General features: G+C 33.3%; 9 protein-coding genes, 1 non-coding gene and 1 pseudogene across 17 annotated transcripts; 4 read left to right on the forward strand and 7 right to left on the reverse strand.

Annotated features, from left to right (window-relative positions):
- Positions 1-9174: 9174 nt before the first annotated feature.
- Positions 9175-15009, reverse strand: LOC100794312 (probable glucan 1,3-beta-glucosidase A). Of its 2 annotated transcripts, none has more exons than XM_003542476.5 (8): positions 14552-15009; positions 14189-14308; positions 13855-14040; positions 13007-13165; positions 11769-11938; positions 10853-11008; positions 10156-10514; positions 9175-9632 (listed from the first exon to the last, which is right to left on the reverse strand). In XM_003542476.5, exons 1-8 carry the CDS (start codon positions 14744-14746, stop codon positions 9451-9453), a joined length of 1527 nt encoding a protein of 508 aa, XP_003542524.1. In that variant the 5' UTR covers positions 14747-15009; the 3' UTR covers positions 9175-9450. The 2 variants fall into 2 exon arrangements, with proteins under 2 accessions (XP_003542524.1, XP_006593568.1); XM_006593505.4 differs by lacking the exon at positions 14552-15009 and adding an exon at positions 14406-14453.
- Positions 15010-16769: 1760 nt separating this feature from the next.
- Positions 16770-16831, reverse strand: MIR4404 (microRNA MIR4404). Its single transcript, NR_048743.1, has one exon. It is a non-coding gene; the product is annotated as a microRNA MIR4404 (primary transcript).
- A 100-nt stretch (positions 16832-16931) lies between these two features.
- Positions 16932-19743, reverse strand: LOC121173272 (probable 3-hydroxyisobutyrate dehydrogenase, mitochondrial). The gene is made up of 3 exons (XM_041007927.1): positions 19606-19743; positions 18722-18864; positions 16932-17494 (listed from the first exon to the last, which is right to left on the reverse strand). The coding sequence occupies exons 1-3, from the start codon at positions 19741-19743 to the stop codon at positions 17398-17400; spliced, it is 378 nt and encodes a 125-aa protein (XP_040863861.1). The 3' UTR covers positions 16932-17397.
- Positions 19744-24226: 4483 nt separating this feature from the next.
- LOC100790619 (probable glucan 1,3-beta-glucosidase A) lies at positions 24227-28910 on the reverse strand. The gene is made up of 8 exons (XM_003542469.5): positions 28572-28910; positions 28205-28324; positions 27792-27977; positions 27179-27337; positions 26361-26530; positions 25847-26002; positions 25366-25718; positions 24227-24660 (listed from the first exon to the last, which is right to left on the reverse strand). Exons 1-8 carry the CDS (start codon positions 28764-28766, stop codon positions 24479-24481), a joined length of 1521 nt encoding a protein of 506 aa, XP_003542517.1. The 5' UTR covers positions 28767-28910; the 3' UTR covers positions 24227-24478.
- A 22145-nt stretch (positions 28911-51055) lies between these two features.
- LOC102668928 (uncharacterized mitochondrial protein AtMg00810-like) lies at positions 51056-51883 on the forward strand. The gene has a single exon (XM_006595152.1). The coding sequence runs from the start codon at positions 51056-51058 to the stop codon at positions 51881-51883; it is 828 nt and encodes a 275-aa protein (XP_006595215.1).
- Positions 51884-54634: 2751 nt separating this feature from the next.
- LOC100796594 (protein DOWNSTREAM OF FLC) lies at positions 54635-55843 on the forward strand. Its single transcript, XM_003543720.4, has 2 exons — positions 54635-54798; positions 55512-55843. The coding sequence occupies exons 1-2, from the start codon at positions 54642-54644 to the stop codon at positions 55841-55843; spliced, it is 489 nt and encodes a 162-aa protein (XP_003543768.1). The 5' UTR covers positions 54635-54641.
- A 12097-nt stretch (positions 55844-67940) lies between these two features.
- Positions 67941-72071, forward strand: LOC100784422 (2,3-bisphosphoglycerate-dependent phosphoglycerate mutase 1). 2 transcript variants are annotated; one of them, XM_006593503.4, is made up of 9 exons: positions 67941-68091; positions 69117-69369; positions 69542-69765; positions 70235-70353; positions 70456-70612; positions 70797-70898; positions 70989-71108; positions 71605-71665; positions 71753-72071. In XM_006593503.4, exons 2-8 carry the CDS (start codon positions 69120-69122, stop codon positions 71647-71649), a joined length of 1017 nt encoding a protein of 338 aa, XP_006593566.1. In that variant the 5' UTR covers positions 67941-68091; positions 69117-69119; the 3' UTR covers positions 71650-71665; positions 71753-72071. The 2 variants fall into 2 exon arrangements, with proteins under 2 accessions (XP_006593566.1, XP_003542505.1); XM_003542457.5 differs by lacking the exon at positions 67941-68091 and adding an exon at positions 68502-68722.
- Positions 72072-78753: 6682 nt separating this feature from the next.
- LOC100777106 (phosphatidylinositol transfer protein 3) lies at positions 78754-85045 on the reverse strand. 6 transcript variants are annotated; one of them, XM_014765360.3, is made up of 8 exons: positions 84738-85020; positions 84203-84237; positions 82701-82760; positions 81828-81924; positions 81514-81690; positions 80976-81074; positions 79582-79824; positions 78754-79388 (listed from the first exon to the last, which is right to left on the reverse strand). In XM_014765360.3, exons 4-8 carry the CDS (start codon positions 81900-81902, stop codon positions 78981-78983), a joined length of 1002 nt encoding a protein of 333 aa, XP_014620846.1. In that variant the 5' UTR covers positions 81903-81924; positions 82701-82760; positions 84203-84237; positions 84738-85020; the 3' UTR covers positions 78754-78980. The 6 variants fall into 6 exon arrangements, with proteins under 6 accessions (XP_014620846.1, XP_014620844.1, XP_014620845.1 ...); XM_014765358.3 differs by having other exon boundaries at positions 81828-81944; positions 84738-84967; XM_014765359.3 differs by lacking the exon at positions 84203-84237.
- Positions 85046-89318: 4273 nt separating this feature from the next.
- Positions 89319-96424, reverse strand: LOC100812757 (probable beta-D-xylosidase 7). Its single transcript, XM_003542424.5, has 6 exons — positions 95908-96424; positions 95487-95786; positions 93469-93638; positions 93103-93200; positions 91066-91830; positions 89319-89991 (listed from the first exon to the last, which is right to left on the reverse strand). Exons 1-6 carry the CDS (start codon positions 96310-96312, stop codon positions 89393-89395), a joined length of 2337 nt encoding a protein of 778 aa, XP_003542472.1. The 5' UTR covers positions 96313-96424; the 3' UTR covers positions 89319-89392.
- A 1730-nt stretch (positions 96425-98154) lies between these two features.
- LOC100795542 (transport and Golgi organization protein 2 homolog) lies at positions 98155-104223 on the reverse strand (annotated as a pseudogene).
- A 14890-nt stretch (positions 104224-119113) lies between these two features.
- LOC102668396 (uncharacterized) lies at positions 119114-119974 on the forward strand. Its single transcript, XM_006595151.1, has one exon. The coding sequence runs from the start codon at positions 119114-119116 to the stop codon at positions 119972-119974; it is 861 nt and encodes a 286-aa protein (XP_006595214.1).
- The last annotated feature ends 17260 nt before the right edge of the window (positions 119975-137234 follow it).

Consider the following 137234-nt stretch of genomic DNA (forward strand, 5'->3'; position numbering starts at 1 on the left):
CAAAGATCCTCACAATTAAAAGACCCTACCGTAAGACAAAATCACAAAAATGTTACAAGAATATCATAACGTCGAACTGTTTCCACAAACATTTCCCCTGAACATTTAGATATTCCTGACACACTAGTGTATTAACCTCTTTTCTCCTTATTCTCTCTTTACCTTTATCACTTGTGGGGCCACCAAAGGGTTCTAAGTTTTAGCATCACCTTGCATTAGTACAAATGACATAATATTAGTTAATGGAATAACCGTTGCCTAATAAGCATTCTCCACCACACACACATTAGCTACTTTTCTCTTTAAGCACCAGTTGCATACTGTAGCACCAGTGCTATTTGTTTTTAAGATATTAAAAAAAATAAAAAATAAGTGCTTAAAGGTGCTTGTTTTTAAGATATTTGTTTTTAATAATAAAATAATTTTTTGTGGACCCCATTAGAAGCACTTAAAGAGAGTTGCTCCATTGTGAGAATTAAATGCTCAAAAGTTCTTGTATTGGGAAGAGTAAAAGTGAGTGATTTGTACATGTGGGTCCTATTTTAAGCACCCCAAGTAAGTTGTTGGGTTGGAGATACTCTTACGTGCTGCTTTGAGAATTTTAAGTCTTCAATGGATACAAATAATGGATATGCATAAAAAAAATATATACAAACATTCAAATTAAATCACATGAAAAAGTGAATAACAATTGAAAAATTAAAAAATTTGATATTATTTTTTTTATAATTATTTATGAGATTTATTTTTCACCTAATTTTTATTATATTTAATCTTTTTTATTTATAGATTTATTGGATTTTATAATTTTTATGAAAATAAATCTAAAGGATTGGTTTGTCACCCTAACTATGGATGCCTAAACTCACACATACGTTGTGGGAGCATGCATGCGCATTGCAATATAAGCATCTTAGTAGTTGTTCGTGAAGCTCTCTAGATCACGCTACGAAAAAAAGGCTCATTAGAGCTCAACTGCACAAAGGCTAGGGCTTTCTACATACCTGCATGTGACATGTAGAAATATGGGAATATATATATATATATATATATATATATATATATATATATATATATATATATATATATATATATATATATATATATATATATTCTTTTGACCCTTATAAAATTAGTTTAATTAGATCTTACTTCCTTAAATTTATTTTTTTAGTTTTCAAAGATTTTAATTATTTTTTAAAAATGGTTGTTCTCGTCAGATAGCCAGAAATTTATTTAGTCTCATCAATGACAATTTTAAGATAACATGTGACATAATATGTTTAAATTTTTTTATATTGTCAATCAATTAAAAATTTATCTTTAATAATTAATATAACTTTTAACATAATTATTTCGAAAGTAAAAAAGTAAACCAATATTCTCCCTCTTAATCCATACATTCCATAACTTAATAAACATGGAACATGAATAGTACGTGATAGGTTTTCCCAATTGAGTATCATCACTAATGTATTATAGTGTACCACGCCTCAACACCGACCCAGATTACTTGATGAATAAACCCAACCTCAATGTTTAATATTGGTTCAAACTGTTAGAATCCATTAATTGTAGGGATTAGCTATGATTTGAATTTAAATTATAATTCATCCAAATTCCTAGATATTTTCTCTTTTTTTTATTTGTGATTCTGTTTTGATATTTTGTCATCAATAATCATCGAGAGATGGTAGAGAGGATCATGTATTTATTCATTGTCTCATATCAATGAAAACTACCATATACCATTTTCTTAATATGGTATCAGAGCCAACTCCAATTGCCTCTCTTCTTTAATTAGGAATTGGAGATTAGCATCTGAGTACGAAAATGAAGAATAGGTCAAATAAATCAGATTCTGCTAAAAATATGCAAGATTTGTCTTCAATCCTTACACCTGAGCATCTTGATGGTACAAGTTATCCTGAATGACACTCAAAAGGAAAAAAAGGTGGAGTCTCCTAAGGACAACTCCACCGTTGCTACTAGGTAAATTTCAATCAATTTTTGGTTTTTCTGTTGTTACTAAGGGTAGTGATTGGATAATTGATACAGGTGCAACAAACCATATGACTTATGATAGAAATATGTTTATACAACTTTTCTTTAATAGTTATGTTTCAGTCATTATAAACGCTAATGGTGTTTCTTCCCCAGTTATGGGTAGTAGTACAATATCCATTTCTCCATTGCTATTAATTTCTAATGAGCTTTTTGTTCCTTCTCTCAATTGCAATCTTCTCTCAGTTAGTCAATTAACCAAGTCTCATAACTGTGTTTTCTTGTTCTTTTCCACATATTGTACTCTACAGAATATATATACGAAGGAGAAGATTGACAGTGATAAAAGAAATGAAGGATTATACTATCTTGAAGGTAATTCTCAATATACCAAAGGAGAAGCACTAACTCACTCTATAAGTGATGAAACACAAGCTAAAAATAAAATAGATATTGGACAATGGCATAAGCGATTAGGGCACCCATCTTTTAGCTACCTTAAGATATTATTTCATTCATTGTTTAACTATTGTAATATCTCTGATTTTAAATGTGAAACTTGTGTAATGGCAAAAATTCATCGCGCTACTTTTCCTATAAATAACAATAGAGCTAATGCTCCTTTCTCTATTATTCACTCTGATGTTTGGGGACCTGCCCTTCTTCCCACACTTAATGGAATGCTATTTGGTTTGTGAAATTTGTGGATGATTGTACAAGAATGACTTGGTTATACCTTCTTAAACGCAAAAGTGATATGTGTAATGTTTTTCAAGTTTTTCACAAAATGATAAGCACACAATTTAATACTCCAATAAAGATATTCAGGTCTAATAATGGAAGGGAATACTACAAAAATGAGTTGACAAATTTTATGAAATCTATTGGTTTTCTTCATCAAACATCATGTCCTAATTCCCCTCCGCAAAATGGAGTAGCCAAAAGAAAAAATAGACATCTTTTGGAGGTTACTAGATCACTATTGATTGGCGGTAAGATTCTTTCTTACTTATGGGGTGAAGCTTTAAGCTCTATCATTTATCTTATTAATAGAGTTCCCCCGAGTGTATTAAATTTTAAGAGACCTCTTGATGCCCTTTCTCATCATTTCACCCTTAATTTTGTCAATCATTTATTTTTTGTTGTGTCATATAGTGCAATTGCATCCTCACTAGTGAACAAAATTAGAATCTAGAGCAATGAAATGTGATTTTGTGAGATACAATACCACTGAAAAGAGATATAGGGCCTATCATCCATCTACAAAAAGATTTTTTGTATCAATGGATGTTACATTTCATGAGCATGAAATGTTTTTTCCCTTGAAAATACTTCATTCTTCACCTTAAAGGGGGTGTAATTTGGAGGTGCAGAATCATGATAGACTTGATCAAGATATGAGGTTATTTGATGTTATGCCAACAACAACAGAGGATGGAATTAAAGACAATGGAGATGAGAACATGGAGGATCAAATTCATAATAATGTAAATGGGAATATGGTTAGAGATGATAGTATAATATCTCTTTCAACCTCAAATTCATTGTTGATCCAATTCAAAAATAATTTTGTATAGGTATCACCTGAAATTCTTACTCCTTTTCATTTTATTACTGATACACAAAACTATGTTTCCACTGATATACAATGCAATGCCTCTTCTACCTTAAATTCCGACCCTATAGTGAGCCTTACACTCTTCCACCTTGTACTAATAGAGGACAACCCCAATTAAGTATGAACCCATTCTTAATTGTAAGGTCAAATACCCCATAAACAACTATGTGTCATCTAAAAAGCTGTCCAAGTCATATGCCAATTTTGTATCTCAATTATCTACTGCTTTTACTTCTAGTAGTTTGCAGGAAGCTCTAGTAGATTCTAGGTGGATCCAGGCAATGAAAACAGAAATGGAAGCATTGGAGAAAAATGATACTTGGGAACATGTAACCTTTCCGGATGGAAAAAGTACAGTTGGTTGTAGATGGGTGTTTACTGTCAAACATAAAGCTGATGGAAGTATGGAGAGCTATAAAGCAAGGCTAGTTACAAAGGGTTACACTTAATCCTTTGGGGTTGATTACCAAGAAACCTTTGCACCAGTTGCAAAGCTCAATACAGTGAGGGTATTATTATCACTAACAACAAATCAAGATTGGCCACTTCTTCAATTCGATGTAAAAAATGCCATTTTAGATAGAGATTTAATGGAAGAAGTTTATATGGATCATCCTCCCGGTATACCAAAGTACTCAAATATTCCTTTGGTGTGTAAGCTTTAAAAGGCCTTATATGGATTGAAACAATCGCCAAGAGCTTGGTTTGGAAGATTTACAAAGTTTATGAAGTTTTTCGGTTACACACAAAGCAGTTCTGATCACACCTTCTTTCTCAAGCATAATTAAGGTAAAATCACTGCATTGATAATATATGTTGATGATATGATTGTGATCGAAAATGATCCTAATGAAAATTTAAGCTCACAGATACATTTAGCTTCTGAATTTGACATGAAACAGCTTGGAGGTCTCAAATATTTTTAGGGATCAAAGTTGCAAGGTCCAAGCATGGCATCTTCCTTTCTCAAAGAAAATATGTTTTAGACTTGTTAGCTGAAACATGAATGTTTAGGTGTAAACCAATTGATACTGCCATAGAACAAAACCACAAGAATTTTCATTGTGCTGATACAACCAGTGCAGATAGAGGAAAATATTAAAGACTAGTGGAAAAGCTAATTTACTTGTCTCATACTAGACTAGACATAGCATATGCAGTCAATGTCGTGAGCCAATTTATGCATGACCCAAAAAAACCGCATATGGATGTTGTAGAATGGATATTAAGGTACTTAAAATCTGCACCAGGAAAAGGTTTGTTATTCTCAAATCATGGTCACCTCAAAGTTGAGGGTTATACTGATGCTGATTGGGATGGATTAGCATATGACAAAAGGTTTACAGCTGACTACTTCACTTTTGTGGAAGGAAATCTAGTAACTTGGAGAAGTAAAAAGTAACAAGTTGTTGCTAGATCAAGTGCTGAAGTGAAGTTTAGAGGGATGTTAGTTGGAATATGTGATCTGTTATGGATTAGAAGTCTCTTGAACGATATTGGATATGAGCAAAAGAATGCAATGAAGTTTTACCATCTTAATAAATCAGCCATAGAGATTGCCAACAACCTCGTCCAACATGATCGTACAAAACATGCGGAAATCGACAAACATTTCATCAAAGAGAAGATTGAATGTAATATCTCATTTTTCGTAAATAAATTAAAAAGGTTTTTTTTAGTTAAAAATATATATTTTTAGAACACTGTTGAGACTTTTTATAATAAAATAAATAAGGAGAAATAATGTTATTAATTAAAATAATGGTTTGAATGAAAAAAAGGAAAGATATTTGATTTATTGATAGGAAATAAAATATAGTAAATAATAGATTATGAGTAGTCTACCTATAAATAGAGCATCTTAGGTCAGTTTTCATACTGACGATACTCTCTATGCCTCCTCTTTTTCTCAATTTCGTTTTTCCTTCTCTTCCTCCCAAAACCCTTTCTTTTCCCGCAAACCACCAAATCTGTCTCGGAAAAATGATGATCTCGGACTTATTCACCGTTGGATCGTCGTGAAATTTGAGCACTAAGTTTGGAAACTATTTCTGAACATTCTCACCATTGGAAATTATGAAAAGATTTTGAATATGAGAGAAATACCCTTTGCATCATAACTCTTTCTTTTCTCGCAGAAACCCAAAACTGTCTTAGTAAAACTACGATCCTGGATTGGTTAACTGTTGAATTGTCATGAAATTTTGATATGTGGTTTTTTTTAGTTAAAAATATATATTTTTAGAACACTGTTGAGACTTTTTATAATAAAATAAATAAGGAGAAATAATGTTATTAATTAAAATAATGGTTTGAATGAAAAAAAGGAAAGATATTTGATTTATTGATAGGAAATAAAATATAGTAAATAATAGATTGTGAGTAGCCTACCTATAAATAGAGCATCTTAGGTCAGTTTTCATACTGACGATACTCTCTATGCCTCCTCTTTCTCTCAATTTCGTTTTTCCTTCTCTTCCTCCCAAAACCATCTCTTTTCCCGCAAACCACCAAACCTGTCTCGGAAAAATGATGATCTCGGACTTATTCACCGTTGGATCGTCGTGAAATTTGAGCACTAGGTTTGGAAACTATTTCTGAACATTCTCACCATTGGAAATTATGAAAAGATGTCGAATATGAGAGAAATACCCTTTGCATCATAACTCTTTCTTTTCCCGCAAAAACCCAAAACTGTCTTAGTAAAACTACGATCCTGGATTGGTTAACTGTTGGATTGTCATGAAATTTTGATATGTGGTTTTAGATTCATTTCTGCACATCTTCACCATTGGGATTTGCAGACTAATATCTGTGGAGGGATAAATACTCATTGCACATAGATAGTGGAATGAAGGCTTCAATCACTTTTCGTTCTCTCTACGCTTGAAAATCCTATCATAGCAATCAGAGAAAAAGCTTGAGAAATCTCAGGAAACCCCTAGAGATGCCACTATCACTGTCACAATACACACGTGAGCCCGCTTAGAGGTAAGAGATGAGTTTATCACAATTGGGGTTAAAATGAACATGTGTAGGGATCCTTAGAAGATTAAATTGGGTTTATTTTGGGATGTTTATTGAATTTTTCCTTTATGATTATAAATACAATATTGATATCCTGATGTGAATTGGTTGATAAAATTGAGTTCTCTTGGTGTTTTCATTTTTCATACTTATGATTTTGATTAATTGATTTTGATATAATTGTGCAAAATTATTTGAGGGGTTTTACTTCCCATGTTGTGATAAACCTTTTGTATAAATTGTTATATTGAGATTATGAAATTGTGATTCAAATCATGAGTATGTGATAAATTGAACCTGTGATGAAAGGTAAAATACATGTGTATTAAGATGTGTGTATTAAGTTGTGAGCTATGAACTGTGCAATCACACAATTGTAAGACCCTTTAAGGGTGACGAGTATTGTGATGGGATCCATTGTGGGAACCCAATGAGTTTTCACAAGCGCGACGAGTTAAAATGATTTTGAAAATAATTGAGTAGTTGTGTGTATTGCATAGTTCATTAGTAAAATGTATATGATTCATGAGGTATGATAACATACTACTTTGGGATTATACCATTGTGATTGAGACCGAATATATGTGATAAATTGAGTATGTATTGACTCGGAATATTGATGTGCATTGGGATGTTGTGTACATTGAGTTGTGAGCTATGAATTGTACAATCACATGACTATAAGACTCTTTAAGGGTAACGAGTTAATGCTAAGACCCTTTAAGGGCGACGAGTTAATGCGCAACGAATATTAAGATGGGAACCACTGTGGGGACCCGACGAGTTTAATCACAAGCATGACGAGATAAAACTATTTTGAGAACAATTGAGGAGTCATGTGTTTTGTATAGTTCATAGATAGAGTCTGTGTGCTAAAATGTTTTCTGGGTTGAACCTGAATTAGGAGGGAGAGGCCTTGATGGACTCTTCGGAATGTAGGTCTTGGGGGTAAATATACCCGATTTGAGTGCTCCTTTAAGCCTGTGTCAATTCCACATGGTTAGAGCATTCTCGCTAAACTGCGTGACCCTGACTAGTCTCCCTATGATTTTACCTAGTGAGAGTGACCAGACTTACTAGTGTGTGGTTTGTCTTGTCATGTACTCCTAGACGCCCAACGAGATTTTTCACTGACATGGTACCACATTGCGTATAGGATTGAGTCTTAGTGTATTTATTGCATAACGCTTGTGTATTGATCGATATTGATTGATTTAGTAATATTGTATTTTGATCCTTGAGTACATGATTGATGTGAAAATGAATGAGATGTGTTGTGTTGTGTTGTGATGTGATGTTACGCAACAAAGTGATGGAATGACATGAACTATGTTTAAGTAAGTTATATTTCGTTTATATGATATGTATATCTACATGTTGTTTTGTTTCTCTCTATTAGCTAGGAATGTGATAACTCACTCCCCGTGTGCTATTTGTGTTTGAATCCTGTAATGATCTCGAACCTTGTGTTTGTGGTAGCAAATGGTTAGGTGAATGACTATGAAGAACCTCATGCTAGAGGACACGGGAACACAATGCTCTGATAGGATGTGACATTGGGGTATAAGTTTCTATATTAATTGCATGAAGTCTTGGATGGCCTTGTTTTGAGCCGAGATGATATATTATTTATTTGAACAAGTTTTATTATGATGTTAGAAAAGTGAATGTGAGCCTTTTATCCTTTTGAAAGAAATTTATTTAAATGTGTTTTAAAAACTTTAAATTAATTCTGATTTCTTATTCCTTTTATTAATAGTACATATATGTGGGGGGTAGAGGGCGTCACATTGAAGATGGTATTATTGCCTTTCCTTTTGTAAAATCATAACAACTTGTTGATATGCTGACCAAGACAGTAGCATCCAAGGCCCTTAGTACTTCTCTCGATAAGTCGGGAATGTGTAACATTCATGCACTAACTTAAGAGGGGATGTTAGAATCCATTAATTGTAGGGATTAGTTATGATTTGAATTTAAATTGTAACTGATCCAAATCTCTGTATATTTTCTCATTTTTTATTTGTGATTTTGTTTTAATATTTTGTCTGTGATTCTGTTTTGCTGTTTTGTCTTCAATAATCATTGAGAGATGATAGAGAAGATCATGTATTTATTCATTGTCTCATATTAATGAAAACTACCAAATGTCATTTTTTAATATAAACTTTAATTAATATATTTCTCAACAAGCAAATTTTAACTGGGCAGAAGAAAGTGTGATGTTAACACTCTAAAAAAGAATTTATAGTAGTTGTTCTTTAACATATCATTAAAGTTAATATACGTTGACAATGGTTTAAAACTAGTAATAACATAAAGAAATATCACCATTTTTAAACATTCGAATAGTTACTAATTATCATAGCCTTAATATAGATTTTTTAACCGTTGAATTTTTTAAATAATGTAATTTGTACTAATTTTACTAAGTGATCCTAATTAATTAATACAATACTATCCATAACATTTCCTTATAAAAATGAAGATGTTAGCACATTTTTTTGCTTAACAAAAGTTGTTGCAAATTAAATTTATTAGAACAATAATATATTATCTATTAAGTTAACATAGACGATACGTTCCATTATTTTTAATCTTCTTTTTTTCTTATGAAATTATTTTTAATCTTCTTCGCTAATTGAAAATTTTACAACTTTGTTATTTACTTTCTGCGGTAAAGAAAGTCAAAGCTCTAAAGTTTGGCATGCCTATAATCATAATTGTTAAGGAGAGATCACAGAGGATAGATTATGGCAGAGAATTGAATCATATAGCTCCTAAGAAGAAACTGGAAGTTTCTAAATTTTAACGTAACCATTCTCGATCATCCACTCCAAATTCCAATACTTGTTGGCATTTTTGAGAGCCCAATAAGCCCACCCAAATGTAGCTCGCCCAAAAACATCTAATTGGGCCTTAGCAAATCTTTGGAAGTCCTCTTTGGTAGCATTCTTAACCCGCCAATCAGCAACCCATTCACCTCGAATTGGAATAAAATATCAAGTTTAAAAATTAAATGATGTAAAATTGTAAAATAAATTAAAATGGTTATCATTTAATTCTTTAACAGTGGCAAAGGATAAGAAAATAATATATATGAGAAAATATTTATAATTTTATAAATGATACACATCATATTAATATTTTAAAGTAATATTTTCTATCTTCAATATTTCAAATCATTACACATTTTAAATGTAAGGAAAATTTTACAGTCAATCATCATTATTGAAGACAAATAATGCATTGTAGACATTCTATATAATGTGAACCATACCAACATGTTAATTAAATAATCGAATTATTATTAAAATAGTTTTATTTAAAAAGTATTCTCATAAAATGGTGGTTGAAATCTATTCATATATTTAAAGTGGAACAAATTATGAAAGAAATCTAGTTGATTGTATAAGATGCGGGAGTGTTATAAATTTCTTATTACTGTATTTAATTTTTAGGGATAAAAATATTAAAATGAAATGAAGGGTCATTTAAAGACTTACCAACAAAAGTAAGAGGACCATTTCCGTTTGAGGTTGTAATATTATTCAACTGTGATGATCGGTTGGTGTAGATGAAATCAATGTTTTGTTGGGCAGACATGTTTTCAAATACATCATCAAAGATGTTGTAGTAGTGAACATCAATCACAGATCGCATAAGGCCATTGGCAAGAGGAAAGAGTTCCTTGGGCTTTGAGGGTCCTATCCTATTTGACAACACCACAAAAGCTGTGGGGGAGTGTCTTCTCACAGCATCGTAGCCAGCCTTGTAATACTTGTTCAACATCTCTAGTGTCACACCAGGCGAGAGAGGCTCGTTCAAGAGCTCAACTGCATAAAAGCTTGGCCTCTTCGCATACCTACCATAGGTAAAAAATATTTAGAGATGTGGTGCTTATTTTTTTTATCCCTCAGAATTGAACAAAATATAAAAAAGTTTATAACTCTCATATAGCATGTTCAACCATCTTAACTATACTTCATTGATATTTATACAACAATTTATATAAAAATATTTTTTATTTCTTTTTATCGCATCATTTGCATTTCATACTTTTTTTCCTAGTTGTAAAATTTGTTGTGCATAAAATATTTTTCAAATATTTATGAGTTCAATCATATATATAGTAGCATGTTAAATTTAAAAGGTGTAGATGATGTACAAAACAGTTTAAGACCAATATACAGAGTTATGAACCTTGCAGTTAGGAATTCTATAACACGAACTGTTTGGAGAATGTTTTTGTTTGTTTTTCCCCATTCTTGAGAACCATCTCTTGAACCACCATGCTGAAAGCCATTTTGTGAACCGGGTGCTGCGTGAAGATCAATGATGATTTTCAATCCATATTTCCTGTAGATAAATCGTTCATTCGAATAGTTATATATATATATATATATATATATATATATATATATATATATATATATATATATATATATATATATATATATATATATATATATATATATATATATATAAAGATATCAAATAATTTTGAATTAATAAAAAATTTATAAATATGATCTAGGAAAAAAGAGGTTCCAATTCAATAGTGAACTTTGAGATACGAGTATTTTTTTATCATCAACAATGTCACCTAATAATTTTTGTTAGTGAGAATATTTGAACTCACGATTTTTTTTCCTCATTCATTTTATCTTCGTTACGAATTCAATCGTATAATTTTGAATTGAGATAAGAGTATTCAATTAAAAATAATTGAATAGCATGGTAACTTGAAAAAAATGAAAATTTATTAAATGATATAATTTTTTGTATAACTTACATTGAAATAATTTGATGTATCACACACACATATTTTAATTAAATACACAATTCAAACCATTAATTTTAATTTAATAGTTATTAGTAAATATTCCCATGATAAAGAGTTGGTTTTACATCTTAAAAGGCGTATTTTTATTTTGGGATAAACATAATTTAATAAAATTAATTAATTTTTAATAAGTGTAATTTTTTATGATAGAGACCGAAAGGGAGTGTATATTATCATGATTGTGTTTTGTATTTTTCTTAAAATAAATCTTTGGCACTTATCATAAAAGGAGCACATTTTGTTTATGTATAGGCATTTAGTTTATGTACTTACTGTGCCCACAAGAAGGCATTGTCTAGTGCATGCAAGGAACCTCCCACATATGGCCAGGGTGGATTTGGATCACTTGCTATCCACCAGCCTACTGGAATTCTGGCAGCGTTTAATCCATTACTGGCTATGAATTTAAAATCATTTTCCACAATAAAAGTACTCCAATGTTCCTAAAAACACAAACGCACCACATATCAATCATTCATGTTAATTACCACGTGCAAAAGATATATATTTTAGTTTTATCTGTGTACAGAGACAATAACAAAGTTAATTTGAATTAAGTTGTTGGGAAAACTATTCAAATCCTCTACTATTAGGCTGAACCTTAGTGAGTTTAGATATTTAATAAGGTTTGATGACATTATCATAATCTTGAAAAAAATTAAATAGATAAAAACAAAAATTGGCAATGCACTTCAAGAAAATCAAACCCATACTTGCTAATTAATTCTGCAAGTCTTAGTTTGGAGTTTGGACCATCCATGTGATCGGGGAAAATAATGATGAAATTGACATACAACAACAATTTTGATGGCAACCGTACTGCCTGTATTATTTTCAGGACCGCACATAATCTAATTTATTTATTAAGATTACTTTACTATATTTTGAAAATATTTCTTGTATTGACAAGTAAAGTTTCATGCAGATTTTATTAGATAATTCGAGCTTGTTCCCTACTCCAGGAGCCAGCATGAAACTTGATCATCTATTAGTAAAAAAAAAATATTTTAAAAAATGTCAAATAGTAAATATATCAATATATTATATACCGTTACTTATTTATTAAGGAAAAATAATTTAATTCTTTAAAAATGGACTTCAATTATATATACTCATAAATAGACTTGGTTTAGAAGCAAATCATTTAACAAGCCTTGAAATAGAAAAGATGTATGCAGGATATAGATATAGGCATTTGATATTATATATATATATATATATATATATATATATATATATATATATATATATATATATATATATATATATATAGAGAGAGAGAGAGAGAGAGAGAGAGATAAAAGTGTTAAAAAACTATCTTTTCTAAGAATCAAGAGTCTTCGTTTCTTTCTTCTTTTATTTTAATAAGCGAAATAATAAATTTTAGGAGTACAGGAGGTTCTCTAATTCTTATACACAATATACACACAAGTGTAAGCTAATTAATCAGATTTTGACCTGCACTTATACACACAAGTGGCCGATTCATGATTGTGAATTGGTGATGTTACCTTCATAACTTGGGGAGCTTTTGTGGGCCCATAACCGTTTGTGACTTGGAATTCCCCTTGCAACCTTGCAGCTATTGTCATCACAAAAATGGTTGGGTCATCATCTTCCCATTCTCTCACCTCTGAAACATCTGCAGTCACCAGCTCCTGGGTCTTAGCCTGCAACTCCATTTCACAATTTGCATCATTTACCCTTATACTACAATCCACATATGTGGCATAATAATAATAATAATAATAATAATAATAATAATAATAATAATAATAATCCTTAATTTACACCACAATTACAATGTTTTCTCAAAAGCTATAGTAACACTTTTTTTTCACCGGTGTGTTTAATTAAACTAACTTATAATTCAGTAGCTAAAAGCTTATAAATTAACTTAAGTTTATAAGTTATTATAAGCTAGGAGTCGAGAACTTAAAAATTTATAAATTAACTGACTGAAGGTTAATTGAACTAGTTTGTAAACTGGTCAAATTAATAATTTATACAAGCTACGTACTAGAGTGACTTATCAGCCACATTTTTGTATCATATTGATCTCTTTTATTAATTAAAATCCATATGATTCTCAATAATTAAATTGGGAATTAGACCTATCAAATAAGAAATCGAAACCACATGTTTAATTAAATTCACGAGAGAATATATTGAAAAGAGAGAGCAAGAGAGTATTTTGATATATCATCATTTCTCATGTATATGGTCTATGACATTTGTTGACTATTTTTGTTCACAATCTTCTCTTCAATATATATGTGTGTGTGGCAGTAGAAGTATTTTAATGTCTCCATTTTTTTGTTGAAAGAATATTAGAATAGTTAAAAACGCAGAGGCTCACCTGCAAGAAGTATCCATTAGAAGCTTTGATTCGAATTCGACTTGAATTGTCACTTTCCTTAACTATATGAAATGTCTCAGAATAAGTGCAAATATTGGAAACAGCAACAACGTTAATCCCATCTAACCCAACAAACTGTTTGTTAAACACCCTCAATCTGAAAGTATCCTCGTTTATCCTCCACAACTATACACAATATAATAACAGGTAATTAACATTATGATAAAAAAAATAACATGCAAGTTGCAATCACTTTCTAACGCAATTCAGTTGTAAATTGTAATTAATTAATGAATAGATGATAGAATTCATAAGATATAAAGCTATAGCTCACTCTAAATGTTTCCCAACCCGAAGCATCTGTGCAATTTGCAACTAGGATTGTTCCTCCTCCGGACTCAGCACAAAGATACTTCCCTGTCATCACAGACTTGAACTGAAGACCAGTTCCATCCTACAAAAATTCAGAGAAGAAATTTGGGATGTATTTATGAGAGATAAGTGTATATTATGAAGATAAAAGAAAATGAGATATAAAGATAATCATATACCATATGATATATTATATACGCTCTAGCTATTTTTTTATTATGTTTAACTTAATAGAACTGAAACAACGGGTATATGATATATATATATATATCCTGATAGTTGTAGTGCAATTAATTAATGATTAACTATTAACATATTTACTGACCAAGAAGTCTTTATTTGGAATGCCATCGAACAGAGACGGTTTCATCCAACCTTCAGTAACGAGCCAACCACCTAGATTAACTGCTTTCACTTGAAATTGAGCATTTAGTCTTCCATGGGACAAGGAAACCATACTAAACAAGATAACAAAGTTAAGAAGCCATATTTTGAGGTTGACACAACTCGTCATCGTCATTGGATGTCTGTGATCTTTATCTCTCTATCTTGAAACGATTTTGCTCATGAATATATATATATATATATATAGGGAATGAAGAAGTGTAGTGTAGTCAAAATCTAGAAGCTCTCACTAATATATTATTGAGGTTGACACAAATCGTCATCATTAGATGTGTGTGATCTTTATCTCTCTCAATACCTTGAAATGATTTTGCTCACGAATTATGTATATATATGAATGAAGACGTGTAGTGTAGTCAAAATCTAGAAGCTCTTATCAATGGTATAGTACGCGGTTTATGATATTAAATATATACCAATAATAGGAATTGGCGTCTTTATAGTTGAAATTTCACCACCGCATTCCTTCCACCACTTTCTTTTCCTATCCTTCATGTCATTGCCTCGTTAATTTCAATTTTCTGTTGACTTGTATTTTCTCCAGGAATGAACATACTAGCATTTTTTTATATTTTAAATTAACTATTATTATTTAAGGTTAATTAGATTAAGTGTTTTTTATAGTCCAATTTAGTAATAATTAACTTGTCTATAATGGGTTGAAGCAGCCATGGAAGAATCAAACATTATTGTCTTGTTGATGTCGTTTAGCGGTTGAGGGAAGTGATTGATCTCTGTGATTTGTTAAGCTGTGTAATTTGTTAATCCAATCCAACTGTATAATATATATAATAGTTTTTAAAGACCTAAAATTAGAACTATCAGATATAAGTTTCACATGTGACTAAGAATTTTCATGAATTTATAAGAAAAATTGAGTTATACATTAACCATAATTTTTTACGAAAAAATCCTATTAGTTGTGTTATAAAAACTTACTAATAAATCAAAATGAATTATGTTATTCATGAGATTTATTTAATACAAAATATTTTATCGTCAATTTTATATTACAGAATAAGGTAGTTATTGCGTGAATTAACGAGTTTCAACAGTGCTAGCAATAACTCCTTAAAAAAAACAGTGCTAGCAATAACATTGTTTTATTTATTTTATTTTAAAAATAAAGGATGAAGACTTCCATTATTTTGAACCTTCGTCAATAATGAAAGGATCTACAACTTTGATATTTCTTCCCTTCTTGAAGTGCAGGAACCTAAAGGATCTATAAGTAGACATAATTATAATCATCACCATTGATATGGAGAAATAGTAAAAGGGCATAATATATGGTAGGAATAGAAAGTGCATACTGCAAGAAGGAGTTTTTAAAATTTAATATAATCATTCTTGATCATCTATTCCAAACTCCAATGATTCTTGAAATTCTTGAGAGTCCAATAAGACCACCCAAATGTCGCTCGCTCAAAAACATCTAATTCGGCTTTTGCAAATCTTTGATAATCCTCTTTAGTAGCCCCGTCAACATACCACTCAGCAGCCCATTCACCTTGAATGAGAATAATGTGGACCCAATATAATTTGAAACTTTAATTAATTAAATAACATCCAATCCAAAATAAAATTAGAAGTTACAATAGTTCATTCCCGGTGGAATATAATAAATTAAGAAATACATCTTGCATGATTATTTTAAACTTATATGTATATTTGAAATGTAATGCTATTATATCTCGTTTTCATTTATTTATTTGATTCTCTTTAATTTTACCAATTCAAACGTAGGAAAAAAAAGTGTATGTGATTTCTTACCTACGAAAATAAGAGTGCCATTTTGCGTTGTAGATGAAATCAATGTTCTCAAAATACTTCATAAAAGAGAGATTGTAGTAGTGGACATCAATCACGCATTGCCAAAGGCCGAAGAGTTCCTTGGTGATTGAGATTTCTAGTTGACAGATCAAGCCTATTTGATAACACCGCATAAGCTGTGGGGTGTTGCTAGGTGCACCAACGTTATTGCTGGTGCATCCAGCATCCTTTAAAAATTTCACAAATGTCCCTATTTTTTTTCCTTGTGCGGATTAAGTTAATCCGTAAAAGACTCACAGATCAACTTAATCTGCAAAAGTCTCCTACGGATCAAGTTGATCCGTTGACGATTGGCGAATCAACTTGATCCGTGAAAGACTCGCGAATCAAGTGCGGATTAAGTTGATCCGCCAGTCTTCCACGAATTAATTTGATCCGTATGTTGATTTTACTTCTACGGATCAAGTTTGACTTATGGATCAAGTTAATCCATAAGTCTTCTACGAATCAACAACGGATCAACTTGATAGAGTGTTGGGTCAAATTGTGGATTGGCAAGAGTGGGAAGAATTTGAATGTTGAAGAGGATGAATTGCAAGAGATTTCAGAGGATGAGATGGAGCTCGAGAGATAGGAAGAATATGAATACAAATTTCAAGAAAATCCAAGAGATAAGGTGTTGGGTCATGCTCGGAAGGTGGAGGGATCAGTGAGGAAGAAGACGAATGCAAGAAAAGAGCAGAGAAAGAGCAAAGAGGAGAGAATGGCTATAAAACAAAAGGAGAGGGAGGAGGAGTTGAAACGCTTAAAGAATTTAAAGAAGCAGGAAATACAGAAGGTTAAAAAGATAATGAAGACTGCAGGGATCCATGATGATGATATTATCCCATTGTCCATGGCAAAAATTGAAGAGGAATTTGACCCAGAGGAGTATGATAGAATGATGAAGAAGGCATTTGACGAGAAATATTATAATGCAGAGGATGCTGACCCTTACTTATCATGAGGTTCGTCCATTCCAGAGTAATAATGACGGAAAGCACATGAAAAGTCTTTGGCTTCATGGCCAACGCTGCAGAGCTTAGTATATCTGCACAAAAAATTCATTAGTAAACAAACTGCTAATACTACATATACTAAGGAGTAAGATGTTGCTAGATTCAAGTCTTTTGCCTGGAGCACACATACAATTAATTCGACTTATTTTTAAAAACCAAAAATTCAAACTAAAGCAAACACACTTGTAGAAACAGATTTTTTAGAAAAATCATTACACTTTATTTAGCAGGTTATATATAATTTTGTATAAAATCCAACATCAGGTTTCACAAAACAAAAAGTTAAGAAAGGCATCCAAGAAATGTATAATAGATTGCTAGGAACAAAGTGAGAATAGTAAACGAAAAGAGAAACAACATGAGTCAATTAGTTATTTCTAAGTTGAAAATAATTTTAACAAGAATTTCTTCTTTTTTTGTAAGTTTCCCAAATAAATTTCAGTATATATCAAATTGGTCATTCTTATTACTGTTATCGTGTGTCCTTGCTCTTGTATCCCCACACCCTTAGCTGTGAGACTAATCTAGTTTGGGTTGAAATTGTCCCTCTTAGCAATGCATTTTTGCAAGCTTGAACTGTTGAAATCAATGATTATTAGTGGTCTAAATTTAGCGTAGTTGAATCCCATTGTTATGACTATTCATACTAAAGATTTCCAAGTGGCACAATCATCAGAAATTTAGAATTAAACATTTTCAAGTTGAGTTAAAGCTCAACTTGTAAGCATCGCTGTAATCAATGCAACTTCAACATATTATTTTGATAATCTAAATACCAAAACTTTAACCTTCTAAAAAATTCCTTAACAGTTGTGAACTAAGCTATAAATGGAACGTTTATTGCTGGAAAAGGAAGCATATTTTTGTTATCAGGAGAAAACTACAAGGGTCTCAAAAAGTATACAACAAGATAACAGATATGAGGATAGTAATTTTTGAGGAAAACACCAATACTGAGATAGGAATATTTCACTAGCAGTGAAGCTATGTCAACTGTCAAGGCAACTAGTTATGTGTCTCTCACACAGTGTACTTCAACATTATGGCCTTTCGAACTTCATGGTACTTTCATTTGTATTAGGGGAACCATACTCCTACATTCTACTTCATATCTATTCCTTTATAGCTACAATATGACAATACTAATTCTAAGGCCCCTAAGAATCATTGCCACTACATATTGTTAATGATGCTGACTAAACCAATATAATTCTACAGCTAGTTGTCACATTGACTCGACAGAGAAAAGAGCCACATACCTACTCCAACAGTTAGCACTGGAGCAGTTAAATAAATTTGTCAAGGTGCTGGCAGAAACACCTAGAGATTGGCCTAGAGCAAGAGCTTCTGATATTCCCAACATGCAAACAGCCAAAGCCAAATTATTGTAAATTTTTGCAGCCTAATAACAAAACCCAGGACAAAATATGTGACTTACAGTTAAACAGGCAATTGGGAGTACCCATAAACCTATTCAATGTCATCTTGCTTGTCAATAACTCTTCCCTCATGCTTCAAGAAGGACATTTGTGTGGAAGTTCTCTGAACTTTATTAACTCAGTGGAAGAATGTTGTGTTTCGATCCCCATCAATGAGCCAATCAAGTCTAGCCTTTTGCTTCCAAAACTCGTTCTAGAATTTAAAGCTTGTTGGAGCTCCTTGTGGAAGCAATGCCTTCCAAGATCACTTTGATGATGCTAAAGAATCAAGAGTTAAGAAAATTCTCAAGAATCAAGATTCAAGATTCAAGAATCAAGTTTCAAGATTTAAGATTCAAGAATCAAGAGAAGACTCAATCAAGATAAGTACTAAAAAAGTTTTCCAAAACATTGAGTAGCACAAGAAGTTTTCACAAAATCATTACCAAAGAGTTTTTACTCTCTTGTAATCGATTACCAGTGTTTTAAAACATTAGATTTCAAATTTCAACAGTTTTAAATCATTTTAAACTTATGTAATCGATTACACAATACTTGTAATCGATTACCAGAGCTTCTAAACATTTTGATTTTCAAAATTTAAACTGAGGAGTCACATTTGTTGATGTGTAATAGATTACACACCTTAATGGTAATTGATTACTAGTGACTGATTTTGAAAAATAAATTATTATTAAAATAAAATAAAAGCCACATATTTAAACTAAGGAGTCGCTGCCTGTGGGCAGATGCGGTAGGCCTTCGCCGTTAGGGACATCATTATCATCATCACTCTTGTCTCCTCCATGGGTTTTTCCTATTGCTCGGCCTAAAGCACAACCGAGACCTTTAATTCTAACCATTATCTACACAATATTATTAAAATTATTGTGTATTTTTGTTTAAATCATTTTTTTAAATGTTTAAATATTTTGAATTTTTTCTTCAATCATTTCTAAATAATCAACAATGTTAACATATTTTGAATTTTTTATTCAATCATTTTTAAATAACTAACAATGTTAAATCATTTTTAATTTTTCCTTCAATCACTCTTTGAAACTAACTAACAATGTTAAAATATTTTTTTAACTAACTAACAATTTTAAAATCTTTTACATTTTCGTTTAAATCATTTTTGAAAACAAACAAAGTTAAATTATTTTAGATGGTTGATTCAATTTTTTTTAAAAGTAATAAAATTAAATTATTTTCAATGTTTGTTTCAATATTTTATAAAACTAACAAAATTCAATTATTTTAAATGTTTGTTTCAAAATTTTTTAACACTAATATAATTAAATTATTTTTTATGTTTGTTTCAAAATTTTTTAACACTAATATAATTAAATTATTTTTTATGTTTGTTTCAATATTTTATAAAACTAACAAAATTAAATTATTTTAAATGTTTGTTTCAATATTTTATAAAACTAAGAAAATTAAATTATTTTAAATGGTTGTTTAAATTTTTTTAAAAACTAATAAAATTAAATTATTTTCAATGTTTGTTTCAATATTTTATAAAACTAAAAAAATTAAATTATTTTAAATGGTTGTTTCAAAAAAATTTAAAACTAATAAAATTAAATTATTTTCAATGTTTGTTTCAATATTTCATAAAACTAACAAAATTAAATTATTTTAATTATATTTTCAATGTCTTCACCTGCAACAACCCCATGAATTAAATTATAAAACTAACAAAATTAAATTATTTCAACAAATAAATTTAAATAAACTAACTCATAATAATGTCTTGAAATCCACAATTTACCTAATAAGAACTACTAACTATTTTTATGTCAACTCAAACAGTCGCTTATATGTGGTGGAAGCATTATTTTGATTTCAATTTACTTTCACCCCAAAAAAAAAAAAATTGAAAAGATTGAGAAAAAAAATTGAGAAAATTGAGAAAAAAAAATTGAGAAAAAAAAAACAATTTCTTCCCGTCATCACCTAATAAGAGAGTGGAATTGTAAGATTGACTAGATAGTTAAATGGAGAAAGAAGAATAAGAGATCTGAGTTTGAATCTCTTGCTTAATATTCTAACAAAATGAATGACTAACATTAACTGGTATAAAAAACGAATTAGAGAGCTAGCTATAAACATAAGCCTAGAAGAATACATATATATGATTGTAACTCAAACATTTATATATTTACTAACCAAGAAGTCTTTATTTGAAAGGCGATGGAAGAGAGAAGGTTATTGAGGAGGGTTTACTAACCAAGAAGTCTTTATTTGGAAGGCCATCCAAGAGAGAAGGTTATTGAGGAGGATAATGAGTCATCAGTATCTCTATGAAAAAAATTTAAATCACACTTTAACTCAAAAACTTAAGATTTAGGTTTATGAATTTTTTCTTCATTTATATATTTTTCTACTTCTACTCGATGTGAGATTTCAGTTCACACTTAGTCCGACATAGCGCTCCATTTCTATTGTACTAAATTTGATATATTATAACAATTTTTTTTATTATGTATTGGGAATGGTTGGTGCATCCCCAAATTATTATATTTATTAAATATAATATACATGCAATTAATTTTAATAATATTATCAAATATTATATTTATGAAATATATTAAGATAAATAATGTTACCATTATAGTATCTTAAAAAATATGTTAACAAGGAAAATATTTAATAGACACTAAATGTGTTATCCAACACCTAGAGAGTAAAAAAAAATAACAAATATAATAAAGTTTATGATGCGATGAGAAGAGAGATAGACATAAATGAAAAGTATTGATAATGTGTTTAAAATAAATGATAATTTGTACATCATTAAGAATCTTTTATATTAAAAGTGTTGATAAAGTGTTTAAAATAAATGATAATTTATGTATCATTGTATATACTTCTTAAAATACTCATATAATATAATTCATCAGGATACTTAAAAATATAAAAGTGCATGTAAGTAAGTAAATCCTTCTTCTGCTCAAGATTTGCTAACATACCACGACGTGATTTTTATAATGAAACCTTAGTGAGTTATAATTACAATTATCTTAAAATACATTTAAAGTATAACTTGTTAATGTAAAACTTATAAATAGATAAGTAGGTGTATGTAAGCAAATTTCTAGCAAGTATTATACTTATTAAATATAATATATTTATTTGATATAATAAATGTAATTCTAATATATGTTCAATAAACATATATATTAAAAGAATTTATAAATATTGAAAATTTATTTTTAAATAAAATATAATTATTACAAATTTAATACTTGTGTGATTGTATTCACTAAAAAAATGTATTACTGTTTATAAAATTTAATGTAATAATTTAAATGTATATTAGTGTATATATATATACACGAATGTATAATAATTTATATCATAAATTCAATTCTACATTACTATTTTAATAAGTTATTTTTAATCAGTTTGAATTTAGCTATATGTTTTAAAATTATATTTATAGGGTAAGTGAAAGATAACTTGGTAGACTAAAATTATGTTATTATATATTTTAATTTAAAATATTTTAATAAATATTCTTTAATGGTGTTAAGTTAAGTTGAGTCAACTATATATTCAAATATAACATGTGAGGAACAATGTAGTATATAATTTATTCTATATAAGAAGGAAGAACAATGGGTATGTTTGTTTAAATATAAAAAAAATTAAAATATTTTTTTTAAAAAAGTAATTTTTTAGAAGAGGATAATATTGTAGTGGGTTTGCATTGGATTAACAGATCGATTTGCAACACTAATTTGCGATACTGGTGGGATTTGATCTCTACTTATTAGATATTTAATGCTGGTGTTTTGGTTCGAATCATGGGTCAATTTGCTATGCATTAAAAAAGTGAGTTTGATGTAAAATAATGTTGTTTTTATAAGAAAAATAATTTATAATTTTTTTTAAATAAGACTAGTTTATTCTTTTATAGAAAAAAATAAAAAAATAATTTAGTTATTATCTCTATTTCTATTTATAAGAATCAATCCATAATATTAATTATTCAGTAAAAAAATCCATAATATTGATTGTATTGGTTATTTTTATACAAAATATCCATAGTTAATTATACAATAACAAACAACTAATAGAAGAGAGAGAAAAAGCATGGATGACAAGGATAGTTTTGAGGGAGAAAAAAATTGAGAACAGATTTATTTTTACCAACTAAATTAATCACTTGCTTAATTTAGATAATTGATGAGGCCAAATTCTAATTGTTTTAAAAAGTTAAAACAAACATATAAAAAACTAAAATTAGTTATCTTTTAACAAGAAGTTATTCTTTTATGGGGAAAAAAAACTGTAACAAACATACCCATGTTGTGTGTATGATGGTTTCCTCAATTATTACAAGTATTTAACACACATGTCAATCCTAAAAAAAATTGATAGGAACATGGTATTTCTCAGCAAGTGATATTAGAAACCCGAACCAATTTGTGATCCTAAAAAATACACCTTATTTAAATGTTGATAAAATTACTATCAGGGAGAGGTTTCTCATAGGGGGAGAAAATATTTTTTTTTTATCAATAAATGTTAGTCTGTTAGAATGTTAGTTTTTTTTTTTTGTCAGTTAGAGGTCCTTTAAAGTATGTTTCTAAATTGAATTGTGATGGATTCATGGAGAAATCAACAAGCAAGGCTCTTGCTTGGGGGATCCTTCGTGATCATTGTGGGCATGCAGGTTATTTTTGCTTTCTCTGCTCATATTGGAGCTTGTTCAGTAGTAGCTGTTGAACTTTGGGTTATCTTGATAGGGATTCAAATTGCATGGAATCGTGGCTCTAAGAAATTAATTGTTGAATCTGATTATTTGATCTCTATTTCGCTGTTGATGCATGAATGTCCTACATTTCATAATTGTTTTAGCTTGATCCACAACATTCACGAGTTTGTCTTGGATAGAGGTGAGGTTCAGTGGTCTCATACTCTTCGTGAAGGGAACCAAGTGGCAGATATATTCTGTTGCTAGCTTTGGTCTATCATTGATATTGTTTGATGTTGTTTATTCTTTTCTTTTAAATAATGTTGTCATGACTGATGTATCTGCTACCGCTTTTTCTCGAGGATTTTAGTGTTCTTGTTTAGGGTTCCTCCCCTTTTATTCAAAAAAAAAAATATATGTTTCTAAATTAAGTATGGATGTATTAATCCTTATATTTATTTAATTCAAAGTATATCATAATCTTCACTGACTATAATTCTCAAGTAGATACATCATCGCTCATTCACTTTCGACGTAAGATCAATTTATAAGTTTTATCCTTTCTCTTAATGTTCACTAACCTCATATATAAAAAGAATAATAAATAAAAAGAAAAGAAAAAAGAGACTACAAAACACTTTTTCAATTGTTTGCTTCACCCTTTCCCGCTCTCCAAAATCAAAAGAACAGAAGAGGATGATGCAAGACTTCCATTACACTTTATGTTTCTAATTTCTTCTAATAAAAGCTACAACCTCCCCCCTTCCTTTGTGGGGTGAAATGTAAGAAGGGTCTAAAACTTAACTCAAGTATAATCATAATTTTTATGGAGGGATAATTTGGGAGGGGGGTGATAGTGAGAGGAAGTGTTGGCCTCAATAAGAAATTTTCTACAGTTTGATATAACCATTCTTGACCATCCACTCCAAACTCCAGTGATTGTTGACGTTTTTGAAAGCCCAATAAGCCCACCCAAATGTTGCTCGCCCATAAACGTCTAATTGAGCCTTGGCGAACCTTTGATAATCTTCTTTTGTAGCTCCGTTGACTTGCCATTCAGCAACCCATTCGCCTTTAATTCAAAAGTAATTATTGAGATAGTTTGAATCTTAATTTAAAAAACATTTATATTTTTTGTGTCTAAACTTTTTCAGACTTTTGCTTCTTGTTTCTAATCTAAATTTTGAATGGTTAAAGTCCTTAAATTTTTTTGGTTATGACTTTTAGTTGATGTTGTAAAATAACAATACTAACTAATAACATAACAATACTATTTATCGTCCATAGCTTATCATGTCATCAAGAATTTTAATAGGATAAATACATATAATTTTTTGTTAAATTATGTTTTTAATCTCTCATTTACTAGTATGATGTCATAAATTGTTCTTCAAGACAAGAGATTAAAAATTTAATTTATCTAAAAAAATTACACATGAATTTTTTGTCAAATTTTTTTATGAGATGACAATTTACTGCTATTATGTAATTAGTTAACATTTTTACTTGATAACTAAAAGTGGTAATGGAGAAAAATTTAGAAACTTTGACGGGTTACTATTTAGATTAGGGATTAAAAATAAAAATCCAAAAAAAAAAATTAGGACTAAAAAGATAATAAATTTAAAATTCTAAATTATTATGTATGTTGACATTTTTAACATTATTAGTTAAGATTTCTTAATTACTTTTTCTCTAAAGTGAAGGAAGTCAAATTCGTATATTTTAAAGAAAATTACATAATCCCAAGTCACCATTAAATGAAGGGTAGACTTACCAACAAAAGTAAGAGGGCCATTGGAGGTTGTAACAAAACTCAACTGTGATGAGCGATTGTTGTAGATGAAATCAATGTTCTGTTGGACAGTCATGTCATTAAATACATCTTGAAAGAGGTTGTAGTAGTGAACATCAATCACAGATCGCATAAGGCCATTTGCAAGAGGGAAGAGTTCCCTAGGATTTGAGGGTCCTATCCTATTTGATAACACCACATAAGCTGTGGAAGAGTGCTTGCGCACTGCTTCATAACCAGCCTTATAGTACTTGTTCAAGGCCTCTAGTGTCACACCAGGTGAGAGAGGCTCATTTATTAGCTCAACAGCATAAAGGCTTTGGCATTTTGCGTACCTGAAATGCAAGCAATAGGGAATGACTTTATATCTTGAATGTATAATTGCAAATATAGTATATTACAATTAATTAGAACATAAAAATGACGTATAAAACTTTGTCCTGTATATATGTAAGATATAAACCTTGCAGTTAGGAAGTCTATAACATGAACTGTTTGTTGAATGGTTTCATCTGTTTTTCCCCATTCTTGTGAACCATCTCTTGAAGAGCTGTGCTCAAAACCATTTTGAGAACCGGGTGCAGCATGAAGATCAAGGATGATTTTCAATCCATATTTCCTGCAAGTTGATCATTAATTAAATCCAATATTGTTCTATCAATGTGCTATATTAGTCATCCTCAACTAACCCGTTTGCATTTTTGGAATTATCTAGCTAAATTCATATAAGCACTAGAAAATAAAGTTTTTTTAGGCTTTTTTTTGTCTTTCCACGAGTATTCCTAGTCCACTAGGTCAAAAACTTATCTCGGTTGCAGTAGTATCACTGTCACTAGTTCGAAGGATTTTCACACTCGGTAGGAATTAAACATGAAATTCTCCGCTAAATAAACTGTTCCCATAACGTGTGAGCACAGAGTGTTTAATCACTACGTCAACCAATCGATTTAGAAAGTTTATTTAGTTTATGGACTTACTGTGCCCACAAAAAGGCTTTGTCTAATGCATTCAAGGAACCTCCAACATATGGTGGGGGCGGAGTTGGATCACTTGCTATCCACCAGCCGATTGGAATTCTAACAGCATTCAGTCCATTACTTGCTATGAACTTGAAATCATCTTCAACTATAAAAGTTTTCCAATGTTCCTGTGGGAACACACACCGTCAACCATTAATCACGCACCAAATTGCTGGATAAACATCAAGAATTTGGACCATTATATGTGCATGAGTAGGATTGGCATATGCAAACAATAATTAATAATAGATGACAGTTGTAAGAATTTTCGCAACTATGTGACAGCCATCATTCTTGAAAGCTAAAGGTTTTTCAATTGGACCAACCTTTTCATGCGTGCATAAATGTAAGAAACAAAGCAACTGTAAATATCAATATTACGTCATACTTTGATATAAGAACCATACATGCAATAAATAATTAAAAAGAAAACTAATATATAGTGTTAAAAATAAGAGATATATAAAATTCAGAAGCAATCGTATATACCATAAAAAATAATAAGCTCTGAATATACATGTACATGGGGAGACATATTTGGTTTTGATTATATTCAAACTTCAAAGAATGTTTGTTTGTTTTTTTTCTTCAAAAACTTTAATTAGTTGAAGGACTTTCAATTTCTAAACATGTAAATAAAAATCAAACTAAAGCAAACAGTCATTAGGCCTTGTGATTATAGTTCATTCTTTTGACCTATATATATCTCATGCTACCGACATGATCTGCAAATTTTGGCAATGTTTTTCAATTCTTTGACTTTTTTATTGTGTTACCTTCATAACTTGGTGAGCTTTTGTGGGACCATAACCACTTGTTACTTGGTATTCTCCTTGCATCCTTTTACCAATTGTCATTACAAAAACAGATGGATCATCATCTCCCCATCCGTTGACCTCTGATCCATCAGCAGTGACCAAATCCTCTGTCTTGGCCTGCAACAACCGCATGAATAAAATAGTACTCTTACGTATACATCCATCCTTAACAGTTAAAACATCAAACTCTTTGTATGCATAAATCGCTACATACTTTAAGACTATCATGTGTCTTTAGTGCATTTATATGATCATAATTGATCTCTAAATGACTCGTAATCAAATTATTCAATTAAAAAACAAAGTTAATAAAACTCGATTATGTGTTACATGGAGATTATCTAGACCATAATCATCTCATACTATATAATAATTTCTCCTTCGTCCGTGCCCTAATTACAAGATCAATAATTTACCTGATAAGAAGAACCACTAACTATTTTTATGTCAACTCAAATAGTTCTGTATGTGGTGGAAGCATTATTTTGATTTCCTTGTTATTTTAACCATCTTTCACCAACAGAAAAGTAGAAGGAAGAGACAAAGAAGCAGAGGAGGGAGGAACTATCACCTGCAGGAAGTATCCATTGGAAGCTTTGATTCGAACACGGTTAGAATTATCACTTTCTTTTACGACATGAAATGTTAAAGAATCAGTGGAAATATTGGAAACAGCAACGACGTTAATCCCATCCAACCCCACAAACTGTTTGTTGAACACCCTGAATCTGAAAGTGTCCTCATTTAGCCTCCACAACTGTACACAATATAACAGGTAACATCATGAGAATATAATAGTCCATAGGATTATATCTTAGAATTTGAGTTTGAGCTTAACTTAATTCAAGAAAGTCCGTAAGATGAAAGTTATTTTTTACTTATATACTTTAATTTAATCATGTTATATTATTAGTCCACATGACATCTTCAACACTACAATCAATTAAAGAATGAATAATATAACACATAGGATAGCTCACGCACTGCAAATGTTTCCCAACCCGAAGCAGAGGTGCGATTTGCAACTATGATGGTTCCTCCACCAGACTCAGCACAAAGATATTTTCGTGTTGTCACGGACTTGAACTGAAGACCAGTTCCATCCTACAAAAATTGAGAGAAACAATTTCTTCCCATCATCGCAAAATAAGAGAGCTATAAATAAACATCTTATAACGTGTATCAGAGTTTAACTCAATTATATAAATCGGGTTTTAAGATGAGGATTGCCCCAGATATATACACTGCTTTGGTCATATCACGAATCAATGTAGGATTTTCAACAAAACAAAAGCATAAAAGAATACGTATATAGGATAATTGTAACACAAACATTTATATATTTACTAACCAAGAAGTCTTTATTTGGAATGCCATCGAAGAGAGAAGGTTTCATCCAACCTTCAGTAACCAACCAACCACCTAGATTAACTGCTCTCACTCGAAAATTTGCATTTGCTCTTCTTCCATGGGACAAAGAAAGAATACTAAACAAGGTAACAAAGTTAAGAAGCCATATTTTGAGGTTGACATAACTGGTCATCATTATTAGATGCTTGTGATCTTTGTCTCTCTACCTTGAGATGATTTTGCTTAGGAATTATATGCTCATATAGGGAAGGAAGAAGTGGAGTCAAAATCTAGAAACTCTGAACAATCGCAGTTTTTTGTTAATGAATGTAATACCTATATATAATAGGAATTGGCGTACTATATACGTCTTTATAGTTGAAATTCCACCACTGCATTACTGGCCACCACCGTCTTTTTGTCATTGACTCGTGATTTTCAATTGACTTGTATTTTCTCCACAGGGTTTAAACGTGTTTGCATTCTTTTTATTTTAAATTATCTATTATATATGGTTGGATTATCTATTTTTTATAGTTAAATTTAGTATTAACTTATCTAATAAGTGTTGAAGGCTTGAAGCAGCAGTTGAAGAAATCAAGCATTGTGGTTTCTTTAGCATTTGAGTGAGGTGAATATATCTGCGTGATTTAGTCAATCCAAACATTAATTGAATCTAGAAGCGTACTCTTATAAGTTACAGATTAGTTCTTCATATATATATATATGGGCACTCCAAGAAATTTTGTGGACCCTTTCCAGATCCACCATCTTGTATTTTATCTGTTTTTTTTCTTCTAAAGAGACCAATCATTTTATATAGTTGTTTTTTTTTTCATATATTGTCGTGTTTGCATCCTAAACACCAAATTTTGAAGAGTACTTTATTATGGGATAACATCAGCCTTTCACTTAAGAGAGCTCCTAGAGTCCTCTTGGGTTCTTTTCTTTCGCACCCACCATATAGTTATTATTATAAAGAATTATTATGAGTAATGGTCATTTTAAATTTTAATTATATATTTAATTAACAAATATTTATTATAATTATTATTTTCATAAAACATTTTAAAGTAATGAAACTAAAAATATAATATAATATATATAAGTAAAATAGAATTAAACACAAGTATTAAGATACTATTTAATTAATGCTATTAGTATTATATTTGTATAAATATATAAATAAATTTATATTTTTCTATAAATTATTATTTATTATATTTATTAAATATAATATATAAATAGTTTTATAATATTATAAAACATTACATTTAATAATATAGTATTTAATTATTATAACATGGTAACAAAAACAAATATGTATATTAAATGTATAATTCTTTTAATGAGTCTATAAATATTCAAAATATATTTTTAAGTGAAACGTAATTATTACAACAATTTATATGTATGTATTAGATTAATTTAACAACAATTTATCTCATAATATCTATTCTTTATTATTATTTTAATTAGTTTAAATTAATTATATTATTAATTAAAAAAATCTTTATCGAGTAATTGAAGGATAACTTGGTAAACTAAAATTATTTCAGTATATATTTTAATACTAAAAATTAAGTATAAGTATTTAACAAACATGTCAATTCTTAAAAAATTGATAAGGATATGGTATTTGTTAACAATATTTGAAACCGGAACCAATTAACTTGTGATCCTGATTTGGACACCTATATTTAGTTGTAGATACCCGAAGATGGGGGAATCCATCTAGGAGTGGTTATTAAGGGAGCTATATATGGACAGAACCTTGATCCAAAAAGCAAGATAAAAGGTCCTGCTAGTAGTTGATGTTCCTCATCACATAATGGATATATATTCCTCCTCAAAAATCCATGTTATTTCTCCACTTCCAAATCCACCAAACTGTTAATCTGAACAGGTAACCATATCCACTGGGCACTGGCCCCACTGTCCCCAATACCTTGATTAACTGTTTTTACTCCAAACTCGGGTTTTTGTGCTCCATGGGACAAGGAAAGCATACTAAACATCGTAACCAAGTTAGGAAGTCATACTTTAAGGTTATAACACAGCTCATCATGATTAGAGATGTCTGCGATCTTTGTTAATTTCTCTACCTTTAAATGATTATGCTCACTATGCTATATAATTATTCCTTGTTTCTCTTGTATTGATGCTAAGTGTTCATGTTTCAAAAGATTATACAATTTATCAATTTTCTTCTTGGTATCTAGAGCCTTTGTAAACACCTTGCCACACCATGACTTCCTTGTCTCTAAATATTAGCAATTTCATCACTCTCAGACTCACCCCTACAAACTACCCACTATGGCGTGAACAAGCCTTAGCATTAGCAGAAAGTCAAGACTTGGTTGGTCACCTTACGAATGATGATCCAGCTCCCCCTAAATACACCACACCAAATTCCAATGACACAACAAACACAGAAAATTTTGTTCCAAAATTAACTGACGAATTCATTGCTTGGCGCAAGACAGATCATCTTCTTCAAGGGTGGATAATCGGAACACTCTCTGAGGAAGCACTTGGACTCGTTGTTGGCTTAGACACTGCCCATGCCGTTTGGACTGCACTTAAAGATTCATATGCGGAATACTCGCAGGAACGTGAATTCACACTTCGTCAACAAATCACATACCTCTGCAAGGAAGATGATCAAAGTATTGGTGAGCACATCCGTACTTTCAAAGGTTTATGCGACAACCTTGCTTCAATTGGGAAACCTGTCCCAGACAAAGAGAAAGCTTTCTATCTCCTCACAAGCCTTGGGCACGAGTATGAAACATTCACAACAACCATGCTAAAACCTCCAAGGCCATCATACTCTGAGTTAATCTCACAACTCCAAAGCCATGATCAACGTCGCAATTGGTTCTCCAATCATTCCAATACCCACAACTCTTCCACTCCTTAGGTGGCTTTCTATGGCCAACAACAACGATCTCGTCAATTTTCCTCTCAACATCAAAGGAATTCTCAAACCTTCACGTCAACTGGGAGAGGATTTCAGGCTTAACAACCCATGAACCAAAATAAAAGCCAAACCTTTATGAGCTCATAACAAAGACGTCCTCCACCACCGGGACAACGTCGTATGACTCCTACAGAACGAGAACAATATCGGAATGAAAAATGTCAATACTATGATAAAATGAGCCATATAGCAAAGATATATTGGTGGGTGTCCAAGAAACCAACTCAATCTGATGATATACCTCAAGCACTTGCAGCCCTTACCTTAGACAACACAATTACTGAAACAGAATGGACTTCTAACACCGAGGCCTCTAATCACATGACAGGTAAAGCCAGTATATTGAGTAATATCCAACAATATTCAGCTACAGACTCTGTACTTATTGGTGATGGTTCTTCTCTCCCAATTCATGGTATTGGAGACACATTCATTAAGCAAAAAAATATTACTCTACCTCTTCATGATGTCTTACTTGTCCCTGATTTAACAAAAAATTTGCTTTCTATAAGCCAACTAAAAAAACAATTTTCTGTTAATTGTAAGTTTTCTAATGCTGATTTTTGTGTTAAGGAACGAGAAACAGGGAAACCAATTATCACCGGGAGGCACAAGGGTGACTTATATGTTCTCTCCCCTATGCCGGAATCATATTTTTCTAATCATTTCAAATCAGGATCAGCAGACATTTGGCATCAACGTCTATGGCATCCTCAAATAAAGGCTTTACAATTACTAAAGAACAAAGGATTATTGATGTAGTTGGAACCTTGAAATTTAAACATCTTTGTGATAGTTGTCAATTGGGAAAACTTACTAAATTTCCTTTCTCCTCTTCTAAACACTCTAGTTCTTTTATCTTTGAAAAAATACATTGTGATTTATAGGGACCTGCTCCTGTCTTATCTATTAGTAAATTCAAATATTTTGCATGCTTGGTTGATGATTTTTCTAAATACACATGTATCATTCCCTTACAACATAAATTTGACCTTGTTAATTCTTATCTATCTTTTGAACAATATGTTAAAAAACAATTTAACAAAGAAATCAAATTTTTTCATTCTAATGGAGGAGGTGAATTCATCAACTCCAAACTTTCAACTCATTTTCATTTAACAGGAGTTATACATCAAGTTTCTTGTCCATATACACCGGAACAAACAGGTATGGTTGAAAGGAGACATAGAGTAATACGCGAATTAGGTATGACTATGCTATTTCATAGTGGTGCACCTTTATGTCTATGGGTTGAAGCTTTCACTACAGTTGTCTTTCTTATTAATAGACTTTCGTCATTTTCTCTTAATTTTGAAACTCCTTACTTTGTCTTACATGGCACACACCTTAACTATTCATCGCTATGTATCTTTGGTTCTAAATGTTTTCCTTACACTTGGGATACACGACGTAACAAATTCGACCCTAAAACCCTTCCTTGTGTGTTTGTTGGATATAGTGATATACATAAAGGATATAAATGCTTTCATCCTTCTAGTAAGAAAATTTTTATCTCACAACATGTTGTTTTTTATGAGTCATTCTTTCCATATAAGACTAATCGTCATCATACGATTTCCTCTCATACACAACATGTAGTTAGCATATTTGATTGTTGGCTACCTCATACTAACTCCAATTCTTGTGCAAACCTAACAACAATAACAACAGCTTCTGCTTCCGCTCCACCATGCTCAAATCCTTTAATGCAACCTTACAATTTCCTATTGCATCTTTTGGTCAGCCAGAACAACCCTCATTGCCTGAACATGAGAACCTTCAGTCACAACACTCACCAATTGAGTCAAACCTTGAGCTTAGGCCTCTTACCTCAATACAACTACTTGAATCTGCCTCTTCTACCCAGACTCAACTTCCACATGTTGTACCTACCCATCCCATGGTTACTCGATCACAACACAGAATTATAAAGCCTAATCCTATGTATGCCTTAATCACTATGTCATCTCCAAACATTCCATGCAACCCATATAATATTCGCTATGCATTAGCTCATCCTGGATGGAAGGCTGCCATGTGTGAAGAACTTGAGGCTTTACATAAAAATAAAACTTGGGAACTCGCTCCTCGCACCCGTGACTTGCATGTTATTGGCTCTAAATGGGTTTTAAAATCAAAACTCAAACCTAATGGATTCCTAGATCGGCTCAAAGCTCGTCTTGTTGCAAAGGATATCATCGGGTTAATGGAGTAGATTATATTGAAACATTCTCTCTTGTAATCAAGCCAGGCACCATCCAATTAATCATCACCATAACCCTTGTTAAGAATTGGCCTATTCGACAACTTGACGTAAAAAATCCGTTTCTGCATGGTTTGCTTTCTGAGAACATATGCATGGAGTAACCTCCTGGCATGGCTGACCCTCAATTCCCCAACCATGTTTGCAAGCTTCAAAAGGCTTTTTATGGCCTTAAACTAGCACCTTGCGCCTGGTTTGATTGTTTTAGTTATTTTCTTCTTAAATATGGTTTCTTTTGTAGTAAGGCTGATCCATCCTTATTTATTTGGCACTCAAATATTAGATCACTAATTCTTCTTCTTTATGTAGATGATATACTCCTCACAGGATCCACTACCACTCTAGTTTCTAACTTCATTAAACTTCTACAATCCGAATTTTCCATGAAGGACTTAGGCCTTCTCCATCACTTCCTTGGTGTCGCAACCTACCCTTCGGCGGGAGGGCGACGCGAGACTCGCGGGATGCGTGTTCCACGAAAGGAATACGCGCGGAGTCGCCACCAACGTTTATTTGAGGAAAACATCGGAAAAACCGGAAAAGACGCGATCTACGAACTTTTAAGTGAAAGGTTCGGGAGTTGTATTTACGCACGGGGAAGGTATTAGCACCCCACACGTCCGTCCCAAGGGACGGCAGCTTTTAATCGAATGTGCAAACATGACTTTGATTTTTTATGTTCCCTTTTTATGTTCTTATATCCTTTATACCCTTTTTATATTTTTTTCCTTTTTGTGGTCGACAAGGGTGTTTCCCTTTGCTCCTACGTATTCCTCAATTGCGATGAGGAAATCAGACCTACGTAGTTCTTTCGGAACAAAGTGTTTGGTTAAGTTGTTTTTGTCTTTTTTGCAAAATATGTTTTTATTGAACAAAAGGTCATTTAAGGTGTTGAACCATTAAACGGTCTTTTGATTTTGAAAGGGGAGAAACGTTAAGGCGTTGGACCATTAACGATCTCTTGTTTTTGAAAGGAGAGAAACGTTAAGGCATTGGACCATTAACGATCTCTTGTTTTTGAAAGGAGAGGAACGTTAAGGCATTGGACCATTAACGATCTCTTGGGGTGGTCGACAAAAGCTGGGCTTTTGCTCCTACGTATCCTCAATGAGGAACTCAGACCTACGTAGTTCTTTCTTATCAAGTGATTCTTTTTTATTTTAAGAGGTGATCATTTTAAGGCGTTGGACCTTAAAAATGATCCATTTTACTTAGTGAGAAATTGAAATGACAAACTTCAAAAGCCTATTTTTGTGGACGAGCTTGACTAGGCGAGTTGATTTTAGCCTTAGTTTCACTTTAGTTATTAATCAATTCGATTAAGAATGAGAAATCCCAAAGAGAAAACGTCCGATTGATTTTCCGCTTTATTTTACTAAAAGATGTTTTTTGATTATTATATTATTTTTACCTCTTTTTTGATTTCCAACGTGGTTACGGCACGACCGAACGGTCGGAATTTATTTTAACCGAAGTTAACGGATAATACAATTCAAACGTTCGGTGGAAATTTATTTTATTTTTAAGTTAAGCGAGAAATGACTTAAGTAAAATGGCTTAAGCACGTCAACAGGGGGTATAAAAAGTAAACAAAACGAGAATAAAAATGCACGAAACACAATGTGGACCACTACGGGTACATAGAATGAATCGAAAAGCTTGGTTCGAGGTACTTACCCGTTGAAGATCGAAGAACGATGAAGAACGAATGAAGAACGTCGAAGAACGGTTGAAACCTTTGCGAAATTCTTCACGGAAAACGTTACGGAAACGTTTCGGAAGCGCCTCGACTTAGATTTTCTTCACGGAAACGATTTTTCCAAGCAAATTTGAAAGAGAGAGAAGTGCCAAAGGGGCTGAACCCCTTTCTTCTTCACTTCCTCCCCTATTTATAGCAAAATAGGGGAGGTGGTTGCCGCCCAGCTCGCCCAGGCGAGCCAGGTTGCTTCCTCCAGAAGCAACATCCTTCTGGAGGAATATTCTGGAGGGCCCAAGTGGGCCTGGGTGCTATTTGCACCCCCATTTTTACTAAGTACACCCCCCTGCTGTTTTTTTGGTGATTCTTTTTTTGTAAAGTTACGGAAACTTACAAATTTCGTAACGATACTTGTTTTCTTTCCGTAATGTTACGGAACCTTGCGGATTACATAATCATCCCCCTTTTGACTTACGGAATGTTACGGAACCTCACTTAATTATGCAACGATGCTTCCATTTGATTTCCGGTGTGTCACGGAAACTTACAGATTGTGCATCAATATTTTTTTGGTTTTTCGGCATGTCCTGGAATTTCACAAATTGCCTAATGATGGATGCCAAGCACCTCACAAGGACCAAAGAAAGGTCGCATGTCATCAAGCAAAGGTCCCCGGACGAAATTAGGGTATGACAGTTGCCCCTCTTTACTTGTCTTTTATTGGAGATAAAAGGAAAGTAAAGATAAGACACTAATTTCGTTCCTCTCGATTTGACGAGAGTCGCGGGTGACCATAAAACCTCCACATGCAAATGACTTGTTGTTCCCAGAATTTCACAAATTGCCTAATGATGGATGCCAAGCACCTCACAAGGACCAAAGAATGGTCGCATGTCATCAAGCAAAGGTCCCCGGACGAAAATCAGTGTATGACACTAATTTCGCTCCTCTCGGTTGACGAGAGTCGCGGGTGACCATGAAATTTCCGCATGTAAATGACTTGTTGTTCCCGGAAGAACAAAAGGTGCAAAAGACTATGTCAGCCTCTGCATGCTATCAAGCGTTCTGTCTTACAGATAGCAAAAGAATGTTTATACGGATAACCACTCGGGTATTTCCGCGTATCATCGGGCCCGCCGCCTCTGATGATACAAGGGTGCAGAATGACCAAATTTGGTCTCTGCTTGTCATCGGGCCCGCCGCCTCTGGATGACAAAAGGGTGCGGATAACCGTAAGGTATCTCCGCGTATCATCAGGCCCGCCGCCTCTGGATGATACAAGGGTGCAGAATGACCAAACTTGGTCTCTGCTTGTCATCGGGCCCGCCGCCTCTGGATGACAAAAGGGTGCGGATAACCGTAAGGTATCTCCGCGTATCATCGGGCCCGCCGCCTCTGGATGATACAAGGGTGCACGTCACATGACCTCAGGGTCAGTATGACAAAGATTATGGGGCGGCCGACAAAAGCAAGGCTCTTGCTCCTACGTATCCTCCAATGAGGAACTCAGACCTACGTAGTTCTGGATAACTTGTGAGACTTGAAAAGTCTCCATCGGAAAATGCTGACATCTCCGGAAAGGGCGCAGATGACCATATTGGTCTCTGCTCGTGAATCACACTTGGGGTCACTGAATGACGAGGTGCGGATAACCGTAAGGTGTCTCCGCGGGCTACCAGCTCTTGAGTCATGGCAACAAAAGGCGGTGTGGTCGACAAAAGCGAGGCTCTTGCTCCTACGTATCCTCCAATGAGGAACTCAGACCTACGTAGTTCTGGATAACTTGTGAGATTTGAAAAAGTCTCGGTGTTTTCTCCACTAAAACGCAAACATGCTTTAGCAAGGAGACAAATATTCCAACTGATTTAGAGCAGCATATGCTTTTTTGAGTGAAAAACAATGCGTCTACCGGGGAAGGAGAGTCTGTTGATGAAATCTCCCATAACCATAAATGAGATTTTGGATGTTAGCATTTCGTTTCTAAATGATCATTTAGAGGAAACACTGGGTTCGACAAAAATAGAAGAAATCCACTCAAAGTGTATCAATCTCGCACAGGTAAGTGTTTCATCCTAATTCCGAACCATAGATATGTCATGACTTGACTTTGCAAATTATTTCCTATCAAATCAAAAATTACATGCGTGATCATGGATCAATAGGGCTTCCCTTGGGAATGGGTTCTTTTGGTGGTTTCTTCTTTCGGCTTTTGTGTGTTTTTGGCTTTTGATTTTTCTGGCTTTTTTCTTTTTCTGTTTTTGTTTAGTGCGGGGCGAGAAAAAAAAGTCGCTAGCGCACGGGATTTTGGTTGGTAATCAAAGGGAGAAGACTATTTTAAGTCGTGGTTCCCTTTCCTTCTTTTTTCGTTCATTTGGTGACAATTCTGTATTGTTCAGATATTGTCCGGTCCAAAGACCTCTCAGCACATTTCTTCTGGTTTCTTTGACCAGGAGCTTTCTTCTTTTTTACTTTCTCCCATTCTTTGGTTGGGAATTTTCTTTCTTTTCTTTTTTCTTTCTCCCACTCTTTGATTGGGAATTTCCTTGCTTCCTTTTTTCCTTTGATTGGAAATTTTCCTTCTCTTTTTCTTTGATTGGAAATTTTCCTTCTCTTCTTTTTTGCTTCCGAGGGTAAGGATTGACATTCTCACCCTGGGTCAAGGTTTATGGTGAGTCAGGATTTTGGCTCAAGACTTGTAGAATGGCTAGGCATGATACATGTCAGGGTTTGGTTTGGTTCAAGGATAAAAAGGGATGCCCCACATTATTTCCATGACACAAATGCAAAAATGACGATTTGGAAATTTTATGCAAAACTGGTTATGCATGCACCTATGCGAACACTCAAATGTCAAATTTTTATGGTCATGTGATGCTAAGGCTCAGGATTCATTTCCTCTATTTTAAATCAACCCAATGTTTCCAAAATATGTTCTTTTATCAATTTGTGCATTCATCCGAGTCCATTTCGGGCGTCCGGGGAAATTTCATAGCATTCACCCTTCAGGTGTACACGTTTTTTCCAAAAACTAGTTATGATCAGTGAATTTTTTTTCAAAGAAAAGTTGGAAGTCATCTCTTTTCAAAAGCATGTTGGTTTTTCAGCTAGACAACTTATTTTCTTTTTTCTCCTTTTTTTTTTTATCATTATCATTTGTTTATTTCTTTTTCTTGTTTGTTTTCTTTTTTCCCTTTTTTTTTTCATGAGGTATTTTGCTACCTAAACATGTGTATATTTTTGCGAGGTATTTTTGCTATATACATTTTTTTCATGAGGTATTTTGCTACCTAAACATGTGTATATTTTTGCGAGGTATTTTTGCTATATACATGCATATCCAAGGTATCTTGCTACCTAAACATACATATATATGTTTTGTAAGGTATTTTTGCTGTATACATGCATATCCAAGGTATCTTGCTACCTAAACATACATATATATATTTTGTGAGGTATCTTTTTGCTACATACATGCATATCTAAGGTATCTTGCTACCTAAACATACATATATATATTTTGTGAAGTGTGTTTTTGTTTACATACATGCATATCTAAGGTATCTTTCTACCTAAACATACATATATATATTTTGTGAGGTATGACTACCTTCCGAGCTTGTGCTCGTTTTATTTAAATTCCTAGGATCATGAGCAACTAGGTGTGTCTTACTATGAAAAGTGATCAAATAACAAGCACAGATTCAAAAGGTACTAGGTTGCCTCCTAGTAGCGCTTCTTTAACGTCTTTAGCTGGACGCATGATGGCTTGTAGGTCACGGACCTAGTACTTTGCTTACCTTTGGCTTTGGATTTGGTCGCCTGCTGGTCGGCCATGTGTCGTAGGCAACGCTCTAACCTTTTTGCGGATGAGCTGAGGTTAACTCTAGAGGTGGTGGTGGTGTGTCTATTGCCCGCTACCGGCCATCCCAATGCTGTTGTGGTGTTTCGCCCTGCGCCTGCCTGGAGACGCAGTACTTCTTGATGAAAGCTCGATTAGTAGGGGGCCTGATGCCCTTGCTGGAGGTGACAGGTACTCCGTAGAACTGACAGAGACCCGTAATTAGAGCTTGACAACTCCAAGACCCTGTTGGACTTCTTCGGGTCCACTGGGTGTCTTGCAGGCGCGATCCCTGCAAACAATAGATGAAATCAGAAATCAGTTGAGCGATGTGCATACTTACCTATGATGATGTGACCTTGTCGGGGGGGTACGAGCACCCTGTAGGACTGATAGAGGCCCGTAACCAGAGCTGGAAACCCCAGGGCCCTGTTGGACTTTTCCGGGTCCACTGGGTGTCACTTGGGTGCGATCCCTGCAAACAATAGATGGTATCAGAAATCAGTTGAACTATATGCATACTTACCCATGTAGGGACGACACAGACCAACCGATACTTTTGCAGGGGGAGATTGGCATTGCGGTCGCTGGGCAGAATGTTGCTAAGTAGCAATGTCATCTATATCTGTGTAAGAGTGGTCATGTTGGTGCGCATGATCCGCACTCGTCTCTTTACAGCGGCACGGGTGAAATCTTGCCCCGGTATGCATAGTAGCTGTGTGATAGCCTCCCTTTCTGGTTGTGCTCGCACAGTTGGCCCTCCTCCAATATCAGGCGGTGGCCCAGGAACCGTTAAAAGGAAACTACTGGCCCCTTAACCGGAAGTGCAAGTCTCGGTTAAGCATTTAAGGGCAGAGGACCTTAAATTCTTTTAAGGTGTGGATGTGGAGCACACTGAAAATGAGGACACGTAGCCCTCTAAAGGTGAGGGCGTGCAGCCCTTTCAAGGCGAGGATATGTAGTCCTTTGGAGGTGAGGGCGTGCAGTCCTCTAAAGGTGAGGGCATGCCCCCCTTTGAAAATGGGGAACATGTAGTCCTCTGATGGCGAGGACGTGTAGTCCTCTAAAGGTGAGGACGTGTAGTCCTCTGAAGGTGAGGGCGTGTAGCCCTACAAAGGTGAAGGCACATGACCCTTTGACGGCGAGGACGTGTAGTCCTCTGAAGTTGAAGGTACATGACCCTTTGAAGGCGAGGACGTGTAGTCCTCTGAAGGTGAAGGTAACTAGTACCCAAGGTGAGGGCGTGTAGCCCTCTCAAGGCGAGGACTTATAGTCCTCTGGAGGTGAGGGCGTGCAGCCCTCTGGTGGTGAGGACGTGTAGTCCTCTCAAGGCGAGGACGTGTAGTCCTCTGACGGTGAGGGTAACTAGTACCCAAGGTGAGGGCGTGTAGCCCTCTCAAGGCGAGGACATGTAGTCCTCTGGAGGTAAGGGCGTGCAGCCCTCTGATGGTGAGGACGTGTAGTCCTCTCAAGGCGAGGACGTGTAGTCCTCTGACGGTGAGGGTAACTAGTACCCAAGGTGAGGGCGTGCAGCCCTCTCAAGGCGAGGACATGTAGTCCTCTGGAGGTGAGGGCGTGCAGCCCTCTGATGGTGAGGACGTGTAGTCCTCTCAAGGCGAGGACGTGTAGTCCTCTCAACGGTGAGGGTAACTAGTACCCAAGGTGAGGGCGTGTAGCCCTCTCAAGGCGAGGACAGGTAGTCCTCTGGAGGTGAGGGCGTGCAGCCCTCTGATGGCGAGGACGTGTAGTCCTCTCAACGGTGAGGGTAACTAGTACCCAAGGTGAGGGCGTGTAGCCCTCTCAAGGCGAGGACGTGTAGTCCTCTAAAGGTGAGGGCGTGCAGCCCTCTGATGGCGAGGACGTGTAGTCCTCTCACTGGTGAGGGTAACTAGTACCCAAGGTGAGGGCGTGTAGCCCTCTCAAGGCGAGGACAGGTAGTCCTCTAGAGGTGAGGGCGTGCAGCCCTCTGATGGCAAGGACATGAAGTCCTCTGATGGCGAGGACATGTAGTCCTCTGATGGCGAGGACATGTAGTCCTCTCAAGGCGAGGACGTGTAGTCCTCTAAAGGTGATAGGTACAAGTACCCAAGGGTCCACCCTTATGAGAAAGCAAGAGATCGACTCATCGAGAGGGCCGGTCATCCCAAATCCACAAGATTTGGACATTTAGATGTAAGGAATCTATGTAGTTAACATGATTTTGAGGGATGCAAATGCATGCAACCTTTGTTGTGAAATTTGGGTAAATGCGGACTTTATATGAAACAATGCAATGTAATGGAAAGTTGTACAATGTTCATGGCATTCTTTCCCTATTTTGTGATTTTGATTTTGATTTGATTTTTTTTGGAAAACATAGATTGACTGTCCTTTTGAAAGAGGTAATAATTCATGCGACCTCATCCTATCTTTTGCAAATCTCTCCGGGAACTCCCTCAAAGTGTATGTTCTTTTTTATTTAGTCACTTGACCATTTTGGAGTGACGGCAATGGAGCCATTTGATGTTTAATCAATCCATCGAAATCCTAGGGTTTGTCCCCCCTTTTTTGTTGAAAACATCGATAGGTGAGAACTTTTGATCGGCCCCTATGTTACCTTGAGGCTCATGCACGGTGCCCCTCATTGCCCCAGTGTAAGGCTTTGAGGTATCAATCGTTGCCTTTCGTCATGACCTTGTAGGAGGGAACCTATTGGGTGAGAACTTCTAATCTGCCCCTAGGTTCGCTTGAGGTTTTTGCATGGTGCCTTTCATTGCCCCAGTGTAGGGCTTAGAGGTACCAAGTGTTGTCTTGTTTTCACGACCTCGTAGTGAGGAAGAATGAAAGAAGCAGTTGATTCTTGCAAAAAGAATTTTCCAAGGACGAGAAATAGTTGAAGGATTTTTCAGTTGATGGATTAAGTCAAATGACTCCTATGTAGAAGCAAGATGTTTTGATGTCTTGATGATGCTAAAGGATCAAATGCTTCTAAGTTTTATTCAAGACAAGAATCCAAGAAAATCAAGATATATGATCAAGTTGATCTCTAGAATCTTAGGAAGAAGTTTCCAAATTGAAGAAGCAAAAGGTTTGACCAAGGAATTCTATCCTTTCAAATTGAGATTTGCTCTCTGGTAATCGATTACCATTAGTTGAAAATGTTTTAATTCAAATTTTTAAAACCTGTAATCGATTACATAAGTCTTGTAATTGATTACCAGAGGGGATTTTCAGAAAATAATTTCCAAGAGACATATCTATTCAAATGGTTTATGAACGGCCATTCAAATGTTTTAAAGAGAGTTTTCATTGCCCAAACAGTTTTATCCTCTCGAAAGATCAAGAGTTTTTCTGAACTGAAATGTCTTATCCTCTCAAAAAGATTCCTTGGTCAACCACTTGCATATTCAATAATGAATTTTTTATTGATCTTCATTTTACAATCTACCTCTTTTACGAGAGACCTCTTCTTCTCTTCTTCTTATTTCTGAAAAGGGATTAAGAGACCGTGGGTCTCTTGTTGTAGAGGATTCCTGAACACAAGGGAAGGGTTGTCCCTATATGCATTGTTAATTCGAAAAGAGAGAGTGAAAGTTTAATTGGGGAATAATATTCATATCTTAATTCAATCCCCTCTTCTTCTCAAGGTAACTGAGGTCATTTGTCCAACATCCTATTCTTGATAACTCACTTCTCTTTAAAAAGACAAAATGAGGTCACATGAACATCTATATTTTTACTTGAAAACACAGTCAATCAAATGCCTTTTTATTTTTTTATTTTGAAACTTATTTGTTTTGAACTTTGCTCGTTGTTTTACGGCACCCCCACCAACGTGCAAGATGAGTAATCTCTGATTGAACGGTCTTGGAAGTCAACACTCAGGAGCGCAGGTTGCTTGAGCAAACAGACCAATGGCTTACACTCACATTCCGGTGGAAGTTGAATAAGCAAAGATGTGTTCGTGAGAGGATGTCCATTTTATCTATATCTTTTAACATTGTAACTGTGGTTTATGGCATAAACTTGAAAATCCTGATGAGTCATAACAACAGCTTCCAGAATTGCCCCATGTATGGTGTTGCTTGTTAATGTTAGGATTCAACAAGCGATTCTCCTCAAATTTCAGCCAGCCCGTATCAATTAGACCTTGCACCTTACGCTTCAGAGCCCTACAATGCTCAATGGAACGCCCCGGGGCTTCTCCGTGACAAGCCCACGTTGCGTTCGAGTCGTATTCTCGGAGAAATGGAGGTTGATGAACCTTGGCTAGGGTTATGGCTACCATTTGAATTATCAAGTAGATATGGGATCAAGTTTAGCATATGACAACGGAATTTGGGGTGAACCCTACAGGCTTTTTGCTGCAAAATTCCTTTTTGTTGGTGTTTTTTTTTTGGTTTGTGCTAAAGGTGGTCTTCGTCATTGGAAGTGCGGTAGACAGACTTTGTGGTTGATTTAGGGATGGCCTTTGTGGATAACTGGGTGGTGGGTAAGGAGAAGGTTTGTTATTGGCTGAGTAAAGATATTGTTGGGTTGGTGGGAAACTTGGCCGTATAGGAATGGTAGTCACAGCATGGGTTTCTCCCTCTTTCTCACCCTCTTCATTTGCCCCAGTTTTCTCAGTCGTCCTAGTAGGATGATCAAATTTGCCTCTTTTCGGATCCACTTCGATCTTTTTGCTGGCGAAGACCAAATCTGTAAAACTTGAAGGTGTGTAACCCACCATTTTTTCATAGTAGAACACCGGTCACGTGTCTACTATCATTATGATAATCTCTTTCTCTGTTTTTGGGGGTGCTACTTGAGTTGCCAAGTCTCTCCATCTTTGGGCGTATTCTTTGAAAGATTCGTGCCCCCTTTTTGCACACTCTTTGTAGTTGCATCCTATCTGGAGCCATATCAGAATTGTACTGACACTGCTTAATGAAGGCAACCATTAGGTCCTTCCAAGAATGGACTCAAGAAGGTTCCTAAGTTAGTATACCAGGCAACAGTTGTCCTAGTAAGACTTTCTCAGGAAAAATGTATCAGCAGTTTCTCATCTTTTGCGTATGCCCCCATCTTCCGACAGTACATCTTTAGATGGTTCTTGGAGCGAGTAGTCCCCTTGTACTTGCCAAAGTCCGGCACCTTGAACTTGGGAATGACCATGTTTGGGTATTAGGAACAACTCTTCTAGGTTAGCAAAGGCATAATCTTCACCTCCTTCAATGGCCCTGAGCCTTTCCTTTAGATGATCCGCCTTTCCCTTTTCGGCCATAGCAGGAGGGGCTCTTCCCACCGCAAAATGCAATGGTTGCGGTTGTGGGCGAAACTGAGGGCCCTCCAAAGTGTTTTCAAAGGGTATACCACCAACTGCTTGCCCTTCAGTGGCATATCCGAGCCAAGGCTCGAAGTCAGCTAGATTGTGGTGGGGAATTTCATGTGTCTCCCCCATGGTTTGAGAGATATGTGCCTGATGAGGTTATTGGTTCTCAACGAGTATCGGAGTGGAGTTATTGAGATTTTCATTGAGAGTGTATGCCACATTGGGTGGTGTATAGTTGGGAGGCAAGCCATATGATGGGAAGGCGTACTCGTTTTGAATTTGCACATCATGGGGTCATCCGTACTTCCCAAATCTTTGCCTACCATATTTGAGGTTGGATGATTCATTTGCTTGAGGCCAGATGGGAGCATCGGGTTCACCTTAGCGACAGCGCTAATAGCGGCAACTATAACCGCATTGGCTTCCATTATCTTCTTCATGCTCATCATGGCCTTCATCATTGTGGCCATTTGCTCTTTTATGGCCTCCATTTTCGGCCTTCATCTTCTCTTGTATCTCCTCTACTTCACCCATTACTCTAGCTCTAGCACGAGTTCGGTAAGGGCATCGTAAAGCGTGTCCCTTTCTTTTTTATAACAATGATTAAGTTCATTTTATTTTATTTTTCAAGGAAAGAATGCAACAAGCAATGCAACCAATGAAAAGCATGGATGCATGCGAATGATGTACAGTTGAAGTATTGCGAATTTTTACGCAAGATATGGGGTTGAATCAATTTAGATTTTCAACATGGTCCATGACATCTTTGTCAAGGTGAAACTGGAAGTAACAAGGACATCAATAATCCTAAATATGTTTGGCAGTAGACGAAGCAGTGATGTGACTCGATTCATCTTGCCTCAATTTTGCAAGACGGTTACTTCCATATTTCAACTTGACTTGATGAACTTTTTTGTAAAAGCATGAGCTTGGTTCAACCCTATAATCCAAGGAATGGCAATTCTGATCGCCAATACTTCAACAACATCTCATAGGGATGAATGACTCGGGCATACTTTAAGCTATGCATGGAAAATGTAATTATGAAATTGAGATGCCCGAAGAAACACCATTTCCTAGTTAACCATGCATTAGGTACCATGTTCAATTATTTTGTTTTGTTGTTGTGTTTTTTTTTTAGAAATGGGTTTATGATCCCATCATGGTTGGCTCATGGTGCCTAACACATGCAACTAAGAATGTAGTGTGAAGTTTCACGCTTCCCCTTTTTTGTTTTTGTAGAGGAAAACACAAGGATGAGCAAACATGAAAACAAATGGTATGCAATTTTGCAGATCAAAAAGTTTGTTGAACGCATATGCATGATGATGCCATGACTCATGCAAAATGTGAGGCTGGAATATGATAACGGACAAATGCAGGAACGATATGTTCATTATGATGTTATGAAGAGATGCTTATGCGATGCATGATATGAATGCATTTTACGGACACGAGAGCCCGGAAAATTATCTCTTCTTACTTGCGCATTTGGGGGCGCAGTGCCCCATGTGTACAATTAAGAAGGTGATATGGACCTTCCGGCTTCCCGTGACAAAGGACGAGACCAACATACAATGCATGCTAGAGATAAAATGCGGGAGCGACTTGATTCGCACTGATTTTTGGAGTAAAAACGTGGGATAAACTCATCTTATTCAAAAAGTTATAACTAGTCAAGATCTGAGCGACAATACAAACTTCCTAGCGGTTTCCAATCATATGGTCCATTAAGTCTATCATATGCTGACAATAGCTGAGAAGTCCGTGGATCTCCTCGGAGGCGGAGTAGGTGTCCGCCACTGCTTTGGCCTTGGCTAGCAATCGGGGAAGTTCTTGACTCCTGTTCAAAGTAAGAGCAAATCAGTCCGTTCACATTGTTGCCTCTTGGTGCAATGAATCAATTACCCTTTCCCTTGCTTCCCTTTCTGCTGATATCTTGGCGTACTCATCCTCTAGCCTTTGCTCGTGAGTCGCCGCTAGATTTAGCTTCTCTTTGCACTCATCGATGATGGCCCACATATTCCCTTCAGTCTCACTTTAACTGTTAGGACAAATTTCTTTTCGACCTAAGGCAAGCCTTTAGCTCGTCCTTCCAGATCATGCCTTTGACCCGTGATGATTCCTTTCACCTCTTCGGAGCTTGAGCTCACTATTGCTGCCCTATAAAGCCCCTCAAAACTTGTTTTGGTCGTGTTCTTCCTTTCGGGCCTTCTTGGTTTCTCATTCCAAGGCTTCATCGGTGGCCATATTGACGTCCCTTAGTTCATCATACTCTCTTCAGACTTTGATGGCTATGGACTTGAACTTCTCTTTGACTACCCGGGCTCTTTCAAGCTTTGCCTTTAGGGCTTGTACCTCATCACTTTCTTCCGAAGCTTTAACCTCATTGTCTCTCACAGTCTTTAGATTTGGGAGCCAATCCAATCCTTGTGTCCGGACTCTCAGCCACTTATGATAGCCGCCGATGCTCCCATTACTGCTTCCCCTAAGCTCTTTGTCCTTTCTTCACGCCGCATCCCATGCCTTGCGAACTCCTTGGAGTACCCTCGCGTTGTGGTCACTAAAACCCCGTGCGATGAAAGGCGTGATTCTTTCGTCTAATGGCGCTCCTCTCATGGGGTAGCCAAGCTGTCTTATGGCGAGAACGGGATTATAATTAATACAACCCCTTGTTCCCATCAAGGGAACATTTGGACATCCTTCGCATGAAGATAGAATCTTGATTCTTCCTTCCTTCTAGCGAGGGAACCAATTAACAGACGCCCTCCCCATGCTAGCCAAGAGTTGGTCCCAATTCGCCTTTCCTTTTTCGACGCACGAGCGGTAACCTTGTAGCGGATAGACGGGCCTACCTTCTTGGAAAAAAAGGTGTGAAACCAGCCCCACATAGAGAGCTGGAGTACAGCAAACAATCCTTGCATTGCTTTCTTCACATCTTCGGTCGAAGGTGTCATATAGGTCGGCTAGCATAGCGACAACCGGACTTTCCTTGTGGTTATGATAGGCGAGAAAAACGTCGATCGCTGCCAGGTCCACCAACCCATCCACATTTGGAAAGAGGAATCCCTCGAAAATCAACAGTGTGAGAATATCTATGAATGGGGTCCACTCGCCTTTATCTGCCAAGATTCTTGCTTTTACCTCCAAATATTTTCTTGGTATTCCGACCACCCCATTTTCGACTTGCCTTTGGCGGTCTAATTCCTGCGCCGAGATTTGGACCTTTTTTAGAAATTCTGGCCAATGAGGGGTAGAACCCTGAGAAGAGGTATGGTTTCCTTCCCCCTAGAGGACATCCTAGGATCTCTTCAAATTCTTCCACCATTGGTGATAGCTGGAAGTCCCCAAAGATGAAGCACCTCAACGGCTGATCATAATACTGGGTGAGGGAGGCAATTGGTTCCATGGAGACTTCTACCCTAGCTAGGTCCCAAATGCTTACCATAGGCTTTGCGGAAGGCTTGCCGTTGAAGTTGACCCATTAATTGCCCCAACTTTCGTAAACTGGTGACCTCTAAGCTCTTGATTTTGACTTGATAAAACCTCTTTTTAAGCGAAGGCTTTTGACTTGATCCCATGTTTTACTAAAGTGAAATAAAATCTAGTGCGAATCAAAACTCCGACATCTATCATGGGTGGAATGGATGAATGCATGAAGGAATGCATATGACACAGATGCAATCTAGGAATGCGGGGGTCCGGGGAATTCGTCCCCTTCTTAGACACAACGTCTAGGGGTAGCAAAGTGCCCCAACGTACGTTTTTAAGAAGGCGACACGGACCCTCCGTTGGTTTGTTTACACAAGGGATCAAGACAGAACCCATATGCGATGCCTATGCAAAAGACACAATGCGGGAATGTACACAGTATGACAATATTCACTGAACATAAGCAAAAGGGTATATGATACTTATGCATGGCAGTGTGAAAAATGGCACGCAGCGTGTTTGCTCGTGCCCCTATTTAAGGGACCTATAAGGGAAAGAACTAACTAGGCATTTAGTGATAACCCCCAAGGTAGTCATATCTCTTTTGATGGTTTCTAGAGGTATTGTCCTCTTTGAAGAACATATTGTAGCAGTAGGGACTACTAGCAACAATAAGTTTTCAAAGAGAAAAGCTCTAGATGAGGGTTCACTGTAATCAAGCAAGTCGGAGACCTAGCATGATCACAGATTCACCTCCACTCCTTATGTTCTCACGAACCCGGGTATAGGGCCCTTTTTTCACTCACAGTGTGTGCAAATAGTGTTGGTGTTTGTGTGCATCAAATGAATAAATATTTACCTCATGCATACATTTTAAAACGCACTAAAAGCAATAAAGAGCTTATACACACAAGAACATAATGAAGGGAAACTAACAAAGGGATAAGTCATGGTAAAACATTGCACAAAATTAAATGGCCTAACTCTCTAAAAACAGTCCCCAGTGGAGTCGCCAATTGTCGCAACCTACCCTTCGGCGGGAGGGCGACGCGAGACTCGCGGGATGCGTGTTCCACGAAAGGAATACGCGCGGAGTCGCCACCAACGTTTATTTGAGGAAAACATCGGAAAAACCGGAAAAGACGCGATCTACGAACTTTTAAGTGAAAGGTTCGGGAGTTGTATTTACGCACGGGGAAGGTATTAGCACCCCACACGTCCGTCCCAAGGGACGGCAGCTTTTAATCGAATGTGCAAACATGACTTTGATTTTTTATGTTCCCTTTTTATGTTCTTATATCCTTTATACCCTTTTTATATTTTTTTCCTTTTTGTGGTCGACAAGGGTGTTTCCCTTTGCTCCTACGTATTCCTCAATTGCGATGAGGAAATCAGACCTACGTAGTTCTTTCGGAACAAAGTGTTTGGTTAAGTTGTTTTTGTCTTTTTTGCAAAATATGTTTTTATTGAACAAAAGGTCATTTAAGGTGTTGAACCATTAAACGGTCTTTTGATTTTGAAAGGGGAGAAACGTTAAGGCGTTGGACCATTAACGATCTCTTGTTTTTGAAAGGAGAGAAACGTTAAGGCATTGGACCATTAACGATCTCTTGTTTTTGAAAGGAGAGGAACGTTAAGGCATTGGACCATTAACGATCTCTTGGGGTGGTCGACAAAAGCTGGGCTTTTGCTCCTACGTATCCTCAATGAGGAACTCAGACCTACGTAGTTCTTTCTTATCAAGTGATTCTTTTTTATTTTAAGAGGTGATCATTTTAAGGCGTTGGACCTTAAAAATGATCCATTTTACTTAGTGAGAAATTGAAATGACAAACTTCAAAAGCCTATTTTTGTGGACGAGCTTGACTAGGCGAGTTGATTTTAGCCTTAGTTTCACTTTAGTTATTAATCAATTCGATTAAGAATGAGAAATCCCAAAGAGAAAACGTCCGATTGATTTTCCGCTTTATTTTACTAAAAGATGTTTTTTGATTATTATATTATTTTTACCTCTTTTTTGATTTCCAACGTGGTTACGGCACGACCGAACGGTCGGAATTTATTTTAACCGAAGTTAACGGATAATACAATTCAAACGTTCGGTGGAAATTTATTTTATTTTTAAGTTAAGCGAGAAATGACTTAAGTAAAATGGCTTAAGCACGTCAACAGGGGGTATAAAAAGTAAACAAAACGAGAATAAAAATGCACGAAACACAATGTGGACCACTACGGGTACATAGAATGAATCGAAAAGCTTGGTTCGAGGTACTTACCCGTTGAAGATCGAAGAACGATGAAGAACGAATGAAGAACGTCGAAGAACGGTTGAAACCTTTGCGAAATTCTTCACGGAAAACGTTACGGAAACGTTTTGGAAGCGCCTCGGCTTAGATTTTCTTCACGGAAACGATTTTTCCAAGCAAATTCGAAAGAGAGAGAAGTGCCAAAGGGGCTGAACCCCTTTCTTCTTCACTTCCTCCCCTATTTATAGCAAAATAGGGGAGGTGGTTGCCGCCCAGCTCGCCCAGGCGAGCCAGGTTGCTTCCTCCAGAAGCAACATCCTTCTGGAGGAATATTCTGGAGGGCCCAAGTGGGCCTGGGTGCTATTTGCACCCCCATTTTTACTAAGTACACCCCCTGCTGTTTTTTTGGTGATTCTTTTTTCGTAAAGTTACGGAAACTTACGAATTTCGTAACGATACTTGTTTTCTTTCCGTAATGTTACGGAACCTTGCGGATTACATAATCATCCCCCTTTTGACTTACGGAATGTTACGGAACCTCACTTAATTATGCAACGATGCTTCCATTTGATTTCCGGTGTGTCACGGAAACTTACGGATTGTGCATCAATATTTTTTTGGTTTTTCGGCATGTCCTGGAATTTCACAAATTGCCTAATGATGGATGCCAAGCACCTCACAAGGACCAAAGAAAGGTCGCATGTCATCAAGCAAAGGTCCCCGAACGAAATTAGGGTATGACACTTGGCATTGAAATACTCCAGACAACTGATGGCCTTCATCTATCCCAGTCACACTATGCCCTTACCATCCTTGAACGAGCTAACATGGTTGATTATAAACCAAAGATCACACCACTTGAAGCTAAGATGAAGATGACGTCCAATAACACTCCCCTTGATGATCCAAGTTACTTTTGTGGGCTTGTTGGATCTTTACAATATCTCACTCTTACTCGCCCTGATATTTCATATAGTGTTAATTTTGTGTCCCAATTTATGAATTCTCCTACCACTATGCATTTACAAATGGCCCATCGTATATTACGATATGTCAAGGGAACTATTGATGTAGGTCTCCACTTTACTTCAAATACCACACTTGATCTTTTTGCTTTTTCTGATGCAGATTGGGCATGTTCTCCCACCACTCGACGCTCCACCACCGGTTATTGTATCTATCTTGGAGGAAATCTCATCTCATGGTGTGCTAAGAAACAACCAACGGTTTCTCACTCCAGCACGGAAGCTGAATATAGGGCCATGGCAAACACTACCGTTGAACTCACATGGCTTACCTTTCTCTTGCATGACCTTCGCATTTCACTGCCATCCCTTCCACTATTATACTGTGATAATCTCAGTGCATTTCACATGACCATCAATCATGTATTTCATGCCCGCAACAAGTACATTGAATTGGATTATCACTATGTCCGTGAACGAGTTGCTTTTGTCCATCTTGTCACTCACCACATTCCTACCCATGATCAAGTTGTTGATTTGTTCACTAAGCCCGTGTCCAAAGCTACTCTCATGCATTTTCGAACTAAACTCTGCGTTTAACCTCGGCCTCGTTTGAGGGAGGATATTAACAATAATCAGCTGTTGGATGACAATCATGCAGAAAAAGGAAACAGAGAGCAGTTGAAAACAAATCCCTATGATTGTGCTACTAATAATGACAGTCATGCAAAAGAAAGAAACAAAGAGTCGTTGGAAACAGATCTCTTTGATTGTGCTACTGATAATGGAAAGTTGTTGGAAGACTAATCTGCTTTAAGTGACACAAATCAATCTCGCAAATAAATCAGATTGCAACTAACCATATTTAAGAAACTTATTCTATATTTAAAATTTTCTAATCTACAATCAATTCACATTTAATTACTTTATTGCAGAATCATTATACACTATGCTATATAATTATTCCCTGTCTCTCTTATATTGATGCTGAGTGTTCACATTTCAAAAGGTTATACAATTTATCAATTTTCTTCTAGGAGTTATGTATATATATTTCCATATCTTTGTCAAAATCTGGAAACTCTGACCAATTGCAGTTTGAGTCGATGACAACATTAAATACCAATATATAATAGCAATTGACACTTAATGAGTGTAGCTGGAGTTATAACTTATTTGATAATACATGTTAAATTTTAGGAAAGATTTGAATTCCATTCTCATTGAATATATTTTTAGAAAGAGAAAAACTTGTAAGTGTTATATTAATCTTAATCGATTCAAAAGAACAAAACTTATAATAATACACTGAACTTCTATCAAAGAATTTAATTAAAGTCCTAATTACGGTAATATAAAAAAAATATAATAGTAATTGGCGACTTCATTCATAGTTGAAATTCCACCACCGCATTACTTCCATGCACCCAATCTTTTACTTCATCATTCACTCATAATTGAATTAATTCTTTTCTTTTAAACTATCTATTTTTTTATGGTTAAATTTAGTAGTATTAACTTATCTATTGGGTTGAAGCCGCCATGGAATAGGCCGGTGCTGAGGCGTGTTGAGGGGTCACGGCTCATTTAAAGTTTTAAGAATCAATCAGTGTGAATCTCAGAAAATTCTTTACAGTATAGATAGATGATAGAATTTTTTTTTTTAGAGAAAGATAGATGATAGATAAAAACAAATATCTAGTTTTTAAATCAGCAAAATTACATTAATATATTTGATACCAGGGATACCAATAAAACGTTACAGAGAACCAAACATCTTATAGCGAAGACGGTTAATGCATGTTAATAGCACATGCCTATAAATAGCTATTAAACCCTGCAAACAAGAAGCTGACCCAATATCTTTTATATGTAAGATAGATATAATTAACCCACATTTGACCATTAATTAATAATTCCATGAAGTACATTATCAAAATATAGTGCTCACACCCGTGTAACACTGTAACGCATGGAATTAATAAGTATAATTTTTAATTTAATTTTTTCATCATATCTTATTTATATATCTGTCTTTCTAACTAATTATTTAATTATGTATAATATAAAGACTATTCTTAAAGTTGCCATTTATTTTCTAAATTTTATTTTTTAAAATTTAATTTATTACTTCATTTAATTTTCTATTATTAACTTTTCATTTATCTCATGCATATATATAGTTTACTTTTCATATTTCAGCATTTCAAAATTTTATTCTTTATTTTAAATTTACTAGCTTAGAAATATTTATAACACACGAGTATTAAAAGAGGATTTCAAATATTATATGCAAAATGTTAAATAAAAAAATTTGTAAAAAGTATAAAAAATAATTAAAAAAATTACATAATTAAGTATATTTTTTTATTTTTATCTATCTAAAGTTAATATATTTAATAGAAAATAATATTTTCTAATTTATTAAAAACTGACATGTTTTTAAATGTTATATATTTTATAATTTATAAAAAATGTAAGAGATTGGAAATATGAAAAGTAAAGAAATATATACATAAAATCATGGAAAAAAAATACTTAGTTTAAAAAAATTAAAATTTCACTATACAACTTAGCAAAAAAAAAAAAAAAACAGGATAACTTGATTCACTACTGCAAACAGGGACGGATCTAAGGGTGGGGAGAGATCCCTCACTAACCCTCCCCATCAAGAACTTATATATAATTATATAAAGTTGTGACCTTACTCAATGTATATTCTGATTACATCTTATAAAAGACAATCTAAAATAAGCTTTTTCATTTATCAACTCCACGTTGAGAAATATCCATAGTAAACATTAGATGATTGATAACGAACATATTTTGGATAGAGATAACAAGGCATGCATGTATAATAAGGACCAATCACAAAAGAGAATGTGCTCTTAACAGATTTTTATATTGTCCAAAACTTATAAATACCAATTTAAATATGATTTAATATTTTGCTAGCTAATTGTTTTCTGTTTATGCTAATTAAAATATTATATATATATATATATATATATATATATATATATATATATATATATATATATATATATATATATATGATTGCAACAGCTAGCATCGTTGTCTTCTCACCCACACCTTGCGGAAAAGTGCTTAAAAATTGGAAGAATAATAACGGTTTGGATTTGACCCTGCGTTCAAGTCACTGCCATGACTTAGCAAGTTCGAATTTCGTTAAAATAAGCATCTAAATCCTTCGTGCACTGCAACGAGTATAAAGTTGAGTGATGTTTGCACAGCCTATAGTAACTTCTTGAGCTCATAAAAATATACAGTTCTTGTTGGGGTAATTTCCTCTTCTCTTGTTGAACACAAACAAAGAATTCCACTGAGACTTAGAAGAATGGGAGTGAGAATAGCCTTTATGGTAGTTTTGTGTGTTTTTCCGGCGATGGTCTCAGCCATACGCCCTCACTTAACCCCTTTCTATGTGAAGGGTCGCGTGTTTTGTGACCCTTGCCGTGCCGGTTTTGAGACTCCTCTAACCACCTACATTGCTGGTAATTTAATTAACCCTTCTTAATTTATTACTACACTCTTCTAGTTACCTCTCAAAAAAATAGCAGTATTGTTATCTGTTTCTTGTTGTATTTGTTAGTTTGGTTCTTGCATGCAATATAAAAAAAAGGATTTAATTAGTAAACGTTAATAATTTACACTCTCAATCAATCACAAAATGCCACACCTTTAAAAAGTTTTAATCTTTTCATTTCATACTAAAATCATATTTTTAATCCCGGTAAATGAAGCAATGTTTACTTATGATCTCTAAAAATAAAATTATTTCTTTTTAGTCTCATATTTATGAAAATGTGTTATAGTACATGATCCTTATTTCTACAGATGAGAAGCTAAAAAAATGTTATGTTTAGAAACTAAAAAAATTATGAAAGCACATGTTTGCATTTTAACCTTATATTTTAAGACAATATTATCTACTAACAGTTAGAACATTGGATCTTGTTAAACAGTAACCATAAAACATTACTTTAAAAACTAAAAAAAATATTTATTATGAAAATAATAAAAAAACATAAAATAACTTATGAACAACACAATTATATACATTTTAATAAAAAAAAACATTTTTTTATTTAATTCATTAACTAATATCTCAAAAATTCTAATTAGCCTTTATTTAAAATATTTATATTATTATTTAATGTTTCTATGACAAGTTGTTTACTCCCATTAATGTTTCTCCGATTCCTAGGTGCCGAGGTTACTCTGCAATGCAAGGACAGAATCACGAACAACAATGTGTACAGCAAGCAGGTTAAGACTGATTCAACAGGATCATTTACGATCTTCGTGGACGCGAATCAAGCAAATCAAAATTGTGATGCGAGTCTAGTAACAAGTCCTCTACGTGATTGCAAAGAGCCCACTCCAGGCCGTGACCATACACGTGTTAATCTCAATCGCTTCAATGGCATTGCCACCAATGATAGATTTGTCAACAACTTGGGTTTCATGAAGGAAATTGTTGCATCTAGTTGTGCAAAGATTTTCAAGAGTTACCAAGAGTTAGGTAATGGGAATTAATTTCACTGAATTCTTTATGTTAACTTTTTATTGTGATTGTACGCTAGTGGACCTTATTGGAATTTGAATAATTGTAGGAAGTTCCTTATTGGATATAGAGTTTGTAGTTTCTAGTCAATCTTGTTGATATACATTTGGTTATTCTTTTATGGAGAGTACTAATTGGTACGAGGCTGGACACTATGAATCATGACATGGTCCATTTGCAACATGTTGTATATTATATGCTTTATAAATGCTAATTTTTGCAAAATCAATTTCATCAAAATCCGCACGTATTTTCCTTCAAAACATACTTTATATATACTTTTATTTTGTATATCTCAAAAAAAATCTTGTTAAAATACATAAATGGAACATGTTTCTATTGTGTCAATTGATTCATATGTTCATACTAAGTTTTTATAATATCAATGACTGATGTGTCTCACCCGTCACCGCTGAATTTTCAAAAATACAAATCTGAAATTTCACACTTCTAACTATTGCTTGGCATACCCAAGTTTTAAAGAATGAAGGGTTAAAAAAAACTGATGATATACTTTCTTGTTAAAAGTGGGCCCACATCAGGCCTAGCTATTAACGAAAACAATACAATGGAGGCCTATGATTTACACACTCTCCCTTTTCTCTTCTTGCTCTTCATTTTCTTGTGTTTTGGTTTTTCACAAAAATATCTTTGATAAAAACATATTTCTATTATGATATATTTTATTTTAAAACAATACAAACAAGTTTCTATTGTGTCTTTTTTTTGTATACATAACAAAAAATTAGTTTTTATCGAATAGGCGAGAAGCATGGAAAAAAACAAAATTAAAAGACATGATGAGGGTGGGGAGAAAAGGCACAAGGGAGGTGGGAGAAGAAGAAAAGAGGCAGGGGAAGGAACCTGTTCTCGTGAGGATGAAAATAATATATGGGGTGAGGGGGAAGAGAAAATGATTAAAAAAGAGGGAGAGAAAGTATAAGGAAAGGGATAAAATTAAAATAAAAAAAAAAAACTGGAAAAAAGAAGGGCAACATACACGGGCCTACAAAAGAACAACCTACTGCCGAAAGGCCCAATAGCAAACAATAGAGCCGAAATATTCTGTCCAATACATTAGGGTGTTGCTAGGTGCACCAGGCATATTGCTTGTGCACCCAGCATAAGAAAATTTTGAAAATACCCTTAAGTGTTTTATCCTTCCTTTTAAGTAAATTTTTTAATGGTAGCATACTCATTCATTTGTTTTCTCGGTTTCTTCTGGTTTTTTCATTGTCGTGAGAGGATCATTATGCCTTTTCAATCGAGCTGAAAGTTTTACGGAGGTACGCCGGTGGTGGTTGTGGTGGTGGTTGGTTTGATTGTTAATGGAGGTATGTCGGCGTTCTTCTTTTTTGCGTAAAATACGGATTAAAGAATCCATAACTTATAGATTGGTTAATCCGTATGAGTTATACAGATTTTTAATTTTTTAATTAAAAAATATCAAATTTTTGAATTTTTTAAATTATAAATATGTTAATTTGATTGTTAAAAAAACTAAATTAATGAGTATAAAAAATTTATTTGTTTATTTGAAATGTAATTCGTATTATTATTTTAAATATTTTTAAATAAGTGCAGATTGATAATTAATTTGTAATTATTTATTTTTATATTTTGAAAATGGTATTAATTATAAAATAATTTACACTTGTAATTTATGTATAATTTATTTGAGTTGTTGTGGTCTAAAATTGATTATTTTTTGTGGTCATAATTTCATGAATTAGAATTAAGTTGAATAATATAATTTATTTTACTACATATGATTCAATTATAATTTTTTATGTATTATATGGTTATCAATTGTAAGTAGAAAAAGTTGATGTTATTGGTTTTTAATATATAGAGTGATGTAGTTCCATGTGGAGCTTGTAGACCATGGATCTTCTTCATCAATGGAATCTTTTGTTTCTTGAATATCAATGGCAGCGAAATGGAGAAGGAAGAAAGATGATTGGAGACGCCACTTCAAGGAAAAGATGAGTCAAGAACAAGCTCACCACCATAGGAAGTCATGGATAAGAGCTTGAACATATGAGAAGATGAGTGAAGGGAGAAAGAGAGAAGGAGCACGAAATTTTATGTCTCAAATGAGGTCTGAATTTTGAAGTGTAATTCTCAAATGATCAAAGTTGAAAAAATACACACACAAAGTCTCTATTTACAGCCTAAGTGTCACACAAAATTGGAGAGAAATTTGAATTTCTATACAAATTTCACTTGAATTTGAATTTGAATTAATGAAGGCAAATTTGGAGCCAAAATTTCACTAATTATGATTAGTGAATTTTAGCTATGGTTCAGCCCACTAATCCAAGATCAAGTCCAAGATTCTCCACTGAGTGTGCTTAGGTGCCATGAAAGACATGCACAAAGTGTGACTATATAATGTGGCAATGTGGTGTAGCAAGCAAATGTTCACCTCCCCCTTAAGATGGTCCAAAACTTAATTGGATTGGGCTTCTCCCAATTCAATTAAATTTATCTCCCAACACACACATCAAATAGTGCACTTAATGCATGTGAAATTACGAAACTATCCCTAATACAAAAACTAGTCTAAGTGCCCTAAAATATAAGAGCTGAAAAATCCTACATTACTAAGGTACCCTCCCTACACTATGGAGCCCTAAATACAAGGCCCAAAAATAATGAAACTTTAATCTAATATGTACAAAGATAAGTGGGCTCATACTTAGCCCATGAGCCCAAAATCTACCTTAAGGCTCATGAGAACCCTAGGACTTTCTCTTGCATCTATGGCTCAATCTTCTTGGAGTCTTCTATCCAATGCCATTGGGGGTAGGATTACATCATAGGGTTATCAATTTTAATGTTTTATAATATTATATGCAGTAAAAATTACGTAGGATTTTGTGTGATAGTATATGTATGGTATGGTAAGGGGTTGTTTGTTTGTGATGTTGAAATTTTTAAATGTCTTTTTAAGATGGACAAAGATCAATGGATGTATGACAATATAATGTTTAAACAAGTTTATATGAATGAACAAAATGAAGACGAAACTGGTGTGAATGAAGAACATGTTGATTGTTCTGATGCATTCAATACTTCTCGAGTATTAATGTGATTTATCGTTATTAAAGTAATAAAATGAATGTCCCTTGAAGACTAAACTTGTGTGGATTGCATTGTAGGTGTTTGCTACCTGAGATGATGTTCTGCATTGGGCTCGATCTGTTGCTTATGAAATTGGATTTGTGATGGTGATTATTGTTGGATCGAGTGGCCTCAGAATAATTAAGAAGAGGGGGTTGAATTAATTATTCTTAAACCTTTACTAATTAAAAAATTTACTCTTCTAAGGCTTTTACTATGTTGTTAAGTGAATAAAGAGTAGAAGAGAAACTTAACCAAAAGTAAAAGCGGAAATTAAAGTGCACAACGGAAATTAAAAGAGTAGGAAAGAAGGAGACAAACACACAAGAGTTTTATACTGGTTCGGCAACAACCCGTGCCTACATCCAGTCCCCAAGCGACCTGCGGTCCTTGAGATTTCTTTTCAACCTTGTAAAAATCCTTTTACAAGCAAAGATCCACAAGGGATGTACCCTCCGTTGTTCTCTTTGAACAACCTAGTGGATGTACCCTCCATTAGAACTGATCCACAAGAGATGTACCCTCTCTTGTTCTCAGTCAAACCCAAGTAGATGTACCCTCTACTTGTACCACAAAGGATGTACCCTCCAATGTGTTAAGACAAAGATCTCAGGCGGTTAAACCTTTGAAACTTTGTGAATGGGGATACAGAAGAATTCTCAGGCGGTTAGTCCTTTGAAATCTTTTGTATATGGGAAAGGGAAGAATCAAAAGAATTCTCAGACTGTGTCATTTTGAATTCTTTGACAAGGGAGAAGGGAGACACAAAAGAATTCAAGCGGTTAGTCCTTTGTTCTTTTGGAAAAGGGAGAAGAGAGACACAAAAAGAATTCAGGCGGTTAGTCCTTGGCGAATTCTTTTTGGCAAAGGGAGAAGGGAATGAAAAAGATGAATAGCATAAGTTTTCAAGGTTTGGAAAAACCAAAAAACTTTGGAAAGCTTTTGGCAAAAAGAAGAAGAAGAAGAAGTTCAAAGAGATTCAAAGATTGTAAAAGATTGTATTGTAAAGGTTGTTCAAGATTATGAAATGCAAAACAAAGCCTTACTTTTATAGACTCTTCATGTATGGTCAAGAGAACCATTAGAAGAGTTATGACTTTTAGAAAAACTTAAAACCAATTTGAAAAAGTCAAAAACCATTTGAAGAGTTACATCTTTTGATTTGTTCAGAAACTATCACTGGTAATCGATTACCAAATTAGTGTAATCGATTACACAAAGCTTTTTGTGAAAGGATGTGACTCTTCACATTTGAATTTGAATTTCAACATTCAAAGGCACTGGTAATTGGAACGTTGTAAATTCATTTGAAAACTTTTTCAAATCCATTTTGCTACTGGTAATCGATTACCAGAGAGTAAAAACTCTTTGGTAAACATGTTTTGAGAAAACTCCATGTGCTACTCAGTTTTTGAAAAAACATTTTCATACTTATCTTGATTAAGTCTTCTCTTAATTCTTGAATCTTGAATCTTGATTTTGATTCTTGAATCTTGAAACTTGATTCTTGAATCTTGAATCTTGAATATTGAAACTTGAAACTTGATTCTTGAAACTTGAAACTTGATTCTTGAATCTTTGCTTGAAACTTTGCTTAACTATTGATTCTTTGGCATCATCAAAATAACCTTGGAAGACATTGCTTCCACAGTTGAAATTTTTAAATGTCTTTTTAAGATGGAAAAAGATCAATGGATGCATGACAATATAATGTTTAAACAAGTTGATATGAATGAACAAAATGAAGATGAAACTGGTGTGAATGAAGAACATGTTGATTGTTCTGATGCGTTCAATACTTCTCGAGTATTAATGTGATTTATCGTTATTAAAGTAATAAAATGAATGTCCCTTGAAGACTAAACTTATGTGGATTGCATTGTAGGTGTTTGCTACCCGAGATGATGTTCTCCATTGGGCTCGATCTGTTGCTTATGAAATTGGATTTGTGATGGTGATTATGAGGTCAGACACAAACATTAGAATGAAAGGAATGATTTTATTTGTCTTAATTGGTTGTGAAAGGAGTGGTCATATAGGTCTAGGAAGAAATATTTTATAAGAAGAGATACTGGCAGTAGGAAATGTGGGTGTTCCTTTAAGCTTCATGGGAAACCATTGGTTGGAGGCCAAGGACGGATGGTGAAGTTAATGTGTGGGAGTCACAATCATGAAATGGCAAAGTCATTAGTTGGATATTCATATATTGGTAGATTGACTAAGGATGAAAAGACAATTATTGCTGATATGACAAAATCAATGGCGAAAACAAGAAATATTCTGCTAACGCTAAAGGAGAACAATGTCAATAGTTATACAACAATCAATCAAATATACAATGCAAGAAGTGCATATCATTCTTCCATAAGAGGCAATGATACTGAAATGCAACAACTAATGAAAATTCTTGAATAGGATCAATATATTCATTGGCATAGATTAAAGGATGAAGATGTTGTACGTGATATCTTTTGGTGTCATCCTGATGCAGTGAAGTTATGCAATGCCTGTAATTTGATATTTTTGAAAGAAAGTACCTACAAAACAAACAGGTACAGGATCTCATTACTTGACTTTGTTGGTGTGACACCAACGGGGATGACATTCTCTACTAGTTTTGCCTATTTGGAAGGAGAATGTGTAAATAATGTGGCATGGACTCTAGAACAATTTCGAGGTCTTTTTCTAAGATGTGATGCCCTTCCTAGAGTTATTGTTACCAATGGAGACCTAGCATTGATAAATGCAGTGAAAACTATATTCCCTGAGTGTACCAACTTGTTGTGTATGTTTCACATCGACAAGAATGTTAAGACAAAACGTAAATCCCTAATTGGTAAAAAAAATACACAGGATTATTTCATGGATGCCTGGGGGAATTTGGTTTATTGTCCTTTCGAGCATCAGTTCAATGATGGTCTTAAGAAGTTTGAAATTGCTTGTTCACTATGACCAATGTTTGTTGACTATGTCAACCAAACATGAATAATTCCCCACAAAGAAAATTTTGTTAAAGCCTAGATCAATAAGGTGATGCACTTAAGAAACACAACAACAAACAGGAATCAAAAATGTCATTTTTTATTAGGGTTTAGTAATTAATGGATAAAAATACTCATATTTGTTTATTTTTTTGTGTATTTCATATGCAGGGTTGATTCTGCTTAATGGGCTTTAAAAAAGACTATTACAAAATAACCTTAGAGACCTATGTAATGTTTGGGAAGCCATGAACAACACGATCACCCTGCAACACACAAAAATTAAGGCATCCTTTGAGACAAGTACACATGTGGTTGGACATGTTTTTAAAGTTATCTTATATAAGAGGCTACTTGACATGGTATCAAGGTAAGCTTTAAATCAGATTGTTGCTAAGTTTGAGCGTGTACATTATGCTGGCAAAAACCTTTCTCGTTGTGGATGTGTCATGAGAACTATTCACGGTCTTCCATGTGCATGTGAGCTATCCAAATATGTTGTTGGTACCATACCATTTGAGACAATCCATATGTTTTGTCGGAGGCTAAGTTTTTCAGACCTAAGGTAATCTGAGTCTCAAGTAACCATAACCGAAGAGATGAAAACCATATCCAAGCGATTTAAAGAGCTTGATGTTTGTGGCAAAGTTACTCTAAAGAGTAAACTTCGGGAAATTTCCTACCCTAATCTAAACTCTATGTGTCCTCCTCTTAAAAAGGTCAACACCAAAGGTTCTCAAAAGAAATAGATGACCAAACATCAAATATCAACAAAATGTGATCTGTCTTACTGGGAATATGTTGATGCTTTACATTCTGTGGAAAATAGTAATTCTTCAGTCAAACGTAATGCATCATCATCTGACTAGACAATTCTAATTATGCTAATGTTAGGTCAATTTCATCCATACATTCACGATTCCATTGAAAATATTGTCGATGTCAAAGCAGACGATAACTGTGGATATCGTGCAATTGCTGCCTTATTAACTATAGGTGAAGATTCATGGTCATTGGTGAGCAACCATTTGCTTAAAGAACTTGCGAAATGGTCTGATGAGTATATCAACCTCCTTAGTGGCATAGACAGATTTGAGGAATTAAAGAGGTTCCTACATTATGTGTACACATTTGCTAAAAAAAATTTAAATGTCTTCATGCATCCTTCATGCGCCGCCTTCGTCGCAATTGCACATATACATTATGATCCATAGTCACACCTCTAGCGATCCTTAGGTAGTCTTGCATGACATCGTATGTTTTTGTGCTTTCAGTCGCTATCCTTAGGTTGAGCAACCGCTCCAACCTTTCAGATATTGCTTGACAAACATCCTATGACATTCACAACAAGAGATAAGGTTTAACCATATTGCATGTTTAGATAAAATGAAATTAAAAGTAAGATGAATATATATGCTACCACTGCATGTCTAGGTTGCTTCGCATGAGAAGATGCATTTACAGGTGCTTCCTCCATAGCTGCCGCCGCCACCAGGTACTGAGGCATATCTAATTCGACATATGTGTCATCTTGCACGATAGGTGGATATCTGACTGGATCCCCGAGTTGTACCGGCCTCATGAATGGATGCGAAATCATGTAGAACCACTTCATATAGTATGGTGTGCATTGTCTAGGCATAAGAAAAATCTGGCCCACCAGTGCAAGATAGTCGGAGAAGTGCATCCATCTGTCATCAATATCTTCTAAGCATAATCTTGAACCCAAAGAGTGTGGAGGAATCGTCTAAATATACCCAAACTGTCGCACAACCCTTTCTGGTCGGTGTATGACAACAACAATACCCCATCAGATATGTTTAGAAGAAAAAAAGAAATGAGCATGAACTCTCTAACTGCACGATGGTCACCGTAAGGCATCCAACCAACATCACTAGTCGTCAGTTGATCTAGACGCTTTCGATACATCGACACTGGTAATGCCTTCGTAGAGGTCCAGCGGTAGGCACATGGATTCCTTTCATGATAGTTTTCAACAGTAATAGCCTCAACAACAAATAAAAATGCTCATAAATTCAACACTACACGTATTTTCAAAAACAAAATATCAAATAAATACATAAAAAATAAAAAAAAAATCAAATTCAATTACAATTACATGTAATAGTGTGATATATCCAATAAGTTTTCTTTCGTTGCTCTTAGACGCATCATTCAAATTATCGTACATATGCACTAGGGCGACAACTCCTTATGCGCAGCTTCCACTCTGATCGAGGTCTCGAAAGGTGTCCAAGAACACCAGATGCACGTGTGTTGCACTCTTGTTAGCAAAAAGAATGCAACCTAGCAAATGTAGTAGATAAGCTCGAGCTACTACAGTCCAGTGTGCAACATCACATTTGCTACAATAAATGTCTCGTCGCCATGATAGTCGTACATATGCCCCATGACACTGTACTATCTTAGCTCTGGCTTCATCTGCACTGACTTCAAGTAATTTCACTAACATCAACACCGCTTCATTGACATAAAGAGTCTCGAAACTATGGAAGGCGCCTGTGATGGGAAAATGAAGCAAAGAGGCCACATCATCGAGGGTGATGGGGACCTCTCCTACTAGAAGATAGAAATTGCTAGTTTCCTTATACCACCTCTCTGCAAAAGTCGATATAAGTCCTTGATCACCAGTGTCCAATGAACATGCACTCAGAGGACTTAATCTTGTGGCAGCAACTAACCCTTTAATCTCAACAACAGACCTCCCAAATTTCTGAACCTTCCTTCCATGGAAGGTTAGCTTCAATTCAGGATGTTCCTAAAAAAATTTAAATAATTTTAACAATAATAACAAATACTTATTGAAATATAATTTATTTAAAACTATAAATACCTCTCTATTCCAAACAATGACTACAACATGATCAGGATAGGCAGTCAGAATTGATGTGTCATGCGGCCCGCCTGGAAAACCCTAGGCAACAATGTTGGAAGACCTCTTCAGCTTTGTCATCCATGTGATGAACATCCTCAGCAGCTGCGACATCAGCTTCCCGTTGCCTATGTGCGGATGTTGTGGGCCTTCGTCGTTGGAGAGCTTCATCTAAATCACGATTATCTTCTCCCTCCAGGGCTCCTCCTATAATTTTGCCTAAAGTATGACCCAAACCTCTAGTTCTAATCATAATCTGCAAATTTGAAATATAAATTTGTGTCAAAATTCAAACAATACTTCAATCAATTACTATACAATCATTCATAAATAAAAAAAATTATTGTATATATATATGTGTGTATATATATTAAAATTTTATTTTTAACTGATTTTATGTAATGAAATAACTTCTTTATTAAAAACAACTTAAAAAAACACTATAATTAATTAATTACATAAAAAACTAATATATAATAATTATAAATATATTTATCATTAAAATAAAACAATAAACTTTTCAAAACAAAAATAAAAATAATCTATTTTTTATTAAAATATATTAACTATTTAAAAAAACATTCTAAATAATATATTTTAATTAAAACAACAATAACTATTTAAAAACATAATTCAAAATAATATATTTTAATTAAAACAACAATAACTATTTGAAAACATAATTCAAAATAATCTATTTTTGATTAAAAAATTACTATTTCAAAAAAAATTCAAAATAATATATTTGTAATTAATAAAAAACTATTTCAAAAAAATCATAATAATATATTTATAATTAAAATAAACAATAGCTATTTTTAAAAAATAAAATTAATATATTTACAATTAAAAAAATAAATATTTAAAAATTTAATTCAAAATAATCTATTTTTATTTAAAAAAGAAACAATAACTATTTAAAAATATAAAATTAATATATTTACAATTAAAAAAACAATTAATATTTAAAAAAATAATTCTAAATAATTTATTTTTATTTAAAAAACAAACAATAACTATTTACAAACAAAAAACAAAATAATATACTTACAATTAAAAAAAATAATTACTATTTAAAATCATAATTAAAAAAAATCTATTTTTATTTAAAAATAAACAATAACTAGTTACAAAAAAACAAAAATAATATATTTATGTTTAATTAAAAAAATAACTATTTAAAAAAATCAAATTAACATATTTATAAATAAAAAACATTTACTATTAAAAAAATTAATTTAGTAATAGTTTTAAAAAAATATATAGATTTGGTAATTTGTATGAGTTATACGGATTAGTTAATTCGTATAACTCATGCAAATTAACAAATTTGTATATGTTATATGGATTCCAAAAAGACGGTGGTGGAGACGTCCTCAAAGGCGCCAATGGAAGCAGCGGACGACGACGGCGCGACACAAACCAAAGTAGACGAAGGAAGAAGACGATAGAGGGAGGCGAAGGAAGAAGATGAGCTGCAACAACGTATGGACGAACGAAGAAGAGGGAAAGTTTTTAAAATTTAAGTGAAAGACATTTTTGCTATTTTACTTAAATTATTGGGTACACAAATAATATTTTGGATGCACCTAGCCACACCCAATACATTATTAGAAGATATATTCCTTTCGGACCAAAAAGGAAAATATTTAAGCTTTTGCTATATCTACTCCCTTTTCCTAAGTACACTCCCCTTTAGTTTTTTACTTTTTTTCTTCTAATTTTTACTATCATAAATACTCTCTATACCTAAAATACCATTATATTATTATTTGAGAACATACTTTCCAAAATGATGTTTAAATTTTGACTTCCAATAAGTACTTTCTAAAATGTAAAAATTAAACATTATTCCAAAAAATACTTTTTGGAATATAAAATAATACATTTCAGAAAAGTACTTTTTGAAATACTATTTAATTTTTTTGAATTTCATAAATTATTTTTCAAAAGTTCAATATCTAGACAAATGTGTCCTGACAATACTTTCCTCAATTTAATAAAAAAAATCATCTCAATAAAGTGGTACACAAAGAAAGCATTCTAATGTATCTATACCCAACTCTTGAATCTCTAACCAAATTACACAACATGTACAAATCATGCATGAAGATCTAAAGCTTGTAAATACTTTTCTTAGTTTGTGGCAAGAGAATAAAGCTATTAGACAAGTGAAACCAAGAAAGTGAAGAAGAAAGGAAAGGTAAATTGCATTGACCACACCTTACCAAAAAAGCTATATTGCCCATTAAAAACCAAATTAAAGAACAAGGACAGCATTAGTAGCAGGCAGTTGATATTTACACTCTCCCTCAGTTGCTATTTACACTCCTTTTCCTTTATTATAATTTGTATTACCAAAAATAGTTTCTTTTATAAAAAAAAAGTGTAAACCTTATTCCTTACACTCCATCCATCCTCATTGTTCTCTTAACCTTTCCTACGTATTTTTTTTTCTCTTTTCCCTCTTTTCTATATCAAAGTATCAATTTTTTTTACCTTAAACTAGTTTTATTGTAAGTTTATATTAAATTCGATCATTTTTCTAAAATATTGATATCAATTTTTTCATACTGTGCGTGCTAAAGTAAGGTTTGGTTTTTTTATAATTTTTTTCATTCCAAAAAACATCTGCAAAAGTTAAAAAAAAAAAAACTTTTCGGAATTGTTTCAGAAAGTAATTTCGGGAAAATTTTCGAAAATGTTTTTGAACTGCATCCATTACAAGTTACAATAAAGTGCAACGCATGCCTTAAATTCAGGGTTTCGATGCTTATTTTGAGATGTGTTATTTAATATTAAAATTTAGGAAATATAAGATGAATAAAAGAAGAATGAAAGGAAGAACAAGTTGTAAGATCAAATCTTTCTCTTAATAAAAAAAAATATTAACAACTAATATTTATTGATAGAAAAACATTAAAATTTAAAAGAGAAAACTAATTTAATAAACACAACGTTGAGAGAGATCATAGATGAAAGAAGCTGGGGGCACAATTTCCATGGGTCGTTTAATTGCCATAGTTTCTGTTTGCCCCTAAAACATCACGAAGGGTTGTTCTGAATTATTAGCAGTTTCGATAAAGTAAGGTGCATCTAAATAAAATAAGAGCATGCAGCACCGGTATAAGTATAGTTTGTACGTAGTTCGGGTTAATTCAGCTAAAAGACTTGTACGTAGTTCGGGTTAATTCAGCTAAAATAAGACTTGAATTAAAAGGTACGTAGTGATGAAATCCTTGCAGATTAGCTAAAAGACTTGAATTATTTTTTTTCTTGTTGAAGAAAAGGCTTGGATTATTGTGCTTTAGAATTGTGGCAGCACCAGTAGTTTTTATCGAACTACATACACTGTTGTACGCTGTTTAAATGTGACTTTTTGGTACAAACCAAACCAAACCAGCTAGTTCTTCTGTTCCATTACTGACTCTTCTGCATTTCAAGTGAGTTGTAATAAAGTTGTAACAAATATTACTCATAGTAACTCCTTTTCCCTCAGAATAATCGACATCGTTTTCTTTCATCAGTTAGTTGGTTGAAGTGAATACGGGTAGCTTCTGTCATTAACTATGTCAACTACTTCTTCCTTAGAATCTTTTGCTATAAGTACTACAAAACTCTGCAATCTTCATTGTCTCCACCACCACCTCGTTTTCTTCGCCACCATCCTTATATAAAAGGAGGCCAATAAATATTCGTGCCTACTTTCTCTTTCTATATATATAAACTATAGTCCTCATCAAAAAATATATACACATAAACTATAGTATACTCTTCCCACTTTCACTTTCACATATAGACTATATATAAAATATATTAGTCTTGCTGTTTTCTTCGGCTAATTGCTGCAGGTACTCTTAATCAGTTTCATGTAGAAAATAGAAGGATTTCTATTTTCTGTTGTTTTTTTCTCCCCTTCGTATATATTTCTTACCTGGGGTCATCTTGATTTTTTGTAGTTAATCATCCTCATAGTAGATCTGCATTTTTTTAAATAAGAGATGTTTTAGTTTCCCAATGTTTTTTTTCTTGTTATTTTTGGCATTATTGATCAACAACTTTTTCTTCTAAGCTTGTATGAGCTTTCTTCGTTTCTTGTTTTATTGATTCAAACATTGAGGGTACGCTTTGATGATAATATGAACAAATAAATCTCCACATTCATGATGCATTCCTTGTCTCGAGTATGAGTTAGCCAGCATTAAGTGGCTTTGCCTAATGCAATTTTTTGTTTTCAATCTTCAGAGAATGGCTGCTGGAGTGTATAACCAACCAATTGTTGCTTTTCAATCCCATTCTCACATCAACAATTTTAATCATCAGCAAAAGTTTAATAATTTGGTAAGACTGGTGACAAAGGACTTTATCGGCAGTAATTTCCTCTCAAGAAGGGATTGTAGAGTAATTCAATCTTTAGCATCTCAAACATCTGTGGTTGACACAGTTTCATCCCCTTCAAAAAGCAAAACTAGTGATAGAGACACTCACAAGAAATCAAGTAAGGAAAACTCTTCTCTCAGTTGACATTCATTATTGCATGATATGTTTGTGTGTCAAACCTTGTTCATGTGGATTGCATCTTAAAGTTGGATTCACCATGTTTCAGTTGATTGTCACATGTAGAAACCATTGGATGTTATCTAACTGTTATTCAATTTATTCTTACTCAGATGAAGCTTCTTTAATCCTTATTCGACATGGTGAATCCTTGTGGAACGAAAAGAACTTGTTCACAGGCTGTGTTGATGTCCCTCTAAGCAAGAGGGGTATAGATGAGGCAATTGAAGCTGGCAAAAGAATTAGCAGTATTCCTGTGGATCTCATATTTACATCTGCTTTGATTCGAGCGCAGATGACAGCCATGCTTGCCATGACACAGCACCGCCGCAGGAAGGTAACATGAATGGATGATAACTATCTTCAGGTGTTAAAAAGATACATAACATGTCCACTAACTTTTACTTGAGAAAGTTAAGAACATACTTATAACTTATAAGCTTGGCCTGCACCTAACAAATAGTGCTTAACTATGAAGGGAAGAGTTCTTTTTTTATCGGCAAACGTTAGATGTTAGTTACTTAGTTTTTGTTAGTGGAAGGAATTTGAGCCCACGACCTCTTCCTTTAACCACCAAGGCAACCTTATAACTCCTATGAAGGAAGGGATGTTTAACTGTTATAGGTACCATAATCCAGAAAAGAATAGAAAAATAACAGGTTATGCAATATATATTGCAGATGATGTATGTTTATGTAGTATTGTATTAGTATTTAGCTTAAACTATTTGAAGAAATGTATTCATTTGCTACAATATAGTATTCAAATTCCTTTGTCTTCACTATTAGTGATCAAACTTCCTGCAGGTGCCTATCATAATGCACAATGAAAGTGAACAAGCAAGGGGATGGAGTCAAGTTTTTAGTGAGGATACAGAAAAGCAATCCATTCCAGTCATAGCAGCTTGGCAATTGAATGAAAGAATGTAGTGATCTCTTTCCTTCTTTCAATGTTTGCTAGTCCTGCTTTACAACCTTGTGTACAACATATAATCTATAGGCCATACTTGTTAATGTAATCATTTCAGGTATGGGGAACTACAGGGTCTCAATAAGCAAGAAACAGCAGACAGATATGGGAAAGAACAAGTACATGAGTGGCGTCGAAGTTATGACATACCTCCTCCAAATGGTGAAAGTTTGGAAATGTGTGCTGAAAGGGCAGTTTCCTATTTCAGAGACCAAGTAGGTGGTTGATTAGAACTTTGTAATCTGACAATCTCCCTTTTCTTCATTTTCTCCTTTTTGCTATTCTACATGGTCTATGATTACCGTAGTTAACAAGTCAGTATTAGGTGTGTTTAAATTTGATATTATGGCATACATATTCGATATGGAGCTGATTACATTGACATTATACTGCATGCAGATTGAACCTCAACTTTTATCTGGAAAGAATGTTATGATTTCAGCTCATGGGAATTCACTGAGATCCATTATTATGTATCTTGACAAACTAACTTCCCAAGAGGTGATTGATCAAGTATTCAGAATTACCACAATTTATATGTTCAAATGTCATAAATAGTCATGATTTTATGTTTATTTCACCTTTTGACAGGTGATTAGTTTAGAATTGTCAACTGGAATTCCAATGCTTTACATTTTTAAAGAAGGAAGATTCGTTAGGAGAGGGAGTCCGATAGGGCCCACTGAAGCAGGAGTTTATGCCTACACTAGGGTATGTACCTATGTCCGTTGTATATTTCATTCCATTTTGCTATGATGATTCCTTTAGCATTCTAGAAGTTTTTATTTAAGAATTGATATCTGTTGTTTTGAAAAGATGAAATGACACTTGCAATCACAAGAAACAGATTGAAAGAATAAACCTCACTTCAAAAAATGTTTTGAACATACTATGTTATTGACTAAATTTTTTTGAAAATCATAAAATTTTGTGGGTCTCGCTTCTTTTTCAATGAGTTCCACTCATGATGTTATAGCTTTCAATAAAATTTAAATAACAATAAACTCCAATGAGTTCCGTAAACTCTGAACTTTTCTAATGGGGAATTGAACATAAATTGGGTAAATAGTTGAAGACTTGATGTCCACATTTCTACTAATTGGATTTTTACTATGTAATGTTTGTAAAAATTATGTTCTATTCTTCATTTCTCAAATCTTGTTAACCAAGTCTCCAAGGCCCTAACAATGCTATTACATGGTCACAGCGTTTGGCTCTTTACAGGCAGAGGTTGGATGATATGTTCCAATAATTTTTTGAAGGGTTAGGTAAATTGATAACACTCATTTTCTTCTGTTTATGGTTCTCTCTTAGTCTACATTCTTCTTTTAATCATTTTATTATCTTCGTTTCAGGGAATACATCACACGTTAATCAGCAGTAAAGTATTACATAAGGGGTAAAAAAGATGTTATCAGTGTTACAGTTAGATTGCATGAAAATTTGAGAGGAGTTTAACACAGTTTCGAACTAGTGGATTAGGATCCATGCTTGACTCCAGTGTTGTTCTCATATGGTGAAGGAGTAATTGCTTCCATGTGCCTATATATATACAAATAAATCATTGAATCTTAGAAATGTTTTCGTGTCTATTACAATTAATTGTAAATGAGTTGTCATGTGAATTTAATTGGACATTCGGAATGTTTTTATATATAGAAACTTATTACTTAACCCAGAATGCTCATAACTTTTATTTGCTCATTTCAATTACAATGAGGATTGAAATGAATTTTTGTCTTCCAGTTTTAAGATGAAAATAACTAGATAAAATTTTGTGCATTGGGCTGTAACTAAATTTGTAATTTCAATGATTAATGAAGCTGAAAAAGTACATCAGATGATCGATAGGAATAAGAATAGTTTGTAATATGATATCATGGTAGAAATACAAGTTGAAGGAGGTGGAGACTGGAGAGGAGAGTATTGTATCACAATGAGCTAGCATAGTAAGCAAAGAGCATCTGAGCTAGGTAAATATTCGTATTGGGTTTCTGCCCATAGTACTTGTCTACAGAAAGAGAGGAGAAAAGGCATGTTCACTCCATAACGCAAATCCTGCAAACATTGAAACTCTGGTGGGAATTACAAAGATGATAGTTTACGGGCTTCATTTCAAATTTTATCATTAAACTTTTATTATTTTACCACTCAGTTTTATTTTCATGAATTTTTATCATCAACTTTTATAATTTCATGAATCTTATCACTTTTTTTCTTAAATTTTATCATCTATATTGGTAAAAAACTTAACTCACAGAATGAAGGGAGATGAATGCACACAATTTTTATTGAATAATAATCTGTTTAAATAGAGATTTTTTGTAACTAAAAGAAATTATAAAAGCAGTAACTGACTTCCTAAACAATAACTATTAACATAACCGTTATTGTAACTGAAAGGAATCATAAAAAGCAATAACTGAAAATAAAATAAACAATCCTATGCACTCATGATAGGCAATTGCTGATACACATGTTCAACACTCCTCCTTGTATCAGTGGTTGGAAAGTCCAAGTAACTCAAATCTGCTTCTTCGAAGAGCTTTGGTGAAGATATCTAACAGCTAGTCTTCAGTCTTGCAGTACTTCAAGCACATTGCACCATGTTCAACACTTCTTGTATCAGTGGTTGGAAAGTCCAAGTTTCTCTCTCAATAACTCAAATCTGCTTCTTGGAAGAGCTTTGGTAAAGATATCTGACAGCTGGTCTTCAGTCTTCAGTCTTGCAGTACTTCAAGCACACTGCACCATCCCTCTGTACATCTCTAAGAAAAAATAATTTGATGCTAAAATGCTTTGTTTTTCCATGAAAAACTAGATTTTTAAAGATGGCTATGACTGCCTGGTTGTCCACCATTACTTCAGTAGTTGTATCTTGCTCCAAGTGCAAATCAATTAGCATTTTCCTTAGCCATAAGACTTGATTAACAGCTGCTGTGACTGTTATAAATTCTGCTTCAGCGGTTGACTGTGCGACAATTTCTTGTTTTTTGGAACTCCAAGAGAACATCCTTGATCCAAAACTAAAACAGTTGCCTGAGGTGCTTTTCATGTCATCTAAAGACCCTGCCCAATCACTATCAGAATAGCCATGCAACTTGAAATCTTGTGATTGACTGAACTTCATTCTGTAATTTAAAGTCTCCTTGACATACCTCAATACTCTTTTTGCTGCTTTAAAATGAGATTCTTTAGCACAATTCATGAATCTTGAAAGTACACTTACAACATACAAGATATCTGGTCTTGTTGTTGTGAGATACATTAAGCAACCAATTAAGCTTCTGTAGAGTGCTTCTTCCACTTGTTCTGAACCATCATCCTTGCATAACTTCTCCTTTTGACACATAGGAGTGTTCATGCCTTTACAGTTCTCCATGTTGAATTTCTTCAGGATCTCCTTTGCATACTTTCTCTGACTAATGAAGATATCACCTTCAATCTGCTTAACCTCCATACCAAGGAAATAGGACATTTCTCCTAGGTCTGTCATCTCAAAGACTTGCATCATATCATCCTTGAACTGCTGAATAAGTTCAACATTGCTGCTAGTGACTAAGAGATCATCAACATACAAAGAGATCACCTTTGATGTATAAATTGGATTCACTAAGACTTTTAGCAAAGCCTACTTTTGATAAGTACTCATCAATCCTACTGTACCAGGCTCTTGGGGCCTGTTTCAAACCATACAAAGCCTTCTTTAATAGATAGACTTTGTCCTTATGTCCTTTCACAAGGAAACCTTCAGGTTGCTCAACATAGATTTCTTCCTCCAGAAATCCATTTAAGAAAACTGACTTAACATCAAGTTGGCAGATTTTCCATCCCTTCTGTGCTACAATAGCTAGTAACATCCTAATGGTATCCTACCTTGCAACTGGAGCAAAAGTATCAAAGAAATCTACTCCAAAAATTTGAGCATACCCCTTTACTACTAACCTTGCTTTATGTTTGTTGATTGAGCCATCTGCATTCAGCTTTGTTCTAAACACCCACTTCACACCTATGACTTTTCTGTGTTTAGGCTTTTCAACGAGTTCCCAAGTCTGATTTTTATCAATCATGACAAGCTCCTCTTGTATTGCAGCACTCCATTTTAGATCCTCCTTTGCATTCCAATATCCTGCAGGTTCTAGAACTGCTACATTGCATCTTTCATAAATATCTGAGAGCAATCTAGTGCCTCTCATGGGTGCATCATCAATTAACTCATCTTGATTTTGCAAAGGGTCAACTATTGGCATCTTTTCAGTATCATTCCAACTTTATTTCCCATTCTCCATGAAGTGCACGTCCCTACTTATCAGAATTTTCCTTGTATGAGGTTGGGAAACTCTATAAGCTTTAGATACTGAACTATATCCCACAAAGATACCAGGTTCAGCTTTTTTGTCTAGTCTGTCTCTCTTAATCCGTGGCACATAAGTAAAACACAAGCATCCAAATACTTTAAAATTTTTCAAGGAAGGTTTATAACCATACCAAATCTCAAAAGGAGTCTTCCCGTTTACTGGTTTGGTGGGAAGTCAATTTAGCAAGAATACTACAGTGTTTGCAACTTCTGTCCAATATTCCTTAGGTAACCCTTTCTCATGAAGCATACATCTGACCATTTCCATTATCGTCCGATTCTTTCTTTCACTAACCCCATTTTGTTGAGGGGTGTAAGGAGCTGTTAATTGATGCTCAATGTCTGCTTCCTCACAAAACATGGTGAATTATGCTGAAGTGTACTCCTTGCCATTATCAGACCTCAAAGCTTGAATCATGCAGCCATTCTGCTTTTCAATCCACTACTTAAATCTCCAAAATACACCTGCAACCTCTGACTTAGACTTGAGAAAATAAATCATGCACATTCTAATGAAATCATCTATAAAGATGATGTAATATTTACTCTCTTTAAGCGAAGCAGTCCTTTGAGGTCCGGCCAAATCTGTGTGAATCAACTGCAGCTTCTCTGTTGCTCTCCAGGTTGATTGTTTGAAGGGTAATCTTGCTTGCTTGCCATATTGACATGCTTTACAGCTTGGTAATTTAGAATCTAAGTGAGGTAAGCCATGAACCAACTCCTTGCATTGCATGTTCAGCACAGCTGCATGATGAAAATGGCCTAACCTTTTGTGCCAAGCCTCTGTGCTGTTTACAATGGCTGGATAGGCTGCTTGCTCCTCCTTCAGTGAGTCAAATGAGAAACTTTTACCTCTCATTTTGATACTGAAAATTTCCTTGTCATTGACATCTTTAATCAAACAGTACTTATTTTCAAAGATGACTTTAAACCCCTTCTCAACCAATTGTCCCACACTTAGCAAGTTTTGATCAATCTCAGGTACATACAAAACATCATAAATTAATTTTGTACCTGTGCAACTTTCAATGACTACAGTTCCCTTTCCTTCAACAGTGATAAGATCACCATTTTTTATTCTAACTTTTGATACTTGTGATTTGTCCAACTCTCTAAAAAGCTCTTGATAGTGGGTCATGTGGTTGGTACAACCACTATCCGCTAGCCAACATTCAGTTGAGCTATTGCTTGTAAAACAAGTTACTACGAACAATTGCTCTTCCTCTTGTTGATCTGCAACTTTAGCCTCATTCTTTTGTTGAAGATTGCTTTTGCAAATTCTCACATGATGCCCCAACTTGTTACACTTTTCACACTTAACATCGGGTCTTCTCCAACATTTGACAGGAGGATGACCCATTCTGCCACAGTGCTTGCAAGGAGGAAATCCTTTGTTGTTGTCTCCACTTTTGTTGCTAGTGTTAGCCGCTGCTTCTTGTGTGTTGAAATTCTTCTTCTTGTATTTCTTCCACTTGTTTTTCTCTCCTTGGTTAATTTGTAATTTAGCTTGCAATGCTCCTTCCACAGAATCATCAGCCCTCATTCTTCTTCTTTGCTCTTGGGCTTGCAAAGCATTTACAAGTTCTGTCAAGGTAAGTTTTGACAAATCCTTAGTATTCTCCAAGGATGTAATAGTAGCCTCAAATCTTTTAGGGACAGTCACCAGTATTTTTTCAACTATTCTTGAATCGGAAAATTCAGAACCAAGCAATCTTACTTTGTTGGCAATGCTAAGAAGCTTGTTAGCATACTCTTTAATTGTTTCAGACTCCTTCATTTTCTGCATCTCAAATTCTCTAACTAGATTCAGGGCTTGCATTCCCTTAATCCTTTCATCTCCTTCATATTCATTCTTGAGGAAACTCCATATTTCATATGCTGATTTGATGGTCATTATTGTAGTGAAAATTTCTTTTGAGACAACAACAAATAAAGAAGCTCTTGCCTTTGACTTTCTTGCTTTCCTCTCCTTTTGATTTTTTATCTGAGCCATTGTTGGATTGGTTGGTAAAGGAAGAACTTCGTAGTCTTCCTCAACCACTTTCCAGAGATCATTTGTCTCCAAATGTGCCTCTATTCTTGCTGCCCATATTTGATAATTATCACCATCAAACACAGGTGGTGCTAGTGCTGTGTACGGTGTTTCAGAATCTATCTATTTGATGAATTGAAGCAAGGTGTTTTGGCTTTTTGTGGTAGGTTTCACTCAGTTCACTCACAGGTCTCTCTTGAGAAGAAAGCTCTGATACCAATCTGTTGGAAAAAAATTTAACTCACAGAATGAATGGAGATGAATACACACACTTTTTATTGAATAATAATCTGTTTAAATAGAGATTTTTTGTAATTGAAAGAAATTATAAAAGCAATAACTGACTTCCTAAACAATAACTACTAACATAACAACTATTGTAACTGAAAGGAATCATAAAAAACAATAACTGAAAATAAAATAAATAGTCCTAAACACTCATGATAGAGGCAACTGCTAATGCACATGTTCAACAATCTAATTTTCAATATGTTACAAATTTTATCATTTAAACTTTCAACTTTTGTGCATTTTACTATCGCATTGATAATAAAATAATTTAAAAAATCATTTTTCAAGATTTTCGTAGAAAAGTGATTTCCTATATCGGTTGTAGTTATAACCGATATAAAAAGTCAATTTCTACATAATTACAACCAAGATCAAAATCATTCATCTTTTATTAACCATAGTAAAATTTGTAAAATAATGAAAATTGAATGATAAAATATGCAATTAAGCCTAGTTTATAATAACAAAAACATGTTTTATTTTGCTACTTTCTAATTAGAAACTTAAATATGCTTGTTTTGTATTCGCTAAATTAACAAAACAGAAACATATTTTCGTGGGGTAAAATGATATAAATAACAAAAACATGATTCCACAACAATGAAAAATAAGAACAATCGCAATGAAAAAGATGACTTACCATGAGGTGTGTGTGCAGCATGAGGTGACGAACACGAGGACGGCGACACATGAGTCACTAGGAGAATGGGAAGGGAGAGTGTGCGGAGATGTGAAGAAAATGGGGGTGGAGGGAGTGTGAGGAATTTTACATCTACAAAAACATGAGGATGTGAAGTTAGCATAAAAGGCGACATGATGAAGGAAAAGGGAATGAACTTAGGCTTTGCTTGTTTGTTACGTGCGAAAGAGAGAATTTAATGAAGGCAGGAAATATAGGAGGTAGGTTTGGTAGAGATCGTTCACTGGAGAAAAAAAAAATGAGTCAGGTGGGTTTCATTCTGCAACATGCAGTCATCATTACAGATTTCAAAAATATTTGTAGGTAAAAAAGTTTATTTTATCCTCCTAAATCTCTTATTTGATGTGAGACTAACTATTTCATAGGTTTATCATTTCATCGTATTAATAATTTTATCATATTATTTCTATTATATTTCTTATTTATTTTTACTCTTAATCTTTTTTCAAATTATCTCTCCTCTATTTCCATCAATCATATTTCTCCCTTCAAAACCAATTACAGCCGTATATGAGAGAAACATGGTATGTTCGGCAGGTCCTTCAGTTAGGGAATTCCTTCTTCATATTCCAACATTGTCTGTTTTTTTTTTTTTTTTTTGTTTCAAACTTGGCAGAAACAAGGAATGGTTTAAAGCACAAATAGTCAAATACTGCAACTTGGTTGAGACAACACATGAAAGATTTAACCTTTTTTTTTTAAGTGAGCAAATGTATATAATAATAAAATATATATATCTACTGTTCATTTGAATTAAAAAAAAACCTTGTAATCTTGACTAATTTTAAATCAATGGTTACATATACCTTTATTATTTTTTTTACTTTGCACATCTCATCTCTTTTAAAAGAAACAAATCCACATGAAACCTTACTACCCTACCCTACACAAGCATGATATTGGGTGAAGGGTAAGAAGAACCTGCTTGCTATAAATAACTAAAACCATTCTTCCATCCACGAGGGAGGAAAAAAAATTTCTACCACAACAGCAGCAAAACACTGCTGACTGCACAAGCAAGCATTTCATGCCGGTTAAAAGATAGAATTCACAAAGCAAAAACATCTGTGATCATGTTAAATCCAAACATCAAACTAACAAAAGGTTTCTTGATTCTAACTTCAAAATAAGAATTCTCATAGCATATTGTATCCTCAGTGCCTGTATGTTATTTCAAAGGCCCAAGGTATGTAATTTCTCATTCTAATGAATATCTGCACTGGCATTTTTTTCTCCTTCATTAACCAAGCTTTTCTGATCAGGGTTAATGATACCTGTATCCATCACGAGGTCAGGGGAAGAGTCTATTTTCTCACTGTCTGAAGCATCAGTATCTGATTCTAACCTAGTCGAATCTAAAGAAAGAGCAAGATTTGGGACTGATGGTGGAGAGTTTTCCCTTGTCCAGAGAGAGTAAGTCTTCTTATCATCCTCTTTCATTCTCTCAGCATATCTATTTATGTCAAATCCTGTATCATCATTCCCGCCAAATGCAGATTCAAGATGATCAAAATCAAACAAATCCTCCATAATCTTCTTGGTGTTCTGATCATCAGAGTAACCGAACTTGACTTTATTATAAGTCTTAGTCTCTAATAAGGGCTTTACCATCTGCAGCAATAAATATTTTGTGATCAGACAACGGTACGAGATTAATGATCAGAATTATTAGCAGCTAAAAATAGTTGCATCACATTATCAACTTGCGGCTTCATTTAATACATAAAAATCAATATAGATATACACGAGCATAAAGATATCGAAGTATGAAGTGCGAGATAGGGAAAAAAAATTATTTAATTACCGTGAAAAATGGTTCAAAGAACTTAGGTGCATTGTACAGTATTGCCAGACCAAGACGTTCAGGATAATGTTCTTGTAATACATGGGCTGTTTCACGTGTCACCTTTATTGATATGTGTGACATATTGAAACCCTGGAAATCAATCAACCAGACCATCTGTTCCTGTTCTGGTGGAAGATTTAGAATAGCATTCTCCATGCAGTATACCAAATATTTAATTTGGCCTTTTGTTGATTTCGAGTTCTGCACCCAAAAAAAGAAGAAAAACATTAAAAAAAAATGAATAACATTCCACTACAAAAACAAGATTTTAACCAGCTATGCAGGTATAATCTATTAAATATGACATGAATGTCAAAGCAGGAAGCATAAGAGTGCTTTCTGTTGGAAATTAGGTAGCTATAGTAATAAAGTTAGGTTCAGTTTATTTCTAATCTGGCATCAGATGATCAGAACCTATTTAGTCTTGAAGTTAGGCCAGCTACATATGTCCAATCCCAAGAACATTATGCTTCAGATGTTTAATCCTACTTTAGGTTCAGTCCATTTCTAATATGATATTAGAATCTATCCAGTCTTCAAGTTGGGTCACCTACAAATATCCAGTCTTGCGAACTTCATGCTCTAGATGTCTAGTTCTGTGTGTGAGAGAAGCGGGTGTTAAGATGTTCCACATTGACAAGGAATATGGCCAAAATATTCCTTATAAGACTTGACAATCATCCTCTCTTGAGCTAACTATTAGAAGTGAGTTAGGTTCTTTTAGACGTGACAAGTAATATGTTTAAACATATTCTTTGAATTTGGGTTTAGGGCATAACTCAATCCCACAAAACCAACTTGTAAGGTGAGGACTACCCAAACTTTATAGTATCTATTTAAGTTATATCCCTAGACAATGTGAGACTAAACACCACCCTTGAGGTGGCAACTAAGGCAGCCCTCAAAGAGGCCAAAACTAAGGCGGGCTAGCAGTAAATGTAATTAACGATGCTTTCCAACACTCCTCCACCCAAGGCTACCGGCCTGGAGAGTGAAAATATAGGTGGCCCAACAATGGATTTAGGATAGACTCTTGTACCATCTTAAAATTTGGGTTTAGGACCTAACTCGGCAACACAAAACCACCTTGTAATGTGATGTCCAAACTTTATAAGTCCTATTTAACTCATATTTCTAGTTGATGTGGGACTAAACACCACCCTTGAGGCCCCAACAAAGGTATCCCCGAAAGAAGCTGCAACTAAGGCAGGCTAGGGATGACCAAAATTAAGACAGTTTTCCAACATATATCCCTCATTCTCATTCTTCCATTTTCACTTATTCCATGCAAAACACAAGACATCTGACATAGATAAACATGCCCGAGGTTATATGTGATTTTCAGAAGATACCTGACGACTAGGTCTCATTACTAGGACTGTTCTCCCATGCTTGTCAATGTAATTTGTTCTATAGATTTTTCCTGTCTCTGCTTCATGAGCAATATCTTCCTGCATCAAAAAAATACACATCAAACAACTTTTATCAGAAGATAATTCCAGAAAGAGTGATGGTTTGACATAAATGTTCAGATCACAAACATTCCAGGTCAGTCAGTAATTAAATGGGTTAAAAGAACTCAGTTAATAAGTCTGAAGACAATATGATGATGTTCAGTTGCTAGTAGTTCAGGTATGATATTGATTGGATAGAGCCAAACAAGGCCAATGGATACAATTAAGAACTTTTTTAATGTTTATTCAGGCCCACCCTCATCTCCTCTTAAGAGAGGAGTGCAAAAGGGAATAGATGCAACACAAAATACTCAGGTTAACCTAGGTATATAGAAAGATTGGGTTAGAAATAGCAATAAAAAGGACACATCCCTTCCCTGCTATGTATTACGTCTCAAATGCCATACGAAAAAAATGAAGAAAGGCAGCAACTCACCCAGCGAATCTCTTCTGGTTTGTATTCCTCTCTCCATTTCAGGGTCAGCTTCAACATTTTCACTGCCTTCTTGACATTCCAATTCCGTGCTCTCAAATACCTTGAGATGCATGCATCAGAACAAAAAATGGACGCCTTACCAGACTGTGGCCCGATTAACTTTCTCACCTCATTGATCTGGAAGAAAGGAAATTATTATGAGCTACAATGCTCCTTTGCTCAAAACATTGCAGTTTAATATTTACAAATGCCAAGTCTCAAAACAAGGTGAGAGCATTATGGATGCACCAAGAAAGAAAAATTACAGGACGTACCAATGCTTGCTGTTCTTGTGATAGCAACATTTTCTCCTGGCCATTAGAGGCACTTTTCTTTGAATCCACACTCATGTTGGCCTGTTAGAGACTCTCTCTAAAAGTCAAAAATGAATACTGCAAAAGTCAATACCAACTTATCTAAGTAATCACCCATCTTCTAAATAAATACAGCATACCAGAGATCTAGAGACAGCTAAATTTTTATCCAATAGCTCATCATGCAGACAGGCTATAGTTCTTGTATAATTACAAAATGTAAAGACCACTAACTTTTAACATCAACAAAATGTATACCATATATTACCATTCATTGAAATTATGTCAGCTAAACTTTGATTGGGCCAATGTGAATTCGTGGGAAATATTTTTTACCTTGGTTTATTTGTTAAAATGCTGGCATTCATTAATAGCCACTCAGGATAGTTAGTTTATCTATTTTAAAAAAAAATTATACATACATACATACATACACTCAGAGATTGACTGTAAATTTAAATGAAACAATTTTCTATTCATCTAAAACCTAGAAAGCACAAATATAGGTACAACACACAAGACAAACACGTACAATATGGTACACAAATACGATAGGACAAAGATACAGAATGTGAAATTCTAAAAATTATAGGATATAGCATGGCTAGCATACAATGTATAAAATTAATATTAACATAAAACACAAATCTTAAATTTAAATCAATGGAAGCGAGCACGAGTTGTTGTAGACATCATAAAATATTATAGTTTATCTGATTATTGTAATATTCCCATCTCTATTGATATAAATGTTTAACAAATACAAAAAATATTCTAAACTGCAGACAAAGAACTAAAACCCAAAAAGTAGGGCAGAACTACATTTGATCATACCACAGTCCCAAAGCTGAGAAGTTGTTCTTTATACGTGTCCAAACCACTTTAACCAATTTTCTGTATATCATTAAATACATAGATGGGTGAGAATGGATTAGAGATATAGCCATGGTTCACATAGGTTTAGAATCAATTCAACATGTTTTGGACTGGAATCAATATTTTAAAACTTGTCATATCAGTGGCAGGTTCACATTTGTTTATTCTCAAATAGAAAAGTATATCCTATGCAACATAAAGGAAATCTGACCATCTGAATATCCCAAAACATAAAAAAGTGGGATGAAAACTTTAGCATTGAGGAAATTTAGATCAATTAAGCATGCGTGGGACTATTGACACTCTAATTGCAAATTCCTATTTGTACTCCCTTCTAATTATCTTAGAAATTAGAATTACTTTTTTTAAATTGCCCTGATTTATTTTTATAATCAAGCCAGGTCATAATTAATTAAATTTCTATTTTTTTAGTCACATAGTTGAGGAAAATTTAGGAAATTGTGTATTAAAGTAGTCGATGAGGATTTTAAATATTGAATAAGCAATCCAGGGTGCTAATAGCTAGCCGCATCCATCAGTCAAACTTAAACACCTTGTCATTACAATCCGTTAGTAATTAGTACATTTCCTTTCCTAAAATCATAGTCAATATTTTACTTCATATTTTTTTAAAGCAAAAAGGATGAGACCTGCAGGTTGGAGATTAAAGCAATATTTATACATATTTCATTAAAAGCCAGTTTCTCATAAAGGTGACACAAGTAATCTGCTCTAGGCTCAATATTTGTGATAGACAAGACTTTAGCTTTTGCCCAGTTCAGGTCTCTCACAATCAAGACCCGGAAGAGCACAACAAAGTGCAAACTAACACTTAATGGCTATCATCACAGCTTGTCAAAAAGTTTAATCGTATGATGCATCATGCATGTATACGGGTATCTGTATTGGAAATGTAAGATAACATACTAGTATTATATTTGGATATGGTATTTCTTAAATTTAGGATATGAATCCAAGATATATAAAGCATCGAGAGTCTTATCCCGGTAGGTGAGGTTGGCTACAGGGATCATGACACCATTGGACAAGATTAAAGACTGAATTCTTAGGAATATTATTTACAATGAGATCTCTCTTAACAATTTCTAGTATTCACGGGGAGTATTTATATAAATATTACATATATCCTTCTATAAAAAAAAATTAAATCATCACAAAACATCATCCATAAAAAATAGTTAGGCAATTCCATGATTAACAGGGTAAAGTGGAGAAGGTAGGTTTTTGTTTTCAGCATTAATCATTTCATACACAATAGAAGGCTAGCACATATAAAATTTTCATGATATCTCATTCTTGTTGGTACAAAATTCAAAAATAAAATTTACAGGATGCAAGCTAACAGCATCCCCAGGCCTATGAAGAGTATCATCTATAGTTACATATCCCAGGTACAGCAAATATCGTGAAGTGAAGTAAAATAAAATAAAAAAAAATACATTTCCAAGGCTCAATACAAGTGGCATCTCTCTCCCTGTCAAAAAAAAAAAAATCTGAAATCACAAATTTCCCCCAAATTGTTAAGCTGGTTGAACTAGTTTGACTTAGATCCAGCTATGCTTCAAACTCAAACATTATAGAGTCAATCGCGATTCAATAACAAATGCAATATATTGAATAAATCAAACCACGAGCATAAGGTCTTGCCAATTGAATCACAAGTCCAATTTTCAGAACACGTATTTGAAGCAGTAACAAATTTGCTATTTCATAAATAACGCTATAGTTGCGGAAAAGAAGACACGCACATAAAGTGATAGTGTTTTTTTTCTTTTTCTTGAGTTAAAGGCAAACTACTAACTATAACACAAATTATAGGCTCATAGCTAAGATTCAGATTTGAAAATCCATAGGAGATTTTCACGTAATCAGGAAATGGATTTTGAAGTAATGTAGATTCGAAAAAGAACGGAGTGAGCGGAAGAAAAGGAACGAAGTTCGGAGAAATCAATGAGGAGGGAGTAGGTGGCTGACCTGAGTGGTGGCACGGTGGCACCGATCGATTCAGCGTTTGGCGCGCGATTGTGACGGAGATGATAGAATCACCGAGGAAATTGGAAAATTGGAAAAAGTCAACGGTGCTTGTTGTGCGTTTGTGTCGCTATGCTGATGAAGAAAATGGAGAAGACGAAAAAACGGTAGTACTTTTGTTTTGGAGATAGCGATGCTGACTCTGAATGAACGATGATTCCGATATGTTGTTTATGTAAGCGCTCGCGCACTGTGTGATCTTCAACTGAATCCATGTGATGGCCCCACGTTGAAACAAAACAACCCACCCTGGTGTCACATTTGTTAATGGTGAAATAAATAAATAAAAACAAAATATAGAAAGAATTTAATATATTGAAAAATGAAATTGTTGAATGTACCACCAAATGCCTCCCTTGCTACTTTTTTTTTTTTCTCAACATGTGTGTTTTCTACTCGAGAAAACTTTATTCAGGTAAGATATGATCATTACGATAAAAAATTTCATTCGTTGTCGGTTTGAATTTTGGGATAAAAAAATATAATTAAGAAGATAAATCACAATACTAATATAAGAATAGACTCTTTCGGCCGAAATTAATGGTCAATGGATCCTTTATAGAAAAAAATTATTATAATCCAATCACAATTTATTATATTATAAATTTATTAAATTTTAAAATAATTATCTTAAAGTAATTTCAAAGATGATATATGATAAAATGATGACGTAAAATAATTTCACATTATTATTATATAAACATTAAACTCTTCTTATTTTCTCACCATAACATTAATATAAAGTAGAGTTTAATGTTTATATATTAAAAGTATAAATAATTTTACATTGTAATTTGATTACAATTTTATTTCTAAAAATACAACATCACATTAACTTATGAGGGATTCTCTTATTTTAATTTGTAGTTTTAGATATAGATATAAAGTTACATTACATAAAGAAAGTGTCAGTTTTTTTGTCTAAAATAATTTTAACTAACTCAAACAAAATTAATTCATCTAGAAGATATATGTGATCTTTAAAGAAAACATAAACTTATTGAATACTTATTTTTTAAAATAATTTAAATATTTAATTAATGTATTTTAAATGAATTAAAATATTTAATAATTTAATTAAAATTTAGAGCAAAGCGTCCTTCCTAATGTTAGCGTATATTACCCTTACCCTCCTTTCTCAAAATTACATTTCTTTTGTCTATCCTAAACAATCATTGTTACTAAAAGTGTTAACTTTTTATGAAATGTCTCTCAATTCAAGTTCATGTTGGGTTACCTATGAAAATATTGTTAACTCGCTTCTCGCCTCTTTTGTCAACTCCTTCGACTTCGCCGACCACAACAAATTCATCATCCCGCCTCCTCCAAGGTCGTTTATAGTCTCTTCCAATGTCATGACAATCTCGTTAGTTCTTATCAACGTTGATCGTATTAGTGGATTAGAGAGTCATAATGTAATAGATGATAAAAAAAAAAGCTTGTGTATGATAAAAATAAAAGGAGTGGGATTGAGTGTAATAAACACTACCCTTACGAGATATGAGTATACTCTAAAATTTACTATTTGTATAAAAAAAATATATATTGTCATTCAAATATATATTATCATATATATAATAAGTTTCTTAATTAGATTAAAATTATTCATAATATGATTTTTTATTAATCTGTAATTTAAAAATTAAACTTTGTATTTAGTGCAACTAATAATCAATAATAAATAAATACAAAACAAACAAAAGTTTATTAATATAAAGCAAGAGCCATGAGGTTGGTTGCGGAAGGAGACACCAGGTAGTAAATTAATGACCGACACCAACTCCGGCACTATTTTGGAAAGACATTTTTCTAATTGCACTTTTAATTCAAAAGTGCGCAAATAAGTTTTGTTTTATTAAAAAACTTTATATATTAGTATATGATGTTTATTAGTTCTTATCCAAAAAGCATTAATAAATTATTTTGAAAGGTGGAATATCTATAAAATATAATGTTGATTGAATTATGTAAAATATAATGTATTCAATTATTTTATTTTTTATTTATAAAAATTGAAGATAAAAATAAAAAGATTTATAATAACTTATGCATGATACTCAACCAACTGAATTACACCTTGCTCTGGTATGATTTTGTTTTAGTTACCTCTCATGAATTATAAACCAGCAAATTATTTATGTATTGTATAGATATTTTTTTGGCTTTGGTAAAATTTTAAAAAATATAAACTGAAAGAAAAAATATGTAGAAGAAAATTATCATCATTTTCAAATAATGATGAAATAGTGTCTTGTGAAGAAATAAATTATAACAAAAAAATGTTTTGTTTTGCTGAATTTATAATAAAAAATGTTATCGTTATCAATTATAACTATTTTATTTTTTATTTAAGAATAAATTAAAAAGAAAATATTTAAAATGATTAGATAAAATAAATCCAAAATACAAGAATTTTAAAATTAAGAAGAAAATTATAATAATAAGTCGTGTAAATCAATTATTAATTTGACATCTAAAATCTTAAATTTAAGAGCCTCAAATTTACAATTACAAATAAGAAAAGTTTTTTTAGTAATAACTAAAAGGTAAATTAAGATTGATTACATTTAACAAAAATTTATTTCAATGAAAAGATTGATTAAATCTTTTTTTTCTGCAGATTGATTAAATCTAAAAACTTATATCAAAATAATTCCCACATACACATTAATTAAAATAATAAACGCGAGCATGCACATATTAATTAAAAGAATACATGCGGGCGCACATATTAATTAAATAATATATGCTCATACACATGTATATTATTAAAATAACACAATTAATTAAATAATAATGTTATATTAAATAAAATATATTAAATTAAAGTGTTGAGCATATAATCATTAACTAAAATAAAAGCATGTTAAAGTATTGAGCATACAAAAGTTATTTCAAATCATCTCTAAATAAATAATATAAACTATCTTTTTAGAGAAAAATATTATAAACTAATGAAATAAATATATTCATTTAATCAGACATATTTATAGGATAGTTAAATAGGTTATAAGCACAAATATATTTTCTGTTTGAACTAAATACTTTATTTAGGAGAATTCTAACATGTACTATCTGAATCGCTTATTTGCTATTAGTATATAAAAATGTCAATCTAATGTCTCTTTTGATGTATATATCTGATATTAATTAATTATACTCTTTTCCTTTTTCATTTGTATCACTCATTATTTCTATTTTTACTTTTATGAAATGATGTTTTAGTTTCTATTATTTATTTCCTGAAAAAAGTATTCAATGATCTCACACTATTCGATTTTGCTTAATCCAACAAAAGAAAAGGCCACAAAAAAAATTATGCAGATTTTATTTCTTATTGAAAACAAAAGTCATTTTTCTAGAAGAACATAAATTTCTGTAGGCCTCACGAATGAGTTATTTATAGTCATGTATGCCGGCGTTATCAATGGGCAAGCTGAGCCTAAGGGTCTTACGATCTAGAAGCATTTTCGTAAATTATTTAATTTTATATTGTTATTTGTCAAAACATTAGCATACGCTAACATGCACCCGTCAAAAGAATAACGCAATGCCAACGTAGTTGGACGGGGATTGTCACGCCTTAATATTCCCCATTTTAAAAAAATAAAATAAAATACGTCCCATGTCTTTTTTTTTTTTTTTTTCATGTCTAGTCATTTTTTTGTTATATTTATTTATAATATATATATATAGAGAGAGAGTAATTAATTTTATTTAGGGAGTTTGATTCTATATATAAGTAATGATACTTTTTTTAGAGAAATAAATAATGATACTTAAGTGTTATTTATCTTGTATATTTTTCACAATATATTTATACTCCTTTTTGTAGTCCTTATAGTAAATATGATTATACTTTTATTCTTTTAGATAAAATATTTGTTTAAAATTTACTTTTTTTAGATGATTTTTCTTCAAAACATTATACTTTTGTTTTTTTAGATACAATGTTACATAGTGAACTTTAATTTTATACCTGGCCTCCAATCATTTATTCCTGGGTCTACCCCCTTTGAAATTCATTTAAAAATTAATCTCTCATATACAATCACCAATCTCTCAAGATATTGGCATTTTACACCAAGTCAAAAGTAGTAATCATATATCTCGTAATATTACTAGATGTCCCGTTTAGATCTCATGTACAACCCCAAATGTATATCACTTTTGTGAGAATTCCAATATTCAACTCATTATAAGTTCAAACTAAAAGATAGAGAAACGATAATAAATAAATAAATAAATAACGGAGCCTTCTTTTGAGTCCTTAAAATTAACAAGTTACTTACTTCACTTGATAAAGGATTGACAATGTTTACAATGCTAAATAACGAGAACAGAAATCTATGAATCCATTCAAGAAAACTTCTTAACACGTGGTCGCATATCATGCACTTTGAAGTCACCCCACCGGCATTCAGTTGTTGAAGAAAACTTCGTAATTTGTGAACCAATGTTTCACACTAAAAACGGTATGCGGATACGTAAACATGCTGAAAATCATAATGTCACAAAAAGAAGTGGCAAATTAGTTTCTTATTCCTTTAAGGCATTACAATTTGATTGAACACTCCAATTATCTTTGCATGAAACACTCAAACAGTGACTTCAATTGGGTACTCTTGGTCCCCAACAATAAACAAATAAGACCCTTCTTCAATCACCATCGAACCAGCCTCATTAGCCACGCTAAGATGCTCACAAGGGCTTAGCTCAAACCCCACTTGAACCGTTTCCCCTGCATTCACCTTCACACTTTGAAACCCCACCAACTGTTTCACCGGATTCCCATTATTAATGTTTCTCACCTTTCCCTGCCTCACAAACAGCAACACCGGATGCTTCCCTGCCAAGTTACCACGATTCGTGACTCCCAATGCGATCGACAACAACATGGTCTGGCATGTTTCTTCCGCCAACTCCGAAACCAGCTTGTAGCGTATGGTTTCGGAATTTTGAGTCATTAAATGTGTGGATGATTGGTTGATGTGGAGGGTGCTGTGTGAGAGTGAGAGGAGCTTGTAGGAATATTTTGTGTAGCTTAGGCCGTAGCCAAATTCATAGACCTTTGGACCAGTGTAGAATCTGTAGGTTCTCCCAGGGTAGCCTGATGCTGGATCTGCTCTCATTCTCATATCTGTCATTGGTACTTTGATGAAATCTTTTGGGTACCAAGTAATTGGTAGTTTTCCACCTGCATTGTAATGTGGAAATAAGGCACCCCTTTTGAGTAATTTGTTTTAGGAAATTAAAGATACTCCATGAAATCATTTGTGGTATTTGTCCAATCTGGGCTATCAAAGATGTAGGTAATAAATGTGTAAATTTAAGTGGAACAATGTATACACTATATTATTTAATGTATTTTTTATAACTTGCTCTGTTTATTAGTTGAAATTTGTGTGAAATTTATTAGATAGAGAATACGACACATATAATTTATTCAGAAAAATAAAAAAAGGAAACATCTCATTTGAATCTCGCATGAATTTCACTCATCAGTATGAAAATGTATTAAAAAGAGTAAAGAATATAATTTGACTTAACCAAAAAAAATCTAAAAAAATAATTTAATCAAAATATATTGATAGTGTGTTATTTTTACAATGTCATTCAATTATAAATTTCATATAAAAATTTCATATAAGATTATTAACTTTAACAATAATTACTTTAAAACTATGCATTTGACTTCTCTAAAGTGGGTAAGGACAAAGTAGTTATTGATAAGAAAATTAATTATCGATATTTCAACACAAATAATTTGTTATGCATGTACATTAAAACAGTTGATTTTATCATTAACAATTGTGATCTCTCATTTTATCCTCTAAACTTTGCTATATTTAATATGATTTTTAATTGATTAACAAAATATATATATATATATATATATATATATATATATATATATATATATATATATATATATATATATATATATATATATATATATATATATATATATATATATATATATATATATATATATATATATATATATATATATGTATGTATGTATATTTAGTTACTTACATATATGTATATTTAGTTACTTACACTATTAGTATATGCTTCTCGAAAAAAAAACTTACTAAACTCTAAAGAACATATTGTTAAGTTTTCTCATTTATTTAAGAACCATTCTTCTAAGTTTACCAAGTGTTTACTTTTCCCCCTCCTTATGTACCTTTTAGCAAGGTCTAACCTTATGTATAATAGTTAGGTGTGTTCATTTGTTCACAAACAAGTGTAGTAGAAACTTTACCTGGGTTATGATCACCAAATACAACCTGGGCCAGGGCCACTCCTCCAAGTTCCCCCGGGTACCCAGCCCACAAGATTCCTCCAACCTTATCATCAAACTTAGCCGAAGTAATATCAACCGGGCCTCCACACAAAAGCACCACAACAACAGGTCTCTTAGCAGCCCTAGCTACACTCTTAATAAGCTCTTCTTGCTTCCCTGGCAACCCTAAGTACTCTCTATCATGTGACTCCCTCTCTTGACTTTGATCCAAACCCATAACCAATACCACATAATCCACTTTTTTTGCAACCTCCACTGCCTCTTCTATTTGAGCATAAGCACATTGTGGGCCATCATCACACCCAGGATGGTAAACCGTTTTAGCATAGCCCTCAAAGCCTTGCAAAAGTGTCACCAAATTGCAAGGACGCCCATAATAGTTTCCTAGGAAGACTTTTGATGAGGCATTGGCATTGGGGCCTATTAATGCGATAGTGGGGTTTGTTTTTGGAAGTGGGAGGAGTGAGTTTGTGTTCTTTAGAAGCACTATGCCATCCCTTGCTGCTTCTAGGGCTAGTTGGAGGCTTTGTTTGGAGCACACTTCGTTGGGACCAATTGTGCCAAATGGAAGCTTGGTGGGGTTTCCATCGAATAGGCCTAGTCTTATTCTAATGGAGAAGAGGTTCTGAAGGGCACGGTCGATTTGAGATATGGGTAGTTTTTTTTGGAACACTGCTGATTTTGCATGCTTGGTTATGTAATCACCACACTCCACATCCATCCCTGCAAAATGAGTTGAAAGAGTAAATTTGGATCATACAATTATACATAGATGATCAAAAGTTAAAGTTACACTCACATGATTGCTTGAAAAATTATATGACTTGTGTATTTTAATCTTGAAAATTCATAATAAAATTAATTATCAATATTTATTCTTCTCGTTCTCACGTAAAAGAATACTTTAGGACCAATACAGGACATAAGGCATTACCATGTAGCTGGCCTTATATGTATCAGTACAAGATAAGATTTTGAAAATAGAAATAAAAGAGTATAAGATACAACTAAAAATACTTAAAATGTATATGTAATGTCAAACATAAATACATGTCTAACACAAATATAACATGACAACTACTACGTAAAGTGATGTTTTCTTTCGTAACATTTAAGTATATATTTATATTAATAAGTATAAGATTATAATTCTTTTAAGAAAATTTAAAATCTTTATCTTTAAAAAAAATGAGGAGGGTCCAAGACTTATCCTTCCCCCTCCCTACATCCTGATTAGGGAACCCAATAATACTGTGTCGGTGCACGTGATCAATTTTCCTATAATAAAAGTGGTTTAAAATTGTGTGAAAATGATTCTTAATAATTTATATAGCCTTTGTTATCTTTTTTCATAGATTGTGTTCGGGCCAGTTGACCCTGTGACAGATGTATACCAGGAAAGTGGGCAACTTCTTTCTGCACCTTCGGATTTGCTTCCTGCACCCCATTCCAAAATGTAATTTACATTCTGGATTAATCATGGATGTAAAAATTTATATTCTGAATTACATTATAGAAAGGCTAATACAAAATGGAAAATTGCGTTTCAGATTAGGCTTTCTGAAAAGTTAAAAAGGTACCGGAAACAATTGCCTACAAAGTGAGCAAATAAAAAACACAAAAGCCCAATATTTGGAGTCCTGTAGTGAATTTTTGGATTTGATATTTAAATTTAAAGTAGGTTTACAAGCAAATGGGACTTTGGTGGGTGAGGATGAGACTAGGCTATAACATGTGGCATGGGGGGGGGGGGACCTAATACAAGTGTGGGCCAATACACATGACTTTGCTAGAAATATTGGTATAGAAAGCAAACGGTCAAAGACATTTGAGAAAATCATCATCATTGGGAATATTAACATAATTATATAATTACCTCGTGTACATTGTGATTGCATCTAGATAGTACTCCAATAATTATCATATAAACAAAGGAAAGAAATGTGTGGATATATGAAGAAGAAGGATAGAGGAAGAAGAAGAGTGTCATTATACCTGCCCTAAAAACATCGGCTATAGCGTCCTCTGCTGTTTTTGCATAACCTTGCTTCTCGTGTATGATAGAGACTGCTCCACAATCTGATGTAATATACCTAAAATTATTTACAGCAAAAAAAATTAAGGTTTGTTTTGAAAAAAATAAAAGTAATGTGTCACTCTCATATTCGGGTTGAATCTTAGCTTCAAAGAGAGGGGATAAAAAAAATCAAAAAGAGCCAAATAAGCCAATCAATTTGAAAAAGAAGTTTCACCCAAAGAAAAGACCAAGTTATGTACTTTCATTTCACACATTCACCCGTGACATGTAATGTAGCATTGCTTCAAAAAGGGTCAAGCTAATATATATATATATATATATACCCATCGAATTTCCATTGTTGTCTTGCGGTTTTGGTTAGAAGATTGAAATCTGCACAGTTTGGAACCCCATTGACACGGTTGTAGGCACACATTATCCCACTGGCTCGACCTTGCTCTATGCAACTTTGAAATGGAGGTTGGTATGTGTCTGCCAAATCTTGCGATGTGACCTGAATCACAAAGGGGTCAGAGAATTAAGAAAAATATGTTAGAAGGTCAATCACGTGTGTTTCTTTGTTTTCACATATCTTCTAGGTATATTACGATTCTCTTCTCTTGGTCATAAAGAGCAGTGATACTTGTTTCAGAAAAATAAAAGCAGTGATACTAAATTAGCAAAGGGTGTTGATATTGATTAAGACACTCATAAATTACAAACATGTTATTAAGATTTTTTTTCCATATCTCTTTATTTTATATATATCACAGTATTATCAAAGTATAAATAAATACTCAAAGGTGTCTAAAAATCATCTTCCATAAGGAAAGTACATTCGAATTAATAGAAGCAAAAATACACCATCCACAGCAAATAATTCAGGAAAGATAGACAAAATAAAGCACTAAGCCACCAACCCATTGATTGTTTGAACTTTGAAGATAAATAGAAACAAACGAAAAATTGAAAAAAAAAAAATTTTGTTCCTGATATTATTTCTCTTTTTTTTCCCTTCTTTTTCTTGGTAAAATAAAATAATAATTATTGAAAATTTCAAATTTTCTTTCTAAATATCTAAAAAAGGCATTGGTGGTAACAGAAATACTCCAATATTTTTCCTTAGTTAAAATTTATTAAAAATCAGAAATATTTTTACTTCGTTAAATTCCACTCATTTTTATAAATATTAAAGAAATATCCACTAAAATCCTAAATACACTTATTTATATTACATTTTGAAGTTAAACAATTTAAGTTAAAGCAAATAAGTTCTCATTAAATTATTAAATTATTGTAAAAGTGGCTTATATAAGCATCTACAAGCAACGTTACCATGCTTAATCATTAAAAAAAGTCCAACTCAAAATGAAAGTTTTTATATAAGTAAATATAATAGGACCATTAAAGATTATTTAAAAACTCAATTTAAATTTTATTATTAGAATAAAAATAAGGATTCAGGAGTGTTCTTAATAATAATAATAAAGAACTCGTTAAAAAAAAAGAATCCAAATTCACTTTTTTCCATTGGAGATACTACTATATAAAACAAATTTTCAAACACAGCAATGTACATATATGTTCAATAAAAACTGCTTCAAAGTCAGAAAAAGAGCAATCACCTTCCTCCAATCTTGACTTGGGAACGATCTTAATGTGTCCCAACTCTACTTCGTTATATTAGTTCAGTTTTTAGCCTTAAGATAAGACCTCCTTTGTAGCAGCAAAAAGAAAAAGAGCAAACAAATAATACAATACAGAACACGACATTATGTTCCGAGTTCCAAGAAATCATGGATGCATGAAACAACGAAAACAAATTTTAAAAACTAAACACCACTTGCATGGAAGACAAAAATCTGTATATTTAGATTTGTCAGGGTAGTAACTAGCAAAGCAATTCTGATAATAATAAAAAATGCATCAGTGATACTCCAACTACAATAATTAATTACTCCACTAATTATATTCGTTTAATTATCAAATTCTTAAAAATAAATTAATTTAGTTTTAATTTATAAAATATTTAATTAATTCTCAAATTCTTAAAAATAAATTTAGTTGATTCTCAAATTTTAAGAATTCAAAAAGAAACAAATTGAATTTTTTTAAAATTAAATTGATTTATTTTTAAGATAAAATCGAATCTTTTAAAAACTTAAAAACTAAATTAATTTATTTTTAAAAAAATTGAAGATCTAAGTAAAATCTTTCAAATTTAAAAATTTAGAAATCAAATTAAATCATTTAAAATAATTTTACACTACATTCGTAATTAAGCCAATTATGTTCAATAAACCTAAAACAGTGTTTGAGAGTAAGCAACACCAAGTTTATCAAAATTAAAAAACAGACTTACACGAGCATCGAAGACAAAGCGATCGAGGCCCTTCCATTGGTCCAAATCATAGGCAGTGAAGTGCTTGCAACACGCCGAAGCTTGAAGCCTCTCAGCCAGTTTCCCTCCTTCAAAGGAATCCCCTTGAAGCCCTCTCACATACGCCACACCATACTTGGCATTCATCAAAGGGTCTTCTCCTGCAGTCTCTTGCCCTCTCCCCCACCGTGGATCCCTGAAAACGTTTATGTTCGGAGCCCAAAACGTCATCCCCGTCGCTTGCCCCGCATTGTACACCGCCCTCGCTTCCCTCCCAATAGTCTTCATCAAAGAAAACAACAATGCAGCAACATGATAGCATGTCAGTAATGTAATTCAGTGAAGTCCCACTTCGAAGAAATAAAGACAAGTTAAAGTGTATATAAACATTGAGATGTATCACCTTGCTAATTTGGTACCAGAGGTTTGGGTCGAAGGAAGCTGCGGTGAGAATGACTTGGGGGAAGCTGGTGGCGGATTTGATGGTACCATTGAACCTGATGCCGAAGCCGGCGTCGGCGACGCCGTGCAGGGCTTCGCTCCACCACTGGTAACTCGGGATGCCGAGTCGGGGAATCGCCGGTGCCGTGTTGACGAGTTGGGCGAGTTTCTCGTCGAGGGTGAGTCGCGACACGAGGTCTTGGGCTCTTTTGGTGATGGGGAGCTTGGTGTTGCAGAATGAGTAGTAGGGTGAGTTGGAGGACGAGTCGCAGGAATAAGGGGGCCGAGTTGACTCGGCGTGGTGGTGGTGGAGATTGAGGAGAAAGAAAGAGATGATAATGGTAGCGAAAGAGTGAGGAAGAGCCATGCTGGCTGGGAAGAAGGTGGAGAGATAGGTGAACAGAGAGTGAAAAGGTTATAATGAAGAGGTGAGACTCTCTGTGTACGTTGGACGGGAACAAAACGATAACGTGATGTTTCAGACAGACTTTGTCGGATATGGATTTTTATTTTGTAATAAATCTACTGTTCTGTTTATTAAGAAGGTTAGTTATTTTTTAACTGCAATTTTTTTTATTAGATATCTATACAAAAAAAATATTCATAATTGATTTATTGATTTCTCAGAATTTTATAATTAGGTCAAGTTGTCATAAATTATTTTTTATTTTAATCTGCAATAAACTAACTTTAGTTACTCAATTACAAAAATTGTGAAAAATGAAAGATTTAAGAACTAAATTAAACATTCCTAAAAAATTCAAGCAAGTACTAGTATTATATTAAATCTATTCAAACATGTACTGGGCTGTTTGGTTTAAAAAAGTAACGTGAGATGGAAATGAATTGAGATGATTTAAGGATGAATGTTGTGAGTTAAATATTTAAAAGTTAATTGGAATTATAACTTTGTAAATTAAACATTCCTTAAAAATTCAAGCAAGTACTAGTATTATATTAAATCTATTCAAACATGTACTGGGCTGTTTGGTTTAAAAAAGTAAACGTGAGATGGAAATGAATTGAGATGATTTAAGGATGAATGTTGTGAGTTAAATATTTAAAAGTTAATTGGAATTATAACTTTTGGAAGAAAAAAAATGTGGATCCCACCTATCCATGGGGTAAAACATTCACCCTAAAATAAGGTGAACATGAAAGAAAAAAAAAATCATACATGTTATTGCATATAAGAGAAAGAAGATAGGATCACGGAAGTGAGTCTCTCGCACATTCAACACGTACCTGATTATGCAAATGCATAATTAATTATCTTTTCTTGTCTAGATGTTTTTTTACCTACCAAATTAATTTAATTCAAAAATTTTATCATTTTTATATTTTCTTCCATCTCTATCAAATCATTTTACCCACTATATTTCAACTCTCTTTATTTTTTTTCATTCTTTACCCTTCATTTTTTTTTATCCCAATCTACCAAATACACCTAAAGATAAGAAGAGATCATCTCATTTTTTTTTATCCCAATCTACCTAATACACCTAAAGATAAGAGATCATCTTGAGAAATATAAATGATTATTTATGTATCGTAAGAGACCCACCAACTACTTGAACTAATTAACTTAGTAGTCCATTACTCTCACACGACCTTAATGGTCAAAATCTCAGTAGTTATCAGGTCGACAATGGCTATTCAGAACACAACATGTCTCAAGCACTTACTCAGTTAAGCATCAGAGTCCATTTGCAAGTAGCCCTCATCTCGCTTGGACTAGGAGATCACTTGAAGGCATCTGGGCAGATATTAAAAGTAGAAATAAGGAGCTCAAACATACCGTAACATGATAAGAATAGTTTTTGTTTCTAAAAATTAAAAAGAGCAATTGTGTCAAATTTTTTAACATCAGAGACACCATCCTGATGGAGAGTGTTAGCAACTAATTATAGTTTAAAAAATTAGACCAAAGAAAGAGCAATTATATCTAACTTTTCACTTTGTAGTCCGATATATGAGATATCTTGAATGATAGAATAATAATTTGCCATAAAAACGTTATTGTTAAATTTATTTTAATTGATTTCATTGATTTATCGACCAATTGGAGCAATGTACTATCTGTGCTCAATGATGGCCTATCTATATATGAACATAAATGGTGGTTTAACCAAGCGAATAGGAAAGCCATTAATCGGTTATTGCTTTTGTTTCCGAAATTGATCGCTGTCTGCATAATTCATTACTAGTATCATGTATGCCCTTTTGTCAACTTCTTCAATTTCTGAATATGGAAATCAATAACATGCTCCTTCCACATGCCCTCGTCAAGATATGCCTCAAAGAAACTTACTTCCTCACTTGATGTTACAATTAACGCAGCACTACTCCTAGTGCCATATGGACCCTGCATATAGATATATTGGTTAATAAATAAGTGAAAGACCCCATGATTCTGAATTAAATGCATTGGCGAACAATTTTAAATTTAATTTACCAGTGGAGTTTCTTCTTTAACAAAAATGGAACTCAAATTGAAATCCCAATCGAGAGAGCATATATGAGATAGATGGCTTTCATCAGCTTTAATTTTGTCCTTCATTAGCTTTTGAATAATTTCCTTGACTGGTCACCTTCCCCATATTTGGCAAGTTGTTCTATAAAACCCACTTCAAGACGCTGGGACTGTCAAGAGGTAAAGAAATTTTGGGATGAAATGATAAGAATCACATTGCGAGGTGGGATGAAATGATAATATTTCATTAAATCTTTTCAAGTAAAAATAAGTGAATAAACATTTTGGTTCTTGTCTTTCTATCTATTTTATAAATTAGTTTCTATCTTTTTGAAATGTTTATCTTTGTATAAATGTTGTAAAATAGTCTTTGTCATTAAATTTGAAAGTAACACCGTTAATAAGATGTATTATTGATAATTTTAGAAGTTTTTAACGATGGATTCGCTTGATCAAAGCTTCTAACAATGGTTCGTTTCTCTTCCATTTCTCTCGCGGTCTTTCTTCTTCCATGCCGTGACTTGCTTCAACGTCTATGCTGTGACTGTCACTGCTATAGCAACAAACCTCACACAAATGGCGTGTTGCTATAAGTACCATAACCTATTTCTCCATTCTCATTTCTTGTTGAGAAAGCTTCCGTCCCCGCACCACGTCAACGCCACGAGTTTCTCTCGCAATCTTTGAACCCCGTGGCTGCTTCGTTCTTCGTGCGCGCCACTTGATTGACTGGCTTGTCGAGGTAAACAATGTTTGTTGATGGATAACACATGTTAACTTCAAAAGTATTAACGTTATTATATTGCAAATGGGGACATCTAAGTAATATTTTATTGTTGGGAACATCATGGTTGGTTCGAATAGTTCAGTATCACACTTCATTGTGTATATATGGCTATATGCTAATGTCAATTTCTAATTGCAGGTGGCTGAAGAGTATAGACTAGTACCTGATACATTGTATTTGACAGTAAACTACATTGATCGATATCTATCAGGGAATGTGATGAACAGACAAAGGTTACAGTTACTTGGTGTTGCCTCCATGATGATTGCCTCATAAGGAAGCTTACAAATTGATGGGTTTTTTTTATCATTTTTCTTTCTAGCATTGATATGAAGGCATGAATGCAGTAATGATATTTGGTTTTATGTTCTTGTTGGCAGTAAATACGAGGAAATTTGTGCACCTCAGGTGGAGGAATTTTGTTACATAACTGATAACACATACTTCAAAGAAGAGGTTTGGGTTGAATTCTTTTGCGGCTTCAAGTTATATTTCTTTATGTATGTTGAGGTGTACACATATTAAGCAAAATCATTCTATGCAGGTTTTGCAGATGGAATCTGCTGTCCTGAATTTTCTCAAGTTCGAAATGACAGCCCCAACAGGCACGTTTCGTTTTCTTTACTCGTTTTAGTTCACGCTGAATTAGAATTGTGTTGTTCACTTCCTTTTCTAGGGCGTGGTGAGTGTTTTATGGACCACCAGCTACATCGTTATCTTATCCAATGGCTTTTTAAACTTGTTATGTTGGCTTCGTTTCCCCTGAACTATTATTAAGTGAACCCTGAATTCGTGAGGCCTTGTCATGATAGTCTCTTTGGAATTAGAAAAATATCAAATAAATCTTTGAAATTAAAACTGCTGCCTCACTTAAAAAAGAGTAGAACTGTAGAAGTAATAATGGTGTGATATACCTCACTTTCACAATCATAGTCATCATTTTTGTTCTCACTCACTCCAACAGACCAAAAAGACACATTTGCAGCAGAAGCACCCTCGTCCTTGAAGGAGCTACAAGCAGCAAAACCCGAGGCAAAAAAGGCAATGGAATCAAGGACCAAGATCTTTCCATCTTGGAGCCGCGACGCTGTTAAAGAAGGGTGTGCATTTACGTTTTGGTAAGCAACGTTAGAGGTGCAGGATACAGTAGGCATGGGGTGGGAAGATGAAGAAGAAGAAGGTGGAGAAAAACAGAGCAGAATCTGACGCAGGAATGAAGAGCTGAGAAGAATGAAGGTCTTTTTCAATTTAATTCAAAGACTTGTCACATGAGTTTGCTTACGTGGACAAAAACTTATCACATAGACATTTGGATTTAAACCGTATGAACTTAATTTTAATTGCATAACGAATGTAAAGATAAGAACTACTTTTTACATTTAAAAAAGATAGGGACTAATGTGCAAAATGGGTACAAAGACAGCAATCAAAATATTTATTCACTCATAAAAACCAATTAAAAGCTAAAGGATTTAATTATCTAAAAAAAATATAAAATCAAAATTACAAATAATCTAAATTAGAACGAACAAAAGTATAATTAAATTTAATTTCTTTTATCAATATGTCACTATACATGAAAACTTCTATTTCAATAATTAAAATTATTTTTTAAATAGTTGACTTTAATTGGCTTAGCGTAAAAAAATTATACTACCAATCACTCAAAAATAATCTTTAGTGAAATATGATTTTTAAGATAATCACTAAAAAAATCCAACAAATTTATTACATATGATATTTTTTTATTGGTTGACAATGTAAAATATTTTTAGAGTATCAATGCACATATTAATTAATTAGGTAAACATAAAATTTTATTTGTGGATTTTACTATTATCTTAAAAACTCAATGTAGTATGATGTCATTAATTATATACTAGACCTTTTTTATTAAAAGGGGATATTTTTAAGCGTAATTTTTCAATTGGGGTGACTTTTAAAAGATTACTCAAAAGGGAATAAATAAGTCGTAATAGGTGTTACTACTTTTGAGTTAGAAGTCGTAACACTTGTTACAACTTTTTTTTTAACTAAAGTCGTAAAATTTTATTTATGATTTCAGTTAAAAAAAAATTTGACTTTAAAGTCTTAAGTAATTTTTTTTTTGTTTTACGACTTTAAAGTCGTAAAAACATTGATTTTATGATTTTGAAGCCGTAAACCTTTTTTTAAAAAAATGTTTAAATTTAAACATTAAAAAAATATGACTTCAAGATCGTAAAACCAAAAAAAAAAGTTTTACGACTTTAAAGTTGTAAAATAAAAAAAATTACAACTTCAAAGTCATAAAATAAATTAACTGAAGTCATAAATAATTTTATGACTTTAGTTAACAAAAACAAAGGAAATCGTAACAAGTGTTACGACTTCTAACTCACAAGTTGTAACACCTATTACAATTTATTCCTTTTAGATAATTTTTTAAAAATCAACCCGATTAAAAAATTACGCTTAAAAATACCCTAGTAAAAAAAGCCTAGATACTAAACACGATAGAAAGGTATACAACCTTGTGCCAGGGTGAGTCCAGCTTGGCGTTAGAAAGAACATGGAGCCCGGGAGAGAGACCTCTTCAATGGTAATTGGATGTCCTTTGGGCCTGTTGGATATGTAAACCATGGATTTTGATGGAATATGGCCATGATCAAGTTGAACCCATTGTAATAATGAGCTTCCATTTTTAGGCTTGAGTGTTGCTAGGTGCACCCAGCATTATTGCTGGTGCACCCAGCAAAGCTCTTAAATGGCAAAATTGCCCCTACTTGTTTTTCTTCTTACGGATCAAGTTGATCCGTAAGTGTCTTACGGATCAACGTACGGATCACCTTGATCCGTAAGACAAAAAAACAATTTATTAATTAGTTTGTTATATATAGAAATCTATTTTTTTAGTTGAGATTCTTGTAATTGAAAACGATTATGCAATACATGAATTCAAACAGTACATTAACTTCAACATAGTCAAACGAAATTAAATTTCCATAAAATACTACAACTAACTAACTCATGCTAATTTTGCGACAAGGACAACTCGTCTTCCATTTGCGGTAAAGGTTTACTGAAAACAGCTAAAATTTCTATTGGCCCAATCTTTTTCCAGTAGTTAGACTCAATGAGCATCTTCATCACGTTCTCGTTGGTGTATTCTGGTTTTTAACGTTTGAAAATCACACCCATTAGGTACTCGAATGGGAACTGGAGTGGAAGCTTGGAAAGAAACACCACTGTCGTTGTGAACAATGGATCCATTTGGAAAAATAAAACCTAATGTGGAGTTCACAACTATCTGACTGCTTGTCTCTCCCAAGAATGCCAAAGTTTTTTGTAAAACTTGGGTTGATACTAAAACTTGTGTTTTCTTACAAGGTTAGGTTGTGCCATATATATAGATGAGTTTTAATATTAGTGCTGCATTTTTTAAAGATTGAAAATACGCATGCACATGCTTTCTGTATGTGTTGTCAACTACACGAATGACATGACATGCTTTAGCTTGCATCAGATCTGCATGTGTAGTCATGTTGTGCAGGGTCCTTTCACGCGCTTTATGTTAATGCAAACAACAATTTATCAAACACGGTTTTCCACAATGTGTAGTCAAGTCAGACAACGATATATCATACATGCTTTTTTAGAATTAAGTAATAATTTTGTTGTGGACGTAACAAATAAATTACATGTTCAAAACGATCAGGCATTTATAAATTACATGTTCAATCATCATTTAAGTCAGCATAGTCTCTCTTGAACATCATGAAGCTCTTGTAATGTTGCATTCTGCTAATATATGGATTTGACCATGACTTTGCCTGCGGATGACAATTGCTAGACCATAACAATGATACAGGCGGTAAGGGACAACGTTATTTTAAATAAACCTGTTGTGTATGCGAAAAAAATGTTAACTCAATCCTACAAAAGTCATTGCATAATCATAAAAAAAACACTTCATATCTACAATGTACCTCAACAAAATGATTGTCATACACATGACCGATACAAATTATACGATGCAATGAAGAATTTGTCAGCGGTTGACTTCTAAGGGGAAAGAATGTCATGCTTTGTTGTTTAGACAAGGATACAACGATTACGTTATACCTTGATGCAATAACATGTCTCATGTCCGTTATATCCATCCACTTATCCGTTGTCACCTGAATAAAACAAGTATACACGTCAAACTTAATTTCAAACTAAAGTCTTAAAAATCAAATTCATAAATTACATACCTTGGTTAACCCATCAACAAGTAGTGACATCCTTAATTCCTCAAATCTCTCCGTGCCACCAAAGAGCTTGACATAGTCTTCTGAGAAATTGGCAATTTCTTTAAGCAGATGGTTGCGGACCACCGACCAAGAGTCTTGACCCATACCTAATAAACCGGCAACCGACCGATATCCACAGTTACCATCACCTTTGACATCAACAATCTTATCAATGAAGTCGTGCATAAATGGCTGAAACTGGTCCAACATGGGCATCATCGTTCTTCGAATCGGTTGCTCAGAGGATGATGCAGTACGTCTCACAGACGAATTGTTATTTTGTTGTGATTCAAAGGCATCTACATACTCCCAGTAAGATGGATCGCGCTTTGTTTACCTTGGGTTCCTACTCGTAGTTTTCTTCGGTGCCCCCTTTGTGTTAACCTTTGCTGGAGGAGGACATATCGAATTCTGATCAGGGTGTGCAATTTCCCAAAGTTTACTTCTTAGAGTAAACTTGCCACAAACATCAAGTTCTTCGAATTTTTGGTATATTGTTTTCATTACGTCCTTGATGCCCACCTCGGGCTCAGATAACCCTTGGTCTGAAAAATTGAATCTCCTCCAGAACATATGAATTGAATCAAGTGGGATGCAACCACCAACATATTTGGATAGCTCAGAAGCACAAGGAAGACCAAGCGTGGTTCTCACCACGCAACCACAACTTGAGGGATTCTTGCCAGCATAGTGAACACGCTCAAATTCAGCAGCAATCTGATTTAAAGCATACCTTGAAACCATTCCAAGCAACCTCCTATATAAGGTTTTTTGGAACACATGTCCAACGACATGTGTACTTGTTTCAAATGATGCTTTAATCTGTGTGTGCTGCAACGTAATCATGTTGTTCACGACATCCCACACACTACATAAGTCTCCAATGCTATTTTGTAACAGTCTTTTTAAAGACGAGTGAGCAGATTCAACCCTACATTTCAAATACACAAATAAAAATAAACATATACAATAATACAATTCCATAAATTTTTCAACGTTAATAGAAATAGTTGAACAATTTCATACCTGTTTGTTGTTGTGTTTCCTAAGTGCATCACCTTATTAGTCCAGGCGGAAACAAATTTTTCCTTGTGTGGTATTATCCATGTTTCCTTGACATAGTCAACAAATATTGGCCAAGGTGCACAAGTTACTTCGAACTTCTTCAGGTATTCATCAAACTGTTGTTCTAAAGGACAATCAGTCAGAGATCCCCAACAATCCATGACATAATCCCAAACATTTTTTTGCACAATTAGTGATTTACATTTAGCCTTCACATTCTTGTTTATGTGAAATATGCACAACAAATTTGTGCATTCAGGGAATACATCTTTCACTGCATTCATCGATGCTTGGTCTCTGTCAGTGACAATAACTCCAGGGAGGGCATCACACTTTAAAAAAAGGCCTCGGAAGCGTTGTAAAGCCCATACCAAATTATTAACGTGTTCACCCTCCACATATGCAAAACCGACAGAGAATGTCATCCCAGTCGGTGTCATCCCAATAAAATCGAGCAATGGGAGTCTATACCGGTTTTTTTTGTAGGTGTTATCTATCAAAAACACCAAATTGCATGCGTTGACTAACTTCACTGAATCAGGGTGACACCAAAAGATATCACGAACCACGTCTTCATCCTTTATTCTGTACCAATAAATATATTGATCACGTTCAAGAAGCTTCATCAGATGTTGCATTTCAAGATTGCTTCCTCTTATGGAAGAACGGAATGCACTTCTTGCATTGTATATCTGTTTAATAGTCGTACAGCTATTGGCATTGTGTTCCTTCAGAGTTAGCAGAATGTTTCTTGGCTTCACCATGGACTTCGTCATATCAGCAATAAGTGTCTTTTCAGCTTTAGTCAATCGCCCCGCATATGGATGTCCAACTAATAACTTGGCCAATTCATGATTATGCACTCCACAAATCAACTTCACCATCCAGCCTTCTCCTCCAGCCACTGGCTTGCAACGAAGCTTGAAGGGACACCCACATTTCTTAGTCCCAGTGTCTCTTCTGATAAATTCTTTTTTCCTACACTTATACTCGTCACTCCTTTCACAGCCAATTAATACAAACGTACTTCTTCCTCTACTACTTGTGTTTGTGTCCGACCTTAAAATCACCGCCACAAATCCGTTTTCATGAACCACGGATCGAGCCCACCGCAAAACATCCTCTCGGCACTCAAACACCTATAAAAACCACATAATTTAAGTTTTCTACCAGTATTCATTTTATTAAATATGTGACAATCATTAACATTATAACCTGAGAAGTCTTGAATGCTTCCGAACAATCAACATGTGATTCTACATTTTTCTATAATTTTTATAATAAATACTTTTTTTAATTTCTTAATCAATGTCCTAATAAGTAGTAGTCCATACTTTATTATCAAGAGATAAAATCAGTACAGTGGGAGAAGTGAAATGGGAAAACTACTTACAACTATAGCTTGGTTCCATGATGTCTGAAAAATATGTGGTTGAATTGTATAGGTCTAACTAGAAATACGCTTTTTTCAGTTGGTCAAACTTACAGCGAGGGCCACTCTTGTGCAAACTTACTTGCCTCTCATGCTTCTTCTATTTCTGATCTTTGCTGGTGGGACACTTTCTCTTTTTTTGTTGCAGCAGAAATGAATAGGAACAAAATAGGATTACCTAACTATAGGCTCTTTTAGTTTCTATCAGCTTAAGTTTTGGTTCTGGTCCCCTCAAGCTGCTCTTGTTTTATTATTCTCCTTTTAATCGATAATATTTCTTTCTTGGTGTGTGTCTTAGGATCTTTAATGTTTGTGGTGCTAACCTAGTTAGAATCCCTTCGATTATTGTAAAGTCATACACCAAGGTTCTTTTAAAAAAAAAGTAGGAGTATTAATTTCTTTGGTTGGAGTACAAAAACATTAAACAATTAGTTTAAAGAAACATATAAGTTTATTAAATTGGTGACACATTTAATAGAAAGTAAATTTTAAATGTTCATTTATTTTTGGTTATTGAGAAAAATATAATAAATTTTGATGGTCTCATTTAAAAATATTTGATTTCATGCATTCATTTATTATATGATATAAAATATTATTTTTATATAATCAAATTAAATTGATTTTGGCTTAATAATATTTATAAAATAAGAAAGTATTCATATATATATATATATATATATATATATATATATATATATATATATATATAACTCCTGAATCCATCCATGGTTTTGACACTTTTTTCCTCCCAAAATAAAGATACTATGGAAAAAAATTATAGTTATTTTTTTATTATTTAATACGTAGTAAATATTATTAAATGATGAGATATTTACTAAAAAGTGAATTTTAATTGTTCAATTATTTTTAGTTATTGAAAAAAGAATAATGGGTTTGATTGTCTCATTAATCAATATTAGACTTCATACATTCATTTAATTATAAGATATAAAGATTATTTTTTATGCAATCAAATTAAATTGATTTTGATTTAATTACTATAAAATTAAAAAAAGAATATATATATATATATATATATATATATATATATATATATATATATATATATATATATATATATATATATATATATATATATATATATTCGTGCATGTATATGCTCCACGAAACCATACAAGATAATTTTAGTAAATGTAGAAAACATGCCGGTTGTATTCATCTCTGTTGTTCAAAAGAAGGAAAGGGTAGAGTGGGTGGGCTTGCCAAAGTAACAAAGCTATACACATTCTTCAATTCAAATTTCAAAGAGTTTGAAGTTTGAACAACTCTTTATAAGATCCAAAACAGAACGATCTTGAGAGCAGTTGCTTATTATTTTCTATGCACTAAGCAACTAGTGAAAAAGTGGCTTAATTTGTAGTTGCGCAATGAGAGGGAGAGAAACGTCGTCAACAAATTGAAAATTTGGACAATTGCTACTTTTAAAATAAAGAAAGTAATAGTTAATTATCCCATAGTTGCCATTTCACAAACAATTTAGGAATTATAAATCTATCATTTTCCAGCCACCAAAATCAACCAACGGCCGCTGAAACAATTAACTACTTCTAATGACAAGTGGGGGAGAAGCAATGACACACTCACGCGTTAAAAGTTACTTAATTTGTGAAACTTTTATTTAATAAAAACAATGATATCATCCTTTATATCTTTTTATGGGCCTAAATTGGCAATATACATCCGTTTATGTCATTAATTAAAGGCGAGTATCTAACTTCAACCAGTCACACTGAAATTCAATTATCCATTGTGAGCAACCGATAAGTTTGTTTAAATTTTATGTTAAATCTTGCATTGCATCGTGGTCCTTGTTTAGTTGTTTATTTGTTGCATTGTGTCCCACATCTAAGCTTGGAGATATGGCAGTCGGGATATTTAAAGGGTTAAACCTAAAAAGAAAAAAGGGCCCCAGCGTTGAAACCATCGAAAAGTTCAAGGGGAAGATATTTCTCAATCCTACATTTTCTGAATTATGCCACTTCAATATAGAATGTTTTACATTATATATTTTGTTTTACTAACTATTGTCCCAAAGACAATAAATTAAAATTAAAACATAAAGTTTTCATTGAAAGGTGTAACATTCAATGTTACTATATATAATGGCACCCCTTAGTACGTAACAATTAAAAATTCTTATTATTTTTTATACAAACTTTTTTTTGGTCTAATAATACATCTAAGCTCTAACTATTAAAACATATATAAAGTACCTCTAAAAAATAATGTAATATATATCAATAATAATAATTAGTTTTCAATTCCTTTAATTATTTAACCGTATAAATCTGTTATTTCCAATTCTGATTTGTTGAGAATTATTAGGAGATTGGTAGCTTGATTCACTACATATTAGGGCTGTTCACTTGTATATATATCACTGTAAACTAATATCAAATCATCAATAAAAGTTAAAACCCCCACCCTTTCCCTATTTCTTCAATTAAGGACGTCGTTCCCCACCCTTGCCTCCCATGGCCGACATCAACTCCTTCATTCCCAACCCCCATGAGCCATCCAAACCCCTTGTTTGCATCACTTTTACCAATGTCACCAAACTTCTTCCCAACAATTATCCTAATTGGAAAAAATAAGTTGAAGCTCTCCTTGATGGCTATGATCTCCTCAAATATCCAGATGGATCTTTTCCTGCGCCGTCAGAAACGATCCTCACCGCTCCAACATCTTCGACGCCAACTCCGTCGGAAACGACCCCACCACTGCATCACTTCCGGTAACAACTCAGAATCCTGCTTACCAAACCTGGCGTCGACAGGACCGCCTTATATATGGTGCTCTCCTCACCACTCTCTCTAATGAAGTGGCCTCCCTGGTGTCTCAAACCAAGACCTCGCATGATCTCTGGATCCTTCTCAAAAACACCTATGCCAAAGCATCTCGCAGCCATCTCAAGCAGTTAAAGGAACATCTCCGTACGGCTTCCAAAGACATGACTGATTATGTCTTACACGGTCTCGACGACGGCTATAGAGCAATCATTAATGTCGTGAATGCAAGGGACACCCCAATCAATTTTGATGACCTCCATGAACGGCTTCTGATTCAGGAACTTTCAATTGGTGCTGCCCAAAGACAAACTCCTGCCCCGCTGACAGCCTTGAATGCTCAGGCTCGACCCAATTCCAATGACAAATCTCGGCATGGACAAAACCCTGCACAATCAACTCAACGCACTGGCACTCGCAAACCTTTTCTCGGCCGCTGTCAGTGGTGCAACATCAAAGGTCATGTTCTCTCTCAGTGCAAAACCTTCCAACAGCAGCATCCTAGTGTCCGACCGCCACCTCGTAACTCTCCGGCTCACACTGGACAGGTTCAGGTCAATACTGCAACTGCCGGCCCATCGCAACATGATTTTCTGTTTGACAGTGGAGCGACACATCACGTAACCAATGATCTCGATAATCTGGCGCTTCATCATCCGTACACTGGTCCTGACTCACTGTTTATGGGTAATGGTTCAGGTTTAAACATCACTCATTCTGGAACACTTTTACTTAATGATTTATCCTTGTCTAATGCTTTGTGTGTCCCTTCCATGAAACAAAAAATAATCTCTGTCTCTAAACTTACCCAACAAACTAACTCTGCTATTGTTTTCCTGTCAAACTCTTTTTATGTGAAGAACTTGCAGACGGGTCACACAACTCATAAAGGCTCATGTGTGGATGGACTCTATCTCTGGCCCGCCACCTCACCCTCCGTCCACACAGTTCGAACAGAATCCTCTGCATCATGGCATCATAGGCTTGGGCACCCTTCATCTTCTATTTTCAAATTTGTTCAGAAACATTTTTCCTTAGGCTCAAATAAATTTCCGCAATTCGACTGTAACTCGTGTCAAATTAGCAAAAGTCATAAACTTCCATTTCATGAATCCACTCTTAAATCTTGTTATCCATTAGAAATAATTTTCTCTGATGTATGGACTTCTCCTGTTTTATCAATTGATGGTCTTCGCTATTATTGCATGTTTGTTGATCATTTTACTCGCTATATTTGGCTATATCCAATGAAACGAAAATCTGATGTGCAAACTATATTTCCCAAATTTAAATCGCTCGTTGAAAATTTCTATCATCACAAAATAAAAATTCTTTACACAGATAATGGTGGCGAATATATTGGTCTTCGCCCTTTTTTACTAAATCATGGTATAAGTCATCATACAACGCCACCTCATACACCTGAACATAATGGAATTTCAGAACGCCGGAATCGTCACATTACTGAAACCGGTCTCTCTCTTCTCCATCACTCGGGCTTGCCCCTCACCTATTGGCCTCACGCCATGACCACCGCCGCTTATCTCATAAATCGCCTCCCAACTCCAATTCTTGGGTACCAATCACCCTATTCTAAATTGCTCAACATTAGTCCGGATTATCATAAGTTAAAGTGTTTTGGATGTTTGTGTTTTCCCTGGATTAAACCATATGCTAACCATAAACTTGCACCAAAGTCTGCTATGTGTGTTTTTGTAGGTTACTCGGCTGATCAGCATGCATATCTATGTCTCGATCCCACAACAAGAAGGATCTACACCTCTCGGCATGTGAAGTTCGTTGAATCTGAATTCCCGTTCAACTCCCTAGTAACTCACGCTAGTCCAAGTCCGGAGCAACAAACAGGCCCACTTCAACTCTCCATCTTACAACCCATGAACCCACCAAAAGATTCATCTCCTGCCCCTTCCTCCCCATCCATCATCAACTCCCCATATATGGCCCAGTCCTCCACCGAACCCACAAACCCCACTCAATCTCCTCCTCCAACCTCACAATCATCCCCGCAACTCTCTGCTCCACCACCCCAAACCATTGTCAACCCAAATGGAGGTGGGATCATCACTCGGTCTAAAAACAACATTATCAAACCCATCCAAAAGCTTAATCTCCATGTCCAAGCCTCCTCTCCCATTGAACCCAACACCATCACCCAGGCCCTTCGCGACCCTGATTGGCGCTCAGCCATGCAAGCCGAATTTGATGCCTTACACCACAACAACACTTGGGATCTTGTCAGTCGGTCCTCTGATCAAAATTTGGTTGGCTGTAAATGGGTATTTCGAATCAAACGAAATCCAGACGGATCAATTGATCGTTACAAGGCTCGGTTAGTCGCCAAAGGGTTTCACCAACGCCCTGGTTGGGACTATACAGAAACTTTTAGCCCCGTTGTTAAACCGGTGACCATTCGCATTGTCCTAACTCTTGCAGTTCGTCAAGGGTGGCCCATACGTCAGCTTGATGTCCACAATGCATTTCTTCAAGGGACACTTAAGGAGGAAGTCTTCATGATACAACCACCTGGTTTTGTCAACAAAAACTTTCCTGATCATGTTTGTCGCCTCAAAAAGGTACTCTATGGGCTGAAGCAATCACCCCGCGCCTGGTATACGGAGCTTCGCGTATTCCTGCTCTCCCTTGGTTTTGTCAATTCCAGTGCAGATGCATCTCTTTTCATCTACCAAAAACTAGAGGTTACACTTTACTTATTAGTATATGTTGATGATATAATTATGACTGGAAATTTATCTGCAGAGCTGTCCAAACTCATTGCCACACTTGCTGCTCGGTTTTCGTTAAAAGATCTTGGATGTCTCAGTTATTTCTTGGGTGTCGAAGTAATTCCTTCCGCTGCAGGAATGTTTCTTTCACAAAGGAAATATATCATTGATCTGCTACATAAATCAGGCATGACAAATACAAAACCAACATCCACTCCTTTGTCAGCGAGTGTTCAATTACTTAAGGATTCTGGTGATCTCCTACCCTCTCCAAATGAGTACCGCACACTGGTTGGAAGCCTTCAATACTTGAGTCTTACACGTCCAGACATCGCCTTCAGCACTAACAAACTCGCACAGTTCATGCAAAATCCAAGAACGGCGCATTGGTCTGCACTCAAACGAGTGCTCCGATATTGTGCGGGCTCTTGTGACAAAGGAGTCTTCATCTCAACGACTGCTCCTTTGACCTTTCATGCCTACTCGGATGCTGATTGGGCTAGTGACAAGGATGATTATGTTTCAACCACTGGTTACTTGTTGTATCTCGGTAACACTCCCATCTCCTGGAGCTCCCGCAAACAACGTTCTGTTGCTCGATCATCAACTGAAGCAGAATACAAAGTCTTGGCTGACACGGCTAGTGAACTATTATGGGTTCTTTCCTTGTTCACAGAACTTGGTCACATGCCCACTGCCAATCTAGTCATATACTGTGACAATCTTGGTGCCACAAATCTCAGTGCTAATCCTGTCTTCCACTCTCGGATGAAACATATAGCCTTAGCCTACCACTTTGTCCGAGAACATGTTCAACATGGCAAGTTTCGAGTGTCTTTTGTGTCTACTGATGATCAACTTGCTGATATTCTAACAAAGCCTCTGCTTCGCCCTCGGTTCGAATCGCTCCTGTCCAAGTTGCATCTCTCATCCAGATTATACAACTTGCGGGAGGATATCAATAATAATAATTAGTTTTCAATTCCTTTAATTATTTAGCCGTGTAAATCTGTTATTTCCAATTCTGATTTGTTGAGAATTATTAGGAGATTGGTAGCTTGATTCACTACATATTAGGGCTGTTCATTTGTATATATATCACTGTAAACTAATATCAAATCATCAATAAAAGTTACAAACTTATTCCTTTATAATATATATACCATATGTCAATTAAATATTTCTCATAGTGCAACTTACACGTTTCCATTCTGATCAATATTATTTTTTGGTCAATAATTTCTTTATGTTCGTCACACCCGTGTCAACGCAAATCCAAAGCCAAAGACACGAGTTACCAGAGTTGCATGGAAACTTCCCTAGCAATATGAATATATAATGCATAAAAGTAAATCTAATGAGTAATGAGGTAGCAGTGTAGTACTTCGTACATAGCGTCTCAAGTAATTTTTTTTATAACTAAGTACAAAATTTAATTGCTACGAGAAATAAACAAATTTAATTATAATTATTAGATTTTTTTTCTTCCATGTCCTAGATCACGGGTATTTTCTAATTCATTGGATTAGAGATTAATCTCGTTAGCAGTGTGTGGTTGTTGTTATCTTACAATTTTTTACATACGATAAAAATTAAACACAAATCTTTCCACTAAATAAATATTTATATCATTGTGTCAATCCTTGGAGTTATTATAATTATTAGATTCAGATTCATAGTTCAGATTATATATTTAATTATAAATTTTAAATTTTTTCTTCGTGACATACAATTTATATTATAAATCAAATCTTTAATTATAATTTATAGGCATAATTATTAAATCAAATCTTCTCACTAAAATGATTTACTATCTTCTTGTTATTGTATAAAATATCATAAGTTCAATTCTTACGCAGATATTTTTTAATTTTTACTTCATTTAATATTGTCGTATAACATATTACATAAGCATCACGTTAGCATTAATACGTTGAAATAGAAGATGATACACATTTTATGAAGAATAACATTTATTTTCTCAAAAGCTTAATAATAAAAGAAATGAAGAGAAAAAATAACGGAAAATTCCAAACCCCTATTAAATAAAATAGTGTTTTAAAAATAATATCATTAAATAAGATAGAATTAATTAGATTTAAATATATCTTTAAGACTTTAAGTCTATCATACATGATTTCTTTTTGTTTTTATTTGAGTAAAGAGTATGACTAAGTTATAGTATAAAAATATAAGTGTAATTTTTATAAAATGAACAAAGATAATATGCATCAAATATGGAAAGTCTAATTTTCACCAACATACATCAGAATCATCAATCCTTATGCTAATTGTTTGCAATTTAGCCATACGGAGAGGGTTTGATCCCAAAAAAAAAAAAAAAAAAAACATTCACTTGCAGAGGTGGGAGTTGGTGGCAAAGCTGTGGAGGAAAGGTATAGTGGCGGAATCGCAGAGGAGAATGGGTGAGTGGCAGCGGAAAAAGGATGAGCAGAAAATTGTCTCCGGAAAGAAATGAGAATAATTTGAAATTGGAATTAAACTAGAAAGGTATTTAAGGAAAAATGTTGAAGAAGAAAAGAAAAGGGGATGTATATTTATTGAATATGGAAAGTGTAATTATCATTTGCCATATATGTATTGCTGAATGCTGATGCAGATGTTTAGCCCAGCCCAATACAATCTTACAATGTCATTAGCAAGAAACCTTTGTCTACAAAACATAATCACTAATTCAATAATAATAAAAAAGAAACATAATAACTATTTAGTTAGAACATTGAAGAAAAAGTAATGGGCCGTGACATAGGGCCGTAATCAATGTTGAAACACCAGTAGCTCAACCCATGGCGTCATCAATATTCAATCATTAAACTAAGGTTTTGCTATATCCACTTCCCTTGCTATCATAGTCTGCACGGGTAAGTTATGAATGTATATATATAATTGTATACATTTAATTTTAATCGTGTAAAATTTATTAAATGAGAAATAAAATTAATATGATTTAAATATATAATATATTTTATAAAATAGTATTATCTATTTAACTTTAATGATATTCATGGTTATTCATGTTTTAAAATTTTATAAATAATGAAATAAATATTTTATTTTATTGAGATTATTGTTGTTAGATATATTGTTAATGTATTATTTATAAAAGACTAAACTATGAAGTAAAAATCTAAAATTATTTATGAAATATTGAGTCATGCAAATCAGGAGATCATCTAGATGAGTTTTTTATGAAGTGGTCATAACATGGCCAATATTATATATTATTTATGAAAAGGAAGATGTGAACATCTTTATGTGTTTTAAATTAGTTCATAGAGCTATAAATCATGTAGACAAAGATCTTTTTTTTTGTGTGTGTCGTGTACTCTCTTCTTTTTAGACTTCAGATTTTCATCACCCAATTTTCTCTACCTCCATCTACTAGATGACGATGATACACAAAGTCTTAGGGGGAGTTCCTGACATTAAAACTTACACTTCATAATTTGACAATATTTTGTCTTTGTTAAATTAATAACTCAACTCTATAATTATAGTCTCTAAATTCCCATTGTAACCATACAATTTAATTTATGATTTGATTGAATTCAAATAAAAAAATTATAAAATATTTGTGTGAATCTCACACATTTGTTATTCTTTTAATTTAAAAATATTTTTCTCTCCATTTTTTTTCTACTTCATTCTAATGAATCAATGTTACACTTAATAGAATATGCTACCATGACAATTATATAATGTCATTGTTAATTGCTATTCATGAGCTTTTACTGCATTGAAAATAAGTGAAAAAAATAGCAATGTGCCTCTAATTTACGGTTTTTTTTTGTGAAGATTGTAAATATTTTATTCTTGTATGAATTTATAAAGTAGAAACTTCATTTTTGTGAATTAATGTTGAATTTAACTCAGTTTGTAGGCTAAAGAAGAGAAGGTGTGAAATGTTGCTGAAGGACTCGCTTAGCAAGCCAGATTGGCTAAGCGAGCCTCACTCGCTTAGCGAGGCAGCCAGCTCGCTGAGCGAATGCAAAACCCTAAAAGATGTTAAGCTAGAGAGCAATGCACTTAGCACACAGCCAGCCCGCCCAGCGAGGACGTTGTCTCTACTCGCGCTTAGCGTGTCCAGACTCGCTTAGCGGATATCCATTTACTCTCGCTCAGCGAGACATGCTCGCTAAGCGCACCTTTGTATGCTGAGAAGCTCAAGAGCCTTTAAAACACTGAGTCAGTGGGAAATGAAGGGACACTTGCTACTACTACCTGAAACAGAAGGAAGAAGGCACCTAGGCTGGAGAGAAGACATTTTTCTTCATCCTTTACCATTTTCTTTCCTTCAAACACCATTTTCCTCTTTGTATTAAGTCCTCCTTGTTAATGGAGGATCAGGAACTTCATTGTTGGGGAGTTATTCTACTGAGCACTCTTAATGTAAACCTCTAACTATCTATTTAATGTTATTTTCTAGTGTTCTTTGCTTCTATCTGTGTTTATTTTACATGTTTGTGGCTTGATCATCCACTTATATGTTTAGTTAGGTTTCTGAGTGTTTGAAAATGCTTGGAATCCTTAGAACTTGGTAGAGCAGCTAGAGGTTTGTTTATCTAGGAATAAAATGCAGTAATCTAATGTATTTTGTACTGTGTGCATACTGCAACTCCCTTAGAATGAGTTTGTTGAGGAATCAAGAACAAAAAATATGAGAGTTAGGCTCATTCATGTGAGGAATCATGGTCTGAGTAAATAAGTGGTGTAAGAGCGCTAAAGTAACGTGCAGGAGGAACAATGCAGAAAAGAGGAGAAGATAGCTACAAGAAAGGACAACTAACCCCAGTGGCGAGAGAGTTTTGTCATCTGAATCCTCTTCATCATTTCCATTTGATTTGAGAGGAACCGAAGTTTGTGCATCCAAAGCTAACACCATGGCAGACGATCAACCGCAAAGGGTAACTCTTGAAGATTATTCCAGCTCCACTATGCCGTAATTTTTCACCAATATCGCGCGGCCGAAAGTTTAAGCTACAAATATCTCATATCCACATTCCTTAATTCAATTGATTCAAGGAAATCTTTTCCATGGCTTGCCCGATGAAGACCCATATGCTCACCTAGCAACATATATAGAGATTTGTAACACTGTCAAGATAGTAGGGGTCCCTGAAGACGTTATCTGACTAAATTTATTCTCATTCTCTTTAGCAGGTGAAGCTAAAAGATGGCTGCAATCTTTCAAAGGAAATAGTTTGAAGACATGGAAAGAAGTGGTGGAGAAATTTCTAAAGAAATATTTCCCTGAATCCAAGACAACTGAAGGAAAAGCAATAATTTCTTCATTCTATCAATTCCCTGATGAGTCCTTGAGTGAAGCTTTGGAGTGTTTCTGTGGTTTGCTCCAGAAAATGCAAACTAATGGATTCACTGAGTCAATTCTACTGAATATATTCATTGATGGTTTGAGGTCGTAGTCTAAGCAATTATTGGATGCTTTAGCCGGAGGGAAGATAAAGTTGAAGACTCAGGAGGAAGCAATGGAACTGATTGAGAACATGGCGGCCAATGACCATGTTGTTTTCGGTGACAGAACGCACATCCCCACAAAAAGAAGTCTGTTGGAGCTTTCCTCACAAGATGCATTGTTGGTCCAAAACAAGCTATTAGCTAAACAACTTGATTCACTCAAAAAAACATTAAGCAAACTGCCAACACAGCTACAAGCAACTCAACCGACTCACTCAGCAGTTATGCAAGTTGGGGGTTGTAGTATCTATGGATGGGCTCACGAATCTGGTTGTTGTATGGCCCAAGATGATGCAGCTAAAGAAGTTAATTACATGGCAAACCAGAACAGACAAGGATTTCACATAGGTGGTTTTTCAGGGTACCAGCAAGGAGGAAACTTTAATCAGAACCAGGGGCAGGGGTGGAGATCACATCCAGGCAATCAGTTCAACACGGACCGAGGAAGGTGATGCAATCCTACCCCGCAAGGGCATTGGATAGAAAACTCCAAGTAGATTGGGCCAAAGATGCAAGAGAAGGCCCTAAGGTTCTTATGAACCTTAGGGTAGATTTCAGGCCCATGGGCTAAGTACGAGCCCACTTATCTTTGTAAATATTAGATTAAGGTTTCATTATTTTTAGGCCTTGTATTTAGGGCTCCATAATGTAGGTAGGGTACCCTAGAAATATAGGATTTTTCAGCCCTTGTATTTTAGGGCACCTAGACTAGTTTTTGTATTAGGGGTAGTTTTGTAATTTCACATGCACTAAATGGATATTTGATGTGTGTGGTTGGAAATAAATTTAATTGAATTGGTAGAAGCCCAATCCAATTAAATTTTAGAGGGGGAGGTGAGCATTTGCTTACTACACCCCATTGCCACATCATATAGTCACACTTTGTGCATGTCCTTCATGCTTTTCATGCCTCATGACACCTAAGCACACTTAGTGGAGAATCTTGGAATTGATCTTGGATTAGTGGGCTGAACCATAACTAAAATTCACTAATCATAATTAGTGAAACTTTGGCTCCACAAATTCAATTTCAAATTCAAGTGAAATTTGAATTTCCCTCTAATTTTGTGTGAAACTTAGGCTATAAATAGAGGTCATGTGTGTGCATTTTTTTCAACTTTGATCATTTGAATATTAAAATTCAGATTTCAAAGCTCATTTAGAGCACAAAATTTCGTGCTCTTCTCTTCCTCTCCCTTTATTCATCTCATTCTTCCTCCAAGCTTTTATCCATGGCCTCCTATGGTGGTGAGCTTCTTCTAGACTCATCTTCTCCTTGAAGTGGCGTCTCCTCTCCCTCTTCTTTCTCCATTCCGCTGCCATTCATCTTCCAAGAAGCAAAGGAATCCATTGATGAAGAAGATCCTAGGCCTACAAGCTCCAATGGAGCTTGCATCAGAAGGTCTTCTAATCTACCTCCTAACCAAGGGCCCAAGCTATATGAACGAACCACCAAGCTGGAGGGAACCTTGACTCAGTTTATACAGGTCTCAATGTCCAATCACAAGAGTACTGAGTTAGCAATTAAGAGCCTGGAAATCCAAGTGGGGCAGCTGGCCAAGCAAATAGCAGAAAATTCCTTAGGGAGTTTTGGAGCAAATACTGAAAAAAATCCCAAGGAGGAATACAAAGCTATAGTCACTAGAAGCTAAAGAAGAATGTTTGTGGATGATAAGAGTCGAAGCAATGAAGGAGAGTTAAGAGCTGAGGAAGAAAAAAAGTAAGAGGAAGAACAGACGGGAAAGAAAGAAATAAGTGAGAACGAGGAAGTAGAAAATAAGAAAAAGAATAAAAAGAGAGAAAGTAAGGGAGCAGGGAGAAAAGAAAGTGAAGATAAAAAGGCCAAGAGTAAGCTGGTGAGAGAAAAGAAGAAAGAGGTTGTCCCCAACTCAGGAAAGGAAGCACCATACCCTTTGGTGCCATCTAAAAAAGACAAGGAGTGATGCTTTGCTCGTTTCCTTGATATTTTCAAGAAGTTGGAAATTACTATTCCTTTCGGAGAAGCCTTACAACAGATGTCACTCTACACTAAGTTTCTGAAGGATTAGTTGACCAAGAAGGGTAAGTAAATCAACAGTGAAAACATCATGGTGGAAGGTAATTGTAGCACAATTATTCAAAGAATCCTCCCACCAAAGTACAAAGATCCAGGGAGTGTGACTATCCCGTGCTCAATAGGGGTTGTATCAGTAGGAAAAGCACTAATTAATTTAGGGGCTACCATCAATTTGATGCCCCCATCTATGTGCAAAAGGATAGGGAACTTAGAGATTGCACCAACCATAATGACATTGCAGGTTGCTGGTCGTTCAATTACAAGACCCTACGGTGTAGTGGAGGATGTGTTGGTCAAGGTTCGTCAATTTATATTCCCTGTGGATTTTGTGATCATGGATATAGAGGAGGATGCTGAAATTCCATTGATCTTAGGCCATCCCTTCATGCTGACGGCTAAGTGTGTAGTGGACATGGGAAATGGTAACCTAGAAATGAGTGTCGATGATCAAAAGTTTACTTTCAATCTATTCGACGCAATTAAGCATCCAAATGACCACAAGGCCTATTTTAAGACGGAGGCAGTTGAACATGAGGTGGCTATGGTAGCTCAAGCTATGGTATCACAATCCCTATTACAGAAAGCTCTGACTAATGCAGTGGAATGCCTTACAAAGGAAGAAGAAAAAGAATTGAAGAAATGTTTGGAAAAGTTGGATAGGTTGAAAGGAAGCCTTTCAAAAAAAGTTTTATTTGAAGAATTGAAGAAAGACCCTCCCACAGAGAAAACTAAGGTGGACCTGAAGATCTTGTCGGAGCATTTAAGGTATGTGTTCTTAGAAGATAATGAGGCAAGACCAGTAGTGATTAGCAACTCTCTAACTGATGAGGAGGAATCTCGGCTGGTGAAAGTCTTAAAAAAGCATAGGGCAACGACTGGATGGCACATATGAGACCTTAAGGGAATTAGCCCTTCATACTGCATGGCCAAAATCAACATGGAAGCTGAGTACAAACCTATGAGACAGTCGCAACAAAGATTGAATCCTTTTATGAAGGAAGAAGTGCGCAAAGAAGTGCTCAAGTTGCTGGAAGCAGGCCTCATCTATCCCATCTATGATAGTGCTTAGGTGAGCCCTGTACAAGTAGTCCCAATGAAGGGTGGCATGATAGTGATAAGAAATGAAAAGAAAGATTTGATCCCCATAAGAACAGTCACAGGGTGGAGGATGTGCATTGACTACAGGAAGTTGAATGATGCCACAAGGAAATATCATTTTCCTCTTCTCTTCATGGACCAGATGCTTGAACGGCTAGCTGGTCAATCATTCTATTGTTTTCTGGAGGCTACTCGGGATATAATCAAATTGTTGTAGACCCAAATGATCAAGAGAAAACAACATTCACTTGCCCCTTCGGTGTGTTTGCTTACAGAAGAATGCCCTTCGGGCTTTTCAATGCTCCCGCTACTTTTCAAAGATGCATGATGGCAATATTTGTCACCATGGTAGAGAAGTGTATTGAAGTGTTTATGAATGACTTCTCGGTGTTCAGCCTATCATTCGATTGCTGTCTAGCCAATTTGGAGCTGGTGTTGCAACACTGTGAAGAGACCAATCTAGTGCTTAACTGGGAAAAATGCCACTTTATGGTCCCAGAATGGATCGTTTTGGGCCACAAAATTTTTGTAAGGGGAATCGAGGTGGATAAGGAAAAAATTGATGTTATTGAGAAGCTGCCTCCACTAGTTAATGTTAAGGGAGTAAGGAGCTTTCTGGGACATGCTAGGTTCTATAGGCAGTTTATCAAAGATTTTTTGAAGATTGCCAAACCGTTGAGTAATTCTCTCAATAAGAACGTTGTGTTCTTATTTGATGAAGAGTGTTTGAAGGCATTCAACACCTTAAAGACCAGCCTAGTATCCGTTCCCATCATTACAACACCGTATTGGAGCCAAGAGTTTGAGCTCATGTGTGACGCAAGTGACTATGTTGTTGGTGTTGTGTTGGGCCAGAGGAAAGGTAGAGTTTTTCAAGCCATCTACTATATGAGCAAGGTCTTAAATGATGCTCAATTAAATTATGCCACCACAGAAAAGGAGATGCTTGCAATTGTCTATGCCCTGGAAAAATTTAGATCATACCTGGTGGGATCCAAGGTCATTGTGTACACCAACCATGTAGCTATTAAATACCTGTTAACAAAAGCTAATTCTAAGCCCAGCTTAATCAGATAGATCCTGTTGCTGCAAGAATTTGATCTAGTCATTCAAGACAAGAAGGTATCCGAAAATCTGGTGGTTGACCACTTGTCAAGACTAGTAAATGAGGAAGTTACCTTGAAGGAACTGGAAATAAGAGATGAGTTTCCAAATGAATCGTTGTTATTAGCGGTGAACGAGAGGCCATGGTTCGCTAATCTGCCAACTTTAAGGCAGCAGGAATCCTTCCTAGGGATCTGAACTGGCAGCAGAAGAAGAAATTCTTGCATGATGCTCACTTTTATGTCTAGGATGACCCACACTTGTTCAAGATTGAGGCTGATAATCTTTTGAGGAGATGTGTGACGAAAGAGGAATCTAAAAGCATATTGTGGCACTGCCATAATTCACCTTGTGGAGGTCATTATAGTGGGGACAAAATAGCAGTCAAGGTTCTGCAATCAGGATTCTTTTGGCCCTCACTTTTCAAGGATGCCCATGAACATGCAACCCAGTGCGATCAATGTCAAAGAATGGGAAGTGACTCAAGGCGAAATGAAATGCCCCTGCAAAATATCATGGAGGTAGAAGTCTATGATTGTTGGGGTATTGACTTCGTAGGTACACTTCCTCCATCTTATAGGAATGAATACATCCTTGTAGCTGTTGATTATGTGTCCAAATGGGTTGAAGCAGTGGCTGCCCCAACGAATGATGCCAAGATTGTTGTAAAATTCTTGAAGAAGAATATATTTTCTCTCGTTGGGGTACCGAGAGTCCTAATCAGTGATGGGAGCTCTCATTTTTGCAATAGCCAACTTGAAAAGGTGTTGGGGCATTACAGCATCACACACAAGGTGGCCTCACCATACCATCCATAGACGAACGGTCAAGCGGAGGTTTCCAACAGGGAACTAAAGAAGATTTTAGAGAAAACTGTGGTTTTTACTAAATCAGCAACAACTCTTGAAGCAAAAATGACAGAAGATAATTTTCCAAAAAAAAAACAAAAAAGAACAAAAGAGAAACGAAAAGAGATCAACAACAACTCTTGTAGCAAAAATGGCAGAAGATAATTTTATGAAAAAAAACGAAAAAGAACAGAGTAGTAACCTCGAGTCGGCGCACCTAAAACCTTTGGAAGCTAAAATACAACATTAAACATATTTACAAAAATAATAAATGAAATGAACAAAATCAGCAACAACTCTTGTAAAATGACAGAAGATAATTTTCAAAAAAAAATGAAAAAGAACAGAGGAGAGACAAAAAGCAGAGAAGGAAAGAGGAGAAGATTGAGGAAGAGAATGATGGAGAAAGAGAAGATTGAGGGAGAAAACGCAATAGAAACGCAGGAGAGAAAGAAAAGTTCTGGAATTAAGGGAATTAAATGGGGATTTTAAATTCGCCAATTAGGAAGCAACACGTGGCGAGGACAGTTCTCATTGTTAAGTGAAATTAAATGGGGAGTTGAAATCCGCCAATCAAGAAGTGACACATGGCGGGACAAAAAACAAAATGATGCAAAAAAAGGGAGGGACAAAATAACCAAAAAATCGAGAAAAGTGTCATGTGTCAATCATTCAGCCATGGGCACAATAGACATTTTGCTCTACTCCAGTTTTCTTATATAGATATAGATACACAACAATAGGTTCCCAAAAGTAGTTTCCAACATACTATTTTAATTCTTAAATTCGGGAAATAAAAAATTCCCAAAATTTAATGAAAATAATATTTTACATCTATTCCAAAATTCAAAAAGACAATTATTTTAGTAAAGTGACACATAAAAAATATTCTAATGTGTCTATATCTTACCTCTCAACCAATAACTAAATTACAAAACATGTTCAAGCTATTTATGGAGATCCAAGCTTGTAAGCATTTTTCCTAGTTTGTGAGGAGAATAAAACTATCATACCAGTAAAACCAAGAAAGTGAGGAAGTATAGAAGACCAAAGTGAAGATATAAGGTTGACTGAGGAGGGGGATAGATCACGGGTTTGAATCCTTCTAACTAACATTTCTAACAAAACTAACATTTGTTGATTAAAAAAAAAACAATGCAAGACATCAAAATGGAATAACAAATGGAGTGAAAGTGAGGAAAAATGTTTTGTTGTTGTTGAAGGAATGCATTATTTGGACGAGTGTCTGATCATGTGAAATAAAGATAAGGGTTTGAAATAACAAGGTTTTAAGTCACCTGAGTTTAAAATAAAATAAAAAGAAAAAAGAAAAAAAAAAGGAGAATGTACTTAAATCAAAAGGGAAGTGGATATAACAAGTGTGTAAACTATTGTTGTGCCCCTGCCTCTATATCAATCCAAATCTTGGCTCTCCCTCGGTCAATTTGTGAACTTTATTTTTCAAATCACCGTTGCATCCAAATAATCCTTAAAAACTATATAATACTCTATTATAAAGCTTCTCACCTATATAGTCTTGTAAATCTGATTTCACAACAGGGTAATTATGCTAGGTTGACTATAAAAGCATGGAAGCAAAAGTATTAAGCTGTGTGTTTCTTTTTAATTTGTAAAACAGGGAAAAGGCAAAGAAAAAGTTAACAGTGAAAGAGGCAGAATGACAAAATATAGAACTTTAGGCGCGTGCTACCTGCTCTCTCTTAAGAAACATTCCAACCATGGTCCCCGGTCAATTCAAGTAATATTCTAACAATATATACAGATTCACCCTTTTATGCTCACTCATTTTTAAATATAAAATTAATCACAAACCAAAACCACCCAATGAACACACACTTCTCAATAAAGATTGATTTAAATGATAAGAAACAACCACATATTTCAAAATAAAGTGAATTAGATTATCGTTAATGTAAGAATTTTATTGATGGATAATTTGTAAATTTTTATGTATAGAAAAAATATAAAAGAACACACCATCCTTACTCAGAAGCCTTTTGAAAATTGAAAGTGCAAACGCGAAATTGGAGAATTTTATTGGAAGATACATATGATTATCTAAGAAACAAAGGGTCAAGGCTAGTGCCGTGAAGAAAGTAAATCACGCACGCCCTTACCCCACAAATCTAATCGAATTATCGAAGTATCTTCGGCCGTGAGAAAAAAAACAACGTGCCGTTTCATTAATGGGTTTGCTAGTTGCCACGCCATTTGGTTAATGGGCCCGAAAATTGAAAATTCCCTACTCATTTTGTACTATATAATACAAACTGACAGTATATACATAATACACTAATTCTTTATTGAATAAAGAAAAGAAAAATTCAATGGCTACATTTCTCACCAATGCAAGCATTCATTCTAATCAACTAGACTCAAGACTCTGTCTTCCATCCTTTTCAACTCAAATTGTTGAAAATCGGTAGAACATTACAAAATTAATTCTTGATGAGAAACGTATACACTTTGATCAATTGGACTTTGTGATCACACTGCACCATTGTTGGGGATTTAGGGCTACTCATTGAGTTATATTATTTAAACATCTAAAAATATTGACACTGAATAAAATTATTATTATTATTTTTATTATTAGTTTTATCTTTTCATATACATATATTTCGAACATAAATCTTAAAATTAAGAGATAACAGAGAATATTTTGTTATCTACTTTTACATGTTCAAAAATCATTTTTCCTTATCTATTTTCATTGGATTTCTACTTCATTATTTTCTCTGGTAAACACGGGTCAACTCAGTCCTTTTCTTCTTCTAACTTTACACATTAAATTCGAACTGACTAACACGAAAGAAAAACTTGAGATTTTGTGGTTCAACAAGCAAAACTAGCACAACAAGAAATTGGAAATTTGTGCGTTTTCTTGTTAGAGATGGAATGATAATTTAATGACAATTACGACTCAATTTGTTCTTAATAGTCAATATCAGCAATCTACTGCTACTAGTAGTGCTATAAGGGGAAGAACATTACTGCTCCAAGGGGACAATGATAAAAATTGAAGCATAATTTTTACTTTGATACGCTGAAATTATAATTAAATACAGTTTTTGTTTTTTAAAAACCATAGATTTGCAAAAACACTACTTTCCATTCTACAAATTCAAACCTAGTCAGGTAGACCATTTGAAATACAATTCATCTTTTGAATAGTTTTTTTTTATGTATTTCTCTGTATTTTTCATGTATTATAAAAAAATACAATTCAATCCCCACTATTATGTTTTTCTATGTATTTTTCATCTTTTTAATAGTTTTTTTTCTTTTTCTAAATTTCTAATATTTAAAAAATTTAAACTTGTTATCGGATTTTTTTACAACTTCTATATTTTCAATTACTAAGATGATATAAAAGACTTAAAATAAGGGTTTGACAAAAGAATATAAGAAGTTGTATGTGTTGTGTTTTCAATCTCGTATCGTTTAGTGATGACTGATAACACCAAAATAGTGTAGATAAGTGCAGGATAATCCTTATTTTACAAGCTAATTTTATAAGATTGAGTTAAATTCATAACTCACATTCTTAGAATATCAAAGGATATCTTAGTGATTGTTGTTGGGCCTAATGAGTTAGTTATCATTAAGTTGTTATCAGATCATCCACAAATGTTAAGTCCTGTGAAACTCACACTCGAAAAGTTTAGTCCTTAACATGAAAGGGGTGTTGGAGATCTCACACGACTAATGATAAGGTCAAATAATGCATATAAATAAGGAACACTTCTCATCTTATAAACTTATTTTGTAGGATTAAGTCTATAATTAGGGGACACTCCTCACCTTACAAACATATTTTGTAGGGCTAAGTTAAGTCTATAACTTATATTCTTGTATGTTACCATCTATGTGCATATATTTTGTCTTATTCCTACTTAACTAAAAATATTTTGTTTCCAAAGTATTTCTCCTAAGTTCAAGTTGAAAGTTAATTGTTTTTCTTGATTCTTCAATAAAAAAAAAAACTATATCATCTACAAAAAGTATACAATAAAAAATAGGCTTTTGTATGTCCTTTGTAAGCACATTCATGATGATAGTATAAAATGAGGTTTTAAGGTTGAATTCTGTTGTAAATCTATTCCTAATGAAAATTTTTTTGTCTCACTATTGGTGTTCTAGTAGTCACCCCTCATACTTTTATGGTATAATATAACTCATTCTAACACCTTTCTTTTTTAATGTCCTCCTCAATACTTCTTTTATCACACAGTCACAACTTTTCTCCAAGTTATTTTCTTTTTAAAAAAAACTTAAAATTTAAAAAATACTTTCAAAAATATTAAAAGATTGTTTATTAACAGAATTCTCACTAACATCAACAACTATATTAAAACTCTCAGTTCATGTCACCATGTTATATAATTTTGATCAATTAGATCAACTTTCATTAATATTTTACTTTTTATTTTTTATCACATTATCTATCATATTTATTACTTTCTTGATCTTTATTTATTTTGCTATTCTTTTTACTTAAGAAAAATGAACAGCCAGGGAAAGCCCATCCTGAATCCTGATCGTCCGTTTGGTCAAAGATATGGGATATGTGGTTAGCATTCGTAGCCATGCCATCATCATGTTCAAATTAATTGAGGATTCTTTGTTCTGACAAAGTCAAGGGTCCAAGAGGGCCCAGCCTCTTAAACAACATAATAATCATCCACCAATCATAATGGTCAGTATTTTCAATTTTTTTTCTGCAATATCACATTGTTTGTTGTATCTTCCTTACATTTTTCTCTCTCTTTCCGTTTCTATGTTTCTTCTGTAGGTTCTGTCTCTCAAAAAATATTTCATCCGTCTCATTTTTATTTATTTTTTGCTGAATACCGTCTCATTTTATTTAGTAACATTTAAAATAATGTATTTATATTAAGAAAATAATTTATTTAACTAAAATATCCTTATTTATTATGGTAATAGGTAGATAGATAATAATATTATAGGTTAAAATATTAAATAAAGGTATTATTAAAAACTCATTAGCATGTTTTTATGATATTTTGCTGTGGCAAATAAATTAAGATAGAGATTTTTTAAAAAGGTGAAAACTAAAATAAAAGGAAAAAAAATAAGTATAAACTCATCTCTCACTTTTTTTCTTGTTTTTTCTCTCTATATCATCCTACAAAATTTAAACGCAATTATTTAAGTATTCTTTTTGTTACAGTCTCTAATACAATTAATGTTTTGCCTAAAAATATATAATATTAACTTTAATTACCAATCTCTTTTTACAAATTAAAGATATTATTTATTGGAGTCAATCTTGATCAAATTAATAATAGTATATAATCACTCTAAGTAATAATTTTTTTCCTCCAAAAAATATTTAACATAATTTTATATTGATGACTTAAACTTGAAACAAGTAATTAAGCTAGAAATATTAATCATTATTATATATGTTAACCATAAGTTTCATTTTAATTTAAAAAAAAAAACAACACACTTTTTTGTTGGCAATGATAAATGTTTAATTTGATTTCTTTAATCACAATGAGTCTCACAATACACTCTCTCAATTCACAGATTCTTTCTGTTTAAAAGCAGGTTCTTTTAGATTTTTGTAGAAGAACCTGTTCTACAAGTGGCATTCCACCACTTCATTTCTCTCCAATGTAAAATTGAAATAAGACTTATTTTAAGAACCCCACTAATTAAGAACTTGCAATGAAGATGCCCTCTAACAACTAACCTTTTTATCTATTCATAAGTCATAACTATATGTGTTGAACACGTGAGATACGTTTAGCGGCTTCCTGAACAGAACAGAAGAAAAACGGGTCCCGAATACCGCGAACACATCTGAATAGAAAACTGAAACCGCGTTAAAAGGCAAAGCTGTTGAGTGAGTGTAAGCTGAGAGGTGGAAGAGGGACCTACCAACATTCAAAGTTCAAAACTGACTTTACTTACATTTCATTCATCAATTTTTCTTTATAGATCTTTAATGAATGTTATATTAATGTAAGATTATTCTAACTTAATTAAATGTCTCCATTTGAATTTTAAGTATATAATTGTTTTAGATGGCAGGAGGAAGAACATTATTACAAATAATGATGCTATCTGACTTAATTATATTTGTTTCTTATAGAAAATATATGATTTTTTTTAAATACACCATCTTTTTCTTATTTTTTTTAATCTACATTATTTTAGAGTTTAATTTCTAATATACACTACTTGTGACTTTCTTTCTTCTTTTTATTTTTTTTAATTTAAAATATTATAAAATATAAATATCATATTATATAATTTTTTTAATTGGTTTTAAAATTACTTATTTATTAAATTAAATTTTATAATTTTGTTTTTTATTTTTTTAAAAAATATATATAAATAAAGAAAAATAAAAAAATTGGATAAAATTAGAGTACATTTTTTAGTTACTTTGTATGTACTTTTGTAGTTAAATTTATGTGTTGTTGATATTTTTTTGTTATATTTGTTAATTAAAAAAAATAAGAAAATTAATTAGTAATATTAAAATAAACTAAAAAACACAGTAAAAAAATAATTGATACATTTATCTTATACAATAGATAAAAAATTTCAAAGAGTAGTAACTGCTATATTGAAAATATCTTTAAAAATATTTATTGAAAATATCTTTAAAAATATCTTTAAATAAAAATATATTGAAAATATCTTTAACAATATTTATTTAGCAGTTATTTTTTGCATAAGTGATAAGAATTAATATTTTTATTATTTATGGTTTGCATATATGAGAAGAAAAAATTAAAATATCTAAAAGATACTGATAACTGTTAAATATGAGCTATTTTTTATAATAAAAATATATTGAAAATATCTTTAAAAATATTTAATTAATAATTATTTTTTGTTGTCACCTAAATATGAAAGAGATGAGTGGGGTCGTGATCCAAGAAAAAATAGGATGACAAAGGATCATCTCGCAATTCAACTCACATCCTACCGAGATGGAGAAAGAAGAAAATTGAACGGAAAAGTAAAAAAAAAAATGTGAAACTTGCCGGCAACATGATGGTCATAACAGAAACAATTGTCCTAACATATCTTCATCTTAAGTTTTTTCTTAGTCAAGTCTACTTGTTTAAATATTTTATTGATAATGCAATATAATGTTCTTTTATAAATAAGTTGTTAAACAAAAAGTCTTCTCATTTTTAATTAAATCTAATGACATAAACAAACTAATTATATTTAGTAATATAATTATATCTAAAATAATTATTAGAAAATTTAGATTTTAAATAAAAATATTCACCTAAAAAATATGTTAAGTAAATTAAATAATAAAACAAAAATAATTATATTTAATAATATTATATTCTTTAAAAAATTAAAAAACAAAATTATAAAATTTAATTTAATAAATAAGTAATTTTAAAACTAATTAAAAAAATTATATAATATAATATTTATATTTTATAATATTTTAAATTAAAAAAATTATATAATATAATATTTATATTTTATAATATTTTAAATTAAAAAAACAAAAAAGACAGAGAAAATCCCGGTGTATATTGGGAATTAAATTATAAAGTAATATAAATTGAAAAAAAAAATAGAAGAAAAAAAGTATATTTACGGGAAAAAAAAACCAAACATATGTGATCTAAATAAAAATAAATAAATATTACCATCAAAACTCATATGACTCTATACCAAATCGGGTAACTGGCTCCATCGAACACGCTCCATGTGATGCGGGATTATGTTAACTATAATAACCATACCCCAAAGCAATTAATTAGCACTCTCGATATTTTGCTTAATTTGCATGCATATGTACTGGAGTTGATCGCTGCATATCGGCAATTAGTCTTGCCACTCACCTTACCTAAAGTTTCTTCATTTTGCATCAATGTGTTACACTAATTCACAAATTGATTAGTTTTGAATCCAGTTAACCATATATTCTATATTTCAATAATAGAGAAGATTGATTATCTTCTTCTCAAATGAAAATTAGACGCATCTTAATTGGTTTGATGATGTTAACTAATTGACATATTTTGAGCATGTGATTATTGTGAGATGTAATCTCTATTTACACAAATTATAAAGTTATGTTGTGTGTGATAGCAGTAATAATTTGTTACTCCTAGTTCACGAGCATTAATTCGGTGGTACAAAAACAAAGACAACCAAACAAATTAGTAGGGTTCAAAATCAAAATGTATTCATAGTGACAACACAACCAAAAGAAAAGGCAACACTATTGTTAAAGATAACTTTTCATTATTTATGATACGTCTTTTTTTTTTATTAATAGAAATTGGCACGTTCCATCAATTTTTTTTTGTTCATATGATAAGTATATATTGAGGTTGATGGTTTTAGACTTTGAAATTAAAAGTTTTTCCTCATTCTAATCTTTTTGTCATAAAATTAGAAATTGATACGTGTTATCTAAATATGCTGTTGACATTGATCTTGACATATGGTCACATGATTCATGAATTGCCAACTACTGATATGGCACGATATGTATGTAATTAATTATTAAATCAAAAAACCCCAGACATACTTTTTTTTTACCATAAAAGCACAATATGTTGTTTCCAATAAGATTTATTTAATTTCCATAGATCAACAAGAATTCGAATTGTAGATTATTTTTTATATTTAATTAATTTATTTTCTTTTTTTTCTTAGTATAATTGATATTTATATTATTTTTCCATCATTATCATATTATTACTAGTATTTATTCCTTTACCAAATTTATTGAAAATATACAATAGTAGTCAAATTTAAATAAAACTATATAATTCAATTTATAATATTAAAATTCTATGTGCTGTTAAAAAATATTAAATTTCTCTGTCCAAAAAGAATATATATGAAGTTAGAATTTAAAAGCTTTGATACAGAAGAAGTCATATAATATTCTTATAATACGTATATCGGTGATCCACTTGATTTCAATTTTTTTTAATCACACAGTGATTAGAGATTTTAGTTTTTCGATAAAACTTTGAAATATTTTTCAAAGTTTTGTTTTTTTACTGCTTATAAAATTAATCTTTAGTTTAGAACTTAGTTGAACTAAAGACTTTATAAAAAATCAAACCTAAATTTTCTTTCATAATCCTATTATCAATTGAATTATATTCATTTAAGTCTTCAATTCGCTTAACAATGAAGAATGTTGATTCAGATCGCATTACTGATATTATATATATATATATATATATATATATATATATATATATATATATATATATATATATATATATATATATATATATATATATATATATATATATATATATAAATACGCATCACGAATTTTAAGGTATCCTAATTCCTATATGGTGCTCATGCATGTAACAATCACAGCCATTATCAAAAACAATTATAAATTGATGCTTCATATACGCCCAAGACTATTGTTATTTAGCAAAAAAAATAATAGTCATTGATCGCCATATAATTTACCAATCTCATCTGACAAGCAATGATGCAGATTCCTTCAAAATAAAGAAATTCAATTGAGCAAGAAAAGGAATACATATTTGTGACGTGAAGAAAATAAAAAGTCGCTATTTTTTTAGTGAAGAAAGTGTACTTGCGTCGTAGAGAATAGAGATGTAAGCAGGAACACGAGTTGCCTATAATTGTATTTATTTATTTATTTTTTGCGGGGGGTGCATGCATGTTACATGTATCATGAATTATATTTCTTTCCATGGTTCCACAATAAGACATTGAAAGCGAAAATCATCACATCACACATTACCATGATACTTAAAACTAATTTATAAAAAATAATTCCTTTTTATTTTGCAGAATATGAAATCTCATTAAAAATACACGTGCCAGCAAAAATTGGCCTTTTTATGTGTTTGGTGTTGGTTATTTTGAAAAGAAAAGAAAAAAAGCACAAAGTTATGCGAATTCCATTTGGGCACAATTCATAAAGTTATAGATAGACATATAAAGAGCTGATAAAGTTGTGTTAAATAGTCAGTGGAATTTTTTTAGCATTGATAGTGATCTTCGCCGGTTCAGGCATGATTATATCTAATGAGATATTTATGATCTATATCAAAAAATAATATGATTAATTTTAACTTTTAAATTTATTGAATAAATAAAGAATGTAATTGGAATATATTAATTAAAATAAATATTTTTTACATTGTTATTTAATCATGATTTTTATGTAATTCCAAATTATTAATTTTTGTAATAATTTTAAAACAAATCTTGAATAAATTTTAGTTATTTAATAGTGTAATTTTTTTATTGTAAAATCTTTATGTTCGTAGTATAATAAAATTAAAACCTTAAGTAAATCAGTCAATCATGTATCACTAAACTTATGAATTGACTGATATAATATTGTTTTAACTTAACTAAAAGGCTTAAGTTTGAGTTCATATGCCTATTTTAAAAATAAAAGGATAGAAAATACTTTTTTATGTAAATTAAGGATATCTTCTAATCAAAAGAAAGAGACTAATTTCCTTTCAAAACATAAAGATTACTAAAATAGGTTTTATCTCAATTAGAAAATATATTAGTCTTTTTCATTCACATAGTAAAAAATTCAACATTCGATAACTTGCATATTTTCGAGAGGAAAAAAAAAATTGAAATAAGCGCCAAGTGAGAAAATTCGCTAAGTTGCCATAGTTGGCTGTCTACGTATATAAAATTAAAACCATCGCAGACTATAGAGGAAGAATGAATTCCCTCATGATTAAAAAAAAGGACTAATTATTGTCACGTGGCTAGTTGAATTTCTTGTAATTATTTTAAAGAAAATTAATGCTTAAGGAAGAAATATTGACAAGTTATGAAAAGAATCTGCTTTAATACTTGTTTAGTGAGAAGTGCAGAAGTGGAATACGCAGCAGCCATGTTAAGTTATGAAAAGAACTGGTTTGTTTTTTCGGGTGGTGGAACACGACTTGAAGAATAGTTTAGTAAATTAGAGGAGAATAAATTCTAAATTTTTTTTTTTATTACTCACAAACCTCCGGACAAACTTTAAGACTTTTATTAATACTTACAAATAAGATATTTACATATTATTTACCAACAAAAAAAATACTCACATCTTAATTATAACAATTACGGTTACTGTATTTAACTGTCTAAGAATAAATTAATTTTTGAAGATTATCAATTTTCTGTAATAGAAATTATTAATAAGATTAAATTTTTTATATATAGACAAGCGCACGTATTTAACATCTTGATATAAGCCTCCTTGTATTAACGAGACTTTTGCTTTTATACAAATATGTCCTGTTATATCATTTTAAATTTAATATAATTTATGTTTTTTCCAAAAAAATAAATACTCACATCAGCTGCGAAATCGAATCAATTTTCTGGTGAGACATTTGTTTCTTATCAAGTTGGACAATTAACCTAAATGCTTGAGTATTGTTGAGTAAGCAAGTAGCTACCCCCGGATTCACTTTGATCCATTAACTTAACCAGCAAAAATTGGAGGTTGGGTTTGAACTTGATGCTAATTGAAGAGCGTATATTCAACGAAAGAATAAAGGTAGCATGAAGCATGGCGTTTGACTCATACATTACGCATCGGCGCTTGGGTCTAAGGTCTAATAATACCCACGTTCGCCGCAATTCGAGTATTAATATTTGTCTCGCGCAGCCACGTTCCACACTCTCTCCCACGATATCTCTCTCTTTTTTAGTCTGGGATATCTAATATCTTAGTCCAAATGAAACTAATCTCAATTTTTGGAACAACTGACATGGTGTAACATTATAAAGAATCTACTAAGACCAACTTGATGGTGACAGGTTTGGGTAATTAACATGAAAAAAAATCTTAAGTTTGAACTTCATTATATATTGCCATTGTAAAAAAAATAAAAAATACTTAGGACACGTTTGGATTGTTGGTTATAAGTTTCTAAGCTATACTAAAAATATTCTGAGTGTAAAAATTGATTGAAACTGCAGAGAAGTTAAACCGAAATTAAAAGGTATAAAAACATAAAAACTTGTAATGAAAATGGTAAGGAAATTCTATAAAGGTGGAAATATAAAAGTTAAAATTAAATGTAGAGAGAAATGAAAGTAATTGCGTGTGTTTGATTTGAAGGATAGATAGTTTACACTTATTACTAACATTTTCCTTAACATATTACTGTCCCCCACTTTGTATTCACTTACATCATCCCGCACTAAGATGCACATGAAAAAGAAGAAATAAGATTCATCCAACCATGCTACTACCTCATTTCTACTTTTTCAGAAATTGTCTCTTTATCATTATCTTCAACTTCTCTTGTCTAATGTGTAGGCTATGCCAAATCTACATTCCTAAATGTTGATAACAAAGAAACTATTTAATTCAGCTTTAATTCCTACCCCTAAATTCTAGGAAGTAGTTTTGCATTTACTTCTTATCCACTTGCCTAGTTTTGTTTTTGTTTTTTTTTTTAAAGATCCACTTGCCTAGTTAAAAGTCTCTCACTTCATAAATTTATCTACAATAATTGAATGTCTATGTTTAACTCAATACGATTCTTCAAAAGACTGACTGCCTTGATAGAGTGTAGCCTAAACTTATCCCCTTCATGTCATCATCTAAAATAAATTGGGCTAATGACTTTTCAATTAATAATACTCCCATCAATTTTGACCAAAATCGCAACTTGTCTGACTATCAACAATACTCCCTCCATTTCATAATATTTATCATGTAAGAAAAAAATTAAAATAATTATCATTTTAATTTTTTAATATAATATTATGTTATTATTATTTATTTATTTATATAACTTATAATATTAATAATAAATAATAAAATCTATAAATAAATTAATGGTGTGAAGATTAATTAAAATTAATACTCTTTTCATTTATTTAATATTTTTTTATGATCTGCATAAAAAAAATCTAAAACGGCAAATATTAGGGACATGAGAGTAATGAATGTCCTTTATTAACTTTCATTGTTGCTTGATTTTACTATCTATTGCTTGAATTCACTATCAATTGAGAGAAAAAATCACCTCTATCAAAAGGTTTCACGACATTAAACAAATTCAGGTATAATATATGTTTCATCTCTTAAAATATGTTAGTGTGATTCAAACAAATTTCAACAAATGAAAAGAATATTTAATTTATCCTTTAATTAACTAGAAAAACTAAAATTATTAAAACAAATAATGATATTAAAACCATGACACCGATGATGATAATCATGTGATTTGACCATCCACAGAGTCAAATTCTCTTTATCCTCTCAAGATATTTACATCTTTTAACTAAAGTCTTAAATCTTAAAATAAATAAGAAGTTGTTTAAAATTAATTACTAATGACATTAAAAATAAAATTAAACAAAAATATCTTTAGAAGACTTATTTATGATTGTTCATTATCATTTAAAAATAGTTTAGTAAAACATAGCATAATTCATCTTTAAAACAAGAGAAAATATTTTTGATATTAAAAATATAATTTAAACCTAATTATTTGATAAATGAGTTAGTGGGTTTATTGACTTTTAAATATATATTGCCCCTACCTCTTCTTACTGAGCAAACATATTTTAAACTAGTATTATCGTTATTGAGAATAAATATGCATTTCTATATAATCATGATTATACTTTATAATAAATAAATATTTTTAAATTATATTCAGTAAAAAAAATAAGTTTATAATAAATTAAATAACTTAAATTATAATATAGGGTCATTATTAAATTAAAATAAATAGGAAATTGAAAAAAAATTAAGAATAGATATAAAGTTAAAAGAAGATAGATTAAGATAATTGAAAGATAGATTAAGATAATTGAAAGATATATTTTTGGCTAGTTACAAAGATAATGTATAAATTTATGTCAATACCCTTAAAAAGGGACAATTTTTAAAATACTAAAATATACCTCCCAAAAAGATAAAAAAAAAAAATCATGTTAAGAATATCTAATTAAAAATCATTATTAACTCATAAAAACTAATCTATGGTATAATTTTTATGATGGTTGTTATAAAAAATAAATCAATGTTTAGATATATTTTTTCTTATAAATACGTATAGGAAGAACAAAATTAGAAGGAAAAAATGAACAAGTTTTTGTATAAACTAAAATTTGTTTATACATAAATTAAAATTATTTTTTTTGAAAAAGCAGAAATTTTTTATAAATCAAGTTATTTATAAGTTATTATAGTTTATAAAAAAGTATTATTTGATTTTTTTCTTTCTATAAATTTTTATAGATAATTTTTTTATAAAGAATTTTAATATACAAATTTATCATACCTGATAGTTGTTAACATATATAATAATGAGTTTTTTTTTATACTTTTGGTGCATATATGACTTATTCAATTTCCTATCCTTTTGGATTAAAATTTAGATAAAATAAAATAAATATATGATAGATTTTTACAAACTAAAATCGATCCATTGAGAATGAAAACTCTTATTTAATTTTTGAATGCATAAGTATGTAATAATTATATCATACGGTTAAGTTTTTTATATCTAATTTATCATTAAATTATAATATTTAAATATTAATTTAACATTAAATTCTATTTTTTTAGAGCTAATTTGATATTAAATTATATGACATGATATAATTATCTGATTTCTAGATATTGAGAGACAAAATCAAATTGTTTCATTAAGTCAATAATAAATGAATTCATCTGTCTTTCACAAACACATGATTTTATTCTTAAGAATTTTGTTGTTAGATAATTTATAAATATTTATTAAATCTTATATTCTAACAAATTCTCAAAATCCAGCTTATCTAACTTTTTTTTTTAAATTAATTTTTATTAGTTTAAGAACCAAAACAATCATGTATCCAAATTAAGTGCAGTGTGTGGAAACTCATTATAGTTTGATGGGGTGACCTTGCAAGTTGCGTTGATAACATTACGTTACGTAGGGTCCACTCTAGTCCTCCGCATCCTGATCCTACTTCCTAGTTGCTTCCTTATTCACGTTTGATATGCAACCATGACGTCACGCCCTTACACTTTTCATCAACCAACGGTTCCAATTTATTGCATCCTTTTCCAACACTCACACA

The sequence above is a fragment of the Glycine max genome, chromosome 13 (assembly GCF_000004515.6).
Source record: "Glycine max cultivar Williams 82 chromosome 13, Glycine_max_v4.0, whole genome shotgun sequence".
Taxonomy (NCBI): domain Eukaryota; kingdom Viridiplantae; phylum Streptophyta; class Magnoliopsida; order Fabales; family Fabaceae; genus Glycine; species Glycine max.

Excerpts from the sequence above, each read along its gene's own strand:
- LOC100777106 (XM_003542443.5), bottom strand. The coding sequence starts at position 81,902 with ATGAGTGTGGATTCAAAGAAAAGTGCCTCTAATGGCCAGGAGAAAATG. Across the intron at positions 81,075-81,513 it reads AACCAGAAGAGATTCGCTGG|GAAGATATTGCTCATGAAGC; the intron begins GTGAGTTGCTGC and ends TTTTTGATGCAG. Across the intron at positions 79,825-80,975 it reads TAATGAGACCTAGTCGTCAG|AACTCGAAATCAACAAAAGG; the intron begins GTATCTTCTGAA and ends TTTTGGGTGCAG.
- LOC100784422 (XM_006593503.4), top strand. The coding sequence starts at position 69,120 with ATGGCTGCTGGAGTGTATAACCAACCAATTGTTGCTTTTCAATCCCAT. Across the intron at positions 69,766-70,234 it reads CACAGCACCGCCGCAGGAAG|GTGCCTATCATAATGCACAA; the intron begins GTAACATGAATG and ends AACTTCCTGCAG. Across the intron at positions 70,613-70,796 it reads TTTCCTATTTCAGAGACCAA|ATTGAACCTCAACTTTTATC; the intron begins GTAGGTGGTTGA and ends TACTGCATGCAG.
- LOC100812757 (XM_003542424.5), bottom strand. The coding sequence starts at position 96,312 with ATGGCTCTTCCTCACTCTTTCGCTACCATTATCATCTCTTTCTTTCTC. Across the intron at positions 93,201-93,468 it reads CAACAATGGAAATTCGATGG|GTATATTACATCAGATTGTG; the intron begins GTATATATATAT and ends AAATAATTTTAG. Across the intron at positions 91,831-93,102 it reads AGCCGATGTTTTTAGGGCAG|GGATGGATGTGGAGTGTGGT; the intron begins GTATAATGACAC and ends CTCATTTTGCAG.
- LOC100794312 (XM_003542476.5), bottom strand. The coding sequence starts at position 14,746 with ATGACGATGACGAGTTGTGTCAACCTCAAAATATGGCTTCTTAACTTT. Across the intron at positions 14,309-14,551 it reads TTCCAAATAAAGACTTCTTG|GATGGAACTGGTCTTCAGTT; the intron begins GTCAGTAAATAT and ends GAATTTTTGTAG. Across the intron at positions 9,633-10,155 it reads TGGTCCTCTTACTTTTGTTG|GTGAATGGGTTGCTGATTGG; the intron begins GTAAGTCTTTAA and ends TTCCAATTCGAG.
- LOC102668928 (XM_006595152.1), top strand. The coding sequence starts at position 51,056 with ATGACACTTGGCATTGAAATACTCCAGACAACTGATGGCCTTCATCTA.
- LOC121173272 (XM_041007927.1), bottom strand. The coding sequence starts at position 19,743 with ATGGTTAGAATTAAAGGTCTCGGTTGTGCTTTAGGCCGAGCAATAGGA. Across the intron at positions 18,865-19,605 it reads CCACAGGCAGCGACTCCTTA|GCTGCAAAAATTTACAATAA; the intron begins GTTTAAATATGT and ends TTTTGTTATTAG. Across the intron at positions 17,495-18,721 it reads AGTGCTAACTGTTGGAGTAG|ATATACTAAGCTCTGCAGCG; the intron begins GTATGTGGCTCT and ends TTTTTTGTGCAG.
- LOC100796594 (XM_003543720.4), top strand. The coding sequence starts at position 54,642 with ATGGGAGTGAGAATAGCCTTTATGGTAGTTTTGTGTGTTTTTCCGGCG. Across the intron at positions 54,799-55,511 it reads TCTAACCACCTACATTGCTG|GTGCCGAGGTTACTCTGCAA; the intron begins GTAATTTAATTA and ends TCCGATTCCTAG.
- LOC100790619 (XM_003542469.5), bottom strand. The coding sequence starts at position 28,766 with ATGATGACCAGTTATGTCAACCTCAAAATATGGCTTCTTAACTTTGTT. Across the intron at positions 26,531-27,178 it reads AAGCTCACCAAGTTATGAAG|GAACATTGGAAAACTTTTAT; the intron begins GTAACACAATAA and ends GTGTTCCCACAG. Across the intron at positions 25,719-25,846 it reads ATAGACTTCCTAACTGCAAG|GTACGCAAAATGCCAAAGCC; the intron begins GTTTATATCTTA and ends CTTGCATTTCAG.
- LOC102668396 (XM_006595151.1), top strand. The coding sequence starts at position 119,114 with ATGGTGGAAGGTAATTGTAGCACAATTATTCAAAGAATCCTCCCACCA.